Source organism: Chelonoidis abingdonii, chromosome 3, assembly GCF_003597395.2.
Source record: "Chelonoidis abingdonii isolate Lonesome George chromosome 3, CheloAbing_2.0, whole genome shotgun sequence".
In the NCBI taxonomy this organism is placed as follows: Eukaryota; Metazoa; Chordata; order Testudines; family Testudinidae; genus Chelonoidis; species Chelonoidis abingdonii.
This window is the reverse complement of record NC_133771.1, coordinates 169727558-169841562: the sequence shown is the minus strand read 5'-3', so window position 1 is coordinate 169841562 and position 114005 is coordinate 169727558. Positions and strand designations below refer to the sequence as shown.

Here is a 114005-nt window from a genome sequence, read left to right as displayed (position 1 = left end):
GTGAAGACTGCGTGTAGTCATTCAGTGGTTCAGTGCAAGCATGACAATGCCAAATCTGAACAAAGAAATCTAGTGTTGGCACTGAACATGAACAACATGCAAAACAAGAATTTCTTTTTCCTTCCAGGAGAAAAAAAAAAAAAAAAATGAACCAAAGCCTTTTGTCACTTGTGCTACTGCAAGTTTAAGCAGATTTTCTGTAATTTTTCAGCTCTTCGTTTTGTAAATCTTCCTTTATCATCAGAAATATACTGTAATTCAATTTTTCCCTCTTAAATAAAATATCTACGTGCCATAATTAGGTATGCATATAAAATTCAGAATAAGAAACAATTTTTCCTAATTTGCCGTAGCCAAAGAAAACAGTGATTTAAACTACAATACAGTAAATACAGTCATTTGTCAATCTTGAAACCTTTGAAAATTCTTTAAATATATTCTTTAAACATCCAAAATTTCAGTTATTTAAAGCTTCTCCAATTGTCCAACTATATCCTTAGAACAATTAGGTAAACATCACTGTTATTTATAGCACTTTATCTCAAAATAGGAGTAACTCAATTTTTAAATGATACAAAACGTTACCTTAGCTATGCCCTGTGAACTTTTTCCAAAGCCAAGAGTTTATGACCAACATTCACCAGCTATATGTCAATGTCCTATAAACATCTAATACAGAGAAGCCTGATTACCAATGACTTTCTATGAGACTTTGGATCCTAAATCAGTCAAGGTATGCTTTGCTCAGCATTGCAATGCCTAAGTACCTTCAAGAATTTGGGCCCTAAGCAATAATGACCTAGTTTTCACTAGGATATATATGTGCTCAGAAATCCTGAAAAATCAAGCCATTTATGGAGGAGATCAACTTTAAGCACCCATGCGTAGAAAAAAATAAAAAGTGTTAGAAGAATAAATCAGAAAACTAAAAACTGAAAGAAAACAAAAAACCCACTGGCTAATTCTCCAGGAATAAATCCAAGTGAGAAAATCATGCAAGACAGACAATAGCACTTTCAAACAGTATATCATTATAAGAAGTGGGGAGACAGTCCTTATTTCACGATAGCACAATTTACTACATAGGTTGGGAAAAGAGTGTCTGTACATCTGGGTATAGTGTTTAGATTATCCACAAATGCAAAGTTTGTTTTTAAAGTCATATGATACATACAGTACATAATCAGCAATAACCCACATTTAGATGAACAGATTTAACAATACAGTTTAGATATTAGAATCCAAATACTCAGGTACATCACTCAAAAATTTGTAGAGATATTTGGTTGTGGAAAGTAAAATATATCAATGAATGAAGATTGTCCCTCAGTAACTGAGAATTAGGATAGGTTGCCCATTTAGAGGGGAAAAAAAAGTCCATCAGGAAAGTATTTGAGTTACTTTCCAGACTGCACTTCTCACTGGCACTCCAGCTCATTCCTCCTGGTATTACTCATGTCCAGTGATGTGTTCTATGTAGATGTCCCTCGACCACCTGATGGTATCAGACACCATGAGTTGCCACATCAGCTGAGCTTAGCATTGAATGCCTCCACATTCTCTCGGCACTCACTCGTTACTGAGGTCCCGACTCCCAGCGCTGCAAGCTACGCCCACAGAGGATGTGGTTTACGTGTGGTTTACTCCGACCACACTCACACTTCAAAGCGCTGCCACGGCAGCACTTTGAAATTTCAAGTGTAGCCATACCTCCAGGGCTCTGACGATCAGTGCGTGAGTTTGGATTTTGTAGCCCCTAGCTCTCAGTGTGTAGGACAGAGGGGTGTATTTCTCCAGCTTTCAAGCTCGGGCATCGTGGAAGACCGGGGTCCTGTTTTCAAAGGGCACTGTGATGTCCACCATGATGATCTTCTTCCGGTTCTCGTTGGTGATGACAATGTCCGGACGCAGTTGGCTGTCAGTTTCAGTATTACTTACTTAACTGTCCTAAAAACTAGTATTCACTGTTATTAGAGTTAATACGAGCATTAAAATTACTAAGAGTTTAATACAGATAATACACATGCAGAGCAAGAAATGTAAAAATAAAATCTAGACCTCATTTCTGGGACTGAGAAGTAGCAATTCCTAGTAAAGGTTATATACACAATAATTTATATATCCAGTAACATACAGCTGAGTGAGCCGCCATACCAGACATCTGCCCACATCAGATGTGGCGGTTGGGCAGACCAAAAACTGAGTGTGCCTTCAAACTTTCTAAAACTGTTATCTGCATCACTGCTATACTTCTTGAAGAATTACTGTATTTATAAAATGACTTTTTAATTTTGTGATTAAAGAAAATACAGAAAAATAAATGAGAACTGGAGATAACAGATATTCAAGCTATATTTCTTTTATGTATCAGTTATAAAACCATTGATTCAATCTATTGCCCTTGTGCAGCAATTATCCTATCTGACAGGGATGGAGGAGGAAATAATAGTTGCAGGTCTACAGAATATGTTACAAGGCCTTGGTATATAAGATTTTGACTTGCACAAAAATATTAACAAAATGGAAGAGGACACTTGAACTCATGGTCTGCTTACTCCCCAGTCTAGAGCACCTTACTGTAGGGTATTTGTTATAGAATCATAGAATATCAGGGTTGGAAGGGACCTCAGGAGATCACCTAATCCAACCCCCTGCTCAAAGCAGGACCAATCCCCAGACAGATTTTTGCCCCAGATCCCTAAATGGCCCCCCTCAACGATTAAACTCACAACCCTGGGTTTAGCAGGTCAATGCTGGGGGAAGGCTCACTCTCCTTTTTTGAGACTGCACACAATGCGTCTAGATTCTTCTTCCCATACAAAAAAAACAGGTGTAAAGAAACATGAAGGAACGCAAGCGAAGGTGACTAAATGCGAAGTTAGCCATTTTCACGAGTAACATCCTGTAAAATTATCTTTCCAAAAGTTTTACAGTCTGATATTCAGGGCCACATTCAGCCATAAAGCTAGAGAATGCAAATCCAGTGACTTTAGAAGACTTGTGACAGAATTGAATTTGGCCCTTATATTGTAAAATACGTTTTTGAATCAAATCACTTCTTTGCACAACACATGCAAGCATATTGAAGATAAGCTATAAAGAAAAACATTAAAGTGTAACTAAAAAATATCTTGTAATTTAGGAAGGCTATTATAAACGGTAAACTTTTCAGTCTATAAGCAATACTAATCAAATGTTTACCAATATACAATTTTCAGGGGGGTAAATCTTTATTGTATTTCCTGAGATACACATTAGTATGTCAAAAAGTCTTTCCTTATTTTTTACTGTGAGCTTGTTCAAGCTATTTATTAGTATCTGAAATTATATACAGTGCAACATACAAACAGAAGTACACCCAATGATATGAATGTCCCAGTGCTGTATTCACTCTCAAGGAAGAGAGTTTCATGAAGTTTCCCTGTCCTGGCCTACCACCCCATTGTTATCTTGTCTCTTTTACCCTGCACAGTTAGTCTGTTGCTAACTCCTGCTGTTTACATATCCCTTTCCACATCTACTGTCAAAATCCCTCTGTGCCTTGATAATCTCCTTGCCTTAAAAACTGTAACCTCCTTCTTTCTGGCCTTACCAACATACACCTCATTCACCTCTAGCCTATCTACAACTTTTCACAAGTCATTTCACTGACTCTAAATCCCTATCTTAAAACTTTTCATGTTTTTATACCAAGATTACACAGCATGGTGACATGATGCATACCATATCATCCCAACCATTCTAAATCTAAGGCTGTGTATTCCTTCCTCCCTCTACATCCTCTTTTGCTACACTCAATTTAGAATACAAGAAGGCAACGATCATGTTTTTATTCACTATGTAAAGCATCAAATTGCATCTATAGTGCTATACAAAAGAAATAAAAAAAATCAGTCTTTCCTATCTTGTTTAGGAAACAGACCATAACTCATTCAGGAGCCCTTCTTCCTTTCAAAGAGATCTGAGACACACACTCTTCTTCAGATATTATTCATATTTCCATGCCTCTTTTTAAAAAAAGAATGCTGCACTGTACTAAATAAGGTGGATTCCCAAGCAAATGCAAAATTAAATGTTGGAAAGAAGAAAGGAAAAGATATAGACAAGCAATAGCTTGGCCAAGGCACATATACCTGAGTAAGATATGGACAAATTACTTTATTCTCCCCCAGGTCCATTCCCTCTTTCTGAGGCTGTCTACACTACAGTTTATGTCAGCATATTTTATGTCACTCAGGGGTGTAAATAAATCACTCCTGAGTGACATAAGTTACACTGACATAAGTGCTGGTGTGGACAGCGCTACGCTGGCAGGAGAGTTTCTCCCACCAACGAGCTCTCTCCTGTCAGCTTAGAGCAGCTACATTAGAGAGCTTACAGCGATGCAGCTGCATTGGTGCTGTAAACTCTCTATAGTGTAACCATGCCCTGAGACACTTATTCTTCACACAAAAGTCACAAGGCTAATGTTCGTACCATGATATTTTAGAAGACTCCACAACTGCAAGTATACTTATCTACTTTAAAAAAAATTATTTATTTTCATTGCTTTAATCTTTCTACTGTAGTGTTAGCACTTAACATAAGCATCACTCTTCTATTTTCCTATTTACAAGCCATTATACTGTATATTCTACTAATACAATACATAATTATCAGAAATTTAAGGGAAAATGCACAATTTTGTAGGGGTTAAAAAAATTACAAACTCAATCTGTACAGGATTCTCAAGTTTAGCATCCAAAATTTATACAAGGCATTATCCACGTAGCTTTGGAAGGGTATTTGCTACATTGACAAAGCAGCAACAAACTTACAGAAATACAATAAAATACAGAAAAAGATGGGTATTTGGGGTATGAGAAACAATACAGTTAGAACCGCTGTAGTTGTAAATTTAGCAATACCCACTTTTTCTAGAAACATGTAATTGCAAACCTGGACTACGAAAAACTATGGAGACAAAGTCAAGTGAAGGTCAGAGTGGTTTCTTTTGTAAACCAGGGAATCTAAAGAAATTCCTACTCTAAATCTGTTACCAAATTAGCAATTCAATAACTTTTAGTCTGAAGAAGCGTATTTCTCCCTCAACATGTCTCCTGCTTATACTTCTCCGTGATTTTCATAATCATTTGCTTAATATGTTTCAAAACATGATCTGCAGTTTTGGGACTTTTAAGTGACTTACTCCTAAAAACTGTACAATTAGGTCACTGTATAACTGCAGAATAGTGAAGGTTTCTCAAGGTAGGCACAGCCAACCCTGGTTTGGGTTATACTTACACAATATAAATTTTAACCAATGCTATAAATTGGCCCTGAGGACACTTTCAGATATCAGCTTTGCCTACTAATTTTAAGGTGTCACGTATGCAGGAGTCTCAGTAAATCAGAGTTATAGTATAATCAGAGGCCTGTGTATTCTGAGATTCTGCAATATTTGCTACAGAAGGTAAGTTTGCTGTACAAATGTACTACAAAATATCAGCTTTAAGTTTTTAGCAAGTTATGTTTCTGGACCATATAGCTGCAAAGATAACCTTGAAAACACAAAGTAAGTGGAAACTAACACAATACTGTCTTTGTGAATCTGCAGACAGCTTGAAACTATTGCTCCAAGAGGTATGAATTACATTCATCTCAATGAAGTGTTCTCTTCCTTATTGTCTATTTCGCTGCTTATCATTTTAGCAAAAACATTCAGCTAACATATTAACCCCATATTCCGAAAGCTGCCCCAATTTTTCTCTAACAAATTTTCAAAACTTCCAACTCCATCCCCCTAGCTCTGTACGCACAATTTACAATGAAGTTAAGCATTTTTAATACAGAATGCTTCCTCATATCAGACACTGAAAGTAGAAGAGCAGCAAAGAATAAGCTGAAATTAATATCAAAACAACAGTACAGGGTAACTATATTTACATGATTCATTTTCATAATTCATAAAAACCTCCATTTTAATACATCGGAGGCTGACACAGATGTTCCAGACTTTCTACTAGATTGCTAGAGAATCCAAGGCCTTGTAGTACAGTATACAAAGGCTTGGAAGGATCAGATCTTTAATTACAAAATGTTGATTTTACCATACATACAAATACAAATATTTCCATTAAACCAAAATGTGCAGATAGGCAAAATAAGAAAAATGCTGCTTGCGAACGTATTATGAGATTAATTTAAGAATATTTGCTTTGTATATTTTGCATGTGATATTGACAATCTGTGCTTCAACAGTTACAAATATAACTTTTTCAATCTCAACATCTGCTGTCACGAAAATGCTGTTGTCTGACACCACCCCATAATTTCCCGCAACGGGGAAAATTTAAATAAATAAAAACTGGAAAAATACTTAATGCCCATATTTTGCACAACGGCAAACACATTGATCGAAATTAAAAAATGCTTAAAATAATCATCGATATCTGTCAAAATTATAACAAATATCAATTCCATTCTCCAACACTTAACTATACGGAGCTCTGACCAGAACATTCCAACCCCTTAAATATGTTTTATTCCAAAAGATTCAAATGCCACTCACAGACATAAATATGATAAATTACTGTAACCATTTTAAAATACCTAGGAGCAGTAGACAGTCCTTGGGACTGAGAGAGAGAATAGAGTTACAACATCTGCTTTCCCCCTAGACAGTCCTCATTTTGACTCATTTGCAATATGTTATATGGGCCCAAATGTTCTCTATCACTCACTCAGTTCCATCAAAAACACAACCTAGGCAAAGCTACCTGCAACATGGCAAAACTTGGGTACACCTCCACAATGAGTTCCCTTTGCAATGTGATTCCAAATATCAAGATCAAAATGCAATGACACCTGGGCTCAGCAGCTTTGGGACAAGTCCTATCAGCAGGAAACCAGGGCAAGACTGGGACACAGGCAGACCAGAACACAGAATAATGCAACAAGTCCCAGGTGAACTAGATCATAATGACATAACTAAACAGATTCTGTCCCTGGGACACCTGAGGGAGATGCATTATCCACCTAGCCCTGCACCTCAGACTAGGGCTCTTCTCCCATTAAACACCCCTGCCCCACACCCAACTTGCACTACCTTTCCCCAAACTTTGGTCCCCAGCTCCCTATCACTGGGTCTTCCCTCTCCCTTACGCCCCTATCGACCCTACACCAATTCACACTGTCCTCTCCCAGACCCCGCTGCCCATTGCTGGGTCTCCCCCACTCCAGCTCTCAGTGCCCTCCCTCAGACCCCGCTGCCCATTGCTGGGGCTCCCCTCCCTCCAGCTCTCATTGCCCACCCCTACACCTACTGCCCATTGCTGCCCCCTTCCAGCTCTCGCTGCCCTCCACCAGACACCACTGCCCATTGCTGCCCCCTTCCAGCTCTCGCTGCCCACCCCCAGACTCCGCTGCCCACTGCTGCCCCCCCAGCTCTCATTGCCCACCCCCCACACCCGCTGCCCATTGCTAAGGCTCCCCCCCACACCACTCTCCCCTAGACCCCTGTTCCCAGCCCCTGGATCCGACCCCACCCCCATGCCAGCTCAGACCCATCACTCCCCCATGGGATCCCGACCCCGCTCACCTCGTGCCCCCTACATTCAGCTGGATGATCTCCCCGCTTCCCGCGCCGGCGAAGCCCCCGCCGTTCCCCGCCATCTTCCCCGCCGCCGCCTCCAGCTCCGGACAGCGCCCGCCGCCACCTTCCACCGCAGCCGGAGCCCACGGAACCAGCTGGAGGCGGCAGCTGAGGGAACGTACAGCAGAGCTGCCCCGGGCGTGGGCCAGCGCGGGAGAAACCGGGTCCCGAGAAGCTGCGGCCCCGCAGGCTCAGGCCAGCAAAGGCCGCGCCGCCTCCCCACTCCCTGGCCTGAGCCGGGCGGAAAGTGCCATGGCAACGCGCAGCACCTGGAGGAGGGGGCCCGGCAGGGGACAAAATACTCTTGAGTTCTTCGCGAAACGAGCACGGGAGGGGAGGGAGAGCTGTGGGGACGCCATGGGCGGGAGGGTTGGAAAGCCTGTTCCTTCAGTAGCAGAGTATGCACACGTCTCAATGGGGAATACACACGCGGCAGTTCCCCCAAAGTAGGGGACTGTCCCCCACACGCCCAAATTGAGGAATCCTCTCTCGCCAAACAGGCAAAACTCCTCTCTCCATTAATCCATTTTAAATATTTTGCCTCTGATTCACCAGTGTTGTTGCTGCGAGCAGCCAAGTTACATCAGCATAAAACTGGGCTAAAGGCACTGGTGAATCAGGCCCTTTATTCATAGTTCTGAAAGTGTTTGAGAGTTTTAATCAATGCTTATGAAAACTACAAAAACACCTGCACAGGACAAGTAGGGGAAGTGGGGACTGTCAAGCTGGGAAGTTATATTTGCTTAATATGTGGAGCATTAGTAACAGGCACATTCTTAAAAAGCTGCCCAATTAATTGTGCTCAATTTTTGAGAGGCCATTAACATTAAATGATTGCATTTCTCTTTTTCCCTCCTCCCTTGTATCCACAGAGAACATGACACCAGAATTGCAAAGGGGGAAATTCAATATCTGGATTCTGTATGACAACCTTTTTCTCTCAAAGTTTGAACATGACCAAGCTACTGAAAGCTGCTACTGCTAGGGAAACATTCTTATGGTACATTTTATTATTAAGCTTTAAGGCCAGCAACGTGAAATTAAAAGCCATCCATGGCACTGGCCCTTAGTTATCTGAGAGATCACCTCACCCCACAGACATCAAAAGCTAGATTCCATCAGAACCACCTTAACCAACAGATGGAGACTTGTGTGTCCAAAAGACATGACTCTCTCAGGAGCTGGACCTAGACTATAGAACTCATTCCTGCAAGAGAGAAGAGCAATCAGAGACCTCAGGATTCAAAACTATGTGCATAACTCAGTTTTCCCACCTCCATTGTGCTCACGGTCTATTTTCACTTGGGAGTGATGGGATGGGGAAAAAAGGTGGGGTAGGGAATTCTTCTTCCTTTTAAGCTTCTCCTGAAGGCAAAGGAGGGAAAGCTAGAGAGGAATTTTCCTTTGTTGTCATTCTTTTAATTATTTGGGGACCACTGAAGGTCACATAAGTACAGAAAGAAAAAGGGACAGTAAAGACAACTCAGTATGAGAAGATTGGCAGCATAGTTCAGGTTAAAGGATAATTTGTACTGTCCTTTCTTCAATGAAACATCTTGGCCATAAAGAGATTAATATTACTAAGTGGGCTCAGGGTGGCAAAATATATGATATCCTTCAACTCTGAATCCACAGTGCAATTTGATGAGGAAATCATTCTATTATAGAATGTAATGGAAATTTGACCAAGAATAAATGACTATATACGTAGTTAGGAGAGGAAGTCATAACATTGTGGTTTGAAGGAGTGAGTGTATGCTGCCAGCTTTGTGATCAAGTCTTACAGCCAAGTAAGGTTTTACTGTTTTCAGAGAGTAAGAATTTACAAATATGGGCTTTTTTCAACTAAGTGAAATTTGACAAGATACATAGGTCTTGTGCCAGGGACCAGCACCATTTAAACTCAGTATTGCCATTCTGCAAGGGCAGAGTGGACATCAGGGTCATAGCCTCACAGTGGAATCTCTTTTATGCTGTGCAAGGGGGCGTAATGACTAGTCTCCAATAGGTCAATACCAAAAGAATCACTGGAGGTGGGCTGGTGGCAGAACTATTGAATCTTCACTCGCATGGATTCAGTGGCTCAGAAGCCTTTAGTGGTATGAAGGGGGGTGGTAACTGCCATTTCAATCCATATGCTGAAAAAGTATCTACAAAGAGGGGCCTACCTAGTTATGGGATAGATTCCATCCTCCCAGTCCCCATGGAGTTCCCCAAACAAATACATTTACTGTGAATGTCACCCTGTGACACACACGCTCATTGGTATCAATTGGCAAAGGATTCAATATTCTATAATGACAACTCGTATCAGGCCTAACAAACTCACTACAGCTAGCACACTGCTTTCATAGTATTTATCAAGAAAGTGATGTGATATCTTAAATGCAAAATACGATCACACAGGTCATGAATATCATTGTGAAATGTATGGATCGACACTGTGTAAGGAGTTATGTGTATATATTGGAAAATATGTCTTAAGTCTGACTCAAAGCAGGGTTGACAAACAGGTTTTTGTCAAAGGGATGTATATTCATCTGTCTGCCTTGGTTCACATCGGGGGTGCTGGAACAATTTTTATAGTGGTGCTGGGGGTGCTGATGATGGAAATCATCTATTTGGTGTTTGTTATTACTGCTTCAAGCCAGGGGGTGCAGCAAATCCCTTAGCTCCAGCACCACTGGTACACGTGTAAAATGAGCATTGTAAGCCAACTCCATGGAAGCCCCATTTGAATACAAAATTAACGCGAAGGCAGCACATTAGGAAGTAAACCTGGGTGTGGGAGGAGTCATTCTAACTCTGGAACCAACAATGAATTTTGGGGATATGAGTAAAAGGCAAAAGGACACCTTTTCATCCTTTACTGAGAAAGCAAAAAGGACAGTGCTTTTTTTTCATTTGTGAAAGAGGGATCCCAGCCATGTTGGTTGAAGGCACTGGAAGATTTCTTTAAGTGAGAAACTACTTTAGATAGAGGGTTAGCCTGTTAAAGTTTAGACTCAAGGCCATGTCTTATACTTTTGTTTTATAGGTAACAATTTCTGTTTCAATTATTATCCTTACTCACTATCTCTTAAATCTTAACCTGTGATGATAAATGTATGATTGTTTTCATTATAAATATATCTCAGTGCTATGATATTATAAAAGAGTTGATCCTCAGTTGAATCAAACAAGCTTGTGTGTACAGTGACCTCTTGGGGATAGCAACAAACCTGGTAATTTCTGTGAGCATCCAGTGGTTAAGGGCTGGACACTGCAGGGAGTGCTTGGAGGGAATACTCTGTGCCTTCTTAGTAGTCTGCACACAGAGAGCTATGGCTGCAAGGCAGTGCTTATGTTGCCAGAGGCTATTGTTTTCAGGGAGCTGATCCACAGCAGATACAGATGAAACTGCTTCACACTAACGGCAGGTAATGGGGAGGTGCCTAACAACCCTGGGGACCCTTCAGGAGAGTCACATACAAGTCATAATCCTAGCAGAACCATTTTTATTAACATTGGTAGAACACTTTCATTTTAAAGGGGTACCACCAAAGAAAACTGTTGTGAAGAGTAGTCTACTTAGAAGTTTTAGATCCAAGAGGGGACGACAGTTCCCCAAGCCCTTTGTTACATAATCAGTGTTTAAGGTTTGCTAAACAAATGTGAAAGGATTTAACATTGCATCAGTCTACTGTCAGAAAAACCACAACTACGGTTTTGAGGTTGCCAGAGATTGATGCTAATGGCTTTTTTCCAGTGCTTGTACAGAAAAACTTCCCACAAGTGTTCTACATACAGTAACTTTGTGGTAAACACTAAAATTTTCATAAACTTACCATTAGTTTACTACTGTCATTATTTGGAAGAACTATTCAAACTTCTTGGACCTGTTGAAAGGGAAAAAGTCAACTTCAAAGTTAACTTAAAAGGCACTTTTCTGCCTATCTTTGGTACAAGTTGCACCAAAGACTATTACATCTGAAACAAAAAAAATTTGCTGGTCTTTTTTTCAAGTTATTTTGTACCCTTGACAGCACTTTGTTTATAGTCAGTTTCACTATTTTCCTTGGATAGTCCAATAGCACATATATTCCTCCTCTCACCTGGAGTTGCCATCTGTCTGTCATCCCCACGCAGAACTGACACCTCAATTGTTTCTCCCTGTTAATCATGCAGGTCTCTTACACAGTAACCTGGGAGAGAGAAACATTTTAAAAATAGGAAGATGTTACTGTAAAACCACCCAAATGGCATGAGGACTCAGGGGCAGGTGTACTACCTAAATCCACTGTAACTCATTTTTTAATTAGACTGGACTCCAAGTAGACAATGTTCTTTTAACATTTTTAAGCACTTATTCTCAAAGCAGAGATGTTTTCTTACTTTTTTATGCTCAGTTTTGTCACCACAAAAGAACTCTATTGCTACTCCCTTTTTTCCCCATAGTTTTAGAAAAATAACTGAAGGCTGCAGTGATTAGAATAGCATTGGCTCCACTCTTTATGGTGAAATTTCCTTTGGGGAGTTCCTCCTGCATCAAGGAGAGGGTTTCATGTTAGTCCTCCTCCAAATTCCTGAGATCCTAGGAAATCCATGGGAGGTGAAGCTAGCTGTTGCTGAGACTCTGTGCTGTACAAACTCCCGAGGTCTGAGGTCTCCCCCATGAAGCAAAATTCCCCTTGGAGCAGAATACCTTTCAACATTCCTTTGGGAGCTGTGAGGCTTGCTCCATTGCAGAGCTGTGACTAACCGCCACAATTTAGCCCACAATAAATAGCACAAGGAATATGGTATTGTATTTTTCAGTTTCATATTTAACCCTTTGTTGTAATATTTCTCTGAAGCTGCTGCTGAGTGTTGAAGAAGCTAGGAAGACTTATCATAGAATTTGATCCTAACTTACATAGATTACACGAGGCATTGAACATATCAAAAGAACAGTGTGTGTTTATGATTTTTTTTAGTGTCCTTATGAATTGAAAAGGCTCCTTACATTTCTCTAATTATTCTATTTTTGAGGGGAGGTGGATTCGTATAAACAACAAGCGATTAGAAATATAAATTCTAAGGATAAATGGTCAGAACATTCTTAGTTCATTTTTGAGGGAGGGCAGGAAAACCTCTGAAAATGGCCTATAATTCACTGACAGATAGAGAGAGTCTTGAATCTCAGTATCAGAGGGGTAGCCATGTTAGTCTGGATCTGTAAAAAGCAACAGAGAATCCTGTGGCACTTTTAAGACTAACAGATGTATTGGAGCATAAACTTTTGTGGATGAATACCCACTTCGTCAGATGCATGTAATGGAAATTTCCAGAGGCAGGTATACATATGCAGGCAAGAATAGGTCTGGAGATAATGAGGTTAGTTCAATCAGGAAGGGTGAGGTCCTCTGCTAGCAGTTGAGGTGTGAACACCAAGGGAGGAGAAACTGCTTTTGTAGTTGGCTAGCCATTCACAGTCTTTGTTTAATCCTGATCTAATGATGTCAAATTTGCAAATGAACTGAAGCTCAGCAGTTTCTCTTTGGAGTCTAGTCCTGAAGTTTTTTTGCTGCAAGATGGCTACCTCTACATCTGCTATAGTGTGGTTGAAATGACAGTCTGGACCTATACACAGAATGCTTCTGCCGACGTGCACAGGCAGAAAAATTGTGGAAAAACAACATTGATTGCCTCATAACCTAAGTCGCGCAGAACACAATGCCAGCCACAGCCTCAGAAACAACCCTGACATTATAATCAAAGAAGCTGATAAAGGAGGTGCTGTTGTCATCATGAACAGGTCTGACTACCAGAAGGAGGCTGCCAGCCAACTCTCCAATACCAAATTCTTCAGGCCACTTTCCTCAGATCCCACTGAGGAATATATTAAGAAACAGCACCATCTACTCAGGACACTCTCTACACTAACCCATGAACAAATCAACATACTCTTAAAGCCCGGACCGGGGTTATTCTATCTACTACCCAAGATCCACAAACCTGGAAATCCTGGACGCCTCATCATCTCTGGAATTAGCACAGTCCCTGAAGGACTACCTGGATATGTGGACTCTCTGCTCAGAACCTATGCCACCAGCACTCCCAGCTATCTCCGTGACACTACTGATTTCCTGAGAAAACTACAATGCATTGGTGATCTCCCAGAAAACAACATCCTAGCCACCATGGATGTGGAGGCTCTCTACACAAACATCCCACACACAGATGGAATACAAGCTGTCAGGAACAGTATCCCTGATGATGACACAGCACAACTTGTTGCTGAGCTCTGTGACTTTATCCTCACGCACAATTATTTCAAATTTGGTGACAATATATACCTCCAGACCAGTGGCACCACCATGGGCACCTGCATGGCCCCACAATATGCCAACATTTTTATGGCTGACCTGGAACAACGCTTCCTCAGCTCTCATCCACTCACATCCCTTCTCTACCTATGCTACATTGATGACATCTTCATCATCTGGACCCACAGGAACGAAACTCTGGAAGAATTCCACCATGATTTCAACAGCTTCCACTCCACCATCAACCTCAGCCTGGATTAATCTACACGGGAGGTCCACTTCCTAGACACCACAGTACAAATAAGTGATGATCATGTTAACACCACCCTATACCGAAAACCCACCGACCGCTATGCCTACCTTCATGCCTTCAGCTTCCACCCCGGACACACCACACGATCCATTGTCTACAACCAAGTGCTGAGGTACAACCACATCTGCTCCAACGTCTCAGACAGAGACCAACACCTACAAGATCTTCACCAAGCATTCTCAAAACTATGATATCCGCACAAGGAAATAAGGAAACAAATCAACAGAGCCAGTTGTGTACCGAGAAGCCTCCTGCTACAAGACAAGCCCAAGAAAGAAACCAACAGAACTCCACTGGCCATCACCTACAGTCCTCAATAACTCATCCTGGACAATAATCCCTCGCTTTCACAGACCCTGGGAGGCAGGCCAGTCCTCGCCCACAGACAACCCGCCAACCTTAAGCATATTCTCACCAGCAACCACACACTGCACCATAACAACTCTAACTCAGGAACCAATCCATGCAACCAACTACACCAGCAACACCATCACAGGACCTAACCAAATCAGCTACAACATTACCAGTTCATTCACCTGCATGTCCCTCAATGTTATATATGCCATCATGTGCCAGCAACGCCCCTTTGCTATGTACATTAGCCAAACTGGACAGTCACTACGTAAAAGGATCAATGGACACAAGTCAGATATCAGGAATGGCAATATACAGAAACCTGTAGGAGAAAACTTCAACCTCCCTGGACACAGAATAGCAGATGTAAAGGTAGCTATCTTACAGCAAAAACACTTCAGGACCAGACTCCAAAGAGAAACTGCTGAGATTCAGTTCATTTGCAAATTTGACACCATCAGATCAGGATTAAACAAAGACTGTGAATGGCTAGCCAACTACAAAAGCAGTTTCTCTTCCCTTGTGTTCACACCTCAACTGCAAGCAGAGAACCTCACCCTCCCTGATTGAACTAACCTTGTCATCTCCAGACTGATTCTTGCCTGCATATGTATACCTGCCTCTGAAAATTTCCATTACATGCGTCTGACGAAGTGGGTATTCACTCACGAAAGCTTATGCTTCAGTACATCTGTTAGTCTTAAAGGTGCCACAGGACTCTTTGTTGCTTGAATCTCAGTGGCATTATCTTTCACTGTTCCAGAAGAAGTCCTTATACATGACCTCCACATAGTTGGGTATCATAGTGTTCTGGGCATAGCTGGGAGGAGGAAGGATAAGACTTGAGAAAAAGCCACTCTCATCAATATTATTGCTTACAAACCTATACAGATATTCCAACAGAAGACAGCGATGATGCTTCCAGCAAATCTTAAGTCGATGACTACTTCATGTTCTCACACAATGTACACAAAATGTTTTTGGCCCAGGGGCATGGCCAATAAGATAATAGTGCCCAAAAAAGTCATGCTGCCTTAACGGTTTGGAAGGTGCAATGCACATAGAGAAATTGGATCTCCACAGGAATGTACCAGTCTTTTAAAGATGCCTCAAGACGCAAGGATTTTTATATCAACCTTGGGGCATCTGAAAATTAACAATTAACAAGCTACTTAGAGTCAATTGGACTTTTGCTCTCGTAAGCCACACAGAAACTTCTGAAAATCCAACCCACTGTAAATACAGAATCAATTAATCATCTAACTGTTGGACTAAATTTAAAACCAGGAAACAGAGTAGAGATCCTATCTTAAGAAAATCAGTTGTTGTAGTCTGTGGCAACTGCAGTTTTAGAACTTGCCCACTAGATGACTCTATTGGTCTGAAAGTGGGACTCCAATATGTAACTCCTGCTTAACCTGATCATGTTAAATGCATTTTCAAGACTCTACCCTGATACAATACATAATGATTACAATACATAATTTGAAGTTCCTCCAATAATAAATGTCAAGTCTCATTAGAAGCATAAATTTCACATCAGAATTATACAATATTAATATGCAAAGGAAACAGTCATTTATACCACCTTTTTATTAATTCATAGTGAATAAAAGTAAAATACAACATAAAATATTTACCTGTCAAATAGGGATTCTATATGGCTCAATGCAAACATAAGTGGATACATCAGAATTAAATATACATGTGTTTGGTAATGAACATGCAGTATTTAGGAATCTGCGAAGCCAATGAATCAATATTAATTACTCTCCATATAGTGACATAGCCATAGATACAAGACTGACTTCATAATTTGATTCCAGCTATTTTTTCTCTAGTGCAGATATTGTAAAGGGGATAGAAATACAGTTTTGTAATGTACCATCAATACAAGCATATATGTAGGCTTGAAAGGATTATGTTTTTATTGGTAAAAGTCACTAAACAACTATTTTACCACACACACAAAACAACATTTCCATTAATAATAATAAAAATTTACAGATAGAGAACTTGAAAACTTGTTAGAGTTTGATTTATGGATATTTACTTTGTATATTTTGACATGCATATCAATATTTAAAATCATTCATGTTTTAATGGTTATAAAGCTTTAGCTTTTTCAATTTCAATGTCTACTTTTATTAAATAATTATTGTTTGGCCCTGCCTTTTGTCTAGCACCCCCTCCTAATTTCACTCAACTATTAAAATTTAAATCAATAAAAATTGAAAACAAGCTTAAAGCACAGAACTCTGCACAACTGTGAAAATTTAAAATCAAAATCAGAAGACATTGTTAAGAATAAACACCAGTATTAGCTGTTAACATGATAAAAAATAGAACTCCAATTCTGCCAAGCCTTCATATAATTCTGATTTTATAAATTCAGCTCTTCAGTTCAAGGAGCAATATTTTGTAGGCTTTGTTGGGTAGACCCCTTAATGCCTATATCATGTTCACTAGTGTGGTCACACAAAGACATCCCCAAAGGCCATTAAGTTTGAATGAGCATCCAAGCTTCTCAAACTACAAGAGTAGAGATAAATTGTTCTTTGTTGACTTGCTTATTAAAGATTTTTTCACTAAGCTATCAGGCAAGATCCATGGATACAGCTGAGGAGCACACAATGCAAATCAGAGTGAAGTATGGAAAGGCTGCATAAAGTTCACCTTTGCATTCCCCAATTTTGGGCTGCTTTGAGCTGGTTCTGTCTGGTGTAAATTAGACAACCCAAGGGCCGTTTTAAGTTATACTAGCTGGTGGGATCCCAAGAAGCCAAACTGTCAAGTAGGGATCAGCACAGAATGGAAGTTCTGGCTCTATACCTTTCATCTAGCCATGCTGCATGCTCTACAATGGATCTACATCACTATTGTACTGAGGTGGTCCTTCTGGAGCTGGTTACATTAGCTCTGTAGTCTGAATGAAGCAGCAGTGCAATACAATATGGTTGCACAGCAACTGAGGATCTGTCCACTAGTTTTACTTCATTTAAAGATCTAACATATGACACAAGGTTTGCTATTCCTGTCATCTGCCATATAATATTTTTAATAAATTTTGGAAATTGGTAAAAATTACATTCCAAAGATGATACTCTGCCGACCTCTTTGGGTTAAATTATTATAATGCTTTATTTTATGGGTTTACTGTTTAAGAAACAAAATGAATATGCTGTAACAACTCCTTTAGTGACTCCTTGGGGCTGAGAAAAGGTACAAATGTTCCTCAGGTGTGCTGGAACCAAGATTGTCCTGCCCCTTCCCAGCACCCTGAACCCTTGCAGAGGGTCTTGTTTCTAATGATTACAGATGGGGTTTCTGCTCTCACCTATTGACATCTGAGAAAGATCCTCTAACCTCTCTCTCCAAAAGACGTACTCTTGTCTCCAAAACCAGTGAGGTGGCAGAACGCATACTGGTTTATGCCATATACTGCACACTTTCTGGCCAGCCTTGAACTCTCCAGTTCCCTGATGAATGTTCTGGACAAGGATTGCAGAGCCAGCTGTCATCTTGGCAGGCGTAGCCCCAGGTTCCATAATCCTGACCCATGGTCTTCCTCTGTTGGCAGGCTCTGAGCAAGGCCTGCCCAGAGAACATGGAGCTCTAGATCCTGTTGACAGCATCCCCCCAGCACAGACAAATTCCAGCACATCTCGGAGGTGAGCAGAATGGGGAGGTGCAGCAGGGGTTTTACCTTAGCCCTGGGGACTCCTAGAAAGAAGAGACTGGAAAATCCATGTTTCTATGGCATCCTTCTGAGTATGCATTTGTGATATAAACATATTGGGTGACCTTGGGGTTAACTCACTTCCCCCTTATGGCATCAGTCTTCTCCACTATCAAATCTACCCTGTGGGAAGGACATAAGCCCTGACAATCACCTTCATCTGTGGGTGTCTAGCCCTGGGAGCCTAAACCAACTGGACTATCTGTCCCATCACCTAAACTGCCCTGTCTTTTCCTCCTAGGGCCTTGTCCTAAGGGCTCAGCCTGGCCCCTTTCCAGCTTGTCTCTGATCTTTAAAGGACTATCCAAGCCCTTCCCATACCTGCTCCCCTTGGGGTCTCTCTCCTGGCTGAGCACTGTCTGCCTTTATATCTCTCAGCAGGCCTGTGTCCTAGTCACATGCTGCTTCTTGTCACATGACCTCCAGGGTGAAAGTAACTTACAGGACTTATGGTACTGCTGGAGTCCTGAGGGGGCGTGGCCTCATCTGGAAGAGGCGTGGCCTCTCAAGATTTAAAGGCCCTGCAGCTCCAGCTGTGGCTGGGAAACCCAGGGCCTTTAAATCAATCCGGGGATCCCACTGAAGAGGTGGCTGGAAGCCCCCCGGGGCTCATGGGCAAATTAAAGGGCCCAGGGCTCTGGCCGCCAGGGGGAACCCTGAGCTTTGCAGGGCTGGGGCAGGGATTTAAAGGGCCCAGAGCTCCTGCCACTGAGGGGAACCCTGAGCCCTTTAAATTCTGGCCCCAGCCTGGCCTCCAGAGCCACGGCCAGGATTCAAAGGGCTCTGGGGCTGCCCACAGCCGTGGGGAGCTTTGAGCCCTTTAAATCCCGGCCCCTGCCCAGCCACCGGAGCCGTGGCCGGGATTCAAATGGCTCTGGGCTGGAGCTTTGAGCCCTTTAAATCCCGGCCCCTGCCCGGCCACCAGAGCTGCGGCCGGGATTCAAAGGGCTCTGGGCTGCCCTTTCAATCCCCGCTGTGGAAGCCAGTGTGGTCCAGCATGGCCTACTGGTTCTTGCCGGTGCGCTGGACCGGATTGGACCGGCTTACTCTCACCTCTGTGTGACCCCCACATAGGGTGACTAGATGTCCTGATTTTATAGGGACAGTCCCGATTTTGGGGTCTTTTTCTCACATAGGCACCTATTACCCCCCACCTCCCATCCTGATTTTTGATACTTGCTGTCTGATCGGCTTACCCCCATGCTTATTCCCTAGGGAGCTGCATAACCTTGGCTAGGTCCAGTTGAGCTCCAACCCCTTTCCTGGCTATCTCATCCTGGGACAGGTTGAAACTGGAAACCTGTGGGCTAACAGTAACTGTTTGCTCTCAAAGGTGCTGAAGACACAATGGAAAAGGAAATCCTTTGGCCTGGATTTAAATTATTCCAACTGAAAGTGAATGAGAGAAAATATGTCCAGAGTTATCTTCCTGGCAGCATAAAATTTATAGATTGATAGATGTTAAGGTCAGAAAGAACCATTATGTGCATTTAGTCGCACCTCTTGTATAACTCAGGTCCTAGAATGTTACCAAGTGTTCCTTCGGCCAACCATAACATGGGACTGAGCCAGAGCATGTCTTTTGGAATGACATCCACGTGCATTAGAGCCAGCTGGTTAACAGAAAATCTTTCTTCTGCAGTGACGTGGGGTTAAGGGACATGGAGGAAAAGACATGGAGGCTGTGACTAAAGTTAGAGCAGTGAGGCCAGGATAACTGGGGCTATGTCCCAGGACTGGCTATCAGAAGACCTGCCATTTTCTATTCCTGGCTTTGAGAACATGAGCAAGTCTCTTCACCGCTGGGTGTCTCCATTTTCCCAACTATCAAATAGAGCTAATCAAAGTTTTGTTTGTTCTCCCCATTTTACAGGGTGGGAAACTGAGACACAGTTGGGATCTGTCTACACTACAGGTCTGCAGTGCATTTGTAAGCTGATGACCCCCACATGTTGTTCAGAGCCTATGGACAACATATCTCCTAAAAGTATGTTTGTTCTGTGCTTATCTCCTGTGTACCAGCAGGGCTGGATGGCCTTTTCTCACTGTGCTGTGGGGTGCAGGTACTGGGTACTAAGGGTCTGAACAAGCTCTCAAGGACAATTTTTAAAAAATAATGTTTATCAATTAATTGGGAAAAAACATACAATCACTGCTGATAAGATTGATAGGTGACAAAATAGTGGCAGAGTGGTAATTACTGATGAGGAGAGGGCAGTGATACAGAGCAATCTGGCTCATTCAGCAAATTGGACTCATTCTAAGAAAACAAATTTGACCAGAGCCAAATGCAAGGTCCTATACCTAGCAACAAGGCATGCCAGCCACACCTCCAGAATGGGGAAGTGTATCCACGAAAGCAGTGACTCTGAAAAGGATTTAGGGGCCATAGTGGAAAAGCAACTGAGCATGAGCTCCCAGTGTGAAGCTGTGGTGAACAGGGCTAAAGCCATCCTTAGACGTAGAAGCAGGGCCATGAGTAGGATAGGGAGGTGACACAGCATCAGTGAGACTGATCTTGGAATACGGCATCTGGTTTTGGTGTCCTCATTTGAGAAAGATGTTGAGAAATTAGAGCTGAAGCAGCAAAGAGCCACCAAATGTTCTGAGGGCTGGAGAAAAATGCCTTCTAGTGAGCTATTGAAAGAGCTCAACCTATTTAGCTTATCAAAAGAAGATTGAAAGGTGACTTAATTGAAGCGTTGAAGTGCCTTAATGGAGAGAAAATATTTGCTATTAAAGAGCTCTTTAATCTAACAGAGAAAGGCATAACAGGACCCAACGGCTGGAAGGTGAAAAGATACAAATTCATATTAGATATAAGGCACAAATATTCAACAGCGAGGATGATTCACCACAGGAACAAGCTACCAAGGAAAGTGGTGAATTCTCCATTTCCTGGTGTAATTTAATGAAGACTAGATGCCTTTCTGGAATGTGTTTGCCCAAAAATTAACTATTGTGGTATACAAGAGGCCTGTGATATGCAGGGGGTCAGCTTAGATTCTCTAATGGTCTCTTCTGGCCATAAAGTCTACTAATTTCTGAAAAACTGAGTGTAGCATTGGGAACAGTGTCTGATGTTTTACTGTCTAGCCAGCTGGCCTCCTAGAATGAACACTCATTGAGTGGGATGATCCACAGGGAGTAGCTCAAACCTCCAAAGTGTCTGGCCAGCAGTAGGACATTAGCACTGCCAGTGCTTCTATATCGTGATACCAACTTTTCCCAACCTAGCTCTAAAAATTTCCCAAATCTGGTGAAAAATGCCCAGGGCTCTATCTCTGCCTCTAGGAGGTTTGTTGTCTCTTAGAACAGGAGTCAGGATTGGTGGCTTCTCTTTCTGGCTCTGCCACCATCTTGTTGTGTAGGCCCTTGAGTAGGTAACTTCCCTTCTCTGTAACGTAGGCTCCCCATCTGTCCAATGGGAACAGGGACAATTCTCAAACTCTGGGCAGTCATGAGCCTGCATGAGACAAGGGGCATTAAAGCCCTTTGTGAAGGAGAAAGGGGAGTTTCACGGTGTTTAGCACCAAGGAATTCTAAACTTTGCTAAAATGTCTACTCTGTGGAAACAAGAAATGGTCGGGGCCTTTTAACCATTGTCTTTTTTAAAGCCCTTTCAGGGATGTGAGTCCCACTCTTTTAGGTACCTGGGGTTCTTTGTCAGGAGGAGAGAAGAGGTTCCTGCCTCCATTTTTGTGGCCTTAACAAACCAGGTGCTGTGTCCCAGTTCTTGTCTGAGATCCCCGAAAAAGAACATCTTCCCATAGATTAACAAGACAGTACCTATCTTTAAAAGGGGAAAAAAGAGAACGCTGGGACTTACAGACTGGCCAGCCTCACTTCCATAACCGGAAAGATACTGGAACACATTATTCAACAATCGTTCCAGACCAAACCTATTTCCTTCTTTGACAGGGTTGCAGGCCTAGTGGAGTGGGGGAAACAGTAGATGTGATCTATCTTGGTGTTAATAAGGCTTTTGACACGGTCTCATAGGACATTCTCACAAACAAACTAGGGAAATGTGGCCTAGGTGCAAGTAGTATAATGTTGGTGCACAGATGGTTGAAAGCCCATACTCCAAGAGTCCTTCTTCGTGTTTGGCTGTCCAACTAAGAGGGTGTACCTAGGGGGTCCGGTGGGGATCAGTCCGGGGTCCGGTATTATTCAATATTTTCTAGACATAGAGTGCTATCTTCTCTTAATGTGACAGCCCTAATGACACCAAGCACTTCGGAGCACAGGATTGGAATTCAAAACACCCTTTACAAATTGGAGAATTGGTCTTCTTGAGCCAAACTCTATGGCTGGGCCCCTCTCTATAGACTGGTCTGAAGTGAAACCCCAGAGCCAAACACTCCTCCTCCTGGGCAGTGCACTCTGACTTTTAATGGTCAGATGCTGCTTAGCACTGCCAGAGCAGCTTTTGCTGGGGGATTCTCCCAGCACTTTCCAAATAGTGGGAAAGTATGAAATCCCCATTTGAATGCTGGGGACAGAGCCATAGAGGAGGGATCAACTTGCCCAAAGTCCCACAGGTCAATAGAAAACCAGCAATGGAACCCAGGAGTCCTGACTCCCAATCCCCTGGTCCAGTCACTACAGCAGAGCACACGCCCTCTCAAAGGCAGGGGGACTGGATATGAGGGCCTCGTTGTAACTGCCAGCTGTGGGAGGGAGTATACAACAGTGGTCAGTGAAGGGGCGTGGAAACAAGGACTTCTGGGTCCCATCCATAGCTCTGACACTTGGTGTGACCCTGAGCCAGTAGCTTCCCCTCCCCAGGCCTGTTTCTCATCAGTAGGTTTGGGGTCGCAGTCCCTAAAGCCCAGGGGCGTTGGGAGGCTCCGGGAAGGTGTGTAAAGTGCCGGGATGTCAGGATCTGGGAGGCGCTGTCACCCCCGCACTTGGGCAGTGTTATGCACCCTCTGCTGCTGGCTGAGTTTCTCCATCCCTTGACAATAAGACAGACTCTTGTTTTCACAGTCAGTCAATCGCCCAGTGTCATCACCCTGCCTGCTGGTTGGGCAGGGTAACTCCTCAGGTCACCACCCTCACCAGCCTGCCTTGGGCTTGGAGGGTGAGGAGGAGGGCGAGGGACAGCTGGTGACCCTGAACATCCGCCATCCATTGCAACATCACCTAGAGCAAGTGAGTGACATTAGGGTTCCTCTGTGGCATTCCCTATCTGTCTGGGGAGAGGCAGAAAGAGGAGGAGAGAATCTCTCCCAAAGGAGATTGGATTTGCAACCCTCCCCCAGGAGCCTCTTGCTCTCAGACCGGAGAGGGCCTTCTCCAGAGCCATTTCCAGTGTGTTTGAAAAGGTCCCAGCAATGGGGCTCCCAGCCCTTCCCTTGTGGGAGACTGTTCCCCAGGCTGAGAGTCTCTGAGCTGGGCCAGACCCTGTGAGCTGCTGAGCATGGAAAACAATGGGAAACAAGGGGGCCCTGGGCTTGCTATGCCTAGGGACTTTGATGCGGGGAATGGTTTCCCAGGAGAAGTCTGAACTCCTGGGTTCTGTTCCTTCTCTAGCTTTGTGGGGAGTGTGGCCTGAGACGGCAGGAGGGAGCTGCTTGTCCAAAGTAACCGATGGTCTTTGTGACTGACCCTAGTGCTCGAAAAGGAGGAGACTCCCCGGGTATTGCAGCACCAAGGATGACGAGGGGGAATGTTGGGAGCAGATCATGCAATGAACTCCTGCCAGTGTGTGTAGCTTGCACTCCCTGCACCCCTGTGAGGGGAGGAGGAGCTGCTCTGGCTGGGGTAGAGATGGGGAGGGACCAAAAAGGCTGGTTAGTAAGAGGCTGCCTTGACCCCAGAATCACGCCTGCTCCCCGCTCGGTTCCAGGATGAGCAGGCTCCTGAGGATTTCAAGAAGAAGGCTCTGCAGGTGGCTCCAGAGCCTAAGGGAAGCAGCTGCCATCTTCCCCAGGAGCAGAGTGACCCCTCCAACTCCCAGGCAGGCCAGGAGGTGGAAGTGCCCAGCCTTCCAGCAGAGGAAACCCGCTTCCGGCGCAGGCGTCAAGGTAGGGGAGGCATCAGCCAGGCCAAAATGGAGCTTGCCCAGGATGCGGCTAGGCAGGCAGGACCCAGCCCAGGAGGGGAGCCAGGCAGGGCGGCTCTGGGACTTGTTGTGTGGGAAGAACCAAACCCAGGAGCCCAGCTCTGATTCCCAGCAGGAGGCATCGCCCTGCCCGGTCACTGAGGACCTTCCAGCCTCTGCAGGGCAGGAGATGGAGGATCCCTGTTGCAGCACCAGCAGCTTGTCCCGCTCCCCATGGGACAGCAGCAGCATCTGGGAGTCTGGCAGCAGTGAGGCCGAGGGCATCGCTGCTTTGTTCCAGGTGAGGAGCCAGGCTGGGCTCAGGGAAGGATGAGGGGGGGGCTGTGAACACCCTTAGGCCAGGCCCTCAACCAGTGCTATGGGGGTGGGTCCCCAGCCCAGGTGTCTGGCCTGAGCCATGGGAACCCCACTGACACTAGATGCTGCCACTTTGGTCCTTGATCCTCCAGTTGAAGGGTGGGGACAGGAACCTCCTAGGGAGTCCAAGACAGTGTGTGTGGGGGTCTCTTTGCTGTGGGCTCCTGAAGGAGTTGGGAGCTGAACACTGTTCCCTCTAAGCGGTGCACATGTGCGCGTACACACAGATCCTAAATCCCGCACGCACAGCAAAACACCGAGCGCACAAAAAATGAAATACTACATCAGAGCCAGGCCAAAATATCATTTACGGGCAACTTTTGACATTGCTTGCCCGCCATCTATCAACACAGCCAGATTCTACTAGCTGGCAAGGGCGGGAAAGGGAAAGGAGGGCAATGAATCATTTGCACCCCTCCCCGCCAGCATTTCGAACGTGGAAAGTTAATGATGTCGGGACGGTCGGGACCCACACATCTCCTTGTAGTCTGTTCATTTGGCTGTGTACAAATTCAAGTATGTGCAAATAAGTTAAAATGCCTGGCCGTAGTTGCTAAGGAACTGCAAAGATTTTCCAGAAATGAACAAAGGTAAGTGTTGTTTTCATCACTGAAATATTTCAAAGGCATTGGACTTCATACATTTACTAGTGATGTTTTACCATTTTTCCACTTTTTTTGCTATGCACAAACTTCCAGTATCCTGATCTGAATGATCTCCCGTTTGCCCTTTTGTTGAGTCACACTGTTAAGCGCATTGAAATAGTAGCCATATAATAAGAGCGTTAATTTTAAATAAACCAATCTGGTAAAAAAATCAATCCCCAAATGTCACTGTCTAGAGGTCTAAAGCATAAAAGAACAGCAACTTCATTTAAATCTGGATGGCTGGATGAGACTATAGGGACGGTTACACCGAAGTCACACAGTGTAATAATTGTTAAACTTTGTGAAATATTCACATATGACGAGGACAACAGTGTGGTTTGTGTATACTGTCGAGATGCCAGAGCTTCGGGAGAATTTTCAGTGGGAAGAATGTGGAACAGTATATGGAAGTTGGATTTCTTAAAGTGTCATCTGTCAAATGAGTCTCATATAGATGGTGTAACAAGACTTAGAAACAAAAACCCTTCCGTAAAGAGCAGATTGCTTAGCATGATTCTTGAAAGTCCAGCTGAAAAGCAGAGGAGGCAAATTAATCTTCAATGCAAGCGCTCAAACCCAGAAGAAATCAAGCTTCTTATTGACAATGTATTGTTGGCTATTAAAATGAACAGCTCAGTGCTTTCTGTTCAGGATATTAATGACTATATGGAAAAGTATGTGTGCATACCGGGGAGCAGGAGAAGTAAAAATTATGCTTTTGAATTTCTTGAAATTATCAACTGCATTGTCCAAAATGACCTCATGCATGAAATAGCATCGGCAATGTTTCATACTCTAGCAGTTGATGAAAGCCGATATATCCATTAAAAGATACTTGATACTCTACTTTAAATATAGATCCATAAATTCTGCAGATTGTCCAAGACCAATGCAGGTTCGAGTAAGTATTTGATTGAGAGAGGAAAATCAAAATGTGACAGATTGAAATTTCAAACCATGTGGCTGTTTATTAACGGGGATAAGTTGCAACTTGGGCCAGGGAAGGGTAATTTATCAACTAGAAATACTATCAGAATAAAACCATACACAACTTGAAACAGTCTATTTACATCCAACAACAAGAAACCAAACGATTTATGATCAACTGCTCACTAAAATCCAAAGCAGATACACAAAATGAGTAAACTGTACTCACATTAACTGACTGTTGTGAAATACACCAACCAACCACAATAGCAATTAATACAACAATTTGGCTCTCATAAACTGTATACACAACTTTGCACTAAGTAAAGGAAGGGGAAAAAGAAGAAAGAGGCTAAGGAAACAGAGTATTTACAGAAATTAAAATGCACATACCACACTCCAAGCGCAGCTGACCAGCAGTACAGACACCAAGAGCATGATGAATTGGTGGGAAATAATGCAAAAACAAAACAAAACGACATGACACGAGCCGGCAAAATCCGGAGGAGACCCTGGCTGAAAGGGTGATCAGGCCTTTCAGCTAACACGCAGATACTCCTGCCATTTTTGGCGCGAGACATAGTTTTATTTGAAGACTGTTACTCGTGTCAGCGTCTGATTGGTCCCTAGCTCCTTCGCCTTCCAGGTTCCGAGCTGGTGCCCTCTACGTAAACAAGATCTGCACCCGGCACACTACTTTTTTGCACACGACACCCTACTGTTTTGCACATGGCACTAACTTGATCCACAATTGACCAGACAGAAGGTTTGAGAATAGGCACACAGCACTATAATGTTGCACACCACACCATAGGGTAGCACACGGCACTACGGTGTTGCACACAGCACCAATGTGACCCCTTGACCGACAATTGGCCATACAGATGCCATGTTTGAGCATAGGTTTAGGGTTGCGACACAGATTATAAAACTTAGTTTGGTGGACTATTACGATTGCAAGAATGTGATGCTGTTTCAATAGTGCCTGCAATCAAAGAGTTTTATAAAAAACACCAACTTGATCTAATGAAAATGGTGATGTTCATATCTGATGGTGCATCCGTGATGCTGGGCAAACTCAATGGCATGGCGGCTCAGCTGAAATGTGATATTCCACACTTAGTCAAGCAACATTGCATTGCACACCGGGAAGACTTGGGGATTTCCGATGCATGGAAAGAGGTCAAGCTGACAAGAGACATCGAAACCTTAATGAGAACTGTCTATATGGTGTTCTGTTGGGCATCCAGGAGAAAATGCAAATTTCAAGAAATAGCAGATGCTTCTGAATGTGAGTCAGTGGCTTTCAGGCCACTCAATGAAGAGCGCTAGTTTTCTGGGCACTTTGAGCAATTATTCACAGCTATAAGCCTCTTCTGGAATATTTTGAGCAAGACAAAGATACTGATCCAGTTTCTAAATACTGCCACAAAAAGCTGAATACCCTGGAATACCGAATAACATTAGAAGTTTTGAATGATGTTTTGTCGGCGCTGGCTTCACTACCCACCCTGCTCCAGAAACAGGGCCTTACACCTCTTGAAGCATTTCACTTTGCCCAAGTTAAACTGAACAAGACCAGAAGACAATATCTTGGAGAGTCAGTCTTATGGAGTGACAAAGTTAAGGCTCTCTTAGATATGAGCTCTCAAGAAAATAATGAAATTGATACTAGTTCCACAATAACTTTCATAAACATCTTGTGTGCACATTTGGCAGACAGGTTTCCAGAGGATGAAGTGCAGGAGGAGTCCACTTTTGATTGTGCAGCAATAGTTAAGTGTGACTTCAATTTTGGAATTCATCAGGTCAAATCCCTATGTTCAATATACAAAGATTTTCTTGCTGAAGAGATTGTTATAGTCAGTCAGTACAATGACTTCAAGTTTGCAGTGGCTGAAAGAATCAAAAGCCAATTGGTTTTAAGTTTCCCCAGTATGGTGACATTTGCTCACCAGAACAAACAGTTTCAGGATCTTGCAAAGTTGATGGATATTGGAGGAACATTCCTAGCATCAAGTGCAAACTGTAGTGTGGCTTTAGCTTAAAGAACACTCTAAAAAACAAACTACAGAATCGTTTACAAGTAGATCATTTGGACATGCTGACGTGTATTAAGAGTTACCACTGGATGGAGGATGGATAGATCTGGACAGAGTTTATATTGAATGGGCAAAGGAAAAAGATCGCAGGAAAAACAGTAAGGTTAGTTTAGCAGTCTTTGACATTTGGACCAATAAGGAAATTAAAATGCATTTGTAATTACATATCTTATTTTTGGCTGATAATCATTTATTGATATTTTTAGGAAAATTTTAAGTTTAAAACACAAACTCTTGTTTTTCTTTTTTTTACTTATGATGTCTCTATCTGAAAACCCATATAAATTGACATAATGTCATACTTATTAAATTGTCTTTATTATATGTTTATCAAAATCTTTTCGGACATGTGTATAGAATGAAATGTGAAAGTGGACACCAACAGGCAGAAGCCTATGGACTGATAATGATCATGATTAATATGTGCTTGATATATGCTCATGATTGTCTATAAAAAAGATCATGAAGTGTAATGCTTAAAACTAACTTCTGCATCATGAAGAATAGTTACATTTTCTTTTGCTAAGTATTTAAAAATGACACATAAAATAACATGGTGTGAAACTATTATTATCACAAATTGCAAATTAAAACTTTTTAAATGTATAAGCATTTTACTCACTTGGGCACATTTGCCTCATGGCACACAAATTAGAACTCTGCTTCAAAAATTTGCACAGAAGAATGTTTTTGCACACACAGCCTGTCAAAAATTAGAGGGAACATTGGGCTGAAGGCATCACTGAGAGGGGGAGTGTGGGGCTCGATCTGCCCTGGGTCCCGGAGGTGAGAAGGGGGCACATTGCCTGGCCTTCCCCCGAGTGGCAGCAGGCGTCACCCTGTCCCTTTCTCTTCCTGGTGCAGGGACCCCCAGGGACTCCGAGGACGAGGAGGAGGAATGGATGGACGTGGCCATAGAGGAGGCTGCTCTCTAGAACATCCAAGAGCAGCTCCAGAGCCAAGAAAAGGTACAAACATTCCCCAGCTATGCTGGAACTAAGATTGTCCAGCCCTTTCCCAGCACCCTGACCTCCTGCAGAGGCTCTTGTGTCTGATGATCCACCAGCCCTAATGGGGACTTTTCTCTTCCGTGATCTGGGATTCCCAAGATGGGGGTGTTTGTCACACACCAGCCAGGGTCTACTCCCCTCACAGGCACTGTCCCAGTTCCTGATCCTGCTTGTGCAGGAGATGTGAGTGATTTGGACAATGGGCAGGTCCCCACTATCCCCCATTCTGGCCTGAGTCCTGCAGCTGGTGTGGGTGGGGCACGGAGGTCCCTGGCTAACTGGCTGTCTCTCCCCTAACCCCACTCCTGGTGGGTGTAGGATGAGGCCCAGCAGCTCATCTTCCTGCACGCCATCCACCCCGCATGTCTCGCTGCATAGCAGAGAGGGCAGAACACACTGGAGCTGCAGTGCTGCAAGGCGGCTGTGGTGGAGAGGATGGTGGTGAGCAAGCCCAGCAGCTGGAGGAAGGACAGAGACATAGGAGGGGCAGGGGTCTCCCCAGGCCAATGGATCAGGGATGGCTGGTGCTGGAGGGGCAGCTGAGGGCAGGGATTGTGGGACTGAAGATTGGGGAGAAGAGATGAGAGAAATTCTGAGATTGGTCACTAGTGGGCAGGAATCGGAGGAGCGGGAGGCAGGTGTGGGGATCCTGCTGGGGAAGCAAGTCCTCATGGAGGGCTCTGCCCACATCCTTGTGCTCCAGGCTCCCTTGTGGGCAGGGAAAATTAAGGGTCTAGCTCTAGATCTTGTCCTCTAGCATCTCCTGCAGAGGGGCTGAGGGAAAGAAGAGTCCTGGCCCGGTGGGGACTGGGAGCTGGCAGGAAAATGCTGATGGAGTCCCCTCTCCCCCTCCCTTCCATTAGAACTCAGCAGAATTCCCCAGGATGGGTCACCATGTGGCACAGCTGGCTCTGTTCATCGGTGACCCAGCCAAGGACCTCAGCCGGCAGGCCAGGGAGGGGGTTTACCGGCTCTACCAGCTGGGAAATGGCTCCTGATAGAAGAGTGAGACTGGGACCCCAGCCAATTTCTCTCAGACTGACCCCGGCTGGAGGATGAGTCTCTGTGTGTCTCTTTCTCTGTTCTACACCATGCCCTGTAATTCTGTTGGGCTAGGCACACAACAAGGACTCTGTCCACTGTGCAGCCACCAATGGGATTGGAAGGACACAGGTACTGCGACCAGAATGAAAAATGTGTGTGTGTGTGTCTCTTTCCCAGGGATGACCGTCCATGAGGCCGAAGACCTGTGGTGCTGGACTGGCACTAGGACAGCAGGCTTCTGGGCTACAGGAACACAGCCAGGGTGGGGGTGGCTGGGTCCCCTGCAGTGGCTGTCTCCTGCAGCCACTAGACAGAGATAGCGTTCTCCCTCCAGGATTTGGAACTTGGTTCTAGGCATTCTGCCTCCCCTTGGCAGCCAGGCATGGCATCACAGCCCTCTTGCTGGGCTGCTCAATGGCAAATGCAGCCATCCACAGAAGAGAAGAAGAATGGAAGTGAAGAAACAAAGCTGGACCATCCACTGAGCTGCTGCAATCAAGTGAGCAGAACGGAGAGAGAAGAGGGAGAACTCGAAGGTGGCTGGTGGCAGTAGGGAGGAAAAGCAGTTTGGGAGCCAGGAGAGTAGAAATGAATAGTTAATGATGAATACTGCGGCCTTTGTCCTGTGTGGTGAAGAGCTGAAAATGTGTCTCTTTACAATCACAGTACACTTTAAAATAGCTGTGTATGATGAAAGGGCAGGTCTATAAAGGTAAGAGGTCACTCTAGGGGCTTGAAGTCCCAGATTCTGTCGCTATTCCATGCTTCTACCAGCTGATCTCAACCCAACAAATCCCTGAGGTGGTAGCAGTAGTGAGCTCTTGTCCTCTTTTTCTGGACTAGCCACCAGAAAAAGGACACGGTACATGTGGCCAAGGAAATAGAGAGGCATGGGGTCACTTACACTGTTGCCTGTTGATATGGCTTTTGTGGGGGAGCACGGTAGGTTACTTTGGACTAGGTAGGAGCCACATATCTCCAAACCTGCACATCCTGAGGTTTCAGAGACCTCTCTCCAGATCCCAGAGCTTCCTCAGAGTCCTTAGGAGCCAGATGGAATCTGGCCTCTCTCCCCCACCTCAGCAGTCCAGAAGAAGCTGTTTGTAGACATGTTATGTGACCTGTCCTGCCACACTCACCTGTTGGTGACTAATGCAGTCACATAGTCTAGGCTCAGTGTCATGCATTCCTCTGGGCTGTAACAAGCAGGAGGACTTGAGCCGCAATGGATCCTCCTGTGCGTGGGCTGAGTGAGCAACCTCTCTATTGCCGTATCTGGTTCCCAGCCCGCACGCACTAAGGAGGAGGTGATGGAATTACCCCAAAGGTGGGTGTGGGAAGAAGCAGAGTGAAGGGGTGATCAGAGAGCTATCCCATAGCATTCCTCCGAGAGTCACTCCAACAGCCACCTGGCTCCTTCCTGCCATAGGCTGCAGCCCCTAGGTTCCATAGGGAATTTCTGATTTAATCCTCTAGAAAGCTGCCTCTGGCTCTCTACAAAACTCTCACACCCCTGTCACAAGAGGTAAGGAATAATAAGGTCCTGCCCCCCTGCCCCCAGCTGCTTGGGGGAATCCTCTCAGCGAAATCAGTGCACATTGTGTTGTCAAGAAGCTGCACACCCCTTGGCAGCTCTTTTTAGAGCAACATTAACTCCCACAGCAATTTCTGTTCTAAATGCTACAAGCCTGATGGGAAGGATTCTGTGGAAAACAAGCCTTTCCCTTGCTCCAATCCAGGCTCTGCTGTTCTGATGCTGAAGGCTTGAGGGTTCCCGGAGAGCATGTTGCAATGCCAGCAATCCCATTCTGCCTCAGCCTTGGGGATACGTTTTCTTTCTCCCCAGCACCTTCCACTGGAAGGAAGAAAGGGACACATGAGATGGAGTCTCTCCGTGGCTTAGAGATAACTTATCCTGCAGTAACAGAAGGGTGGATGCAGGGGAATGCTGTGCTGCAGCGTATGTGCCCTGCAAGATATCACTTGTGAAGGCAAGCAACACTGCTCTTGGCACTGGCATCTGGGCAATAAAGAAGAGGAGTTGGAAATTCTCCCTGGGAAAGTGAAATGGGGAAACCTGGTGTGATGATGTGTATGACTGGAATGATAGTGAACTGGTTACAACCCACTGAGGTAGGGGAGAGAGAGTAAAAGTGGTGGACCGGGTGGCACTTTACATTAGACCAGTGGATCTCAAACTGTGGGTCAGGACCTCAAAGTGGGTTGCAGCCCCATTTTAATGGGGTCACCAGGGCTGACTTAGACTTGCTGGGGCCCAGGATCAAAGCCCAAGCCCCACTGCCTGAGGCTGAAGCCAAAACCTGAGGGCTTCAGCCCTGGGCAGTGGGGCTTAGGTTGCACCCCCCCTGTCTGGGGCTGAAGCCCTTTGGCTTTGATTTTGGCCTCCCTGCCTGGGGCAGTTGGGCTCAGGCTTCAGTTTCCCTTCCCGGGGTCATGTAGTAATTTTTGTCAGAAGGGGGTCAGAGTGCAATGAAGTTTGAGACCCTCTGCTTTAGACCACGGTTCTGTAAGTGGAACTGTATAGATGAAAATGTCGATTTGATTACAGGACTAAGGTTTTAGATCGTCAACTCTTTGGGACAGGGATTGTAGCTGTGAAGTGTCTTGCAATCTGTGGGTACCAGAGAAATAAATAACCTACTTTAATTTAGAATAATTAGTACAGTATGTTAAATATACGTTCCGACATAGAATACTGTTGGTGCTACAAAATTAATCTTCATCTACGTACAAATGTCTAACAGATGTAACACTCCGGTTTATGATCTAAACGAATCGAACCAATGTGCGCTCCAGACACTGACGGCAACTCACCTCTCCAGCTCTAAACGATCAGATTTCTCCTACTGGCCCTGCCCCCTGGCAAGATCACAGCCAACCAGAACTCGGCAAAGCTTCTGTGCGTGGCTTTCCAGCTCCTGGGGCCGCCCCTCTTTGTTGCGGCAGCCAATAGGGGCGCTCGGAACGTCGGCGGCTGCCGGGTAACACGGTTACGTGTCAGAGAGTAACAATCATGGAACATGGAACGAGGCGAGAGAGGCAGCCGCAGCAGCCCCAGCCGCCCGGAGAGTCCCTGGTGCAATGAATCCCGCTGCGACCAGGTATGGGGGCGGGGGGCGGATTGATGGCAGGGGTGGAATGTCTGTTAAAGAATGGCCGGCGGCAGCAGCAGCTGGGGAAGCAGGCAGGCACCCACCCACTCCCAGCCCAGCTCTCTGCTGCTGGGGATCGCTTGCGAACGGACCCTTCTCCAGCCGAGCCTAAGATAATGGTATCAGTGCTGCAGTCTGGCTCTCTGAGGAGAGGAGTGCAGGGTTTAGTTCGAGGGGAATTGTGTTACGTTTACATTGTGGACTCCAGCATTGTGTCAGACTTAAAAGGGTGATGCAGACAGGAATCTAGCCAGAGTGCTATCGTCTCTTAATGTGACAGCCCTAAGCGTGATAAGCAGAGAGATCTAGCCAGGTCCAGGTCACTTGTCATCCCCCTTTAGGAACCCCCAGGAGCAATATGGAGCGGGATCTAGGTAGATTGTTATTGTCACCCTTGTGTGATGCCCTCGAGAGTTTTACAGAGAGCTGTCTCTCCAGATTGCTATTGTCCTTTTGTCTGTCAGTCTTAGTTGATACAGAAAGGGATCTAGCCATGTTGTTATCCTCTTGTGTGCCAGCCCTAGGTGATGCAGTGAGCTGAATGCTTTGCATAAACTCTGCTCCTCTTCTTCTGTTAACATGCTTTCTCTTTTCCTCTCCTTCTCACTCTCTGCTGGTTTTAGATTCAGCCCGCAGGAGAATAAACGGAGCAGTACTCACGCTGGCTAATTTTAGCTAATAACCACTCTACCTGATTGCTGTGTCAGAAAGTGAGAGATGGATATGGCTTCCTTATTGTGGCATTGAACTGTATACATACTTCCTGCTTGGACTGCTCTCGCAATTCAAACCCATCATGACAGGCTCTACTTCCAATGCCCACCACTGCCCCCATCCCAAGGGAGCCAAAGGGGGCCGGTCAAGGAGCACTCATGCACGGCCTGTCAGCACTGCCAACAACGGGGGCTCGGAAGAAGAAGACAAAGATGGAGGGTTGCTTTTCCTCGTCAATAAAAGTGGCTTCCCTATCGATGGGCAGACCTGGGAGAGGATGTGGGTGCATGTGGCAAAGGTGCACCCTGCAGGCAGAGAGATGGTGGAGACGATAAGAAATGCTGCATACCTGGCTAAAGTAAGTGGCTCTAGGACTTGGCAGAATCCTGAGATCTTAAGAAACTTAGTACAGCAGTTGCTTTTCTCTTTCTCATGAAACGTGTGTGTATGTGATAGCTTGTGTGCAAATAACAGCTATAGTTAAGGTTGCCTAAGTGTTTCCATTCTAAGCACTGTTTTGCATCACGAATAATTTCTTGAAAACATCACTTATGGGTTTCTAGGCTTGGTCTCTGCCAATATATGTATATATTTGCAATTATTTGTTGACAGTTCTAATGCTGCGATGGCAACGCAAGTCTTCACTGCTGCAAAGATATTTTTTTTAACAGTGAGGTAACTATTAAGTTATCTCAGTGTAAATTCCTAATAGAGATAAAGCACCATATTCTGTTATTTGTATTGCTTCAGCACCTAGGAAGCTCAGGCATGGACCTCATTTTGCCAGGTGGGGTACATACACAGATCAAAAAGATAGTCCCTTCCCCAAAGGGTTTATATTTAGATTCAGAGGGGTAGCCGTGTTAGTCTGGATCTGTAAAAGCAGCAGAGAATCCTGTGGCACCTTATAGACTAACAGACGTTTTGGAGCATGAGCTTTCGTGGGTGAATACCCACTTCTTCAGACGCAGGTAGTGGAAATTTCCAGGGGTAGGTATATATATGCTTGCATCATGTCTTGTGGCATCTTTCAGCTCAGCCATAGTCAGTTTGTGTTAGGAAGAAATTGGATTTGGGATCTTGTACAGTGCATCAGTACTGATGTCTTTTTTAGCAGGTTCTGCTCTTTGTGTATCTGGCAACACTTTTCCTGGTGATTGTCTTTAGATTTAGACTCTCTTGTGGACCCTTTATTTTTAATCTGGTTTGTGTGGGTGATAGTGGTATATAGACTGTAAGACACGCACACTTTTTCCCTTTGGAGGATAGAGGGCTAGACAAGGTGTGTAGGCCGCCTTGTACCTGTAAATTTCCCCTCGGGTAGAAAGGACTGAAACATCGGAGTTCCATTGAGGACTACGCTATTGCTCAGCATCTCTATTTGCTATTAGAAGATAGCAAAGCACATACTGGACTTGATTATCTCCCCTTGCTTTCCAGTCCCAAAGGGTTTGCTGCATCATATGACCTACACTTAGAATGTCTCTGGTGACTGATGAAGCAACTGGTGAACGAGCAGAAACATTCCAAGTATACCAGCACCCTGAAGGCCACCTGATATAGCTGAATGCTGGGGAGCACTGGTGGTGATTTTCTTTTTCTCACTGTATTTCAGTATCTTCAGAGTTGAATCCCTATTCGATGTTATGTACATGGGCGCCTCGTAATAGTGTAGAGAGAACACTGGATACCTGTGAGACTAGACACTTGATAGTTTCATGTGTTCTTTTCCTGAAAGGTCAGGCTACTAATTCCTGATCAGTGGGAGAAGAATTACCATTCTCCTTCCACTATCGTGCAACAGGAGGCCTCCTGGCACTGGATGACTGGCATCTTTAAGGGGAAATGGGCCCAGTCCCATCTGTGGCTAGTTAGCTGCCTCCCAGCTGATGCCAGGGGAGAAGTGATTGCCTGAAGAGCACCTGGTCCTTATAGAGGCCCACAAATGTTCAGTTGGGCTGGTGAACTACAAGGAATAGGAAATGGAAACCTAGCTCTTGGATGGGTCCTAGGTAAATGGGCTGGGGAAGGAGAGAATTGTAGGGCATAGAAAGGCTCCTATAGGAGTCCCTGGGTCAGGGCACAGCCTGAGAGAGGTGAGAGAAAAGTCTCTGGGAGCTGTAGCCCGTGTGGGGCCAAAGAACTTATTAATTTTGATATTTTGCCTAAGTGTCTGGTTAACCAATAACTTTTGCCTGGAGACTGGGGCCTAAAGTAGTCACTGGTGTAGCACTGATCTTGCTCAAGCTGGTAAGAGAGTCCACTAGCTTGCACCCTCCTTCTAAAAAGTAAATCTTTAATCTCTTTAGTTACTTGCAGTAACTAAAAGCTGAGCATGATTTCTATTCACATAGCTACTTGCGTGAATTTGATGAGTTCAGTTTGGATTCTGAATCATCTTAATTCCCAGTGATGGGCAATGAGTTTTCCTCCCTTTCCAGAAAGTTGCATTTGACTGAACTCATCATCTTAGCATTAGACTCACTGCCTCTTAGTGTAGAGCAGTGAGCAGCTTCTGAGTTTGTCTGTTGGGTTGCTGTTAGTGGGACAGATGTAAATTACAGAAACACAAGGCTGATTTTCTCCCTTTCCCTCCCAACACTGGATTTTCTGAAAATGAAGATATCTCCCTAAAACACTGATTGAGCTGTGGGTTTGGAAGTGCCAGCATCTTCAGGATTATCCCTGCTCCCACCCTGCCCCCATCTTCAGTTTATTATCAGTGCCTAGTAAATTGTACTCTAGCTAGTACTTTTGCTATAGTGCCAGCTAGCCTTGGCTCTCAAAGTGCCTTGCAAAGGCTAATGAATGAAGCCTCCCAACAGTCTCTCTGGGCTCCACTCTGCTGAGTATTAATGGGAGTACTTACAAAGAGAGGGTACGGAGTGAGTAAGTATTACGCAGCCGAGACTGAGGTGCAGAGGCATTAAGGGACTTGCACAAGGTCATGTAGGAAGCCTGTCGCAGGGCTAGCAATAGAACCCATATTGCTGGAAACCTGGTCCTGTGAAAAGTACTAGCCTCAGGACAATCCCTCCTCTCTGTGTAGGCTTTAATACAGACTTTGATCTCACCTATATCTTATAGTGGGGGAGCCCTCTTGACTTCAGTGGACTTATTCTTGAATAACATTGGTATGAGATCAGAATCTGCCCCTTTGTCATACGTCTCTGTTAATCTGTCATTCACTTTATAGTTCATGAATGGCTGGGTTCATGTTTCCTTCCATTCTGTGCTCCTTCAGCTGTTCAGTTATCCCATTACAGATGTCTTGCATCTGTTGGGATGTGTGGCTATGACTGGAGTGCTCTGTTTTTGAGGGCATAGTATTGAGACAGCCACACTTCGCCTTTAAGTGAGAGATTAAAACTTTGCTGCGTTAGCATTTCATGCATTGTTTGTATGGAATGAGCAGATAGAATTGTGGGAGGACTGATCTTAGCACCTTTATCTGGAGTAGTTGCCAACTCTAGGTGTAAACTCAATGGAAAAATGCAAGTTGGAGGCTTGGAACTTACCCTTAGTTGCTTAGCCTAGTTGTAAATGTGCTAAAACAGCGGTCCTCAAACTTAAGCAACCGAGGACCCCCATCTTGATTTTAAGAATTTTGTGGACCCCCAAGCGTCCCGCTCAGCCCCAAGCCCTGCCCCCATGTCACCTCTTCCCCCAAGGCCCCACCTTACCCCTGCCCATCCTCTTCCCTGCTTCTTTCTGCCCCCTCCCCCAAGTGCACCCCATTCCCACTCCTCTCCTTCCCTCCCAGCACCTCCTGCATGCCAGGAACCAAGGGTACTTCAGGGGGTCTGCTGGCCCCACTGATCAGCTCCTCCTCCCTCCCTCAGCTCTTCCTGCATACCACTGAACAGCTGTTCCCCAGCGTGCAAGAGGCACTGGGAGGGAGGAGTTGATCAGCAGGGCTGGCGGACCCCCTGGAGTACCCTTGCAGACCCCAGTTTGAGAAATGCTGTGCTAAAAGATGTTAGTTTAAAATGATCTTATCCAGCTAGTGCTACTCAAGGTATTAAAAAAAAATAATAAAGCGAATTGAGATTTTTAGCTTTTGGGGTTCTTTGTGTATAAGACAGTCCTCGGATATAAATTTCAGAAGTTCTCTTGGATTCCATGGGCCAAATTCATCCCTAGCATAACTGTAGTGATCAGTGGAGTTATTCCAAAGAATAATTTGGCCCTATGTATTTTACTTAATCTCTGAGTAAGTACACAAATGATGTGAACTACACTATAGAGAAGTGTATTATTATTATTTGGAGGGAGGTTTCCACAGGCTATTTCTACTTGTGTTACACTCCTCTGTAGGTGGTTTTCTGCAGTGAGTAAGCTGTCTGCTGTCAGTCAGTGCCACTGAAGACAAACTGTATGTGTTCCCTTGATATTCAAATGAGAGCAGCAAATGGTGCTTCAGAAAGTAGGGTCCATGTCACTTCACTTCCTGCATGAGGAGAAGAGAGACTCCTCTGTGGGGACAGCACAGGCGAAGGAGATTAATGGGTTTCTGAAACTGAAATTTCTTGAGGAGACATAGGACTTTTGATCTGACAGCTCTGTCAAAATATGCAACAATATTAACATGGTACTTATATGTTGTCCTCCCCTCCCCCCCATTGCCCTAGTATCTGAGCACTCTGCAGTCTTTAGTGTGTTTATCCTCACAACACCCCTGTGAGGTAGGGAAGTTCTTTTGTCCTGTTTTACACATGGGGAACAGAGGCCCAGTGATTTGCCTGTACCCAGATCACCCCAGGCTTACGCTAGTGCTTCAACCACAGGACCATCCTTCCTCCCTATTCTGCTCTATGGAAGTCATGAGCAAAACTTCAGTGGAGCTAGGTTTTAACCTCTGGTATTTATTTAAGATGCTGGCTTCTATAATTGCAAATAGAATAACACCTGCCCACACAGTGTTGATAATCTTCAGCATTCAAGCTCTCTATCTCTATTTAAATTTGCTATGCAAACTCCTGGCTGTTTGATGCTTATACTGAAAGTTTCACTTCAATATAGGTGTTATCCACTGGCTAGCTTTTAGATCCATCTTTCTCATCAAACACAGAACCTGTTCACCTCTTCCTTTTCCCATCCCCGTGAATACTGGAACTAGAACTAACACGATTTTCAAAGCAGTTACCTGTACCCCTCTGTAGATATTCAGGTAATCGAATCGACATGAAGAACTTGCCCTTCTAACAGCTAGATATGTCTGGCACAATGTCTTTCTTGATCAGCCTCTTGACTCTGTGCTGGGTTGGCCAGCTCAGGACTCTGTTAAATGGAACTATATCACCCTCAGCAAGTGCCTGATCCTGAGCGGGGCTGGGCACCTACTGCTTCCGTTGACTTCAGTGGGAGTTGCAGGTGCTCAGCACTTTTGATGGTCAGGCCCTGACTGGCGCTAAGGGTGGCAATGTTGTTATAGAGCCTGCTCCTGCTCCCATTGTAAACCACGGCAAAATGTCTATTGACTGCCACGGTGCTAGATTGGGCCCGAGTGTGTAAGTGTTGTACTGTCTGCAATATCATTCTGATTCTCCAGGCCATGTCAGCTCTGCTGAGATGGAGTGGAGAGGGGAGGGTACAGGGAACTGGTTGCAGCTCCTTGATGTAGGGCCGCATGTCCCAGGGCAAGTTAGGACGGAACAGGGCAGCCCACCTTATGCCACTGGCATAATATTCTTCATGGATGTTAAGCAAGTGGAAGCTCAGTTGCAATGGAGCTTTGTTCCACCACACCCCCTTTTAGGGTTGCCAACTTTCTGATTGCAGAAAACTGAACACCTTTGCCCCACCCACTCCATTCCCCCTCTCTCCTTCGCTCGCTCTCCCCCACCCTCACTCACTTGCTATGCAGGGAGTTGGGGTGCGTGAGGGATTGAGAGCTCTGGCTGGGGGTGCAGGCTCTGGGGTGGGGCCAGGGATAAAGAGTGTGGGACGGGGTTCAGGGCTGGGGCAGGCAGTTGGGATGTGGGGGGAGGGCTCCGATTGGGGGTGCAGGCTCTGGGATGGGGCCAGAGATGAAAGGTTTGGGGTGAAGAAGGGGGCTCTGAGCTGGGGCAGGGGTTGGGGTGTGGGCTCCAGCTGGGGGTGCAGACTCTGGGGTGGGGCCAGGGATAAAGTGTTTGGCGTGTAGGATGGGGTTCAGGGCTGGGCCAGGGGGTTGGGATGTGTGGGGAGGGCTCCAGATGGGCATACCAGCAATGGGTTGGGGCCAGAAATGAAGGGTTCAGGGTGCGGGAGGGGACTCCAAGGCTGGGGCAGAGGGTTGAGGTGCAGGCTCCAGCTGGGGTTGTGGACTCTGGGGTGGGACCAGGGATGAGGGCGTTGGGGTGCAGGAGGGGGTGTGGGCTCTGGGAGGGATTTTGGTTTCAGGAAGAGGTCAGGGTTGGGGCAGGGAGTTGGGGCACAGGAGAGGATGCGGGGTGTTGGCTCTGGGAGGGACTTTGGGTGCAGGAGATGGCTCAGGGCTGGGAAAGGGGTTGGGGTGCAGAAGGGTTTTTGGGGTGTGGGCTCCCAGCTGTGTCTACCTCAGGAGGCTTGCAGAAGTAGTGACATGTCCCTCTGTCTCCTAGGCGCAAGGGCGGTCAGGGGGACTCTGCGCCCTGCCCCCGTCTGCAGGCGCCACCCTTACAGCTTCCAGTGGCTGCAGTTCCTGGCCAATGGGAGCAACAGAGCCAGCACTTGGGGCAGGGGCAGCGCACAGAGCCTCCATGGTGGCCCCTGCGCCTAGGAGCTGCAGGGACATGCCATCTGCTTCCAGGAGTTGTGTGGACCCAGGGCAGGCAGGGAGCCAGGGCAGGTAGGAAGCCTGCCTTAGTCCCGCTGCGCCACTGACTGTACTTTTAATGGCTCAGTCAGCAGTGCTGACCGGAGCCACCAGGGTCCCATTTTGACTGGTCATTCCAGTCGAAAACTAGATGCCTGGCAACCCTACCCCTTTTCCCTGCCCCATTCTCCAACATGCCCCTTCCTTCTCTTTCTGCTGGGATAGGAGAGTGACTCATAAAGCTGCTTCTATCACTCTTCTGGTAATGGAGAAGATGAATTCTCTGCAGGATTTGCCCTAACAGACTGGAGAGGCTGGCCCACAGATTTCTCTTGCATTATATTGGTTTTCAGACCTACATGGGAAATATTTGTCTCAGTGTTACCTGTCCTGGCTATCCATGTATCTCTTGTTTGCTGTAGTTAAGTCTTTCCCTAGCAGTTTGGGGGGCTGAGAAGAAAGTTGAAGAGTGGCCTGTCTGGAGTTAAGCTATTTAACTTCTACTAATTTGTTTTGCTTCCAGGCTTTATTATAAGAGGCTTTCAACCTGAGGTGCTTGCTTTGCCTGGTGTATCACATCCAACAAATATTACCCTTGAATGCGTGAACTGAATTCTGTCACAGCATGAAGGCCAAATCTGAGTCTGAGCAGCCTGGGTTCACTGGGAGGAAGAGGTTGAGAGGGCTCAGGAAGCTGTAGCAGGTAGCTTGTGCTTTGGGAGCAGAAGTGAGGGAGGCCAGCCAGCAGTGCCATCAGCACTAGTAGCCTCAGAGATGTGTGTCTTGGTGAGGACCCAGTCTCACTGGATGGTGCCTGTGGAGCTACTTGCAAAGAAGCGCTCGCTGCCCAGTGCCCTGGAGTCATTACCCATAGGCATAGTGCCTCCACAGCCACCTTCCTCTCTCTCACTCTGGCACTGCTTGTAGGTTCCCTGTGTGTTTGAGCACACAATGTTTGAAAGTATTATTGCAGGGCTTGAGGTGTAAGCACTTGGAAATTCAGTGCGGGCTGGAGCATGGAGAGCTCCACAGAAAACAAATGTCTGTTTTCCCCTTGCTGCCCAAACCTACAGGGTGTTGAGCACTGCCTCTGAAATGCTGAACATCCTCAGCTCCCACTGAAATCAGTGAAGTTGAAGGTGCTCAGTGCCTTACAGGATCAGGTCCTTGGTTTCTACCTTGGGGGGAAACTGTCTGCTGTGTGGTTCTGAGACACAGCGGGGTTCCCTGGCTGGCCTCCCTGGATTCCAGGCAGACCCATCCTTAATGCTTTACCATAATTGATAGCGGAATGGTTTCAAGCATAACAGTCTTGCAAATCTGACCTTTCCTGAGCCATGTAGTGTCTGTCTGTGAGAGCCTGTGTGCGCCTCACATGATTAAAAAAAAAAAATCATTTTAAACTGCATTCTCTGACTTCACATACATACAAAACTTCAGTATCTAGTCATTCCTAATGGGACACTGTGAGATTATTGATTATTTATAGTGTGGTAGTATCCAGGCGCCCCAATCAGGATTAGGGTCTCTTAGGTGCTGTACAAACATAAAGGGTTGGGGTGCTTGGCGTTGGCCTGAGTCAGCTTCTCTGGAAGTCAGTGGGAGATTTCACATTGGGAGCAGAGTACGGCTAACACTGAGGGCTTTTGCATAGCCCACCCAAATGCTGGGTGTGTCTGTGTAACATAAAAAGAAAGGGGTGATTTTACTCTTACATTTACAGCAGCCTAGATGACTAAACCTGAAATTATTTGAAACAGTCCATGTTATTTTTCACCATTTTTACTCTGTGTGCAGTTCCTGCAGTTCGGGCACTTTCTGGTCTGTGTGCAGCAGCACAGTGTCCCAGTGATTGGGTTGCAAGAAGTAAAGGGGAATATTTTGCTGGCAGACACAAAACATTTCTTCGACTATTAATTTATTTAGGAGGCTTTAACAGGTTTACAAGTCCTTGCCATGGAAATATCAGAGACAAAATAATGAACATTATAACAGTGAGATTTTGTTTAGAGAGACCTTACAGATTGATATAATAATCAGATCACTCTGTTTAACATAGTGTTACCATAATACTGAATGAGTCTCTTTACACTACCCATGTTGATGCTGACAAATATTTTTCTCACCTAAAAGCTATTTAAAAAAAAACCTTATTAACAGACGTGAACTTTCCATACAAGTATTAACAAATCTGTTTCATAGCCTGTGTTTGTTACCGTTAAAAGACACATTTGTGTTTGGACAATGTCTTATTGTTTGGTGGTGGTTGTTGTTGTTGTTCAAACTCCTAAAATGGTAACCATACATTATAAATCTCTTGATCCTATGCTGTCATATTTTCCTTTGAAAGGATTTCCCATACTTTATTTCTCCATGTCGCTGATGTTGGAGGATAGTGTGTATATGTGGTCTGTTTGTTTTCCTTTGAAAAAGGACTGATGGCGCATCTTGCTGCTAGTAGCAATTGTCTAAAATCTATAGTTTGTGCCTAACCTGTCTTGGGTGAAAGGACCTATTGAAACTAGTAGGAGTTTTGCTGTTGGCATGAACAGTGTCAAGATTTCAACTTCTTTTTTTGAAGATTGCTCTCCTGATACCCAGCCCATGGATGTGTGAATTGCTCAGTCTGTGTTAATATCATTATTACAAATACACATTGTCTACTTGAAATTAGGCTTATAATGACTGCAGTTGTTACTTGTTCAGTACAGCATTCAAACTAGTTTAAAATGATAAATTGAAGTCCAAATGTATTAGGCAATAGGAACTGGGTATAGCTGCAGTATAGTAATTTACTGAAGGGATTTGGAGGAAATATTCAGGAGTTTGGGAAACAATCTGAAACTATTCTACCATCACAAGGTATGGGGAGGTAATTCTTAAGGCCAATTTTGTCTTCAAATGTGTGGGTGCAGTTCCCAAAGGACTCCAATCCATGCACTCATCACTTGTTTCTCCCATGGAATTGTATCATGTATCTGATGATAGAATTGGGCCCTAAGACCTACATATTCAAAACCTGTGGTGATTTTTGGTGTCCAGCCTGTGATACTTTAAGGGGATCCTTTTTCTCCCAGGAAGTGCTGATTGCCAACTCTCTGAAAACCCGGCCCCTTTAAGGTTTCTCAAACAGGCACCCAAAAATGGAGTCGTCAGAATTGCTAGACACTTTTGAAAAGTTTGGCCTAGTATGTTAAATAAACAGCTCCTCCTGAACTTGATTCCCTAATACAAGAACTTTATGCTTAACAAATTGGTATGTCTGTAATGCATGGGATAGTGGTGTCTGGCTACTGCTTCTGCAGTGGTTAGTGAAGTTACGGCTTTTATTAATTTATTTTATGTATTGTGTCATGTTACTTCATTAATCACCCGTACAAAAGGATGAAGAATGCTGGGTAAAATAATGAGCCCTATAATGCTGGCACAGAAAGAGCTTTAGTAAATATCCTGGCGAAGTTCTTGACTGGCCGTGATGGGCAGAGACTGAGATGTGTCTCCTCAAGGCAGTGATGCAACATTGTTTGTTTGATTTGGTGAAACTGGCTTTAAATGGGCATGGAGCTAGAACTGACCTTGAAGATGGTCCTGTCCAAAAAGGCTGGAACCAGTAAATGCCTGAGTCCTTCCTGTGAACCACTGAATGTCCCAAATTCCCACTGAAAACTATCAGAGGGGTAGCCATGTTAGTCTGGATCTGTAAAAGCAGCAGAGAATCCTGTGGCACCTTATAGACTAACAGACGTTATGGAGCGTGAGCTTTCGTGGGTGAATACCAACTTCTTCAGACGCAGGTTGGGGTTGAGAACAATTGGCACGTCAAAGTCTTGGGTCGGGATTAGATTATTGTAAACTAGTGAGCTCTTTGACCAGCCTGCGGACCAAAGAACATTCTCCAGCCGTGGGGTGCCAGTCCCTTTCTTCATGGCTTCAGTTATTTCTTCAAAATAAAAAATAGTTAACACAATCTGAACATATCAATTATGCCCTTCAACCCAGTTCTTACAGGAGTGCAGGGCCCAGGCCGTCTGCCTGGGAGTCTCTCATGAATTGGAGGACAGACTTTTAAAGGTATTTAAGTGCCCAGTGGCATTTACAAAAAGCTCCTAACTCCCACTGACATCCAAAATCTGGCCCCAACTGATCTTCAAGCTGTCACCTGAGCTCTAGCCCCACAGCCTCAGCAGGGAGGCAGTTAATCAGTCTCAGGCGAGGGCAGTCCCCTTCCCCCGTGACCATTATAATGTGGCAGGATAGTATGGCGAAAGCTGAGCTGGGACTGCCTGATGAATCCTTGAGCTTTGCCCCTACCAGCAGACTTAGGGTCAGGTGCTGCACTCCACAAGCAGATGGAAAAATTTATATTGTCAAAGTTGCTCTTTGTCTCCATTCATCGCTCGCACTCTCTCTCTCAAAATAGATCAGTGGGTCTCAAACTGTTTTACCGGTGACCCCTTTCGCACAGCAAGCCTCTGAGTGCGACTGTCCCCCAATAAATTAAACACACTTTTTAATATATTTAACACCATTATAAATGCTGAAGGCAAGCAGGGCTTGGGGTGGAGGTTGACAGCTTGTGACCCCCCCCATGTAATAACCCCAGGACCCCCGAGGGGTCCTGACCCCCAGTTTGAGAACCCCTGAGATAGATAAAACCAGAGATTAAAATTGAAATTAATACTGTGAAGAGTCTGGAACAAATCCAGCACTGGGATTCCATTAATCTGAGCAAAATTGGTTTTTCTAGTTTTCAAACACAAACACTTTTGGTTTCTGTGCCAGGATCTCTGTCTAGGATGATATTTAAAGGCTGCCCCTTCCTCATGCCAGTGGTCCCACCAGAGTAGATGCAGGGTAACTCCAGTGAACATATAGTTCACGTTGTTGTAACCGAGATCAGAATCTGCACTATTTACATGGGGCTGATTGCTTTCATATGGGGTTTTCACTCTCGGGCCCTAAACTCTGAATTGTATCCCTTTAAGCGCCTGCCTTGAGAGCCGAATTGTTCTAGCTGCTGTGCTGGAAGCAATAACCTATATCATCTTTTTATCCTTTTTGTTTTCAGCCTTCAGTGCCACCAGTGCCAAACTACAGGCTCTCCATGTCTATCCCAGAATGGCTTCAAGCAATACAGAATTACATGAAGATGCTGCAGTATCCTTCTTGAGTTTGGCCCTAGGGTGGGTGGCACAGTCATTACACTCTGCACTGAACCCACGGCGTAACTTAAACACGAGGCTGCCGCAAAGGCAGAGGATAGTTCAGGAGGGAAAAAACTCCCACTCTGCGACCACGTGTGGAGATTTGTGACACCACCTAAGTGTCGAGTTCCTCATTCTGGTCTTCAGGGCAACACAATTAGCTCTAAGTGACACTGAGCAGAATTTAACTGAAGTGCCAACTCTATATATGAATAGGAATGTTCAGAACAACCTCATAAGCCAATTTCAAAATGATCAGCATTCACGGCGCCTGGAGTAATATATCCCAGCCTCTCCTTATAGCTCACTTTCAGTTTGCATTGCCACTATCCACCCCTTTCCCAATCTAGCTGCAGCCTGTGATTACAGCGTTTTTCCCCTCCAGGCTGAATCTGACCCTCACCTTCTCAGCCACAGCTAACACTTTTCACTGAGGGAGGGATTTGGCTTCCCCTGGGCCAGGAGGTGGGCTGCACTTGCTCAGCTACCTGGGGGTGGGCTCCAGAGGGGCATGCAAGAGGCCGCCTCCTCCCCTCAACTTGAGCCACTGCTCACAGACGGAGTCCCCTGCTGCATTTCTGCTTGGGGACTTTTGCTGCTGCTCACCCCACCGGGAAGCAAAGTGCTGGGAATGGAGATGGAGACCTGGTCTTGACCTCTCCAAACCAGCCCCCCCGAGTGAGGCCCGCACGTCTGTGAGCATGCCCTGCAGTAGAGCTTGATGCTTAGAGGAGAGCCACTTCTCAGTTTCTTGGCTTTTATGGATTTAATCAGAACCTTACATGCATTTCTTCCCCTTCTCTCCCCACCACTGAACATTGATCGTGTTTCCGTGGCACATGGGCAGAGTGATGGAATGAGCAGTCATTGGCCAGAATATTTACTCCTGGGGGAATTCTGCACATGCTTAGAATTTGTCCCCTGCAGATTTCTGTGCTTCCACACAGAAAATTGACTTTCTGATGAGGAAGCAAAGGGAAGCCACAAGTGATCATGCGACCCTCCCCAGCAGTATGTTTCGGGTGCTCAGGGTGCCAACAGAAAGGTAAATCACTGGGGAGCAGGAGGCAGGACTGAAGAAGATCCAGCTTGTGGCTCCTGGCTTGTGCTGGGTTCAGCTGTTAGTCCCAGATGGGAGGGAAGGATGGGACGACTTCTTCCCCTGCATGGCATCTGTCAGACCCACCCCCAGATATCTGTCCCAGCTGTAGAAAGCTATGCAAACTGCTCCCAGCCCTCCATGCTTCCTGCACTCATCATTCCTCAGCTGCAGGGGGAGGGATCCCTGTACGGGGAGGTGCTTCCCCATCTGCCCAACCCCCATTCATCCAGACTCCCTCAAACCCAGACCCTCCTGCCGAGCCTCAACCCCCTTGCACTCAGAACCCCCCTGATGAGCCCCACTCCCCCTGCAACTGGACCACCCCAACAAGCCACCCACATTGCCACCCTACTGAGCCCCAAGCAGCTGCATTTGGATCCCCACCCCAGAGCCTCACTCCCCCAGCATCCGGACACCCCCACCCCACTAAGCCCTCCACACCCAGATTTCCCCACACAGAGCCCTTTCAACCCACCTCTGGATGCCCCCACACTAAGCCCTCCACACTTGGATCTTGCCTTGCTGAGCCTGCGTGCCCATACCTGGGGCACTTGGCATGGAGGGATAGGGCCCTTGGATGTTTTTGGGGTAGGCCCAGTCCTTGCGCTTGTCAGGGTTGGGCACGGGTGGCAGGTTTGTAGAAATGTTGGTGGTGCCCAGAATCTGCCCCCCCCCAATCTCAGCCCCCCACCTGCCCAAAGCTCTGGGAGAGAGTTTGGGTGGGGGAGGAGGTCTGGGGTGGAGGAAGGGTGCAGGCACTGGAAGGGAGTTTGGGGATAGGAAGGGGTGTGGAGGGAGGGGGTACAGGCTCGGGGAGGGAGGAGGTGCAGGGGTGGGGCTGGGGGTGAGAGGTTTGGAGTGTGGGAGCGGGCTCAGGGCTATGGCAGAGAGTTGGGTGTGGGGTGAGGGCTGTAGGGTGGGACTGGGGATGAGGGGTTTATGATGCAAGAGGGGGCTCAGGGCTATGGCAGAGGGTTGGGGTGCAGGGGGGATGAGGGGTTTGGGGTGTGGGAGGGGCTCAGGGTGAGGGTAGGGGTGGGTGTCTCTGGACGGGGCAGTCAGGGAGCAGGGGGTGTGGATGGGGCATGGGAGTCCCAGAGTCTGTTGAGGGCTATGGCAGAGGGTTGGGGTGCAGGGGGGATGAGGGCTGGGGCTGGGGATGAGGGGTTTGGGGTGTGGGAGGGGCTCAGGGTGAGGGTAGGGGCAGGTGTCTCTGGACGGGGCAGTCAGGGAGCAGGGGGTGTGGATGGGGCATGGGAGTCCCAGAGTCTGTTGAGGGAGTGGATAAGGGCTATGGCAGAGGGTTGGGGTGCAGGGGGGATGAGGGCTGGGGCTGGGGATGAGGGGTTTGGGGTGTGGAAGGGGCTCAGGGTGAGGGTAGGGGTGTAGGGGGTGAGGGCTCTGGGGTGGGGCAGGGCTGAGGTGAGTTTGGGGTCCAGGCAGGCTGCTTTGGGACAGGGGTCAGAGAGGAGGACTCCCCCCAGCCCTTTCCCTGCCGGCAGCAGTGAGCTCTGGGGGAGGGGCCCCGTTTTCCTGCGCCCTCCAGCAGCACACTCACCCCCACCACTGTCACTGCATGTGCTCCTAGGGCCCCTTTCAGGTCCAGGAATCTCCCTTGCCTCTCCCATGGTGGGTGCCGGGGGGTGCTGCATGTGCCTCCTCCCTTGCTGTTGCCCCTGATTGTAGCTTCACTGGGGGTAGGGGATGGGGCTGCCTCCTTGCCCAGCATAGGGCAGGAGCAGTGATTGCGGGTGGCGGAGGGAGTGCTGTGCTGGTGAAGGGTCCCACTGGAAAAGAGAAGGGTCTGAGGGGGAAGGACAGGCTCAGAGTCAGTCTGCCCTGGCAGTTGAGTTGAGGTCACTAGGACAGGCTTAACAAAGCCCAAACTGGGATGATTTAGTTGGGAATTGGTCCTGCTTTGAGCAGGGGGTTGGACTAGATGACCTCCTGAGGTCCCTTCCAACCCTGATATTCTATGACCCATGTGGCAGCAGTTGCTGCAGGGAGGCAAGCTGCATGGAAGAGGCAGGGACGCTCTGCTCTCTCCGGGACCCAGGGACGTGCATGGGGCCAACAAGGGGGACCTGGGGGGCACTTGGGGGGGGCGGCAGGTGGAGCCACCCGGCCCCAAACATTGGTGGAGCTGGGCCCCTGGGCTCTGAATATTGCTGGTGCCCAGGCACCACGTGGGTATATAACTTGCCACCCATGGGGTTGGGTGCAGCCTCATCTCCGGGGGGAGCTGCACAGTGTCTCCCACCTCTGTGCAGCCAGTGGCCGGTGCTACCCAGTACCATGCTGGAGCCTCCACATTTATTTGACAAATAAAATTTGCAGAATTTTAAAATATTGTGAGCAGAATTTTAATTTTTTTGGTGCAGAATGCCCTCAGGAGTAGATACTGAATTGGCCTCTTTCATCTTGCTCCATTTGGCAGTTATTTCTGCCCTCTTGTAACTTTTTTTGGGTCTTTATTGGACAGAAAAGCAGTGGAGATAGAAACAAAGGCGCATGAGGGGCTGGTGACCATTTGGAGGGAAAACAGGCAGTTGGAAGAGTATCCAAAAATAGCAGGAAGCTTGGTAGGCCAGGCAGAGCAGCAATAAAGATCAAAGCACCAGCAGCAGTTACAGCAACAGCTGAACCTGAGAGGGAGAGGCCTGGCTAACCTGTTGTTTAGAGAGCACATATATTGGGCTAGGTTTGGACCTGGAATTTCTTTACCTCTTGGTGCATGATTGCTACTCAGACACAGCGAGCTCTGTTAATGTGCATTAAAGGGGGGAACAGCCTGATGCAGACAGGAGGCTCTGTCACACTATGAAATGCATATGTAGGATTTTTAATTTTAAAAAGTAAACACCACTATACTTGGTAGGTGCTAGAGAGGGCCTAGAGAACTCAAAGTTTGGATCCAGACTTAAACACATTTCAAAGTCTGCTGAATTTCAAATGCAGGGTTTTGGTTTCTCATTGAGGGCTATCATGCCACTCTGTTTCACTCAGAATACTCTAAGTAAGGGCAATCCAGCTCAGACCTCAGGCTCTGTTTTGTCTGTAGGGCCTGATTTTCATAAGTGCTGAGCATTCGCAACTCCAGCTGAAGTCAGTGGGAGCTGCCGGTGCCCGGATATTCTGAAAATTCAGGCCACTGGTGCTGAGAGTCAGAGGTACATTCATTTAAAGGGTCCTGACATTTTGTTTTTCCACTAGCGCGCTGTGTGCTGTGAGCTTGTGGCTCATTCCCCACTGCATATTGTTAACAGATGTTCTCATTGTCTTGCTGTCACGGAGAATGACTTACTTCTGTGTATATTTGGAAATTATCAGCCACATGTTGCCTATAGGCAACCGTACATGAATAGCACGATTCTTTTTGCATGACAGAGAGGTTATGAGCATTCTTAAACAATGAATGAGGTGGACTGTTCTTTATTTCTCTTTTCCATTGTGATTCTTTCCTTCCCCCCATACTAACAGGAGAGAGATCTGAGATGGCCAGAAAATTAATAATGATCTCTTGCAGCATTTAATATTTGGATCAGCTTTAACAACCTCTTCACTTGTGTCTCTTCACAGTTGAGAAAATAGAATTAAGTTTTATTTCACATATATAGGATTTAATTTCTGCCGTGAGAGTTGGTGGCTTTTTAGTACCTGCTTTATGCTTCCAGGAGGAATTACGATTTGAGAGTGAAAAGAGACTTTCCATCACCTTGGTGAGCTTTATTGTTTTGTTGTCCGACTCTTTCTTAAAGTTACTTCACTTTAAATGACAAAATCCAGATACAATCACACAGGAACTCAGTTCTTTGAAATTAGAAAAACAAGACCTCTAAGTGGGTAAGTGGCATCTGCCTGCCTGCAGATTGGTTTGGTTCTCTTACATTCCTGAGGCTCTGAGATAGTCTAATGCTTTTCCTAGACACGTGTATACAGATCCTTAGCTGATATAAACCAACATAGCTCTGTTGAAGTCATCAGCTAAGGATCTGACCCATGGTTTCTCTCTCCTGTACTTCACTGTGTCTGTAATCATAAATGCCTGGCCCGAATACAGCTTGCAATTGAGACTGATGGCAGTTCTGGGCTGAATCTGGAATTGATTGAGAAGGTCCAGTACTCATGTCTGTGACTGCTTCCAGTCTGGGCCATTATGATGGAAGTCTTCCTTGCTTCCTACCTATATCCCTCCCCTCCTGCCCCGTTTATTGTCTACTCACACAGTATACCCCCCCCCCATCTGCCCCATGGCTTGTTTTCCTAGGTGGTGCTGCCCTGTTGACTTCACGTTCCTTCTGTAAGTTTGTATGTAAATGGATGTCTGTTGTGTTAGCTTTTATCTGACAGAGAGACAGGTGAATAAACAATCTGACAGGAAACCTGTTTCTCCACCTCTCCTGTGATACAGAATCTAAAAAACATATTTTCCGTATACTGTACGTACACTTCACAAGGGTATTAACAACCAGTGTGACCCTGGTTTTCATTTAAGACCAGACATGACGGTTTTGTTGAACCAGAATCTAGCAGAATCAGGATATTCCTATAACCTGGTAATGGAGTGGGGGTGTCTAATGTCAGTCATTTCCTCTATTTACCCATTTATCTCTATCTTTTTTATAAAAGTTGGAAGCACTTTGATTTTTCTCATCGTTACCTTCCTGAAAGGGCTTTTCATAAAGTCTGTTAGGAGCTTCATTGATGTATAGAGCTTCGAAGAACACAGCTAAGAGCAGAGGTGCCCTCACGCTGTGACACCCCTGGTGTCACTTTGCCAGGAATAATGGGCTGCATCTCGTTTGCAAATAAACTTACATCACTAATGAAAAATATGAACTCAGCTGGTTACCTGCACAAAATTTTCTGTTACTCACACGTCCAGGGGCACCCACCTTTACCCAGTTCCTAGGGCTCAAGGTGTAACCCTCTTAATCTAGGCACCCACTCTTACCGTTCTGTGGGCTCAGGCATAACTTTACAGTCTAGTGTAGGGTACCCACCCTTACCCTGTTCTTAGAACTTAGAGTGCAATTTTCTGCTGATTTGCAGGACCTTTTACCAATGAAAGAGCCTTACACAGTAATATCTTTATCCTCTGTTTATTACCAATCACCAAAAACAGAATGCACATGCTACACATACAATGCTCACCACTCCCAAGAAGACAGATGATTTTTTTCCCTGCTGGCCAGTCAGGATCAGGTCCATCTGGGGGACTCCAGTTTCTGCACAGTGTCATTGGCAGAGTGTTGCAGTCTGGCAGCTCCGATGGGGCTATGTCCTGGAGCTAGTTCCCAAAGAACTTCCTTTGAACCCCCGTTTATACAGTGAAACACGAGTCCCACTTAGCTGTACCGTAACCAATTATTTTACTTAAGTTTTACTAACCAATCCTAACAAAATTCTCTAACCAATCATACCCCAACACCTTAATTAATTTACACCTAGCAAAATTAATTATGTAACAGACAGAAACGATCAAAGAACCAGACAGAGACCGACAAGCAATACGGAAGTGGGCACCATAATGACAAAACAATAAAGAAATGAGGGTTTCACAATCACAACTATTGATAAGTGGTTTCGAGCCAGGCAGGATGCTATCAAATGAAGTTTTCTTTAACCATCTTAAGCTCTGTTTCTTTATCTGGTGATAGTGGGTGCTATTAGGATGGGCTCTCCTTAACAGCCTGATATTACATTGTTGGAATGTATTTAGATGGAATGTCAGGATGTGACTTCCTGCTTCTCAGCCAATGGCTGCTGCTCTTTTGACTTGACTGTGGACGAAGGCCTTAGGCCTCACAGTATGGCTACAGCCTTATCCTTACAAGCCCACTGAAACGTTACTTGTACTGGTCCCTTTTCTGATGGATGAATAGAAATTGCTTGTTTGAAGGTCAACAGCAATAATAGCCTAGATCTGATCAGCTATTAGCTGTACTTTAGGGCCTGTGAGGTGCATTTGATCCTCTGGCCTTTTTGGGTACCCTAACTTAGGGCTTGTCTATGCTGGCAATTAACAGCGCTGCAACTTTTTGGCTCGAGTATGAAAAAACACCCCCTCCCCCCAATGTAGCAAGTTGCAGTGATGTAAAGTACCAGTGTAAACAGTGCCTCAGTGCTGGGAGCTATGCCCCTTGTGGAGGTGTCTTTTTAGGCACATTAAAGCACTGCCGCAGCAACACTTTAGCATTGCCAGTGTAGACTAGCCCCTACTATATATGGGGGGAGGGGGGGAAAATTCTGACAATTGTCATGCAGTTACAATAAGAACTATTGAAGCATCTAATGGATCAGATCTTGAGCTACCATAATCACTCTAGTGTTCTTTGATCTCAGTTAACCATTCAGGCCTGGAGGCATGGGAAGACTGATCGGCTTCATTCAGCTTGTTTGCAGGTTGTATGAAAATGTAATGCTTTCTCATGAAGGGCTCAGTTCTGTGAGACGCTGAGTGTCTCCAGCTGAGCACCCACATTTTACTTAATTGGATGCCCAGCGCCTCTCAAATGAGCAGCCTGAATTTCAGTGCTTGTATATGGATTTAGGGGCTTAACTTTAGATACCCAATTTTGAAAACATTGGGCACAGCCACTCTGTGCCTCAGTTTCCCCATACGTGAAACAGGAATAATACTGTAAATTGTTTTCAGGTACTCTAATGAACTGCACTGTATGGGCCAGCTCCACCAGTGGGGTAAATTGGCATAGCTCCATTAAAGTCAGTGGAGCTGCACAGATTTACAGTAGCTGAGGATCTGGCCCTTTAAGTACACACATTTTTCCATGCCTATTGCAGTGATTAAATAGGGGCTCTGTTGGGAAACCATTTCTTGCTCTGCAATTACTTAGCTATTGGCTGTAAAATGCCAGCTGGATTTATTTGTTTGTTCGTTTTAAACTGTTGGGGGGGAAAGGGGACAGGGAGAAGAAATCATTGGTCATCACTGTGTCTTCCAGCTGCCCTGTGCAGCTGTTCATGAAACCTGAAGCCAGGGTGCATAGGCCCCGATTGAGCAAACCATGTAAGGAGTGCATAAATCCATTCCTATTCAATAAACGCTGAAGTAGGTACTTGACTTCCAGCTCTCAATCACTGACTCTTTAAGCCTGTGCTTAATTGCTTTGCTGAATTGGGCCCTCACTCCAGCTGAAGACACTCAACACTTCTGTGAAGTGCCCAGAACTGTGCAGGGTCAAGCCCTAAGGCCTGGTCTACACTACGCGTTTAAATCGATTTAAAGAGCGTTAAATCGATTTAACGCTGTATCCATCCACACTACAACGCCCTTTATATCGATATAAAGGGCTTTTTAAATCGATTTCTGTACTCCTCCCCGACGAGAGGAGTAGCGCTAAATTTGATATTAACATATCGGATTACGGTTAGTGTGGATGGAAATCGACGTTATTGGCCTTCGGGCGGTATCCCACAGTGCACCACTGACCGCTCTGGACAGCAATCTGAACTCGGATGCAGCGGGCAGGTAAACAGGAAAAGCCCCGCGAACTTTTGAATTACATTTCCTGTTTGCCCAGCGTGGAGCTCTGATCAGCACGGGTGGCGATTGCAGTCCCAAATCCAAAAGAGCTCCAGCATGGACCGTACAGGAGATACTGGATCTGATCGCTTTATGGGGAGACAAAATCTGTTGTATCAGAGCTCCGTTACAGAAGACGAAATGCCAAAGTGTTTGAAAAAATCTCCAGGCTACACAGCGCTGCATGACAAGTGTAACGGAAAGCAAAGAATCAAATGGACGCTCATGGAGAGAGAGAGGGGGTACTGAGGACTCCAGCTATCCCACAGTCCATAGCAGTCTCTGAAAAGTTTTGCATTCTTGGCTGAACTCCAATGTCTGTAGGTTCAAACACTGTCTGGCGTGGTTCGGGAATAGCTCCTCAGTTTCTTCCCCCCCTCCCCCACGTGAAAGAAAAGGGAGAGAAATCATTTCTTGACTTCTTTCAGTGTCACCTATGTGTACTGAATGTGCTTGGTAGACGTGATGCTGCAGCAGTGAAGAGCAGTATCCGCTCCTTCCCCTCCCGGTGGTAGATCGGTGCAATAGGACTGGTAACTGTCCTCATGAACCCTTGAGTGCTCCAATGCTTTTTAACTGAATATGGGCGCCTGGGTAAGAACAGGAATGTATTCCTGGTCACTCCCAGTAGATAGGACAGAACAGCTAGTAACCGTCCTCATCATAGCACGGGGGGCTGAGCTTCAATCAGCCCCTCCCTTTCCTGTGTATAGAAAAGATTCTGTACTGCCTGGACTGTCATAGCAGCAGCATGCTGTGCTCCTCTCCCCCACCCGCTTAATGTCCTGCCTGGACTATCATCGCGCGGGAGGCTGCCTCCCCTCATTTTATGTCACTAATCAGTGTTTCTTATTCTGCATCTTTATTACTTCATGACACAAATGGGCAGGACACTGCCACGGTAGCCAGGAAGGTTGGGGGAAGGGAAGGCAACGGGTGGGGTTGTTGCAGGGGCATCCGCGGTGAATACTGACGGAGGAGCTGTGCTCTCTGAATACACTGGTCTCTAATACACTTGCCCCTTATTCTAGGCAGACTGACTCTATTTTTAGAACCATAAGGGAGGGATTGACTCGGGAGTCATCCCAATTTGCTTTTGCGTTGCGCCCCCGGCCGATTCAGCCAGGGCACTCATGATAGCAGCGGACAATACAGAGGGGGAAGAGATAACCGTCATTTCATGCCAGTTTACTCCGGCATAGACGGTCACAGAACAACTGGTAACCATCTCTGCTATCATGCAAAAGCAAGTGAATGCTGCTGTGTAGCGCTGGAGTATCGCCTCTCTGTCCGCGGCATCCAGTACACATACGGTTCCGGGAAAAAAAAGCTGAACGGGCTCCATGGTTGCCATGCTATGGCGCTGTAGGGCAATCCAGGAAAAATGGCACGAAAGGATTGGTCAGCTGAATGTTTTCCCAGAGGAAGAATGACTGACGACATTACCCAGAACCACCGCCGACAATAATGATTCAACCCAGAATTCCAAGGGGCGGGGGAGACTGCGGGAACTATGGGATAGCTACGGAAGAGCTACCCACAATGCAACGCTTCAGAAATCGACGTTAGCCTCGGACCATGGACGCACAACGTCGAATTACTGTGCCTAGTGTGGCCGCATGAAATCGAATTTATAATATCAGTTTTATAAAACCGATTTTAGCTAATTCGATATTATCCCGTAGTGTAGACGTGGCCTAATAAGTTTGTCTTTTAAATTGAAGGCCACTAGCCAAACAAGTTTTCCATTTTGTTGCCAACTCTGCCTGCTGTGATTGATGGATTATTTTCAGGGATACTTCCAGAGGCTTTACTGCTTAGTGCTTCTGTAGTGATTCATGTTGGCTGACACATTGAGTGCCACAAGTTTATTTTATTCCTGAAATGACAAAGTAGTATTGGGAAAAGCTTGCTGGGTGAGCTACTTTCATTAGCTATTGCTAGCTCTGCTTTTTTTAACTTTGTACATTTCTTTGGGATTTTCTCTCAAATTTTAATTGTGATCATGTCTTGCCTCTCCTCCCTCCATCGTACAGCTGAGTTTGAGTTTTTGGTTTAGGTCTTGGTTCAGAAGTTTCATGCCAGGATGAATTAAGTTTATTATTTACAAGATTTATTCTGGACACTTTTTTTTTCTTACAGTAATGCCTAGAGACCCCACCTGAGATCAGAACTGCATGGTATAAGCATATAGTAAGTCTCAATCTCTGCCTTGAAGAGCATACGATGCAGAGGTAACATCACTATCGTTAGGGTTGTGTTACAGAGTTGAGTTTTAAGAGGTGCTTTAAATCTTTGTTTCATGAAAGTCTCATTGAAATGGCAAAAACCAAGCCATGGAATCAAAGCTTTAAGCACAATCTGAATTTTTCATGGCGGTTCGATGAAAAACGAACTGATAGTAACAAACTGGAAAAGTCACCCTCTCAGAGTGCTAGTGAAAGGCTCATTACTTCCATTGTATTGATTGTGTGGCAATACAGAAGTCCATCTGGATGAGCAAGCGTACATATGGGGCTTAATCCAGCAGTGTGCCCTCAGTTTCCATTGACTCCTTTGGGAGTTGTACGTGTTCAACACCGCCACATTGGGCTCCTGACTTGTGCTTATGAAGATGATTTTTTTTTTTTTAATGATTCTATAATTGTGAAGGCTCTGGCCTAACAAAGGTTCTGTTGCTTCCTCTCCTCAAGAGACCAATGGGTGAGCTCAAATGTGTTGAGAAGCTACATACAAATGGAAGATCATATGAAATTTGTCTTGAAATAGCTCTGGTATTTGTTATGGAAACAGGGACTAGACACAGAAGGGATTTATTACCAGTATCAGTCTGATCCATGAGAGAATAAAAATTCAGAGCTCCAAGTAGGAAGGAGAGCATGAATTATCTGTTTGAGACACTTAATGTTGAGGGTGACAGGCTTGATAGGATGCAATATTTAAAAATGCAGTTAAGAATAACTCACTGTTGGCTAACAATTGGCAGCCTGCCAGCCAGACCCCTCAGGGTTTATCTAGACTAGAGACACTTTTCAAAAATGCCTAGGTGCCATTTTCAGAAGTGATAGGGCCCTCTATATTAGAAAGGTGTACTTCCTTAAGCAAGCTTTTTTAACTATAAATACTTTAAACTGGTACAGCTGTTGCCATATGGAAAGGGGAGGAACTGTACTGGTATGTCACCTTTAAGCCAATAAAACTGCATCTGTACTAGAATTCTTTACTAGTATAACAATTCATACCTCTAAAACTTAAGTGTAGACCAGGTCTATGTCACTTATATGCTAATGAAATTTTTTCTCTGGCATTTTTGGCTGTGTTGTAACTCATGTAGTTAACTCGATGGATTGGGAATCAATTGCTAATGCCAGTCTAAAACTCCAGAGTCTTTTGATCTAGGACACAAACATGACCCACAACAAGGAATAAATACTTGCAATTTTGTTATTGACTCTAGCTAACTGGTAATCAGTTAGCTTGAGTTACAACCCTACCAAAACCTCAGATCTGGACAGACTCCTTGAGTCAGATTCCAAGGGCTTGGAGAAATTGTAGTACAGGGGCTGATCTGCAGAAGGACCAGGTTGAATAATTCTGTGACTGGGAATATAATGGATAATTGATTAAAGAAGTGCTTAAAAAACCCCCAAACTGAAGTGTGACAGAAGGAGGCAGGTGAGAACTACTTACCCTAATAACAGAAGAGCAAGCCCTGTGTTAACATACCCTGCTTTCTAGGAACCCCAGTGGGACTGGAGAATTTGGCATATATTGTGTCCAGCCAATAGCCTGGAGAGAATATTTGAACATCTGTTTCTAATCTTGCAGATAGAGGAAAATGTACGGATGTACTGGTTTATTCAGACTGAAGCTAATGTACATTTTCCCATTAAAGCACCCCCATGTTATTGTCATGATTCTAGCAGTAGCTGCTCCAATTGCTGTAGTTGGATTCGAGCAGTTCACTTTCTTGTCTGTCATTGAGAATACTAAATTATTGCTGATTTAGTTTTCTCCAAAGAGTATACAGTCCCTGGGTGTTATATATGCAAGCAAAGTGCCCAGAAAGCTTAAATGGATATGCAGAGGACTGATAGAAATGCCCTTGTAGTGAGGTACTTTGAGAAACCTTGTGAAGTTCACATTTGGCAAAGCTATTGCTTAGCCATAGAAATACTCAGAGTAGGGGGAGAGTTCATGGACGTCAAACGTGCCAATACCTGGGGAGGAGTAGGGCCCTAATAGAAAACATAGGGCCTGATGCTGCATTCACATAGGGCCTGATCCAAAGTTATTAAAGTCAATTGAAGTCATTCTATTGACCTCAGTGGGCTTTGGATCAGACCTGTGACACCAGTAAGTTGACTTCAGTGAAGCTAGGCCAGATTCACACTAGTGCATCAGTGAAAAGAATCATCCATAAACTCTAGTAGAGGGGGTATGTCAAGACCCCTCAGACTCTACTTGATAAAAGTTTGACACTTAAGGCAAGTCTACACTACAGAATTAAGTTTACCTAAGTTATATTGACATACAGCCAGTGAGGTAATTAAATTGCTTTTGCACGTCCACACTATGCTCTTTTCCTTGTGCTAGCGATGTGCATTCTCACCAGGAGTGCTTGCACCGATTTACGTCTGTGTGGGGCCTTATGGGACAGCTTCTGAAAGGCAGCAACAGTTGATGTAAGCAACAAGCATCTACACTGACACACAGCGTCGCCTCCAGGCACCAGCGAAGGAAGCAGGTGCTTGGGGCGGCCAATACAAAGGGGCGGCACTCCGTCCGATATCGGGGCAGGATCTCTGGGTCTTCAGCGGGAATTCAGCGGCGGGTCCTTCTCTTCCATTTTGAGCTGCCACCAAAGAGAGAGGGAGTGAAGGACCCACTGCCGAATTGCCACAGAAGAATGAAGCGGCGCGGTTGTGCTGCTGCCGAAGTGCTGCCAGTCAGCGTTGGTTTTTTTTGTGCTGCTTGGGGCGGCAGAAAAGCTGGAGCCAGCCCTTCTGGCACAGCGTCAATCTAACTACATTGACCAGTGCTTTGCCTCTCACGGAGGTAGAGTTACTATTAGGTTGGTGTAGTAGGTGAGTTACATTGGTGGGAGCTACATTTTAGTGTAGATGCTTACAGAGTTGGGTCACCGTAAGCTGCCTTACATTAACTTAACTCTGTAGTGTAGACCAGGCCTCTGTAAATTTTACTTTTGCCAGTTAGATGTAAGCCTTTATGTGACATGGGTATAGTGCACTGATTTAAAAAAAAAAAAAAAAAATAAGCAACTCCTGTGGAAATTTTATAAGCACTCTTGCTTTAGTGGAAATTCCAAGATTCCTAAGAGGTACCATTAACACACTATTTTCTTTTTGTATGTATGGCAAAGGAGTTAATCCAGATGGGCACACTCATATTTTATGGTCCTGAAGCAATTTACGGTAGAAGGAAATATTGCCCATTGAAACAGTGCTAGGTATACAGCAAAAGGAAAAAGACTCCTGATTAGAACAGCCAACTGAACTGGTTACATATATTAGGGTTAGGAGTGGCTGTGCTTGAGGGGGAAAAGACTGACTGACTGTGCAGGTTTGGGGGTGATGGCCAAATTGTACACTCCAGCAAGGAGAGAAGTTGCGTGATGTTTAAGGCCATTTAAGTTTAGACTCCTCCTTTGACTGGCTGGGGGCTGAGGGCCTGATCCAAAGCCTATTGAAGGCAGTGGAAAGGCCCATTGGGTCAGACCTTGCGTAACTGTGCTATGCAGTCACAGGAAGGACAAACGAGGGTCTCACAGATGGCAAGAGGAGATGCTTTTGACACTGACTTTTGGATACAGTAGAGGATTATGAGTAGTAAGTCCAATAGGAAGACTTCCAATAATCAAAACAAATGTAGTTTAATGGCCTGATCCCAATGCTGCTAAAGGCAACAAAAGACTGTCCTTGACCTCTGTGGGGACTAGACTGGATCCTATTTTAATACCACTGTGTTCTAGATTAATTTCTAATTATGAGATTATTCCCCCCTCCGATAAATTACAAATGCAAATTCAAATCAAATGTACCCCCCCCCCCAGTCTCAACAAGGCCTTTTGGAAAAAAAAATATTCTTTTGCACAGCTATGTGAGTGACAGCTGTGGAGACTGAAGTCCTTGAGGCCTGGCCCAGGAAGCACCAGGGCAAGCTTCACCATTGTACCGGCTTGTCTCAACCTTGACCTGGAGGGGCCATCTTTAGTGGAGGCTGGGCAGTTGCCTGTCCAGTCAGTTCTTGGTCTCGGACACTGTAAGCAATGATATGCATTATGATGGTTTCCCATGATGTCTACTGTGAATTAAACTGTGTAGCCAACTCATTCCCTGTATGTCCGTGAACAGCCATCAGATGATCACCGGTAACTTTTTGTTGGTCACTAGTGCCCTAGCTTAGTTCCATACTGGTAAGGTGACCAGATGTCCCGATTTTATAGGGACAGTCCCGATATTTGGGGCTTTTTTTTAATATGGGCTCCTATTACCCCCTGTCCTGATTTTTCACGCTTGCTGTCTGGTCAACGTACACTGGTGCTCTAATGGTGAAAGGCTCTGAATCCTATTCTAATTCCTATTGTTAGGGACTACTACTGTTCTAGAACACTAATACAAAAAATAGGAGGGACGATCCTGCTTCCATTGAATGGGAATTCTGCCACTGACTTTGATGAGAGGCAGACCGCTATCGTACGTGGTGGGTTGTGCCCCAATAGACCGTGTGTCTGTCTTTAAGCCAGCAGAATGCTTCATGTTGAATTTCAATCTGTTTTAATGTATCTTGGAGAGCTGTGATGCATGAACTCATTTGTCTTGAATTGTAAACAGAACATACATTTAATGTAACTTTTGTAACAGTGATAAACAATATGAATGTTGCCATGACAGATAAGTCGCTGCTAATTTGGCAACTTGTTTATGCCAGTTGGTTTGCAAAGGCTTCCTGGCAATGGAGACATTAATATTCTATCCACACTGACTTCTTCTGGAACTGGTGATAATTATGAAATTATAACAGTAGTTAACAAGGGACCTGATGCCGCAGCCAGTGGAGAGCTGCAACAATTGGCTCAATATATGCAGTGTCTAATCTTGTTTGACTTCTCTGCCACTGGTATCTGTTTTTGTACTGTACGTGTGCTCAGTGCTGTATGGAGCAGAGGGGAAGATTGTTCAAAGGAGAACATTTGGTGTGGTGTGTGCCTGAAATGTCCAGATTTCAAAGCTATCCTGTTTCTCCCTCTAGAAGTCTGTAAAACTCTTACTTAATAGTGCTTTGTGATATATTTGGGGCTGGCTGTGCTTGAGGCGAGTTACACGTGTGGCAACTTCCTACCTGAGAGATACGCTGTCTCTGTGACTTCAGAGTCCTAGGTACTTCCTTTCCTGGCTAAAATGTGATTGTGCTGCTTGTTACTCTGACTTAGCACTGGGAGAGTGACTAGGATTCTGTTAAGTATCAGAGGGGTAGCCGTGTTAGTCTGGATCTGTAAAAGCAGCAGAGAGTCCTGTGGCACCTTATAGACTAACAGACGTATTGGAGCATGAGCTTTCATGGGTGAATACCCACTTCGTCGGATGCATGTAGGGTTCTGTTCTGCACCATCAGCCGAATTGTTACTGAATTCCAGTGGCTGGCAGCAGTCCTCAGGACGGGATTTTAAATCCAAGCGTTTGTGACTCTGCTGGCAGGTAGTTCTCAACTTAGATGCTGCTGCAGCAGGAGATACAAACGCTTACTTGAAAATGTACCAGCTTTTCCTAATCAAAGCAGAGCTGTTGTCTTGTCAATAATAGTTGATCACTGGCATTTGTTTTTAAATCAAAATGTCATGCACCTCTGTGGTGGTGTAGAGAAATAATAATATATTCTGTTGCGTTTGGTCCATTTGCATATTACCGTAGCAACCTAGAGTCCTATGCCCGTCATAAGCAGTTAATGAGCACAGTTCCCTATCACGAATAGTTACGGCTACGTCTTTCATACCGCCGTATCGGCGGGATAAGCATCGATTGTCGGGGCATCGATATTATTGCGTCTCAATACTAGACGTGAATAATCGCTCCCGAACGCGCTACTATTATGCGATTCCAGAACTCCTCCACTCCGAAACGGAGTTGCGGAGTTGACATGGGAGCCAGGATCGATCCCGCACTGTGAGGAGGTGAGATATTCGATCTTAGATACTTCAACTTCAGCTACTTTATTCCGTAGCTACGTTCTGCATACTGAGCGTCAATTTCCCCTTATTTAAGCTTTCTCCACAATCTCTTACCATTGACGCCAAAACTGGGTTAGCTATGCATGAACCTCCGCTTATTTACCTGCTTAGGATTACTATATCTTGTGCCACCAGTAGAGAGAATGGACAGCGCCTTGCCTCGCTCTGGTCCCCCCAACTTTCCCTGGAGGACCCGAGACCCAGAAGCTCTGACTACCGGTGCAAGGGGAATACCCACGCACCGTCCCCCGCTCCTTCTCCACCCAGACTTTCCTCTCGGCGTCTAGACCTGAGAGTACTGAGTTGAATCTCATACACACAATACCGAGAAGGCATATCTCCGCGATTGCCACAAGAGACAACCCCATACAAGGAAACAGAATGATTCTATCTCTCTTCCCCTCCCAATTCCTGGTGCTGCAGAGCTTATCCTCCGTTAATCTAACACAAAGAGAATTCCTCCCCTGTTCCTTAGCCTACCAGAGAAGAATAACTCAACAAGTCTTACAAAGAAGAACTTTCATATTAAAAAAGAAAGAAAAAAGACATAAGATGTCATCTCTGCATCGAGTGACAATAGCAAGGGCTATTGCTTGAAAGAAAATATGAAATAAACAGTCTTATTCACAAGATATGCCATTAGTTGAAACTTCAGCAAGCTGCACACATGGTACCCCCGCAAACAACAAAAAAGGCGTCATCTATTTTTTTCTACCATGTGACTTACAATTGGAAACAGAAGATAGAAAGAACCTTCTCATAGCTGAGAGACAGACAAAAGACACAGACCCAAGACAAAGAAGACCCACAAAATTCCCTCCCTTAAGCTTTTAAAAAAATCCGGTTTCCTGATTGGTCCTCTTGTCAGGTGTTTGGTTCTCTTTGTTAACCCTTTACAGGTAAAAGAAACATTAACCTTTAGCTATCTGTTTATGACACCCCTGTAGTGTAGACCAGCCCTAAGGCTCAGATTCTGATGCCCTTATCCATGCTGGGTAGATCCTTTCTCCTTGATTAGTCTCATTGATTTCCGCTGGCGCATGGTACTACTGAATGTGAGGGATGGGCTCAGAATCTATCCCTAAATAAGGAAAATAGCAAAAGCCATTACTTAAGGGTGACCCTTCTGAGACATCTGAGTTCTTCAATACATCTGCTGCCACTCAGTCCTGGCTACCTGTAGATTAAGGCCTGTTTTTTATCCTCTTCCACTGTAAACTAGGAGTGATTCTATAGGAATCAGTGGAGTTACAGCCATGTGAATGTGGTTTGAGAGGAGAATTGGACTCAATAAGACCAGAGGGATTTGGCCCCTACTAAGGTAAGAGGAACCTTTAATTTTTGTTAACTATTTTCACTAAAAGGACTGAAAGTTTTTTCTATCCTAGGTTAATGGAGACAGCAAGAGAAATGACCAGGGAATCCTTACCTATCAAATGCCTTGAAGCAGTTATCCTGGGGATGTATCCTTTTCTCCATGTGCAGTTTGTTCCAACGGAAATATATTAATTAGTATTTAAGTGGTTACCTGCACTTTAGGGATGCAGTATGACAGCCCCTGTGGAAGGTGAGTTAAGGGGCTCCATGTGTCTAAGTGATTTTCAATGATTTATTGAATAAATGAATCCTCCTTATTAGGAACTCAGCGTGGTACTAGGGTCTGATCTTCTAGTGTAAATCAGCATAATCCTATTAAAGTCAACTCCATTGACTTTGACATCTGTTTATACCATCTGAGAATCTGACCCTAAATGCCTAGATAAATAGCTGTCTAGTTCGGCTCTTAAACCCTTCCATAGCCATCCTGGGCAAATCATTAACAGCCTCTTAACTGAGTTTGAAATTCAGGCCTGTACTATCTAGGTTTCTATAACATATGCCCAACACAGTACTATCTGAGTCTTGATGCCTTTTGTCACTGATCCTCTGTAATTGTGCTGTGTACAGAACTAAGCATGTGCACGTTGTAATGTAGCTAAACCTTTAAACTACTGTAAAGTAATGCTCTGGTTCTTATTCAAACCCAGAAAAGCAAAGGATGTTCAGCTTTCAGGCTGAGACTCTCTTCCTTGTACCGGTACCAGTGAATTAACCTGCGTTGTCCTAAGGTTCTGTGGTAGCACAAGACTGGGCTACGTGTGCTACTGCATACCATGTGTGTTCTGATCCTGCGCCCCTGGAAGTTCAGTGACAGAACATTGAGGGCCCTAAATGCAAAAGGGTGGGGCTGTCAAGTGAGCTTAAAAAAATTAATCGGGCAATTATTTATTTAAATGAATGATATTCTATAATTATTTTTGGAGGTTTTCTACGTTTTCAAATATATTGATTTCAGTTACAACACAGACTACAAAGTGTACAATGCTCACTTTATATCTTTATTATAAATATTTGCACTGTAAAAAAAGAGAGTATTTTTCAATTCACCTCATACAAGTACTGTAGTGCACTCTATCGTGAAAGTTGAACTTACTATATAGACTTGTAGGCTCTAAAGTTTTACATTGTCTTGTTTTTGAGTGCAGTTATGTAACCAAAAAAAATCTACATTTTAAGTTGCTCTGTCACTATTAAGAGATTGCACTACTGTATTTATATGAGGTGAACTGAAAAATACTATTTCTTTTGATTAGCATTTTACAGTGCAAATATTTGTAATATAAAGTGAGCACTGTACACTTTATATTCTGCGTAATAGAAATCAATATATTTGAAAATGTAGAAAAGCATCCAAAAATCTTTAATACATTTCAATTAGTATTCGATTGTTGAACAGTGAGATTAAAACTATGATTAATCGCGATTAATTTTGAGTTAATCGCGTGAGTTAACTGCAATTTAATCAACAGCTCTACAAAAGGGTGAGGTAAAATCTCTTGCTTTCTCCAGGAGACCTGTTTCATGACATCCGAAATGCTGATTCCATCATCTTTGCCTCTCCCATTCACCTTCCCCGCAACCAAAATAGAAGCTTCGTCTAGTGTCTTCTATGCAAGCTATCTGAGTGAGGGCCAGGATCTGCTCCCAGTCGCACCCAAACAGTCCCATTGAAACTGGGAGACGCAGGGCCAGAATCTTTACAACTTGATCTTCATTTGCAAAGATGTCTTTTAAAATTCTGGTGCTACATCTGAAAGGAATCACAGCCAACCATCTCCTTTGGATGGAGCTGACTTTGCCTGGCTAGTGGCTGTTGAGTCAGCGAAGTCCATGTTACAATGAACTGTTCTGACAGTGTAGTTTGGCTCATGAGTGGTCCCTTAAGTCTGCAATGCATTTGTGCTTAGTTAAAATTATAGGAAAGGGAAAAGAGACGTTGGGTTTAATTCTGATCTCATTCGTGCTAGCTTTACACCCATTTAACTCTGCTGACTTGAATGGAGTTGAATTTATACCTATAGGAAAGTTCAGAATTAGGCCTGCAGATGTTGGTTCTCTCTCTCTCCTGATGGTTTCTACCCTCTTGGTCATGAACAACCTTTCCGGCAGGTTTTAAATAGGGATGGGGAAGTGGCACATTTGGGTTTTCCTGGAATGTTGTTAAAGCCTTAGGGTGCCACGTGTAGGACAAAAATAACATCATTTCTGGTCATCTGATAGTATTTCACTTTCTGGATGGTAGAAGTATGAGGGCAGATCAGATCTTATGTTATTTTGGGTCCATAAAAGTGGAGAGACCATCCCCACACCTAAACCTCCCCCACCCTCCCACTGAAAATCAAAAGGACCACTACTAGTACAGTGACTATGCAGGTCTGGGAATCCTAGGCACGCTTAGGACATCAAACTGTGAGGGCCAAAGACTGACTCCAGGAACAAAAGTGATGATCTGTGATGCCTATAATCATGGTATTATGGTCCTATGCTATCCTATTACTTGCATTCCCATATGTTTGTGTGTATATACTTGCATGCATGCAGAATGCTTATGGACATGTCACCTAAATATGTTGCTAGGCCTGGTAGAAAAATTTCAGTTGAAATTTTTTGTCATAAAATTTGGTTCTCAAGGAAATGACCATTTTTGTGGGAGTTGTCTGCTTCCCTTGAAAACTTATTAACGTTTGGTCAGCAAACCGAGAGCCCTCAGATTGGAAACTTTTAGCAGTTTCTGGATAATTTTTTGGCAATTTTCAAGTTTTCAGGTTTTGGCTGAAATTTTTTCACTTTCCTACTGAAAAAGCACAGTGTGTTTTGTTTTGTTTTGTTTTTTTATGGAACATTTGAATAAAAACCGCTTTCCTCTTTGTTTCCCTAGAAAACCTCACTCATTTTCAAGATACCTGGAGTTGCTGCCGGGGAGAGTATGGACCCTCCTGTAGGAGCGCCTTGCTCTTGTAGACTTTGAACCCCCAGGAACTAGTAACCAGTCCAGGTGTCATGTGTATGGCTACATGTTCAAAACTCACCATCAAAATTTCTTGTGCAAAATGTGATGCCCTCAGTGCCTGTTTGTGAATGTAGTTGCTGGGGGCTGTGTAGGAGGCATGCTGAGTGAGCTGGAAATGTGCCAGAGGGTTCAGGCTCACTCGCCTCTGGCACCCAGCCTTGGAGGGGAGCAGAAGGTGCCTCCCCAGGCAGGCTTTCTCAGGCAGCCGCCCGCCAGCCAGCCACGCTGCAGAGTAGTGTGCCAGCGGCCAGAAGGGGCTAGTCCTGCCCTTTCTGCTCCTGTCCCTCAGCCCCTTCCACTCCCTGGCATTTGGGGATGTCCCCCCAGTGCGTCATCCAGCTCTGCCCTCACTCTGTCTCTTCCTCCCCCTCCCTCCCCGTGCCTCCTGCACACCGCTAAACAGCTGATTCTCAACAGGCAGGAGGTGCTGTGGGGAAGGAGGGGGGGGAGTTGATTGGCAGGAGATGCTGGGGGGACGGGAAGGAGGGGCCTGCCGGTGGGTGCTGAGCACCTACAATTTTTTTTCCTTGGTATGCTTCAGCCCCAAAGCGCACACATAGTCAGCGCCTATGGCTGGAAATGTATTTATGTAAAGGGTCTTGGCAAGGATAGTCTGTGGAGGCCCTTTCGGGATGAGCACTGGGGACCTGATCCAAAGTCCACTGATATCAGTGGGAGTCTTTTCATAGACTTCACTGGGCTTTAGATGAGGCCCTTGGTGTATTTTAGCTGTTTTGTCACAACCTCTGGATTGCCCCCAGACACTGTCCTCTCTGTGCAGGCAACAGTGAGTGTCAGCATCTGTGGCTTGGTTTCCACTTAGGAAACATTTATTTGTCATTCTCTCCTCCCTCCCCCCCGTGTCGCTCCCCCAAATGTCAAGATGATCTTTTCAAACATGGCTGAGCTGCATCCCTGACTTTTGCATCACCCTCCAGTTCCCTTCTCTGTCTGTGGAAATAAGATACTGGTTGTAACAACTTCTGTGTGCTGACAAGCTTCCTCGTTGCTTGGATACCAAAAAGGGCATAGACCAACACAGCAGCCCTCTGTGGGAGTCTTTAAGCTGAGACCTGCTAGTGCAGAGCAGATTAGGGAGATGTCACTTTAATCGGGCTCCTTGCCAGCTTGTACCATCAGCTTTTACTAAGACTTTTTTAACCACTTGTGTAATCCTCCTTCATGTCGAATTAGGTTTTACAGAACTTCCTTTCACACTAGATGTATTTGGGCAGGGGGAGGAGTTAGATACTGGTATTGCAGTGCCTGCATATGCCAAGAGAGCAGCTTTTCTGCGCTTAGCAGCGGCTCTCCCACATCCATGGCTATTAGATTCCTAGCAAACAGAGTTGGGGGAGGATCTATATAGGTCTCCTTGTCTATGCATCTAACTAACTGAACTACCTACTTAATTGAACCCATCTAACTATCTGCTTCCATGGCCTCACCCCATCATCACAGGCACAGCTGTGCAGGAATGAGCCCCCTAATGTGTTCTCTCTGCATTGTTCAGTCCAGGTTTAAATCCATAGAACAATGGAACTTCCACCACATCCACTGCGAGAAAGCATTAGAACTAGTTCTGTTCACGGATAGGAGTAATGGTGAAGGAGTCAAAGCTAACCAAAAAGTGCCAGGGGAACCTTTTCCACCCCAAATTCATCTTATTAAAACAGGTGCAGTAAAAAATCAGAAGGGGAGTGGAAGGTCACCTAGGAAATACTGTTGGAAAATCTTATGTGCAATACAGAGGATCAGATCCTCAATTGGTATAAATCACCTTATATAATCACTGGCTTCAAAGCACCTACCTTGATTTACACCAGCTGAGGATCTGGCTTAGAAAGTATATTTAAAGAAAAAGCAAAGCAGTTGTATGGGGAAAAGAGACCAGCATATAATCATGCTAGGAAGGTGAGAATTGAGGAGATTGAATGGCTTATTGTACCTGCCATCCATTTGATTAATGGATACCAGTTTCAAAGACACTTGCTACAGCTACCATCCTGGATCCCTGCATTTCTACCTGTCCTGCAAAGGATTTCCTGGCCTGCAGGGTGAATCCCATTGATTTATCACTGAGTTCTGTAAGAAAGATACTCCCTTACTGCAGGAAAACTGGACTGTTGGAAGATATTTCTACTTAATAGCTATGACCACTTGGAGAGCTAATAATAAATGCTGAGAAAAGGGAGCAAGAGGAATCTTTATCAACGGGCCTTCTGTGTAACTGAAAATCTCCTGGGAAGCTTGAATTCTAGTTGGACACTGAAAGTTGGGACTCTAGAAAGAGCAACATTGGCATGGCTGGTTTGAGAGGAGAGGCCCCCACCCATCTCCCCTTCCGCTATTTCAAGCCCTGCCTGTATTCCTTGGGAGCGATAGTTGTTGTACACAATGGTTATCATTAGAGAAGGACCGAGCCAAAACTCTGGATCCAAACACTTGGAGAAGATCAGGTCCAGATGTGAACTTTGTAGCTATCTGTTCCAGTAATAATGAGCTAGACCAAATCCCTGGATCTAAACATCCTTGGACTCTGAAGAACTTGGATCTGAATCCACCCTACGTTGCTTGGGGCCTCTCTGATTGTGTACAGCTGGCCATGTGAGGCCCTCTGCCTCTCTGATATTGCTAGCAGGTTCATGATGCTTTTGCAAGTAGCTTATCCATTTTTGCTGAAGCCTTAAACCTTCTCTGACAAACGTGTCAGGTTTAGTTCATCCTCTGCCACCTTGCTCCAAGTTAGCAGCCTCACTCTTGTCAGCCTAAATGAAGCCACCTCCTATTCTGTTTGCTCTTATCCCCTTAGCTTTTCTAGCTAAGGATGAGTGCAGTGCCTTGTGACATCTTCTCTTCCACAGCAGTGAGCACTCCAGGGGCCTTATGTTGCCGCTCCCCTAGCCTTGGGCAAGGCAAGAAAAGAGTATATGAGAGTCATATGAACTCCATGGCAGGCTGATCTTAAATTCAGCAATGTCCCTGGAGTCTGGGCTCTGATGTGTCAGGCTGGAGATATGTAAAATAATGGAAGATTTTAATGAATTAATTGTGAAAATCAATAGCATAATCAGTACAGCAGGGGCTTGCTAGTCATCTGACAGTAAATTCAATGTGATGCTCTCTCTGCTATTTCAGTTTTCATTCAGTAGGACATAGGATGTTTGTATTGAAAACACATAACTGCATCTAGGAGCAAATCTGGATATTCTGGCCATAGATACCAACTCCATATGTGCTCCAGAGCTGGACCATCCATGGGTGCTCAGCACTCACCAGCCACAGCTGTTTGGCAGCACCCTGATTTGCTAATTGCAGGTGCTAATTTGGTGGCTTGGGGGAGGGCGGAGACCAGTGAGTGGTGGGCGGGTGAGGGCCTTGGGGAGGGGTGGAGCAAGGGAGGGAAGAGGTGGAGCGAGAGCAGGGCCTTGGGGGAAGGGGCAGGGCCTTGGGGTGGAGCATCACCAGGGAAAACTGAAAGTCAGCGCCTGTGATTCTGGCGGCTGAGGAAGGAGCTGTTATGGCTTTTGGTACCTGGGAAGGTGCTGGAGATAATTTGGGGTCTGAGATAAGTGCCCCAAACTGAATGTTTCTAATAAAATCACCATCAGTGAAATAGTTAATCTAAACTGCCCTTCTTGTTTCTAGAGCTAATACTTGAGCTGAATGGGACAATTCACACCTTTCAGAGCTGCTGTTTTCAAGCTGTCTGCAGATTTAGGAAGACATTGCTCCACTTATTTATGCTCAGATCCATATTTTCAAGCTTTTCCTCTCAACTATAAGGACACAGTTTTGTTCTTGGTTTTGTTTTGTTTTCTCTCATGATGGCATAAATTCTGGATCTTGGATCTGATATTTTGGGTGTCTTGAACCCTATATTTATGCTGGGTTGAACCCAAAACCCAGAAATAAACACTTCCGAAGCCTTGAGAGAAACTCAGGTTCAGATCTGAACTTTGCAACTAGGCCATTTTGCTTGAAACAGACTCTATGGAAAGTCTCTACAGAAGTTACTTCTTTGTGCAGTTCCTTCATAGTCAGCTGAAAAGTCCTGGCCCTTTGATGAAGTGAATTTAACTTGCCGAGCATCTCATCCATTTTACTGTAAAAAAAATACTTTGATGCCAGCTGTTCCCCTAGTGTGCTTAAGGCTAGACAAGGTCAGCCCCCTGTTGTTGTCCATATCTCTTTTCCATGGAACAAATTCTCAAGTCCTTACTCAAGGAAAATCCCATGCAGGGAACTGACATCTGGGCAACCTTCCCTTCATGGAGCTTGGACTGGATCATTTCTTTGGCCGAGTGTGTGTGTGAGAGACTTGGAAAGCCTGCAGCTATATAGTGGCCCTTGGCATATCTTCGTAGTTTCTCCTGGGGCCCCTCCAGCTCCTAGCAGTTAGCTCTGGAGGAGAATTCCCTGCTGTCTCTGCAGCTGCTCCTGGTTGGAGGGAGGGGTTCATGCTGCATAAGGGGAAAGTGCTTAAATTAATGCTGATAGTCAGTAGATAGTGAGCCCAGCAAGCTGAGGGGAAGAAATGCAACCGAGCAGTCCTCTCCCACAGCTGTGAATCTTAACCTCTGCAGATGTCCGGTGGAGGAGCTTCCTGAAGGTCCACGAATTGGGGGTATGTTTCACTGAAAGCAGCAATCCTGTCTGTCCATCTCTGTTCCTCCCCAGGACTCCTAGGTGTTCGTTTCCCTCTCTCCCAAGTGGGCAGAAGGGGCAGTTTGTGCCTCAGTCTTTATTCAGTCCAAGCTTCTATTAAAGTCCATAGGAGTTTGGCCTAGGTACAAACTGGTTAAGGTCTTTGGGCCTTAGCTCAGTCCTACATGCTGTGTGTTGTTGGCTCTGTGTAAATTTGATTTTAGGCAGTAAATTGAGCTCATCTCACCATGGAAAGCCAGCTGCTGTCACACTGATATTGCCAGCTGCAAGTGCCCATTCCAGAAACTTTATTGTTGATGTACACAGCCCAGAGACAGCTTGACTTTGACACTGGAGTTGAGCCTACGCTGCTGGAACTCTGAAAAATCGTGTTCAGGTTAACAAACTGAGGAAAGTCGACCTGGAAGTCACTGTTGGAGAATAAATAAGGAATGTCAAGGAGAGTGGTTTAAAGTTTGTCTTCTGACCTGAAACTACTTTTGGTATGTTTCAGGGTAATCATAGAGCAGCTATTGGTGGGGATAGGGCGGGAAGGTACTTTACTTCTGCCAGGACTCTTGTGAACATGGCATTGTGTTCCAATTCTGATTATTTTTTTTAAAGCTGTTGTTGCATCGGTGGTGCATGGTGTTGGTAAAAATTAATGGCTACTATCTGTTTCTACTGCAAATATGTGAAAACAGGTATGTGACGCCTGGATTTTTAACATACAACTGGCTGAGATCCATCAGCTTGAGTACTTCTGTCTAATTTAAAAGCCATGATCATGCTGTCAGTGAACTGATCATGACTGTTCCATTGATAATGAAGTGGGTTTGGAATGCAGTGTCAATAAGATGCTTTCAGATGGACGTTGGTGACTAGATGTCCCAATTTTAGGGACTTTGTCTTATATACACAACTTTACCCCTACTCCAGAAAAATGTGTCCTGATTTTTCACACTTGCAATCTGGTCACCCTAGATAGACTCAAGTGTCCATGCAAGATGTGATCAATCCAACTTCAGACTAGAGCTGATTCTCAGCTAATTTTCACTGATGTGAGCCAACGTAACTCCATTGACCTCAGTGATGGTGTTTCTCATTTACACCAATGTGAGAGGAATATCAGGCAAGCCTCAGAGTTCAAGTGTCTTTCAATTTTGTGTTCCAATTCAGGTCAGTTATAAGGATAACCCAAAATTATGAAGTTTGGATCTGGATTGGAATTTTCCCAAGGATTAGGGTAGCAGGGGGGTTTCAGAGCAGGAATTTGGGTTTTGGCTCATCTCCAGCATTTGCTACCATTAAAGCAAAGGAGACTTAAATGTGAATAGCTCCATTTTAAAATAACAGTAAAACCAATGTATTGTGGTGAGGAATGTGGCCCAGTATTTCTGCTGTAAGAAAATGTGTTTATTTTGTATTGGCCATTAACTTTTATTTTTGAATTTATTAAAATACTTCTCAATGGAGCTATGCCAGTTTATACCAGCTGGGAATCTGGCCCATCTTCAAAGCCCCTCAAGCTTTGGTCCGATTCTCCTATCACTGATTTTACTCTGGTGCATGTCCTTTGACTTCAACCACCTGGTGTATCTGAGAGATCATAACCAGGCCCTTTAATGTCCCCATGGGGAAACTGAGGCTAAATGACTAGCGTAAAGCCTCAAAGGGAATCTGTATCAGAACCAGGATTAGCTCTTGGGAATTTCTGCCACGGGATTGGGAGTGGGGAACGGTGAGTCCACTCATGCTTCATTTTCCATATGTGCTCCAATGGTGTATAGAGACAGTTAAGGAACTCCAAGTGGCCAGGGGAGAATTCGTGTGGCATAGGAGCTGTGCAGGCTGACAAATACCCTCTGGAATCTCCCGCCCTTTCCTGTGACCCCTGGAATAGGAGATGAACAGGCAAGATGAGGCAGGTTGGGAGATTAGCATACCTGAGTGCTATAGGGGGTTCTGTACAGCCCATATATAGTCCCAGGGAGACTGCTCTAATTTATAACCAGAGCTATATTGGTCCCTGCAATAGCCTGGAATCTGGAGGGGGTAGCCACTTTTGCTTCTTCCACCTCTGGCACGTTGCGCCTTCTGTGCTGTAGCACAGAACTGAATTCCCAATTCCCAGTCCTGCAGACAGACCCATGTCTCTCAAAAATGTGACTGAGAGCGGTATGGGTATGTCGTGGCCTTCTGTTTGCTGCAGCACAGCTCTACTTGTGTGTGGGTGTGGGAAGGAGAAGAATAGAAAGGAGATGACACCCAGCCAGAGGGGAAGATCTAAGTTGCCTTTCTAACCAATTTGCTGTGTGTTTCATTTCATCTGTGGTGGAGATTCTGATTGACTTGTCGCTTAGCAGATGCATCATGCACCTAAAGGTTAATTTTCACAGCAGTTGTTTCTGTGATAGCTGATGGTAAGTAAAGCCGTTTCCTTCCTCCAAAGGCTTTTACTCCTACTTAGAGCTTAATGCAATTAAATTGCGACTTCTGAGACCTTATGATAGAAGCGTGTGCATATGGGCAGGTGGCCGTGGAGGCTTTGTGTGTACTTAGTAGAGAGCTACTCAGAGTGAAACAGGGTTAAAACCCTTGTATAATGAAGGGAACAATTGTGGCAGATCAGTGCAACACTTGAAAGTTTAATAGGTGCTAACAAAAGGCATTTGTTTAGACAGTTACATAGAATAATAAATAGAATAGGCCTTTAAAAGAGTCTATCCATAGAAAAATGATAGTAACCTGATCTTAGTATATACAGAATATTGCATTCTGTTACTAGAAGAGTGAGGTCACATTTTAAATGAAGCCATTGTAGGCGTAATTCTCCAGCTGGTGTAACTGCATTGGGCCTGATTCTGATCTCTCACTGGATTTACACTCATTTAATTCCGCTGACTTCAGTGGGGTTACTCCTGATTTTCATTGGTGTAATGGAGCTTACAGTCAAGACCACTGAATGCAATGGAGATACTCCTGATTTACACCAGTGTAGCTAAGATCAGAATCTGTGTTTATTGTAATCTGGAGGTAGTAGATGGATGGCGGGATGCATATACTGCCATGGTTTATCCAGTTGCACCATGTGTTGCGCTTGGATTTCTGGGCTGCTTAAATGATCTACTTTGCAGGCTTGTTCTTTTATTCTGTGTTGCAAGAAATGCGTATGGTTGATGGGAAGAGTCTATTAATGCGCAGAAGATGTAGACCTACCAGGCTTGCTGTGTTTGTCTCTACTTCTTTTAATGTGTTATCTCTGTATCAGATTCTTCAGTTTGATGCTCGGGGTTAATTTTTTTTTCTCAAAAATGTTGCCTTCTTGAATATGCTGGATTCCTATTTAATCCTCCACTTCAGTGGAGTGACTCTGGGTTTAATGGCTCCAGGCCTTAACCCTGGTTAGGAAGATGCGAAAAAACCTCACTTATTTTGTATGTAGAGCCCCTCTCTTCTCGTTCTTACCAGAGGGTAATGAGTTCATGTTCTGGTCTCACTGGGTAGAGAGGTGATGTAACTTGGTGTAAATGGGCAGAACTCTGTTAAAAGTCAATGGAACCATGCTGACATCAGCAGAAGATCTGGCCAACTGTTTGTTTTGAGGTGCTGTACAAAGAAAAACATCAATATGATTTAACCTTTGGCGTATTGACTTTAGACCTCTGGGTCTAGATCATCCTGGAATCCTTTTCTAGTGAGTTTCAGGGATTCCAAGGCATGCTCATGCTGGAAAGAGAAGAATAGGAAAAAATGGTGGTGGTCTCACAAAGTGAAACTTGTCCAATGCCAGATGGGTGAAACCACCTGGAGAAAAGAATTTAGAGGACATATGAGGATCACTGGGTATTCTTCTTCACACTGCTTTAGGAACTAAGGGCTGAATTTGAGTTGATGCTACTGTATACCCAGAGTAACTCCATTGATTTCAATGGAGTTACATTGGCATAAGTATATAGTGTCAGTTCAAGTGAACTCAGAATCAGGATCCTCATCTTTTCTTGTCTTGGTAAAAAGTTTGTTGTTCTCCAATTTCTAAGCAGCTGTCAGGCACTCCTGGTATGCAGGAAGCGGGGAGGAAAGCAGGCTGTAGGCAGGGAGAATATTCAGACTAATGTCCTATGCCATTTCAACTATGTAATGCCTATTATGTTTGTGTTTAAAGAATTTTGGAGGGGGGGGGTGTGAAGAAAGAGAAGGAATGCCAAAGATCCCAGGATCAGGAATTGTATATGCAACCTTTTTCTTGTTGGGTCATCCCTTGTTTTCTATACTGAGGGTATGTCTACACTACGGGATTATTCCGATTTTACAGAAATCGGTTTTGTAAAACAGATTGCATAAAGTCGAGTGCACGCAGCCACACTAAGCACATTAATTCGGTGGTGTGCATCCATGTACCGAGGCTAGCGTCGATTTCTGGAGCGTTGCACTGTGGGTAGCTATCCCAGCCATAGTCCGCAGTCCGCCCCGCCATTGGTTCAACTGGGTGAGATCCATATAATGGGCAAAAAGGCGCGGTGATTCTGGGTAATGTCGTCACCAATCCTTCCATAAAGCCACACGCCAGCAATCATTTTGTGCCTTTCCCTGGATTGGCCCTGGCGCCGCCATAGTATGGCAACCATGAGCCTGTTTGCTTTCATCACTGTCCCCAAATATGGTACCTGGGATGTCGGCTTGTCAGCAGCGCGCTTACTTTGCAGTGTTACACAGCAGCTATTCATGTTGCCTTTCTGCAGTAGCAGAGAGGTGACCATTCCGATTGCACCTCACTGCCATTAAATTGCGAGAGATGACGGTTATCTCCTTTCGTCATCTGTCGCTGTCATGGTGCTCCTGGCTGCCTATGCTGAGTCGGTCCTGGGGCGCATGGAAAATGGATGACTCCCCGGTCATTCCCCTTCTTTATGGTTTGTCTAGAAAATGAGTAGTCTCCTTTTAGAGTGGAAGGAAGTTATAGAGCAGCAGAGGACAGCCGCGCTGGGGTCAAAGCCAGAGATCCCGCAGAATGGAGGTGCTGCGCCATTCAGGGGGGCCCTGCAAGCACCCCCACCCGTTTGCTTTTCTCCCCGCCAACCTCTGGACTACCGTGGCAGGTCTCCCTTTGCTGTGATTGAAGTATAAAGCTAGCAGGAATAGAAACATGACTCTTGTGAGAGAAAAGAGGGGGAGGAAGCCCCCGCGCTATTGATAGTCCTAGGCGACAGAACTTTTTTTAGACCAATGAAAGGGGGCTGATAGAGCTCAGCCTCCTATTTGCTGAGAGACGGTTACCGAGTTGTTCTGTACCATCTGCAGGGAACGACCTGGGAGTCATTCCTATTTTACCACAGGCCCCCCTGCCGCGCGTCACTGAGGCTAGCCAGGCAGACATTAGCGGGAGTGATGCGGTTTTCCCCATTTTCGATGACCTGGATCAGGAAAAGACAGGGGCGGAGATCTTGCTAGTGCAGGTCGCTGCAGCAACCAGCGTCTACCAGCAGGCTGCAGTAGACATCACGGTAACATTGAACAATGGCACAGATAACAATTTAGTTTCTCTTTTCTTTGCACGGGGCCGGGAGTGGGGGTAATATGTGAACGCTACCGACCGCGACAGGGTTTTGGCCCGTCAGGCCGATGGGCTCAGCTTAAGGAATGGCAATGCTTTTCGGATGACTGCGGGGACTGTAGGGAATTAGCTGGAGTCCTCTCGCGCTCCTCCCTCCTCACCTGAATCCCATTGATTCTTGGACTCCGGTACACTGTCTTGCAGAACTGGCGGTCAGTGTCCTGGCGGCTCTGTTCTATCACGCTGGAAGTATTGTTTCAAATGCTTTGGTGCATTTCGTTCTGCTGTAATGGAAGGCTGATCGATAGAACAGTTTGTTCTCCCTACGAGCGCATCAGATGCAGTACTCCCGTACGGTCCACGCTGGAGCTCTTTTGGATTTGGACTGCATCGCCACCCCGTGGACTGGATCAGAGCTCCACGCTGGGCAAAAGAATGCAAAGTTTCGCAGGGCCTTTTTGCTCTGCCCAGTGCTCAAAGTTCAGTAGGCCTGTCAGAGCAGTCAACATGTGCACTGTGGATCCGCGGCTAGGCCATAACCGTTCGCTTCTGTGGCCACTACACGAATATTCCCTATCTCCTCATTAACGTACCTGGCACGGTATTACAGACATCCTTGGCGTCAGAGTCACAGAATACCTAAATCGGCCTTGGTCACGATAAACCCGTCTGTGGACAGGTGCGCCGTCATTGTAACTCGCTACTAATTGCGTGTCACAACACTTGTTGCACTAGTGTTTAACCAGTTGCCAGCTCGAAGGATTTGCGAGATCTTGAGCTGCATTCAGAGGATGTGGGTTTGCGAGTGCTCTGGGATAGTCTCGTACACCATTGGCCCTCGGTCGTGGGCTCGACTGCGCTAGGCCTACCCTCTAATTTCCCCCGCGCAACGTTAGGCGATCCTCTAAGGGTGATGGCTCCTTCTAATTCTGGCTGTTTAGGCGTCCAGCAGCCAGGGTTCCGTAGCGGCATAGGACACCCTGTCATAAACAGATAGCTAAGGGTAATATTTCTTTTACTGTAAAGGATAACAAGGAACCAAACACCTGACCAGAGGACCAATCAGAAAACCGATTTCAAAAGTCAGGGAGGGAAGTTTGGACTCTGCTTTGTCTGCTGTCTCTCAGCTATGAGAAGCTTCTTTCTTTTCAATCTTCTGGTGTCAACTTGTAAGTACAGTAGAAAACAATATAGGCTTTATGTGTGTTTGGGGGTATTACATGTGTGTAACTTGCTGGATAGTTTCAAATGATATCTTTTTGATCAGACGTGTTTATTCTAATTTCTTATAAGCAATAGCTTGTATTGTCATCGATGCAGAGTTATATATCTTAGGTCTTTTCTTTCTTTTTTTTTATATAAAAGTTTTCTTTGTAAGACTTGTGTTGAGTTTTTCTCTCTGGGTAGGTTAAGGAACAAGGGGAGGGAATCTCTTGGTGTAGATCTACGGAGGGTAAGCTCTGCAGCATCAGGAGTTGGGGGGAGGGAGAGATAGGATCATTCTGTTCCTTGTATGGGGTTTGTCTCTTTGTGGAATAACGGAGACAGGCTTCTTGGTATGTGATGTAAAGAGATGGCATCAATACTCCAGGTAGCCCAGAAGAGAAAGGCGTGGAGAGGGAGGAGGAAGGGAAGTGGTTTATTCTCCTTTGTTGAGACTCAAAGCATCTGAGTCTGGGGTTCCCCAGGGAAGGTTTTGGGGGCTCAAGTGTACCAGGACACTGATTCTGTTGGGCAGCGAGATAAGACCAAGCTGGTAATTAAGCTTGGGAGTTCATGCTAAGCACCCAGATTGACGCCGAAGTCGCGAAGATTGGAAAGAGGCTGAGGATAATGGGTGGCGCGAACTGGGAATAAGAATCCAGAAAGCCAGGGAGGATATATGTTTTTCTTTTTCCTGTAGGGTGTTAGCAGAGAGAAAGGGTGGTTAAAAGGGCCAGAGAGTAAATGTTTTCCTGTTTCTCTCTGCCAGCTTGGCTTGCATTTAACAAGAGACATAAGGGTCTTCGTTAAACATAGAAAGCCCAATGGATGTTAAGGAACCCAGCAAACACACATGCAAAGAAACTGGTTCTGTTCTAGTAAAACATAAGCCAGAAGAAGAAAAAAAGGACACGTTCAGCCACTGGGGCCAGAGACAACAGAGACCAGCAGTTAACAATAACCACCAGAGGGCACCCCCCCACACAAGAAAACAGAACCATGACTGCCAAGATGCCCTAAAAGCAGGACGAGCAAGAACTGAAGAACAAATAAAGACGCCGATCAATTAAGGCGAGACCTGGAAAAAAAAATACAAGAGATGGAGCTGAGAGAAAAAGGCCAAAAAGACACTGCTTACAAAAAAGAACAAGCAGCCAAAGAGGAAGCAGCCTCACAAAAAGACAAGCAGCCAAAAGGCAGCCCACAAACAAAGATGGAAAGCAACAAGAACAAGATGCAGACAAAGATGCAGCCTCCAACGAGAGATGGAAAAAGAGAGAGACAAGGCCCACCGGCAGGCCTGGAAATTAGAACAGGCTAAGCATCAGAATGCCCCAGCCAATCCTAATCACCCGTCGCCAGTTGTTGTTCAACCGCACAAGAAATTTCCCAACTACAAGGCAGGTGATGACACTGAGGCCTTCTTAGAAAATTTTGAAAGAGCCTGCATTGGGTACAGCATCCCTGAAGACCAGTACATGGTAGAGCTGAGGTCACACCTCAGTGGACCCTTAGCAGAGGTGGCGGCTGAAATGCCAAAGGACCAAATGAACGATTATAAACTGTTTCAAACCAAGGCCAGATACAGAATGGGGATAAACCCGGATCATGCCCGTCGGCGTTTCAGAACCCAAAAGTGGAAACCAGATGGGTCATTTCCCAAACACGCCTACTACGTTGGGAAAGCATTATGACGCCTGGATATCAGGAACCAGGTTCAATCCATTGACGAACTGCACCTCCTCATGAAAATGGAGCAGTTCTTGGATGGTGTTCCTGAGGACATAACACGGTACATCCAAGATGAAAAACCAAAAATCTCACCGAGGCGGGGGAGATTGGAGCCAAATGGATGGAAGTGGCAGAAAGCAAGAAAGCTACTGTAAAGGGGAATGAAAACCCCAGGGGGCACACCGACAATAAACCCTACAACCGGGCAACCCAAAACCCCACCTACAACCCAAGGAAAGCCACAGACACCCTATCCTTCCACCTCACCAGTCTCCAGTAACTCACCTCAACCCAGTGACCCGTCAGCTGGAAGATGCTATAAGTGTAATGAACTGGGACATATAAAGGCCAACTGCCCAAAGAACCCCACCCGGGTGCAAGTCATTACACACCATCACACCAAAGATCCCCAGGCCCAGATACCTCTCAAATCCCTTGGAGCGAAGGGAAATTTGAGAGTGGGCGGAAAGAAGGTTACCGCGTGGAGAGACACGGGGGCACAAGTGTCAGCTATCCACCAATCCTTCGTGGATCCCAAACTCATCAACCCAAAGGCCAAAGTGACCATTTACCCCTTCATGTCACAAGCTGTGGACTTGCCTACAGCTGAACTGCCTGTCCAGTACAAAGGCTGGTCAGGAATGTGGACTTTTGCAGTCTATGACAATTATTCCATCCCCATGCTACTGGGGGAAGACTTGGCCAACCAGGTGAAGCGGGCCAAGAGAGTAGGAATGGTTACACGCAGCCAAACCAGGCAAGCTTCCAGACCCATTCCTGTTCCTGAGCCGTCCACAGGGAACCCGTCTGTGTTACCAGAGACCCAGACAGAGGTAGTGGACCCGGATCCCATGCCAACGGCTGAACCAGCCACAGCACCTCCAGTCCCAGGACCGGAACTGGAACAGCAACCAGCACCAGCACCAGCAGTTGCAACCACATCTTCAACCTCAACGCCAGAGGGGCCAGCGAGCCTGAACTGGCAGAAGCAACAGACAACCATACCGAAGAGGCTCAGCCAGAGCCTGAATACCACCAGGTGCACCAGCGGAGAGCGGTTCACCAGCAACGGAAACAACCCCATCACCTACATCACTTCCAGAGGGACCAAGCCCAAGTCCACAGTCTGAGGAAGAACTGGTATCCCCAGCCTCAAGGGAACAGTTCCAGACTGAGCAGGAAGCAGATGACAGCCTTCAGAAAGCTTGGGTGGCGGCACGGAGCACCCACTGCCTCTCAGCTCTTCTAACCGATCCCGGTTTGTTATAGACCAAGGACTTTTATACAAGGAAATTCTTTCTGGTGGACACCAGGAAGAATGGCAGCCGCACAAACGGTTGGTGGTTCCAACTAAGTACCGGGGGAAGCTCTTAAGCTTAGCCCATGATCATCCCAGTGGCCATGCTGGGGTGAACAGAACCAAAGACAGGTTGGGGAAGTCCTTCCACTGGGAGGGGATGGGCAAGGAAGTTGCCCAGTATGTCCGGTCTTGTGAGGTGTGCCAAAGAGTGGGAAAGCCCCAAGATCTGGTCAAGGCCCCTCTCCAGCCACTCCCCATAATTGAGGTCCCATTTCAGCGAGTAGCTGTGGATATTCTGGGTCCTTTCCCAAGAAAGACGCCCAGGGAAAGCAGTACGTACTGACTTTCGTGGACTTTGCTACCCGATGGCCGGAAGCAGTAGCTCTAGGCAACACCAGGGCTAAAGCGGTGTGAGGCCCTAAACCAGACATTTTTGCCAGGGTAGGTTGCGCCCTCAATATCCTTACCGATTCAGGATCAATTTCCTGGCAGGCACCATGAAAGACCTGTGGGGAAACTCAATGGGGTGAATCACTTGGTTTTCCACCCTTACCACCATCAAACCAATGGCCTGGTCGAAAGTTTAATGGAACTTGGGGGCCATGATCCGTAAATTCCGTGAATGAATACTCCAATGACTGGGACCTAGTGTTGCAGCAGTTGCTCTTTGCTTACAGGGCTGTACCACATCCCAGTTTAGGGTTCCCATTTGAATTGTGTATGGCCACGAGGTTAAGGGGCCGTTACAGTTGGTGAAGCAACAATGGGAGGGGTTTACACCCTCTCCAGAACTACATTCTGGACTTGTAAGCAACCTACAAACACCCTCGACACTCTTTAGTCCTTGCTAGAGAAAACCTAAGTACTCAGGAGAGAGCAAAAGGCCTAGTATGTAAACATACCAGAGACCGTTCCTTCAAGAGAGGGACCAGGTTATGGTCTTGAAGGCGCAACAGGCCCATAAGATGGAAGCATTCATGGAAGGGCCATTCACGGTCCAAGAGCGCTGGGAGGTGTTAACTACCTCATAGCATTTCCCAATTCCTCACTAAAAAGCCAAAGTGTACCATGTTAATTTCTCAAGCCCTTTTATCCAGAGACTTACAGTTTGTCAGTTTACAGTCAGGGAGGAGATGACACTGAGTGGCCTGATGGCGTCTACTATGACGGAAAAAGGCATGGTGGCGTGAGAGGTGAACCTCTCAACCACCCTGGAATGTCGGCAGCGGCAACAAATCCAGGAGCTGTGCACTAGCTTCGCCCCATTGTTCTCAGCCACTCCAGGACAAGACTGAACAGGCATACCACTCCATTGACACAGGTATGCTCACTCAATTAGACACCACCCTATCGGGTGTCTCCTCATGCCCAGCTTCATAGAACAGGAGATCCAGAACATGCTACAGATGGGTATAATACGCTCAATCTACCAGTGCATGGCATCTCCGTGGTTCTGGTACCCAACAGATGGGGAAATACGCTTTTGCGTGGACTACCATAAGCTAAATGTGGTAACTCGTCCAGACAACTATCCAAGCCACGCACAGATGAGCTATTGGAGAAGTTGGGACGTGCCCAGTTCATTCTCACAATAGACTTAACCACAGTGGTACTGGCAAGTTACCGCTAGATGAACCTGCCAAGGAAAGGTCAGCATTTGTCACCCATGCGGGGGTGTATGAATTAATTGTACTTCCTTTCGGGCTGCGAAATGCACCCGCCACCTTCCGAGGCTGGTAGATGGTTACTGCAGGACTGGGAGAATATGCAGTTGCCTACCTTTGATGCATGTGGCCATTTTTTCAGACTCCGGAACCGAACAGCTAGTACACTGGAAAAGGTCTTTGAGTGTATCAGGCAGCAGGACTAACTGTTAAGGCCAAAAATGTCAATCGGCCAAACAGAGTGACTACCTGGGACACCAGGTGGGTCGAGGGAACCATAAACCCCTACAGGCCAAGGTGGATGCTATCCAAAAGTGGCCTGTCCCAAAGTCAAAGAAACAGTCCAATCCTTCTGAGGCTTGGCCGGTACTACAGGCGATTTGACCACTACTACAGCCAAATTGCTGCCCACTGCCCGACTAACCAAAAAAAAACCCAGCCCAATACAGTTAAATGGACGATGAGTGTCAGGAGGCCTTTACCAACTTAAGGCGACGCTCACGTCTGACCCTGTGCTAAGGCCCAGACTTTGACAAACATTCCTAGTAACCACGATGCATCTGAGCGTGGTTAGGAGCATTCTCATGCAGGAAGGACGGATCACAATTCCATCCTGTAGTGTTTCTCAGCAAAACTATCTGAGGGGAAAGCCACTGGTCAGTCAGTGAAAGGAATGCTATGCCATTGTGTACGCCTGGAAAAGCTACGCCCATACGTTTGGGACGGCGGTTCCAGCTCAAACGCCATGCCTGCGCTAAAGTGGCTTCATACAGCCAAAGGGAACACAAGAAACTTCTTCGTTGGAGTTTAGCTCTCCAAGATTTTGATTTTAAAATTCAACACATTTCAGGAGCTTCTAACAAGTAGCTGATGCACTCTCGCCGTGAGAGTTTCCTGGAATACACTGGTTAAAATTGTCCTTAAAGATGTAGAAGTTTTGTAGTTTACATACGTAGTAGTATATGTAAAGGTGCATGTGTTGTATTTAATCTGTTTATTTTAAAGTTCTAGGAAGAAATCACCGCCAGTGAGTTTCCCACTGTCTGTGATGGGGGCGTGTCATAACAGATAGCTAAGGGTAATGTTTCTTTACCTGTAAAGGATTAACAAGGAACCAAACACCTGACCAGAGGACCAATCAGAAAACCGGATTTTCAAAGTCAGGGAGGGAAGTTTGGACTCTGGCTTTTGTCGTGTCTCTCAGCTTATGAGAAGCTCTTTCTTCTTCAATCTTCTGTGTCCAACTTGTAAGTACAGGTAGAAAACATATAGGCTTTATGTTGTTTTGGGGTATTACATGTGTGTTAACTTGCTGAATGTTTCAAATGTATCTTTTTGATCAGACTGTTTATTCTATCTTATAAGCAATAGCTTGTATTGTCAATCTTGATGCAGAGTTTATATTCTTATGTCTTTTTCTTCTTTTTTTTTTATATAAAGTTTTCTTTGTAAGACTTGTTTGAGTTTTTCTCTCTGGGTAGTTAAGGAACAAGGGGAGGGAATTCTCTTTGTGTTCAGATCTACGGAGGTAAGCTCTGCAGCATCAGGGAGTTGGTGGGAGGGGAGAGATAGGATCATCTCTGTTTCCTTGTATTTGGGTTTGTCTCTTTGTGGAATAACGGAGACATGCTTCTTGGTATGTGATGTAAAGAATTGCATCAATACTCTCAGTAGCCCAGAGAGGAAAGTCTGGGTGGGAGAGGGAGGAGGAAGGAAGTGGTTTATTTCCCTTTGTTGAGACTCAAAGCATCTGAGTCTGGGGGTTCCCCAGGGAAGGTTTTGGGGGCTCAAGTGTACCAGGCACTGATTCCTGTTGTTGGTGGCAGCGAGATAAGATCCAAGCTGGTAATTAAGCTTGGAGGTTCATGCTAAGCACCCAGATTTTGGACGCTAAGGTCCAGATTTGGGAAAGAGGCTTATGATACACCCCAACACCGCTACCTTTCCTGTAGCCATGTCCCCTGCCTCCACCACAGAGAAGACTTAGCATCTTTACCTCGCCAAAGAAACCCATTGGCAGAGCAGCACAAGGCAGCTGAGGATCCAGATTCTGTCCTCTGCTCCAGCTCCTTTATGCTACTGGAGCAGCTGAGGGTTCTGGAATAACCAGCTGGCTATGATAGGGTGGAGCACAGGAGTGTGCCATGGGTGTGGACAGTATATGCTTTGCTTCAGTGAGCCCTGGCCATGGTAATGGCCCTGAAGGAAGGGAGCTTAGAATAGTGGAATTTGAAATAGAGACTGCTCTGGGATTAAACTAGCCCCTGAGGCAGGGCAGGAGTCCTTCCTCTGGCTGCATTGAGTGGCTCTCTCTGATGCAGGTCAAGATCTGGCCTTTTAACTTGAGGGGAGGCCGTTTTACTCTGAGGGCAAAGGGCCTGCTTTTCTATTTCACACTGGCTTCACGCTGGTCTGATTCCATTGACCTTAAAGAGTTACTCTTGACTACGCTGATGTGGCTGAGAGCAGAACAAGGCCTGAAGGATCTAATTAGATAATTTGATTGGTATGCTGCTGCTGACCATATCTATGCCCCTTGCATCTGTAACCCAATGGTGGGTGGGTGTTATGCCGTGCTGATATGCAGAGGATATGAGTTCTTATAGCCTACAGCTAAAGCTCAAGCTGTAGCAGCTCATATGTTTAGCTCCGGAGGTCCCTTATTCAGTCACCAGTGTAATAGCCAAGAGAGCAGTTGTCAAATACTTGGTGTTCCAGACACACATGGAGTAGGGTAGGCATTTAGTGTCAGGTGTTAGTGAGGTGATGGAAGAAACAAAAAAGCATGAACAATAGCACCTCCCTCCCCAGCTTAGATAGAAGAAAAAAGGGGCTGAGGCCCAGTGGGACTTGCTGGGTTCTTTGGGCAGGTTTGCTTGTGATGATTAACAACAAATGAAGAAGCTAGGTCTTCAGAAGGCGCAACCCATCTGTCCTAGTATGCAGAGGGAGACTTGCCTGCACAAGGATGTCAGGATCGTTTCTGTTTCCCCTTTAAGACCACATCTTGTCCAATCTCCTAGCTGGCAAAGGATGGCTGGATTTGGCTCCCACTGGAACCAACCAGCACCAGTCCTGAATCTGTAAGGAGCCACTCCAGAAATGATCACAGAGAGGTGGCACCAGCATGAGTTGAGGAAATGATCTAGATAACTACATGTAGCTTCCCTGTGGAGTACTGTATTCTGCTGCTGTAAGGCAGAATTTGGAATGGTTGATCACCATAACATGGTCAGGTTAAAAGATGGCTACTCCTAGTCATTTCTTTGTGCCAGAGTCTGGAGTGAATCCTTTCTTTAACCCAGTTGCTCATTTTTTATGCATTTAATGGGATATCTGAGGACAAAAACACTCGCATGGCACTTGTCAGAATGAAAGTGATTTTATAAACTGGAGGAATAAAAACTCTTCAAATGAGACCTATGGTGTGGGATCTTTCATAGCATCTGAAGGCTGTGGAGATGTGGAAAACTCTGAGCAGCAGCCAGCTCCAAAATGGAACCAAAGGAAGGTCCTTGAGACTGCAGAACTGAGGAACTCTGCATGGTATTAGCTGAAGGAACGAATGCTGGGGGCATGCACTAGTTTTCCTGCATACTGATCTGGCTTTGCCTTTTTTACAGGTGTGGTCAGGGCACTGGGAGTCAGGCCCCTTCCTGGCTCTGCTACTGACTTGGTGCGTGACCTGGGGCAAATGACCTGAGCTTACTGTGCCTCATCCACCCTTAAGTAAAATGGGTATTATAACACCTACCTTGCAGGGGCATTGTGGGAGTGAATGTTTTTATAAAGGAGTCTGAGCTCCTGGGGTGGAAGTTGCAAGTCCTCTTGCACCAATATTTGCTTTACAACCTTTGTTCAGAGTTGTCTTGACACAATGCATAACAGATACTTAACCAATGGGCAGCCTTCCATGGAACGATTCCCCATCAGCTTTAAAACCCACTTCTCAGGAAACTATTTTCATCATGTGGTGCTTGGGATTTACTGCAATGGCCGGTATGGGTCACTGGGCATGAGCAGAAGATCAGATCTGATGGACAAACCTTTGACCTATCGAACTCTGACCGATCTCGTCTTTGAATTTGAAGATTCCTATAAAAAGTATCTACATTCAGTCAAAAAAGTAAAAATTGGATTATACGTCCCACATGAGCCACACAGCTTTCAGCCCATTGAGTGGAAGCAGCTGGTCCTCAATGTAGCAAAGATGATGCGGACAGACATAAGGAAGGAGCTGGAGAAATATGCCAGGGATATGAGAATGAAGGTAGGTGCATGATTTCTATAATGCCTTGGGAGTCTGGGTCTGATTTTGTTCACACTGGAGTAAATTGGGAGTAATTCTGTTGATGTTAATGGAGTTACACCAGAGTAAAACCAGTGTGAGATTAGAATCGGACCTGGTGTGTCCATCTAATCTGTCCCTCTGTGTTTCTCCTCAACTGTGTTGCATGTTTTCAAGTCCTTTTCTGTAACTTTTTATTTGTAGGATCTCTCCCTCCTCACCGGACATTTGTGGCCCAGAACTTTTCCTAGTTATAAGGGGTAAATATCCAGTCTGCTGTTAGCAAATAGCTTGCTGAGTCTTGAGCTTGGAAGAAAATCACTGAGCAGAGCTAGTGAATCTCTGGTGTCTGGGGAGTCATGTGCATGCTCCAGTTGTTGTCCCGGATTCTCTGCTGCACCGACTTGCTGCTTGGGACAGCAAAGAGGTGGTCCCAGGTTGTCAGGGAACCAGAACTGGTTCCCTGATTCACTGCCCAGCCCTGTTGCATGTTACAGCAGCTCTGAGGCTGTTGTAACATGCACCTGCTGACAGTGGTCTCCCAGGGACCATCTGCCAGCTGAGTATAACCAAGGGCAGCATATTCTGGCTGTGCCTCCTCTTCTGCAGTAGGAGTTGTGGGGAGAGGGAAGTGTAGGAACCAGCTATGCCAGCTCTTCCCCCACTGAGGATTCCTCAGAAGAGGAATTAGGATTATATTCCCACCTCTTTGTGCTGCCAAAGTCATAACTGCCTTCCAGCCTGTTCTGACCTGTTGAGGGAGTGAGCCCTGTTGTCTCTTGGGGGCAGAGTGGGGAATTTCATTGTGGAAGGGACATAGTGAGGGCTCTGTAGAAGGCAGTTCTGTTGTTTCCTCTGAGTTGTTGGCTTAAAGTATCATCTCATGTGCCTAACTAGGCCAACAGGGTATTAGTTTGCAGTGGCCTCCTGTGTCACAGAAAAGTCTCCCAAGAGGTGCACTGTTTTCTGTATCCAATTAGAGACCTGAAATTAAGTCTGCAGAGGAGTTGCATGTAAAGTACTGTAGCTGTCTTCAGGGTCTAATGAGCATGTGCTGTCTCATGTGAACAAATTCTCCTCTGCAGAGGACTGGAACTGGCTTACCCCTTCATTGCATCTGGTTTGGAAGTTCTGCTAGAGTCTTCCCTTTCACGGATGGCAGCAGGATTGGTTCTCTGGTTTAGAATCAGCAACAGATTAATTTTTCTTTGTTATTGTTTAATCCTTAGACTGCTGACACCTCCCCATTGGAGAGTCAGATTGAAAAGTTTAGAGGACACTTGCAGACCTTTGTCTGCAGTTGCCAAAGAGTTGAGATTGACTCCCTTTCTGGTTGGAGTTCCTGAATATGCTTCAGTGACAGGTGGGGGTGAAGAGCAGGTTTCAGTTGCAATGAAATTGGATTTGATGCCTTTCCAGCCATCTGTCAGCAGTTGGGGTAAAGCAGGTGCACTCATGAAGTGCAGGGCTGCTTCCCTTTTCCGAGAGGTATGTGGCATCATTTGTAAGTTTCTTCACATGCCACTTCTGACTTTTTGTCTCCCTCCTCGTCCTCCAAAGAATGAATCATTTGTCTGGGCAGTGAGTTCTTCTTACATGTGGTGTGGTGTTACAGAGCCTGCCTCTACCATTTCAGTTTGTGCACAGGCACTAGATAGCACAATGGAAAATGGGTGGTAAATCTGCCTAAACAGAGACTTCTTAGCGCTGCTGCTACAGCCCCCTCTCCTGCCACTGTCAATGTATACGTGTGGAGGATGGGATGTGGGTCTGAAGTGACTGTCCTCATCCTGGCTTCTGTCCTCAGGCTCTTTCCTCACCCAGATCATTCACCTCAAGTTAATGCGAGTGAGTTGTGCAGAGCATAGTTACGATTCCAAGAAGGCAGTGGAAGGGGAGGCTATCAGGAAGGCAGGGCATCTGGCTTGTTTGCAGATCAGTCAGACAATGGAACCGATTCATGCTGGGGGTCATTCTTTGGAGTTACCCGGGGGGAGTTTGGCCTATTGTTAGTGTCTGAAATTGTCTGGCTTATTTTGAAACCTTACAGCTTAACTTGTCATTGGCCAAAAACTGTGGGAGTTGGCAGTGCAGGCTTAGGTAAGCATTTGTGCTATCCCACAGCAACGCTGCAAAGTTCTACATTGGCACCCAGCCTTAATCTAGCTGATGGGACTGTCAGGGCAGTTTATTTGCATTAAACCTCGGAGGATATTGTAAGATACTGAATGTTGGTTTTTACCAGATAATCAAGGGCCAGAACCTGCTTGCCTTACTTCCATGAGGAGTCCCATTGAAACCAGTGCTGATTGCACAGTGGAGTCAGTGGGGCTCCTTGCAAGAGTAAGGACCAGCAGGATTCCTCCCCTAAATGTAAAGTCTTCAAACGTGCCTGCATGACAGAAGAGGAGAAAGCGAAAGGAGGTTGAAAGAATTGGAGCAAGACCCATGTGAGGGAGCACGTCCCTTGTACAGTGTGGAATGTACAGTTTGGTATGTGCGGATCTCACTCCATGCACAGCATTGTCTAAATAATAAGCTCATATATAGCAGTTTTCATTCCTAGCTCTGTGTTTTACAAAGGAGGCAAGTACCATCATCCCCATTTTATAGAGCTGACTGTTGTTCATCCACACTTTCCTATGAAGCTCCTTCATTTAACAAAGGGCGGGGGGAGGGGGGGGGAAATGTAACAATTAGGCCAAGGCAATGTTTGTAGCTTGAGTGAATGTATTGCTTATGCAAGCAAGGGGCTGACAGTGCAGGTCTCGACAATGTATGGTATTTGCAGGTGTCACGAAAGCTCACACGTACAACTTTGCCAGTGGACCCCCATGCCAACCAGCAGCACCCTGCTCTTCCACTCTCTGGTGGCTTATGCTGTGCACAAATAAGAGTTCAAATACACTAGGCAAATTATCTCTTGACAGTGAGTTTTCTCAAGACAGCTGAGACCAGTGTAGTTAAGGCCCCACTGTTTTCCTTCCCTTTACAGACAGAATGTGGTGTCTAGTGCGCACTAGCAGGTTTCCCTGTGATGACGGAGAAAAGATTTGTCCCCGTCAACTCCAATTAACAGGTTTGTTGACAACAGGTTATTTGCCTAGTGTTCATCAGACCCAAATGCATGAAGAAACAGGTAGATTTCCATGCAGGACCAAAGAACTAGGGAGCCATGTTCTTCTCTGTTCCACAGATGTAAATCTGGAGGAACTCACTGACTGTTCTGGATCTACACTGATGTAACTGAGAACAGAATGTTTCCCAGGGTCTCCAGATGTGGAAAACAAGTGTATTGTGACCCTGCACTTCTATAACACACACTAAATCTTTCTAATGTTCACGTTCAAACATGGGGCGAGATGAACTGCTGCACTTTGTCAGTCCCACTGTGATCACTCACTATGCCATGGGGATGAATGGAGCGTAATTTGCATTGTTGTTCCGTCAAAAAGGAATTACGGGCCAGACACTCCGCTGGTGTAACCTGCCACAATAGAACCACTATGATTTATGCCAGCTGAGGAACTGGTCCACTATTTTTTGCCTAATCTTTAAAAGATGGCTATTCCTTATGGGTTTTTTAGATAGAGAATAATGGATCTAATTCTTCTCCCTATCATACTGGGGTAAATCAGAAGTTACTCCACTGAAGTTGGTAGAGTTAATGTGGTATAAAACTGTGCTAAGTGAAATGAAAATCAGGCACAATGATGGTATGAAAGCTTTAGGCTGAAGTTGTTGTATTCTAATTTTAGTGTAACACATTTACTTGCATATGGAATTAGAATGATTTCAGCCTTCTGCTCCACATTTTTAATACCAGATAGAATGCTAGTATCTGAAGTGTATTCTGATCAAATAAGCAAGCATAGTTTATTTTTATTGCATATGTGCATTGAGCTCTGACATTGGACCCAGCCCTTGTGCAAAAAATGGAAAAGACAGTCCTTACCTTGAGAGTGTTACAATTTCAAAGCCCTCATCCTGTGGAGACTTCAGCACATGAATATTTTGAGTATTCTCATTGGATGAAATCCTAGTTCCATTGAAGTCAATGGTAAAACTCCTGTTTATTTCTGGGGGGGTCAGAATTTCACCCAGGGGCTTCCCTGGGGCTATTCATAAGGTGTAAAGTTATGCACATACTGTCTTTTGAAAGTATCAGAGGGGTAGCCGTGTTAGTCTGGATCTGTAAAAGCAGCAGAGAATCCTGTGGCACCTTATAGACTAACAGACGTTTTGGAGCGTGAGCTTTCGTGGTGATACCCACTTCGTCAGACGCAGGTAGTGGAAATTCCAGGGGAGGTAATATATGCTAGCAAGCAAGCTAGAGATAACGAGGTTAGTTCAGTCAGGGAGGGTGAGGCCCTGTTCTAGCAGTAGAGGTGTGAAAACCAAGGGAGGAGAAACTGGTTCTGTATGGCAAGCCATTCACAGTCTTTGTTGAGTCCAGAGCTGATAGTGTCAAATTTGCAAATGAACTGAAGCTCAGCAGTTTCTCTTTGAAGTCTGGTCCTGAAGTTTTTTTGCTGCAGGATAGCCACCTAAAAAAAACTTCAGGACCAGACTTCAAAGAGAAACTGCTGAGCTTCAGTTCATTTGCAAATTTGACACTATCAGCTCTGGACTCAACAAAGACTGTGTGAATGGCTTGCCAATTACAGAACCAGTTTCTCCTCCCTTGGTTTCACACCTCTACTGCTAGAACAGGGCCTCACCCTCCCTGACTGAACTAACCTCGTTATCTCTAGCTTGCTTGCTAGCATATATATACCTGCCCCTGGAAATTTCCACTACCTGCGTCTGACGAAGTGGGTATTCACCCACGAAAGCTCACGCTCCAAAACGTCTGTTAGTCTATAAGGTGCCACAGGATTCTCTGCTGTCTTTTGAAAGTTCAGGTCCTTAAAATAAAAGTGGTGTGAATGTAGTGCTGATGGAAGTCATCAGCCTAGAGGAACTCTACCCAGATGTGTGAATGGACAAGGGATGGGGAAGAAGGCCCCCTGATTGCAGAGAATCCAGCTGACAGCCCTTGAGACTCAAGTTTTCTATTCATCCACAGAACGGTTCCAGGAACTGTTTTGGCTGCACAAGCTTCCCTTCATGCTGCTACCACAATGTGCCTTATTGTGAGTTGAGGGCAACCGCCCCTAAGGGACAAGGTAGTCTGTTTGCCGTCCCGTGGTCTCTCTGCTGAGACTGCTGACTAGAAGGCCAGTTGTGGTGATGGTTTTTGTATCTGGAAGCTGGATTGAGGCCACCAACTAATTTCACAATGGGGCACTGATAACAGCTTTCAGTCCCTCCCAGCCTGGGCAGGATTCAAACAACCCTCAAGAGACTACAGGCTCTGTCTCATCTCTGATCTCCAGTATTATCACGGGGTCTTTCTTTTTTTAAAATGTTGAATAGGCATCTTCATTCAGTGCCTCCCTTCCCTTCCTCCTTTCAGATTCTGAAACCCTCAAGTGCCCACTCTCCAATCAAAGAGCGATCACGAGGCAAGTCACTGTCCCCTCGCCGAAGGCAGGTCAGCCCTCAGAGACGAGTGTGCAGAAGAGACAAATCGTGAGTATTTCTGCTTTGCTACTGCTCATGTGTTCTTTTTGAGCTGATGTCCCATTCGTTGATGAATCAGAAACTCAGTGTAAGGACACAGTAAAACTAAACTACAGATTTGGAGGAATATTGGGATTCACCCACCATAGCAGTTTCCCTATTTGTGTATGCTGTAGATATTCTGGTTAATTCTATGGCTCCAGCTGTCAGTGCTAATAGCATGGTAGTATTGTGCATGCTCTTTACGCAGTCTCTTAATAACAGAGCTGCTGGAGGGACAGAATTTGTATCATGGGCTCTATACTGCTAGCAGGGACAGCTCTAGGCCCCAGCACGCCAAGTGTGTGCTTGGGGCATCAAGTCGTGGGGGGTGCTTTGCCTGCGGGAGGTCCGCTGGTCCTGTGGCTTCTGGACCTCCCGCAGGCACGGCTGCGGGATGTCCGCCGAAGCCGCGGGACCATCAGACCTCCCGTAGGCAAGCTGCTGAACGCAGCCTGCCTGCTGTGCTTGGGGCGGCAAAATGCCTAGAGCCGCCCCTGACTGCTAGAAGCCAATGGAAATTCTCATAAAGGTCAAGTGGTAAGGATCTGTGCTTTTGGAGTCAGGGGATGTAAATTCTAGCCATGTTGTTGTTGGAATGAAGTTCTGAAAGGCCGTGCTGTGCAGCAAACTGACACCTATGAAGTACCTATGTGGCCACAAATTCATCACTGTTTATGATGAGCACTTATTAAGTAAAAAGTGACAGAATCCTGTGGCACCTTATTAAGGTGCCACAGGACTCTTTGTTGCTTTTTACAGATCCAGACTAACACGGCTACCCCTCTGATACTTTTTTCAGAGGGACTTTGTTAGCAGCTAAGAAAGAAGTTAGACTGACTTTCTAAATGTATATTTAATGCAGGTAGCAGCTGGTGATTTAACAGCAGGTTTACATTTTACATGTAAATTAATATTCTATCTGCATCATTATATTTTGGGCCCATCAGCAGGGGCTCCAGTCCTCATTTAGTATCTGGATAATTATAGTAGTTAAAGGCCCTGCTACTCCAGGCACTTTCCCTTCCCATATACTCCTTGAGGGATATTTTCATCTTTGGGTTTTTAACACTGCTACCACAGTTGTTCGAATGGCACAGATGTTCATACTGCAGAGGAGTGTCAATGTCGCTGGCTTTACAAAGAAGCCTCAGGCTTTCTGAGAACCAACTGCTGAGCAAGCGTCAGCTGCATAGCAACCTGCTCCCTTCTTATTGCTTAATTTATGTAATATGAAAGGACACGTGAAATAAGTGGTCTAGCTTTGACCCACTGGAGTCATTTGGTGACTCCGTGGTCTGCAGAAACACGCACACCTGCCCAGGACCCTACTCTTGCACGGTGTTCTTTGTGCTCCATCTCTAATGGTATTACATATCATTATAGTAAAATAAAGCCTTGGACTGCGTAATGACTTGTAACTAGACAGCAGATCTGATTAGAGCAGGGATTTGAGACTCCTTGCATGAGTTTTCAGTCCTGCTCCGTCCCTCTACACTAGAGGCATAAAGAAGGGGCTCTGAAGTTTAGCATCCAGCTACGGGGAGGATTCCCTCAGGACAGGAACAGGGAAAGAGCTCTAAGACTACCTTCTGAGCCTCCTCCTGCCCTCCAAGTGCTATCTAGGGGGCATGCAGCAGGAGGCAGTGTATTGGGGACTGGGCTGCAGCATGTAGTGCTGTAGAGATTCCAGGCAGTGCTGTGGTCCCCCAGAGCAGACTGGACTTGGGACATGTCTTCACTTTAACATAGCTGTGTAGTTGTGGCTATAATCAGCCCGCCTCCACGAGGGGCGTAGCTCCCAGCGCTGTAGGACTGTCTACACTGGCACTTTACAGCACTGAAACTTGCAGCACTCAGAGGTGTTGTTTTTTCACCCCCCTGAGCAAGAAAGTTGCCGCGCTGTAAAGTGCCAGTATAGACAAGGCCTTAGACAGCTTCCATGGGAGAAAGAGGAGGAGAAAAGTCACCCAAGTGCCATCCGTGATTAGGTTTGGAATGTCTTTATTTATATAGTAACTTTGGATATTTAGCCTATTGACCTGAAGTGTGCCAGTAGCCTGCAGCTGCCATACCACGAAGGAGGAATGTCAGGGCTGCCATTCAACCTGGAAGGTAGATTAACTGGACATGCAATATGAGGAAAACCTCAAGAGCTGTATGTGTGCACGCAGTGGCCTTCCTAAATCTGTGTGCAGTCTACTTGGGCCTTTCCACAAGCACCAACCTGCAGGGGTTGATCTTGAACAGAGGCACTTTTCCACCATCAGAGAAAGAGAATTTAAAAAATGTTAAACATGGATGCCTAAATCTGTATTCAAGCACCTAACTAAGAGTCCTGCTTTTCAGAGGTGCACAGTACTCGCTGCTGCTCATGACTTTTAGGGGAGTTGCAGCCGCTCCTTTGGAAAGCTGGCCTCTTAGTAAAGATGCCTGGATATTGATTGACATGCTGGGTTAGGTAAAGGCTGAAGAAGCTGCTGTTAAATGCTGCTCCTTCCCCTCGTTATACAGTCTGTTAACACTGGCTTGTGGTTCACTGTAGTCACCAGGGGCCAGATTTTCAAAGGTGTTTAGGTGCCTAAAGATGAAGATAGGTGCATAGCGGAATTTTCAGAAGCACCTCGACTGCTATCCTCCTGATGCCCGTCTCTGTCTTTAGGTACCTAAACACTTGAGTATCTGGCCCGTGGAGACTGACTTTGCTCTCATTTACACTGGGGTAAATCAGGAGTAACTAAGCCAGTGGAGTTACATTGGTGTAAAACTGATGTGAGTGAGCAGAATCCAGGCCTTGTTTTAAAACCCACACTAACCCTTAGGACACTGACTCGCAGTTATGGCAGCTTGAGCACTGGCCACTTTCCTCTTTTCAGTCAAGCCACTGTGGAACTGCCCTGCAGATGGTTCTGATGCTGTAGGTAGCCTCTTGTTGGGAGACCATCCCTTCCAATTCCAGGAGCCCCTTGCTTTCTGAGCCTGCTCTCCTCTGTGGCCAAACGACTCTTGGTTCCTGCCTATTGTAACTGGAGCTATCAGACTTGGGATGGGAGGAAGCGAAGGGGCAAAGAGGTGAGTTTAGTGCCACTTAGTAAGTCACTAGGGAGGACTGATGGAGAGTACGCTGGTCCTGTAGGGGTAAGAGGGTTTTCAAAGGTTAGTTAGTTAATGTGCAGGGAAGGAAATACATAAAGGAAACTTGTGCACTCCCTCCTCTTTTGGCTGGGAAGAACCTAGCTGTTTTGAGATGGCCCCAAATTTATTCATCTAGCAAAAAATGTTTTAGGCACCTGTGCTCCTAACCAAACAATGAACAGCTAGAGAATGGATATGGGCATTGTGCATCTTATCTCTTTATGAATCTCTTATTTGCATGCTCTAATTATAGCCAATTACTGAGTAGAGAGGCCCTTCATGCCACACAATACCCAGGCTGAGCTACATTATTAGCGGGTAGAGACTGAATAAGATCCTGGCATTCGCTGGAGAGGGTTCACCTGCTGATGGCAAGCTGTTATTACAGACTGCTCTTTGTCGACAATAAAATTATATAGGCCCCTCCTGGGAAGAGACTCAGCAAACTGAAGCTGGAATGTTTTCACTACATTTTCCTGAGCTCGAGCTAATGTGTGACCTTCCGTTTCTAGGTGGATTGTATACATCCCAGGGACACAGTAGCCTCACAATTGAACAGATGCGGGGTTAGGGGAAGGGACTTCAGAGGGGCCAGACCTGTGGGGTTGCTGCCCTCTCTGCAGGGATGGGGGGGATGCTGTGCCCTGCGTGCGACTGGGTGGCTGCTCCTGGTTCTGTCTCGCCGAGCTCTGGCTTCACTGCCGGTGGGAGCAGTACCTCAGACCCCACTCCTACCTCTGGGCTTCTGGCCTGCTGGGTTGCCTCAGGCCCAATTACATGAATCCAGAGGCAGCACCAGTGGGATCTGGGCCCTGCTGGGGCAGGCATGAAACCTGAGTGGTGCTGTGACCCCATGTGCCAGATCACATCATCACTTGGTCAAATTTGGCCCAGCAGCCATTCTGTCATGACAGAAGAGTAGCTGGGCCAAACTTGAGTGGCCCTTTGCAGTGCACCCAGTGCACATTGATTAATCCTGATTTTTTCTGGGTTAAAATACACCCATGGGTCCCTGCTAGAGCTGCCCCGTATCTACCCAACCTTTCACTTGGATGCTAGTGCTTAAAAAAACCACATTGTGTGTGCACCAACGGAGGGAGTGTTCTGAAATGTTGGCTCCTATTACATTGTTAGATTCAGGTCTTTCACAGTGACAGGGTACCTCTAGCCCAGTGTAACCCCATCCAAATAGAATAGCTTCAGTTCCTTCCATTGTTCATTACAGTTCAATGAGTTTTGTATGTTCCTAAAAGAGCTGAATGCTAATCCAGGCTTTCAGAAGATAATCTTGAGTTAATTCTGTGCATTTACTATAGTTAGAAGTGAAATACAATAGAGAGAGATTAATCCATGAAAATGTCTAATTAGACAATCCAGCTGGATGGAGCCATGTAGAAGAATCTCCCCCCCTTACTTAATTTTGCACTGAAAACCTCTCAAATGGGGGAGTTATTTCAGACTAATTTTTAGTTTTATTTAAATTAGAGCTTAATCCTGCAGACACTCACTACTGGATATACAGCTTGCTACAGTGGATGCTGAGCACTATGCCAGGCACTGTTTGCAGGATCAGGCCTTCGTAGTCTGATTCGCATCTGTTTTCACTGGCATAAATCTAGAGTAGCTCCACTGAAATCAATCGAGTCATACCAGTGTAATACTGATATAAGGAAGGAATCAGGTCCATATTCAGTCTAAAGCCACAGGGTGGTGCATATTTAATTATACATTTAAATAAAAAGTTATAAGTTTTTATCCTTTTGGAAAATTTTACAAGGAAAAAGCTAAAAAAAAAAATCCTCTAAACTGTAAGGTGGTGGTAGCACGTGATGCTCCCTTGTTTGGTTCTGTTCTTTCTGCTCAACCCAAAACAGAGGGGCTGGTAATTCTGATTCATCTTTATGAAACTGGAAACCAGTGTATGACTTTTAATCTGGGGAAGAGTTAGGGACTGGATGTAATTCAAGAGTCAGCACCAGTAGCTGTGCTGCTAAATGTCAGCTCGCAAAATATATTGTCTTCTCAGCTAATATTACGTGAAATTTTTAATAAATGCATGTGATGTGAGTGTAATAACGTGCATCACTAGTGAGACTGACTTTGATTAGAGGTTGACAGGAGAACTGTAGTAGTTTTAGCGTTGCTCTAGAAGCCTAGAGACTGATGTACTTCATTAGGATATACAAGGAGACTTTAAAGCAGTATTTAAAAATACCTGAAGATATTTCACAATCAGTATGAACTGAGGAGCTGGTTAGTGCCTGTGGCTGCCATTTTAGTCATAATTCCAACAGGAATTGTGGACGTGGGATGGACATATTAGGCCAGGAAGATCAGAGCTGCTCATACAGTATTTATATAAGACAGTCACAAGGCCTGAGTGTAGCCCCATAATCCACATGGAAGGGACTCTCGGTGCAAGTCAGTCCCCCCCACCATGGGAAAAGAAAGGCAGCTCTGGTGCCTGCATGTTAATGTTCCCCTGCCTTTTCCCCCAACCCTCATGTATGTTGCAGGTACTGGGATTCACAAATAGGAGGGCTGGTGGGAGTAGGCAGGTTGGTAAGTGGTGGGCAGGCCCAAGGGAATCATCCCACCCACCCTAGACTTGCAGAAGAAGAAAATTAATACAACTCCAGGCACTACTGAACCAACTGCTGCGATTCCCCCGTTAAGGCTGAGGCAGCAGAGCCAGAGTGCTGGCCTTCATGGACACGGAGCTAATCTCCCACTGGTTGTCTGGGGTCTGCACAGGCTCTGGGAGATGGAGTTATGGCCCTATCCTCTCTGAAGGAATATGTGGAAAAACCTCAACAAAAACCTTGCAGAGACCTTCTCAGGCTTAATCCCTTCTCACAGGTGATTGGGCCCATAGTTAATACACTTTTTTTCCTTTCTGCAAAGTGTTTAAAAGCTATATAAGACGGGACACAGGGTAACAATTCAGAAGAGGATGAAACTATTTATAGACCTAGTTGTAGAAAGATCAGTGAATAAACTGTTCAATTTGTGAATAGTCAAAGGAGCATTAGCTACTCACAAGGTTCCCGAATCTCAAAAGCTATATGAATTCATAGTAGAAATGTGGTGTTTTCTGCCCTCACCTTCAGTGGTGCAACTCTCTTAATTAAAGAGCAGAAACTATGCATCTTAAATGAACAGCTAATAGTCAAAAGTGAACTGCTCCAGTTACAACTCATTGGCAAGTTTTGTCCAAAGTATGCGGCAGAGAGAGTGTCACAAGAAAAAGGATGGGTTAGTAAATGATATGCCAACCAAAAAAGCCCCCAATTTTATTGATCCAATTAATTAGAGCAGGTTAAATAGTATTCACCAGAAAAAAGGAGATGATGTCTGAAGAGGTTGACTTGAGTATCTCTCTCCCTCTTTTTCTAAATAAATCCTGTATTTTTCTGAGCTTTTTTTGCTGTTTAATGTTTATCTAAGTAATGGTTAAATCCTCGCAAAGAAGCGGGCAACGCCCAGGATTTACCTACTGTTCCCCAAGTCTCTGCATGTGGCTCTGATCTTCCTGCCATCACAATGTCAAGATGATAACATGGCTGCACTCTGCATAATTAGTTCATTCAACATAAAAAGTTTTTAGTCCTGTTTTTACATTAGATTAAGTGACAAGAGACTTTGTTCCATTAGTTTTGTTTTTTTGCAATGGTGTTTATGCAATTGAAATCTGTGTCAAAGAAATGCTGAACACTGACCACCTCTTCCGTCTTTGATTGCAGGCCTGCAGTGATGGACAAGAAAGTGGGTGATCTCACTACATTGAATGAAGTGGGCTATCAACTACGCATCTAACAAAGCCATAGGCCAGATGGAGGGCTTCCATGGTGCTTCTCACTGCACATTACCCTATCCCCTGTTGAAGGAAGGGGGTGGGGGGAAAAAAAGAAACTGGTACTATTTATTAAGAACTTGTGGATTTTATTTAAAGTTTCACCTAGAAAATAGAAATTCTAGAATGATTGCAGTATTTTTTTAAATTCATTAAGTGACATCAATGAAAAACTAAATTATCTTCAACAGGATTTCTTCCCTGCAAATAGGAGGGAACTACTGTGGTGTGTTTTGTTTTGTTTTTTTAATTTAAATAATTGTTTACTCTATTTAATTGGCTTTGAATATTGTGCTCCATTGATAGTATTAGGAGTGGTGAAATGAAATATTTCTCCTTAGTGTTAATGTGCTGGGGTGCAGTCGGTTTAAACATCAAGTCAATATTTTTTGTTCAGCAATAAAACAACAGTGCAGAGGTGGATGTGACTTTTTAAAGTGTCTACCTCAGTATACAAGAGATATGCAAAATTGACAATTTTAATTTTATAACCAATTTGTACTGTTTTTCCAGCATTTCTGGGAGTACTATATTACTGCATTAGATGCACCCTGCCACTCTTTACTATGTGCATGCCTATGAAAAAGTGTAAGGTTTGATTTATATGCAAGTGTCTTAGAAATACAGAGAACCAGTTGAGGTTTCTATTGGTTTTTTTAACAACTGACCAACAATGAATTTTTACAATTTCTTAATTTTTTTTAAACTTTGCAGACTACAGTGTTTAAAGCACAAGACCTGGAGATCATTGATTTGTAGAGACTAGCATTTGCACTGTATTAACAGTCAAACTGTGTGTACAGTCTGACTCACGAGGAAGTGTCAGAATCAATAAGCTTCCTTGAGAGTTTACTTTTCTATCCATATTTGTGTGTAATTTTGAGTCATTTGTCTTTGAAGGTTAAACAGTCTAAGGGGATGATGCCTTTGTGTCTTATATTAAGATCAGACATCACAACTTAGTTAGGGAAGGTTCTCCTTTATAGGCATTACAGTAACTTTAGTGACCTTTAAAAAGATTCTTGTTAGAGTAAGCATAGCAATAAGTTTTTCACATTTTTTTCAAGAACAAGTTTTTGTCTCTCCCCTCCTTCCTTATGGTGTGTTTTACTGATGGATTTAACTAGCACTATGGATGTATGGCTAGATTTTCAGACCAGTTCAGCTCCCATTTAGGGACTTAATGGAAGTAGTTAGATTTTTCAAAGTGCTCAGTACCTAGGAGTTCTCACTGAACTCTGGGAGTTAGTGGGTGCTGAGTACTTGAAAGTTTAACCACTTCATTTAGGTGCATAAAGGGGAGCTGAGCTGTTCTGAAAATCTAGCTTGTACACAGTAAGCCATGCTTTTTACGTTTTAAAAAACAAACAAGCCAGAACCATGGGGCATTGGTGCCTTTTGTCCTTTGGATTTTCTGAGGAGATGAGGTAATAAAAAAGACAAACATAGTAAGATTCTAGTAAGTACTAAGGCTTTGGAACACTGAATGAGCCAGTGTTCAAATGGATACAGAAGCAGGTGGGAATGCCAACAGTAATCTGAAGAAAACAATCCTGCATGGGAAAGCTTTTCAGACTGTGTAGTGGGCAAATACTTAGCACAAAACAAGATGACAATACAACATAAGTGTTTGTTATAAACATTAATATAGCTTCCATTAAATATAGCTTTCAGTTTAATTCCAGCTGTACATGAGACCATTCAAAAGACTCCAATATACCTCTATCATACGAGATGTATATGGATAAAGCTTTAATATTGTGAGAAGTAGCAGTCCAAGCTTTGTAATGAATATTTAGCTGTTAAAGAGAAGTCAGTCTCCAAAATTGGAGTCTGATTTTTCATGCCTTGCAGCCTGCATAGTCATTTTTATATGTGCACGGTGTAAGCATGACTACTCGCTTTACACAGGCATGAATGCAGGTGCAAGGCCATAGTCATTTTGGTGGGGCAGAGAGAGGTGAATGTTGTTATAAAGTAAAAGTACTAAGGCAGTTGATTTACTGTAATCTCAGATGGAAATATTTCCACAAGCAAGCTATTGCATAAACACTGAATAATGTACTGATGTGTCATCTGGCCTCTCTTATGCCTGGAGGAAGAGAGCATGACTTTTTATAAAGTCATGGAATTTTTGCAATACACAATCATGAAATAAGCTACAAAATGACTAGAGAATAAATTAAGGCCCCAGTCTGGCAACAGGCCCTGGCAGGTCCTGATACAATTGAACAGGGTTTCACTGAAATGGGCTGGATTTGCTGCAGATGTGTTTGGAGCTCATTGCAAGATTGAGGTTATGTATTTCCTCGCTTTTTTTTAAGTTATGCCCCCAATACCAAACAAAAAACAGCTGGTAAGTTCTTCTCCTAATTCACATTTCATTTTGGTTACTGAAAACTATTCCCCCTCTGTCTGAAGAACAGCACAGGTGATGACCTGACTGAATTTAGAGGATTTCCTTTTCCTGAGTTCTAGAGAGGGTTCCTTGCAGTGAAACATAAGGCTTCATTACAGCCCACAACCCTTCTGTTTTGTGTATTAAGTCTTATTTGCTTTAAAATAGGTTCTGAATAGGATGGGCATTTGGGGGAGGGAGGAGGTTAGGTGTGGGGGTAAAGAATGGGGAAAAAAATCATGGTTTGTATTAGTGTAAAATTTTAAGCCATTATGATCAATAGAATTTCAGTTCCAAAACAATATGTACTGCTCAGTGTTTTGTGACCTTGTAAGCATAAGCCAACTGTTAGCTTACACAACAGGTTCCTCATTAATGAAGTGATAAGGAAAATAAGGTTTAGTTAAGCAACAGAAACCTTGATTTTTAACTGTACTTTGGTGCCATTAGAATACACTTGATTTTGAAAAGATTTGTTTTTCTACAGTACCCTATTTCTTCCAACTTGATGATGTGGTTTTACCAGCATCCAGAGTGTTTTGGCTTACGTGGCTTATCTGAACATCTAACTTGCTACACCGAAGCTTTTCTAAGCTATAAAGCTGTGACATTATTTTGTACTTTGTTTTGTTTTGTTTTGAAGTACAAGTGAATTTTATTCATTCTCTTCAAATTTGCTCTTGCACTTGCATTTTTGTCTTACCTTTAAAACTGTGATTCCAACTGCCTATTTTTCTAGCTCATTGCAAACTTGGCAAATGATATTCTGGACGAATACATCTGCATGGCTCTGGGTCTTGCTTTTCTCATAACTTGTATGTTTATGTGCAGCATGGAACTTTAATAAAATGTCTTGGTCTTTTTTAATAGCCTATTATCATTTTTTGAATGCGTTAATGTATAGGTAGTAGTATGAACTAAATCATACAGTCATTGTGGGGAAAGTGTTTTTAAAGCAGTCACTCTTTGATTGTCATTGTAAGCTAGTAACACTAGAATAGAGGAGGAGTTGATGCAAAATGTCATCATAAATCTTCAATATTAAATCAGCCAACCACTATCTGGCACAAGGTAACCTACACATTAAGCCCTTAATCATATGGTGGGTTCTTGTTTCCCCTAGTGATGGCACCTTCCAAGAAAGTGAAAGGAGACAGTATCATTCGCTTGAAATCTCTCTGGAACAATAGCCACCACTCACTCAGCATCTTTCACGAGTACCGAATGCTACATCTCTCCGTGAACAGTTGCTGCTGCTTTGCTCTTACAGTAAAGTCTCTGCTCTATCCCTAAAGCACTGTCACCAGACAAGGGTCGTCTCTTGAAGAGGGAAGGAAGTAATTCAGGTTCTTTGCTCATATGTGCTAATGAAGCAGAACAGAATTAGTGGCCTTGTTGGTTTAAATTTGGGCAGGAGGGAAACAGGGAATGTCCTTGAGGCAGGCAGGTATCTTCCTTCAACACCTTTGGTTAACTGGCTGTTAAGATTAACAAGCCTTCCTTGATACAGCCTGCATGTATCACTGCAGTTCTAGCAGCACCAAATAGCTGTCTGTCAGATAAAAACTAGGCTAAGCTTTTACTTTCTGAAGTGTCTGGCTTGTTAAATTGGTAAACAAACAATAACATCTTTCAAAACTGTGACCAGATACAGACTAGCACTGTACATAGTTCATTCCTTGGCTTGGCTCCACTATCCTGTAGGGATAGGAGAAAAAAGTCTTTCTACCAAACCAAGATTATGCTTTGTAGAGCAGGGAGGTGGAAACTCAATTTTTAAGCATGAACATTTTTTTCCTTTGAACTATTTTCCATTTAAGTTTGTCTGGTCTATAATCCCTTGTATGAACTAGGAGGTTGGTATGGATTACAGCACTATGGCAGCTTGTGCTGACAAGAATGTGCATGGAGTGTACCAAAACCAGAAAATGTTTTGGTACAGCTAGGGCCTTTGTTTGTATCAGCACTGCCAGTTACAAAGCCACAAGCGGAGGGTTCAAAAAGAACAGGCCCTTGGGAAGAACTTGAAGCTACTCACTGACAAAAGAAAACAAGATCTCAGCCTGCCCTTCCCCTATGAAGGCAGGAGTTTGGGAGAAAGATATTGTATCATACAGCATCCCAGCTTGTTGTGCAACAGCCTAATGTTGTGTCTGGTGATGTGATGAGTTAGGCTGAGTTGCAACGCATTGCTAAAATTGTATGGGGAGGAGCAGTGTTGCTCTACAAATAGGCTAGGGCTTGTCAGTGATAAGGTAGCTCTTGTTTTTCATGCCTCTTATTTTTGGCCATTAAAATGCAAGAACTCTGCCACTAGTTGAGCCTGAGCAGCGACTTAGCACAAATTGTTCCAGCTCAGTAAGTGTGGGACAGTTGAAAACTTTGGTACAGGATAGGTGGTATATAGCCTAAATGTCAGTCTGCCCATCTCAATTAGGGGAACAGCCTGTATTTGCAACCCCATCATCTTGTATGGTTGTTAGGAAGGTTTTATTGCAACATCTTTATTAAAATTACAACTTAAATTGATTTAGCTTTATCATGTGATTTATAGATAAGTAAAAGCTGACACACTGACAGACCTCCAGCTTTTGTGGAAATCTTTAGTTTCTCTTAGGCAGCAAACATTTTTAGTGAAAATGTTTCAATTGTCCTCATGTAAAGGATATGCAAGGAGCTCTAGAGTACCTAGCACCACCGTTAAACAGCGTGCAAGTCTGAGTCAGCTGTTTGCCAGAAACTCTAGCACGAGTACATGAAGAGTAAAAAGGGCCTTGCTCTCACCCTTTCCTCACTTCAATTCTATAAAGCTGGAGACTTTCCCAATGTTTTTTAAACCCCACAGCTGAACCATTTTAAAAACAGGGAAATTTATCAAATTCTACCCATAGCCACCTTAAAAAAAAAAAATACAGGAAAGAGACTCCATCATGAATCAGTGTACAAGTATATGGAGTTCAATACCTGAACACATAAGCTTTGAAGTATATACAAACACTAATATGTGCTTGTGTGATGTCCCATATATAACCTCTATTACTATCTCCAAGCACTATAAATTCACTGTTTACTGATCTCCCTTAATCTGTCCTAGCAGCAAAAGAAGAAGAAAAATGAGGGTAACAAGCAAAGACAAACTCCCTAAAAATCTGACTCTGAACACACTAGGTCAGATAATGAACCAGGCAGAACAAGCAATAAGCCTAGTGTTAGGCTCTCTTTTTCCATGCATTATGGAGCACATTAGACCCACTGAAACAAAGTGGGAATTACTGTCAATGTTTATATAATAATCTAATAACTCCAATTTAAGAGCTGCAGTGGTTATGGGAAAGGCAATGGAAGAAAGAGCTGAATGAGTGCCTTGGAAGACAACATAGACTTTAAGGTCAGAAGGGACCATTATGATCTATTCTGACCTCCTGCACAATGCAGGCCACAGAATCTCACCCATCCACTTCAATAACTCAGACATAGGTTAGGGGTTTGTTACTGAAGTCCTCAAATTGTTTGAAGACCTCAAGCTGCAGAGAATCCTCCAGCAAGTGACCCATGCTGCACAGGAAGGTGAAAAACCTCCAGGGCCTCTGCCAATCTGCCCCGGAGGAAAATCCCTTCCTGACCCCAAATATGGCTATCAGTTAAACCCTGAGCATGTGGGCAAGACTCACCAGCCAGCACCCAGGAAAGAATTCTCTGTAGTAACTCAGATCCTATCCCACCACAGATCACTGGGCATACTTACCTGCTGAAAAAGGTCAATTGCCAAATTAATTGCCAAAATTAGGCTATCCCATCATACAATCCCCTCCACAAACTTATCAAGCTTAGTCTTAAAGCCAGATATGTCTTTTGCCCCCTTCGTCTAATTTCAAGTCTAAACTTCCTAATGTCCAGTTTATATCCATTTGTTCTTGTGTCCACATTGGTACTAAGCTTAAATAATTCCTCTCCCTCCCTAATATTTATCCCTCCGATATAATCATATCCTCCCTCCCTCTTTTGGTTAGGCTAAACAAGCCAAGCTCTTTGAGTCTCCTTTAATGAGACGGGTTTTCCATTCCTCGGATCATCCTAGTAGCCCGTTTCTGAACCTGTTCCAGTTTGAATTCATCCTCCTTAAACCTGGGAGACCAGAACTGGGAATGTCTGCAGGAAAAAGCAGGTGCCATCAGGGGTCCTGTTGCCCCTCCAGAGCAGGGGACAGAAATCCCAGACAGCAGCAATCCCTCTTTCTCCCACAGTGACAGTGCTTCAACCCTTTCTGCTATCTACCCTTGCTCCTATACAGATCACCCACATGCAGACTTGCACAACAAGCTGAGAAGATGGCCTTTTCAGATGTATCTGGTGCCAGATATTTGTGGCATCTTCACAAAAATAGTTAAGTTATACAGCTATGCTATCAGGCAAATGGCTGCATTTACTAGTCTCAGAGCTTAGAGGCTTTACCCTAACCCACATAAAATTGGGTATGCCAAGAAGTATCTGACTATTTTTGAATAAAATAGCTAGCATTTGTTTTTCAGCATTAACTGAATGAATGGCTACAGAGCCAGACAGATCAGCTCACCGTGCAGATGGATACTTATGTCACAATCTAGTTAGCAAAGATCAGAGAAAAACCATTCAAGGAGAACCAAAACTCCAATCACCCCAAAACGTTAAGTCTGAATTATGAGTTCAATCAATTGGACTGTCATTGGCCCCACATTCCTCTGAAATAATGTTTAGCTTAAGTCTTAGAATATAAAGTGACAATCTAGAAGATGGTTATTCTGTAATTAAAATAGTAAAATAAAAGTTAAAATTAAAATACAGAAAATGGGACATGAAAGTGGACTGAACATAAAGAAATGTTTCTGAATTCAGGTGCTTATTGGAATATAATTAAGTACAAGTTTCAGTTTTTCTAGCAGCACACTAGTGACAGCAACTCTATTCAGAAATTATACTTCTGTTAGTTAACTCAATCACACACAGATCCATATATAATTTAAGTCACAAGAATTTCTGTTTGTCCTCCCCTCAGCCAAGAAGTTTGTTAATGTAGTAGCACATTAAAGTTTCATCTGTAAATCCTAGGTGTTTTGCAGGGTATGCTGTGTCATGGTGTATTATGAAACAGAACACGAGGGAATCTCTAAATACTGACTATTCTGGAGCTGTAGTAATGTTACAATATTTAAATGATGCATACATGAAAACAGTCTCATCTATTCCATAAACACTTCCAAAACCTCAGAAGGTCTGACTCCCAGATAAGTCGGTTCCAAACAAACACACACAGTGTTCAAACACAAAAGCTCCCTCAGATCTACCTGTGCTTTACTGCTGTATGTTCAGATACCACAAATTGCCTACTTGGTTTCATTTGAGATTCTTTTTAAAGCTTCTGCACATCAGCAAAACATGTTGTACTCTTGTAAGATTAACCATTACACAATCACTTTTTAGAGCATAACTAATTACCATACTGCAAGAATAGGCTCAATCCTGCTGCCCTGGCATTAGCTAAATTCCTGCTGAGGGACTCCAAGATTGTGCCCAATATTTAGGTATTTGGGAAGGGCAATAAAAGCAACCTGAAATAGAATACACTTGAAACTACATAGAAATCTACTTTGAGTTCATTATGAAATTTGCTACAAACACAATCTTTTGCTTGAAGGATTGACAGAAGTACACTGTACTTAAGAACCATCACCCATTTTACTATGATTGACAATAAAAACATTTTTTAAAAATAGTGCCATTTTCAGACTATAGCACAGACATTTTCCATTATCAAAAAGAGGAAGCTAATGTAAACTCATTTCTTTTTGTCTTTATGACTCCACAAAGTAATTTAAGCAACTTTACAAAGAAATCTCTTTAAAAACTCTACTTTACACAACACTAAAAATTCAGCATGCAGGCGAACTTAATTTAACCAGTCTGACAGTCCTTGAATTAAAAAAATTACAGGAAGAAGAGGTGGTGAAGGAAAGTGCAGATATAAAAATAATTTGGGAATTTATTCTTCAATAAGCCTGAACTGAGCTAGTAAGGACAGGTGATCAGAAGAGTTATGTTCATTGGGAAGACCATTAACTGTCCACAGATCTTGCTCTGTTAAAAGTGATAATCTACCAAGAAGCTTCAGACCTCCATCAAAAGCATCTTCGACTCCTACATAAAAAGAAAAGAAGAAAAGTATGTGCAGAAAACACAAAGTTGTGAGCCAAATTATACATACCCACAACCACCTTATACATGGAAGAAGGACTCCAACCTGAGAGGAGTGGCTTGTGATGTCTTAATACAATGCTTTGGTCACAATGATGCTATACACAAATTTGCACAAAATCACTTCACAGCTGATTATATCCACTATGTTGTGTGAGAGTTGAGATCCATCTATACATAAACAAACAAGACCTTTGACATAGTAGCTATTGCTTTGTCCATGAAAAGCAGACAGTTTAAGACCTTCACAGCAGAACAGTTTCACAGAACTCCTGGTCTTCAACAAGCCAGCAGCTACTTTTGGTCTCCATGAAACTACTCAGCTGGTTCAGGAAGTTCACTCTTCAAGCAGCTGAACAGCTCTGCAGAGCTCTAACAAGCTAGCAACTATGACTGCACTGAAGACAAGCCTAGTCACTTCAGCACAGATCCTGAACAAAGTTGAACTTTTCTCACACATCCTGGTCTTCAAAGCTACAGTTGCTGTGGCAAAGATCCTGATCTTCATAGATGAAACTATTCAGCTGCTTCAGGAGTGTTCCTGAACTGTCTGAACAGTACCACAGAACTCCTGGGCTACAAAGAACCAAAAGCTGGTTCTCAAACTGATTTCCCTCAACTAAGCATAGAATAAACCAACAACTATGCAGTAAAACCCATTTTTTTGGTTAATTAATAAAATGACCTAGCTCCAGAGACCCGTCCACTCCCAAACTTACTATGTACAAACTCTAGACTTCCCACAACCTGTAGTTTATAAGCTAATGAGGCCCAAAACATTACAAGACTTAAAATGTGAACTCTTTATTAGGCCAACTTTTAATTTATTAGCCCTTGGAAACTAATTAATCGATTTTCTTGAAACTGCTCAGAAAATTCAAGTTTTACTCGGATTATATGCCGAAAGTTTGTGCCAGAAACACTGTTTTTCATACAAAACAAAGAGCTTGAACTCCCGTTTTCAGAGCAAAACTGAATACAAACTTAATTAGGGCATGCAATGGCACTACCATAATACACTTCTACCCTGCTATAATGCAACCCGACAACACGGGTTTGCATATAGCGCGGTAGCAGCAGGGCTCCAGCGGTGTTTTAAACAGTCTGGGGCTCCGGCTGCTGCGAGGAGCCCCAGGCCCTTTAAGTCACCGCTGGAGCCCTGCCGCCTCTACCCCAGGGCTGTGGCAGTGCGGCTTGCTGGTGATTTAAAGGGCCTGTGGCTCCAGCTTTTGCGGGGAGCCCAGGCCCTTTAAATCACTGCTGCAGCCCTGCTGCCGCTGCTCTGATACAACAGCATTTCACCTATAATGCGGTAGGGATTTTTGGCTCCCCATGACCACATTACATCAGGGTAGAGATGTATATACATTCTAGGTGTTTAGGGGTCAGTCTTGCAAGGTGCTGAGTATCCTTAACTCACATTGAAGTCAGGAGCAGTTGAGGGCACATGGCACCTTGCAGAAGTTTTCAGCACATTGCAAAACCAAGTCCTTGAAGCTAGATTAATTTCCTTGCATTTTTCCTTTTACATTTGGTAGTGTATAGAAAACTGAGGCACAGATGGTTAGGCAATTTGAAAAGCCCACACCAGAAGACTGTGCTTAAGGTAGAAGTGGAACGCAGGTCTCCCTGTTCTGGGATTTACCCCTAGAACGATTCAGCTGGCCAGGCTGTACTGTATAATGGTTTTGTGACACTAAAAGGATTTCAAGCAATATAAAAGGCTCATTATCCTGTATGATGATGTAGGATGAAGCAAAGCAGATGGCCAATTGTAAAACATGGACATTTGTCTTTCAGGGATCCCAAAACAAGACCACAAATACAGTAAGTGGTACATTATCCATTCTTGACATTTAAATGTTACCAATGAAGCACTCACCCAAAAGTGTTATGTCTTCCTTGCACCATCTGGTGAGTTTTAGCTGCAACTGCAACCACAAAATTGCAGCACAGGTACACACGCTCAAATGAGGCGCTCCATTGTGATTTTTCACCTCATACCAAGAGATCTCAAAACCACGTACGTCATCTCTTGAGACAAACACTAATGCTGCTCCAAGGTAATTTTAAACATGACCACTCATGCAGAAGTTCTCAGATCTCATCTCTAACGCATCTGAAATCTCTGTTCATCATATTCTTGAAAACGTGAACCGATCATATCACTGGTCTAGTCACTAAGTTCACACAGGTTATTGAATGACAGTGATAGTACCTTGGTATTCACTTTTTTAATTAATGCTCATCAGGATTCCTCAACTCCTTGAATCTTATAGTCAAGGAGACAATGATGATCACGTAAGTGTCAAAGTGTTTGGTAAAAGAAATGGTGCAGGCCACTGCAGGGTTCTACAGAGGACGCTCCCTATGTACTACAATGATCCCAGCAAGCAACAAACTAACATGAATCAGTAAGGGAGAAAATAAAGGACAGGAAGAGTTAAGACTGCAGCCTTAATCTGTGAGGGAACAGTTTACATGTTCAAAATGTTTGGGCACCTGTAATCACTGAGGTTAGTATCTTTGTGTACTTGAGATCTGAAATTTACCAATATGCCTCCTTTTAGGCTAAGCTCTGAACTTTATCATTCAGCAGGGAGATATTCTTTAAGAGAACTTTAGTGCTTGAATTCAGCTTTTTTACCTGGCTGAGCAGCACTATCATCCTTTGCTGCAGAATAGAAAATGTAATCCACAGTGACAGCACTTCTGGAGTGACAAGTTGTTACTTCTGGAACTCCACTTTCAGATAAGTAATGAGAATAGACTGAAGATAATCTAAAGTGGTGTTGTAATTTTGAAGGAAACCTAAACAGAATTACACAAGTATTTTACTTCATTATTGCTACTAACTAAAAGACTTAGTCATTTATAAAACATTTATTTAGTTATTATGGCAAAACAAATACGCTGCATAAACAGAGTCTTTATTTTTAACGCCCCCCGAATGTGCTAAGTAACTTTCTCATGTTTTGCATCTTGTTAACTTCTTGGAGCAGGGACATAAGGTACAATTTTCAAAGGAGTCCATGTCTACACTAGCAAACTTATGGTGGGTGGCACAGCTGCACCGCTATAAGATTGCTCGTGTAGCCACTCTATGCCAACAGGAGAGAGTTCTCCTGCTGACATAGTGCTGTGCACACAAGAGCTTTTGCCAGTAAAAAACGTATGTCGACCAGGGGTCTGTTTTTTCGCATCAAGTGACATAAGTTTTGCCGACGTAAGTGGTAGCGAAGACACGGCCTAAGTCCAACTTTCAAGTGATTTAACACTTAGGATCCTGTCTCATTGATTTTCAAAGAGATTTAGGGTCAGTCTACACTAGAAATGGCACAGCAGCACAGCTGCATTGCTGTTGTGTAGATGGAAGGGGTTATTCCATTACTGTAGTAATCCATCTCAGCAAGAGGCAGTAGCTAATTGATGAAAGAATTCCTCCATTGACCATGACTGAGGATGGCTTAATTACATTGCATAGGGAGTGAAATTTTTCACAGCCCTGAATGATGTAGTTAAGTCAACCTAAATTTGTAATGTAGGCCAGACCTTCGGTTAAGTGATTCATCTTGATTAGCTCTTCCACCCATGTAATTACTGTATTCTTCCTTCCTCCTGACACCAACCACATGTCCTTCCATGCCAGTCTAAACTGGAAGCCACCTCTTGATTTTTAAGTAAACTTTTGGGTCTGACTAGCAGTTTTCATATTAAATCTTTAAAAGCTTTTAGGCTTTTTATTTTTTTTAAACTTAGTTATGAGTCTAAAAAGAGAAAGGAAGTACCTGTCTCCACACCTGTCCAATATGGAATTCTTGGAGAGGAGGGTTTTTTAAATAATTAAACTTTTTCCTGTTCTATCCAGTTTGAGCTATCTCCTCTTTGTTACCACAGTTCTTTGTTTCCCCAACAAAGATACTTATTAACATTTAGAAACCAGCATCTCCAAAATGATCAAAATGAGAGGAAATATGAGAATTTAAGCAGCTGGATACAGCTGCCACTTATAAACAGATTTCTTCAGCTGGCCTCAAATTCTATGGCTTTGCTACATCACTATAAAACAAAGAGTGCTGGTTATATCCAAAAGTAAACAGATGTCAAAAGTATTGTTTAAATGAGGAGAGATGGAACTTCCTCTGTAGTCAGTCTTGATATTTCCTTAACCTCAGCTCCTTAGTTTGGAATAACATGCATCAGTTGCCCCATATAGAAATGGTCCTTTACAATACATAATTCTAATCTTTTCCCATCTGTGATTATCTTTTCTTTCACTTTTAAATGAAAGATGATTTTTTGCCCTTTTGTACAGTTATCCTAATCCAAATGTTTCTGTTCTCCAGTTATTACTTTTGAGAACAATAGGCAGTCATGCTTTTGAACTAGTATAATTGCTGAAAGGAAGACCACCAGTATAAGAATGATGAAATATACAATTTAATTTTAGTTTATTTTTATTCACATCCTCTAGCTGCTCCGACAATTCAAGGGTGCAGGAACTAACTCATCAGAACATAGTTGTGAAATGTCAGAAGAAACATTACATTAGCTCTGAAAACTGCACTGACTCCATTTTTGAGACTTTTACTTGAGAAGATGAGTGTTTAGGTGTGGTGATGTCTATTTTTGAAAAAAGACGGTTACTCACCTTTGTAACTGTTGTTCTTCGAGATGTGTTGCTCATATCCATTTCAGTTAGGTGTGCGCGCGCCGCGTGAACGTTCGTCGGAGAAACTTTTACCCTAGCAACACTCGGTGG

General features: G+C 44.8%; 3 protein-coding genes and 1 pseudogene across 6 annotated transcripts in view; 2 read left to right on the top strand and 2 right to left on the bottom strand.

Annotated features, from left to right (window-relative positions):
- Positions 1 to 7988, bottom strand: part of KCTD3 (potassium channel tetramerization domain containing 3) — a 72181-nt gene extending 64193 nt beyond the window's left edge. The window contains exon 1 of the mRNA XM_032769073.2: positions 7580 to 7988. Coding sequence (XP_032624964.1) covers positions 7580 to 7653 — 74 coding nt within the window. The 5' untranslated portion in view covers positions 7654 to 7988. The remainder of the gene's footprint in view (positions 1 to 7579) is intronic.
- Positions 7989 to 25580: 17592 nt separating this feature from the next.
- On the top strand, positions 25581 to 28589 carry LOC142046635 (E3 SUMO-protein ligase KIAA1586-like; annotated as a pseudogene).
- A 4923-nt stretch (positions 28590 to 33512) lies between these two features.
- VASH2 (vasohibin 2) lies at positions 33513 to 101689 on the top strand. The gene is made up of 8 exons (XM_032769087.2): positions 33513 to 33605; positions 34280 to 34728; positions 46217 to 46305; positions 51241 to 51297; positions 64637 to 64711; positions 87626 to 88007; positions 93484 to 93599; positions 100508 to 101689. The coding sequence occupies exons 2-8, from the start codon at positions 34453 to 34455 to the stop codon at positions 100578 to 100580; spliced, it is 1068 nt and encodes a 355-aa protein (XP_032624978.1). The 5' UTR covers positions 33513 to 33605; positions 34280 to 34452; the 3' UTR covers positions 100581 to 101689.
- A 6940-nt stretch (positions 101690 to 108629) lies between these two features.
- The window catches only part of ANGEL2 (angel homolog 2), a 48372-nt gene continuing 42996 nt past the window's right edge, over positions 108630 to 114005 (bottom strand). For 3 of the 4 annotated variants that reach the window (XM_075064328.1, XM_075064329.1, XM_075064331.1), the window contains 2 exons: positions 111891 to 112054; positions 108630 to 109186 (listed from right to left, as the gene is read on the bottom strand). In XM_075064328.1, the coding sequence (XP_074920429.1) occupies positions 109032 to 109186; positions 111891 to 112054 (319 nt within the window). In that variant the 3' untranslated portion in view covers positions 108630 to 109031. Of the gene's footprint in view, positions 109187 to 111890; positions 112055 to 114005 lie in introns of those variants that run through there. The other variant, XM_075064330.1, reaches the window with a different exon arrangement.

What these genes read in the sequence shown, in the direction of transcription:
- VASH2 (XM_032769087.2), top strand. Translation starts at nt 34,453, where the DNA reads ATGACAGGCTCTACTTCCAATGCCCACCACTGCCCCCATCCCAAGGGA. An exon ending in ATGCTGCATACCTGGCTAAA is followed by an intron (nt 34,729 to 46,216) that starts GTAAGTGGCTCT and finishes TTTTGTTTTCAG; the next exon opens with CCTTCAGTGCCACCAGTGCC. An exon ending in GAAGCAGTTATCCTGGGGAT is followed by an intron (nt 64,712 to 87,625) that starts GTATCCTTTTCT and finishes AATGCATAACAG; the next exon opens with ATACTTAACCAATGGGCAGC.